At 33.0% G+C, this 144,179-nt stretch overlaps 2 protein-coding genes, 4 long non-coding RNA genes and 2 other non-coding genes across 8 annotated transcripts; 7 read left to right on the top strand and 1 right to left on the bottom strand.

Moving 5' to 3' along the window:
• Nucleotides 1-5,401: 5,401 nt before the first annotated feature.
• On the top strand, nucleotides 5,402-10,060 carry LOC128246859 (uncharacterized). The gene is made up of 7 exons (XR_008263384.1): nucleotides 5,402-5,786; nucleotides 6,120-6,190; nucleotides 6,582-6,670; nucleotides 7,102-7,177; nucleotides 8,332-8,409; nucleotides 8,643-8,757; nucleotides 9,961-10,060. It is a non-coding gene; the product is annotated as an uncharacterized LOC128246859 (long non-coding RNA).
• Nucleotides 10,061-15,287: 5,227 nt separating this feature from the next.
• Trnal-caa (transfer RNA leucine (anticodon CAA)) lies at nucleotides 15,288-15,369 on the top strand. The gene has a single exon. It is a non-coding gene; the product is annotated as a tRNA-Leu (tRNA).
• A 148-nt stretch (nucleotides 15,370-15,517) lies between these two features.
• Trnal-uaa (transfer RNA leucine (anticodon UAA)) lies at nucleotides 15,518-15,599 on the top strand. The gene has a single exon. It is a non-coding gene; the product is annotated as a tRNA-Leu (tRNA).
• Nucleotides 15,600-40,518: 24,919 nt separating this feature from the next.
• LOC128246862 (uncharacterized) lies at nucleotides 40,519-48,106 on the top strand. The gene is made up of 3 exons (XR_008263386.1): nucleotides 40,519-40,663; nucleotides 46,092-46,201; nucleotides 46,879-48,106. It is a non-coding gene; the product is annotated as an uncharacterized LOC128246862 (long non-coding RNA).
• Nucleotides 48,107-59,921: 11,815 nt separating this feature from the next.
• Nucleotides 59,922-71,916, top strand: LOC128246857 (uncharacterized). Its single transcript, XM_052965351.1, has 3 exons — nucleotides 59,922-60,363; nucleotides 70,076-71,127; nucleotides 71,344-71,916. The coding sequence occupies exons 2-3, from the start codon at nucleotides 70,216-70,218 to the stop codon at nucleotides 71,467-71,469; spliced, it is 1,038 nt and encodes a 345-aa protein (XP_052821311.1). The 5' UTR covers nucleotides 59,922-60,363; nucleotides 70,076-70,215; the 3' UTR covers nucleotides 71,470-71,916.
• A 4,175-nt stretch (nucleotides 71,917-76,091) lies between these two features.
• On the bottom strand, nucleotides 76,092-78,638 carry LOC128246861 (uncharacterized). Its single transcript, XR_008263385.1, has 3 exons — nucleotides 78,184-78,638; nucleotides 77,808-77,940; nucleotides 76,092-77,366 (listed from the first exon to the last, which is right to left on the bottom strand). It is a non-coding gene; the product is annotated as an uncharacterized LOC128246861 (long non-coding RNA).
• Nucleotides 78,639-79,353: 715 nt separating this feature from the next.
• On the top strand, nucleotides 79,354-100,681 carry LOC128245817 (E3 ubiquitin-protein ligase DTX3L-like). Its single transcript, XM_052964042.1, has 6 exons — nucleotides 79,354-79,368; nucleotides 79,890-79,952; nucleotides 84,082-84,133; nucleotides 84,454-84,554; nucleotides 94,800-94,993; nucleotides 99,422-100,681. The coding sequence occupies exons 1-6, from the start codon at nucleotides 79,354-79,356 to the stop codon at nucleotides 99,537-99,539; spliced, it is 543 nt and encodes a 180-aa protein (XP_052820002.1). The 3' UTR covers nucleotides 99,540-100,681.
• Nucleotides 100,682-119,466: 18,785 nt separating this feature from the next.
• Nucleotides 119,467-124,311, top strand: LOC128245322 (uncharacterized). The gene is made up of 3 exons (XR_008263123.1): nucleotides 119,467-119,538; nucleotides 122,536-122,654; nucleotides 123,394-124,311. It is a non-coding gene; the product is annotated as an uncharacterized LOC128245322 (long non-coding RNA).
• The last annotated feature ends 19,868 nt before the right edge of the window (nucleotides 124,312-144,179 follow it).

Genomic DNA, 144,179 nt, shown 5'->3' with positions numbered 1-144,179 from the left:
CACTCGTGGGAGCGAGGAGAAGTCCCAGAAAATGAACATGCACGTTTTTTCCCCAATTGTAAGTTAACACATAACATGGAATCTGAAGATCTTATTAACGAAGAAGATGACGATGCATATGATCCTGATCCCTTTTACAGACAATTTTTCAGCGAGTCAGCACGACTCGAAACGTATAGAGATTGGAAATCTGTGATAAGTCAAGAAGAGTTGGCAAAAAATGGATTTATTTACCAACACACTGGGGATCGCGTTCAGTGTGTGTTTTGTCGAAAATGTTTTTCTGACTGGAAGCCAGAAGACCGAATCCCAAATGTTCATTATCGTTTCAGCCCAGAATGTCCCTTTGCTGCTGGATTTGAAACAAGAAATGTACCTCTGGTATGCATTTCAGAACAACAAAATATTGACAAAATCCTACTTGAATTTGGGTTTCGCATCGAGGAAATTAGTAACGCCAAACTGGTCTTTCGCAGAACATACGGCAGTGAAAAGAGTTATGAAATCAATGACATTTGTAACATTTTGCTCGAAACGAATGTAAAGCACGGACCATCTGAAAACCATGAACAAGACACAAACCTTGATGAACGAAGACAGTGCAAAATTTGTTTTGACGGTCTCGTAGACATGGTACTTTTGCCTTGTGGGCATCTGTTTTGCTGCAGAGTGTGTGCCAACATCCTGTCAAATTGTTCCATATGTCGGAAGAAAATCACAGGCAGAGTACAGGCTCTATTGTGATGACATTAAATGGCTACATCGGATGGGACCAAACCACAGTCAACTGCGCGTTTACACAGAGCAAACTGGGAAGTTTTGTTTTGATGTTTGAAAAATGAAAATGGAAATGGAATGGACTTGGGGAAATAGGCTGATAGAAAAGGCCCCCCCCCCCTTGTTGAAAATCCCCCCCCCCCTTATTTTCACCCCCGTTTTCTGTATTCCATTATTTGTGGTGGCTACAAAGAACTCATGCACACATACAAACACACAAACATACACTATGACAGCCGATACAGCCGATACAGATCCAAACATGTCAAACATGTCAAACATGTCAAACACGTCAAACTATTCGTATGATAAGAGATTCGGAAAACGTTTTCGATGTTGTGAGTGGTGTGGTGGATACAGTAACATTGACTATCTCCTACTCGTTATGAAAAACTGTGTGTTCGAACATTCCGCGTGTCCAAGCTGTTTCGATAAATACAACGGCGTTTGTCCTGCTTGTTGGTTGAGCCATCCAGTAGCGTTAAAACACATTAAAGAAAGGAAACGATACTACAAGAAATTGGGTATCTCAGAAGGAAAAGATTATCTGACTAGAATCAAGCAAAGCGCAAGAAAACAGTTTAAGCGCTACTGGATGTTGAGATATGCATTATTTTAGGGCCACGGTTTTGAATATATCTTGCTGAAATCAACAAATGTCAAACAAAACGCATAATGACAAGCAATTGTATTGAGAACTGCCAGTGTGACGACTGTAAGTTTTTCAGATTGAATTATTATGACTGTATCCTTTTCAGATTGAATTATTATGACTGTATCGATAACTGCCAGTGCGACGACTGTAAATTGTACAGACAGAAGATGGATTTGAATGATTCCAATGCCATGAACTGTGAGATGGATGAGCTGGCTAACACCGTAAAAACACAGAAATCAGACAACAGCAATACCTTACCGCAACAAACCGAATCGATGAGTGTTGATATGTTGGATAAGGAAATGTTCATGAATTATTATGAAATGTTCAAACCGCAGATGGATTTAAACGATTCCAGTTCCAATGCGGGAATGAAAAGAAAAGTGGAAAATGGTGAGATGGATAACATTGTAAAAAGACAGAAAATAGAATACAGCAATACCTCCCCCCAGCAAACCGAATCGATGAGAGTTGGTATGTTTGACAAGGACAATGACTGTATGGATCTTGTTTGATATTTATGCAAAAAGCTACAATGTGCTTCTATTTGAAATAAATGAACATAAAACCAATATGAAAGTTTTGACGATGAATAATATCGATGAATTATTTTTTTGCTATTATAAGGTCTCCAAATTGTGCACTGGTTACAAACAATCTACAATCTACAACATGTCAAGCAAATCATCTCCTCAGCACTACTCAACTGAAGACGAAAAACTAACAAGCAATGGCAGAAGACTATTTGCGAGATGCGGCAGAGTCTTGTATGGATGTGAGCATGGATGAGAAAGAATTCAGCGCAGTAAAAGTAAAAGCAGACGTTCTTACTCCACCTGCTAGCCCGATAAGGAAGAGGTTCAAGGCATGGGAAGGAAAAGATGAAGCTACAGCTGTTGTCCTTTCAGATGATGACGATATCGAGGATGGGAATTTTAGCGATGATCTTGAAAATTCTTCGCCGGCTTCCCCTTTGGATCATGATAAAGTTGCGAAAATACTTGAACAAATATACACTATTCAGGAGTCAAAATATGAGGCAGACCAGATCAGGAGGTGCGTTGAAATGTACAGAGAGATCAAGTATTGTGAGACGGAAGAAGCGAGGACAGCACTGAGACACAGTTCAAACGATTATGCTGAACCTGAGATTCTAGACGATTTTCTGTTGAAGCACATAGGCTATATGTGGGAAACGATAAAACCAGTACTTATGAACAATGAACCTGGGGACTCTGAGTATCAGGACTTTGGAGACATTTAGTGTGTTATGATGTTTCAAGTTTTTGTAGATAACGATTCAATTGTAAAATAAACATGAAAAAATGAAATATTCTTTGTCTTGTGTTTTCGTAAATGTGTAAAACGCAGCAAATATAGACAATAGTTTATTGTGTCACCAACGGTTAAGACTTGCCATGTTACTGTTGTCAAAACATTTGAATTACATAAACTGAATGAAATTGACTTGACACTATATTAGTGAAATATTTTTGAACCTCTTTAAATAAAGTATGGCTCACAACAACGGTAAAAAAAACTCAAAATGTATTTCGTATGATAAGAGACTCGGAAAACGTTTCAGAGCTTGTCATTGGTGCGGTGGCTACAGTAACATTGACTATCGCTTGCTCGTTATGAAACAATGTGCATTCGAACATTCCGCGTGTCCAAGCTGTTTTGATAAATACAACGGCTTTTGTCCCGCTTGTTGGATAAACCACCCGGCACGAAAAATGAATAGAAGAAACATTAAACGTTACTACAAAAGATTGGGTAACTCAGAAGGAAAAGATTATCTGGCCAGAATCAAGCAAAGCGCAAGAGAACAGTTTAAGCAAAACGTACTGAGATTTGCGTTTCTAAGACTTAGGATAACAAAATATTAACATAAAAAACGAATGCTTTGAAATTGCTTTTTATTGAACTTCGTAATATTCACTTGTAAGTGGCAGAAGTAAAGTAATTCATGAAAAATCTTGAGTGTTTTCGTTGAATAGTTCCATACAGGCAGCTTCGTCTAAGGATTGCAGGTTGTCTGTTTGAGATTTCAAGCGCAAAACTTCGTCTTCCAATGCCGTGTTATTTTGCTTAAGCTGATTGTTTTCCGCAGTCAGCTGTGACAGATTCAATGTCAAGCGTGTAACTTCGTCCTGCAATAGTTGACTATCGTCCGTATTCGAGTTGTGCACATGAGTTTGCTTATACCGATCGTTCTCTCTGATCAACCTGAACACCTTTTGCTGTAGTGCGCCACATTTCTTGCGATACTCGGTCGTTTCCAGTTTGTTTTGCAGAAATGTTTTTTCGATATTGTCAAGTATCGAGACGATTTCTTTGAACGTAGACTCGTGCTTGTTATCACCCATACATAGTCTCGCTACGAAGCCGGTAATTTGTAAATTAAGGTTGCTTATGTCCGTCATATTTCTATTGTGAGCGAGTTCAATGTCAGTTTTATTTTCGATTTATATCATGGAATGCGATTTACTAGTGAATTATTTTTATTCTATTATAAGGGCTTGAAAATTTGTTACTTGTCATACACATTCTCAAACAATTATGTCCAGTCAAGCATCGACACAGCAAACAACGCCTTGTGAGAATACACAGTGAAAACGAGCAAAAAAGCGAATCTTCTTCTCAGCAACCCATGGAATGATATCAATGAATATGAAAAAATGATGGAGATGGCAGAAGATTATTTGCGAGATGCTGAAGAACAAAAATCGAGCGAAATCGAATCCATGCAAGATTGACAACCCAGACGGGGCAGCTTGTTATATGAGAAATTGCTGCGTTTGTGACGGATACTGTTATGATAGTGATAATTTTGAAGACATTGAGAACGTAGACGAGGAAGTAAAAATTGACGAAATTGAACCAAGCATTCAAGTAAATCAATTTCAGTTCACCGAACGACACAAGGAAAAACTAATAAAAGCTATTGATATTTTCTCTGAAGGAAGATTAACGAGAAAACGGAACACTCGCCACCTGAAACATTTGCAAACAACTCCTATTCAGACAAGTGGAACAAGAGATGTTTACAACTGGGTATCAGGATTGAAATTTTGCGCTATCTCGGAACACAAAAACCCAGTCGGCTACCCGTGTACCTATTACATCAGAATCAAACAGAACGAGTCAAATAAATCCGTTCGATGTTTTTTGTATTGCCATTGCTTTAGCACGCGATGCCAGAATCTTGTTGTTTCAAAATGTATATGGAATTTTAACATCGAAATACAATGATAATAAGCAGATCATGTGTTGTTTCATTTAATTTCAAAAATATTGCATATGTTCACGAAACATTTTTTGATTACAGTAAATAGCTTTCAGTATATGGTCATACTTAGCCATGCTTGAAAAGACATTTGATATAGCCGCCCTTAAGACACGATTAGGTAAATGCATGGTCCATGGCTTAAAATAATGCAATGAGTGGAACGAATATAGTTCATATATAAACTTATCTTTTCTTCTCATGTCATACTTGTCAAAACCTACTGATCTAGTATATATACAAATTATGGGAATCAAGAAAATCAAAACGTGTTTGAAGAAGTTGCTCAGAAGGTCTGATGCAAAACAGAAAAACATGGACAGTGTGCAATTGAATGCAAACATCAATATGGCAATTGAAATCCACACGTGTCCGAAACTATATCCGTGTTTGATTTGTTTCAAAAACGGAGAGGCTGAACAGAAAGCAGAACAGAGAGCCCCAAGCCATCAGTGCCCTGAACTGTACCCCTGTTTGGTGTGTTTGGTGCAAGAAGACTCGTCGAGTGTTGACAAAACTTACAAAGTTGTTGAAAAGCTCAGTAGCAGAGACTTAGAGAGAAATGAGAATCACGAAGCACTTCGCCAGTTCTTCGCCAGGCGTGGGAGGCAATTTGTGCCAAAACAGTGTTAACAATAAATTGAGTGATGAACAGACAATGATTAGTAACAAAATAAAATGTATGAACTGTTCGTGTTTTATTGTGTTTATCTATAGTAATCTAGTTGGAATCACTTAAGCTTCAAGAACAACTATGCTTGCTCATTGTTATCAAACGAGTAATGGTCATATAGTCATATATATATGTGCAAATCGCTATGCATAACTCCTCAAAGATACACAGAATGTATCGTAAAATGCTGCAAAGTACGATACTTAAGCAAAATAAAACATGAAATAAAGTAAAACAATCACAGAATAATGTTACGATTTTCGGTACAAGCTATACTGAGCTGATTATTATAAGGGAAAGTGTTGTCTGTCGTATTCACTTGGATACGGTTGAACCATGTAAACAATACTCTTTGTGTGTAAAATTTGGGATATTTTCTGTGTTTGAAGGTACGACCTTGGTAGTTATAGTTTCTATAATGTGTTCGCGATTGAATCAAGCCGGGTTTATGCATATACAAGAGATATAAATGATTTTACGAGGTTTTAAACATTTCCAATTTCAGAAAATATTTCTACTTTCGATTTCGTTTTTCTGAAAATGAACAAACTTTTTTTTTCCTATTGTTTAATTTCATAAAACGATACATAATACATGATTAAGATAATTTTAAATTATTTTTAATGAGTGTATTTTCTTTATTTTCGTAAAAGTTTAAAAAATAAATAAATAATGCAATTCATGGAATGATATGACGTGATATGTATGACGTCATATTGCAGAGTTCTCGCTGTGCGCTGGTCGGCCATCTTGAAAAATAAATTGTGAAGGTCGTATTTCCAGCTTTCCTGCGGTAAGTATGACATGAATGTTTAAAAGTTTTATGAGAAATTGTGTCTAAATATATGATGTATCATATTACCAACAAGTTTTGTCGATGTGTGCATTGAATTACGTAAAAACTTATGTCAAAAGAAATTGCTCCCAGCTCGTTTTAGAATGTTTCGAACATTCTCGAAGCCGATTTTAGAAACTTTAATTCTCGGCTAGATATGTTGAAAAACATAGTAAGCGGTGTTAATTCATATCTCTTGTCTTGTTTATGTCATATTTTGAATGATTTTAACTTTGTTTAGGGACCAAACTGACAGAAATAAGAAATGACAAATCATGCGAGATTGATAAATATCTTCTTCTATTTCTTTGTTTGAAAAATATGTTGAAAATTATTTTTTTTAAACCAGAGACGGTAGTTCAGATGCAGTCGTCCTGTGTGTCAGAAAGCTGGTGATCAAAATGGTTGAAGGCAGTACCCAAGAAAGTACATTTACAAGTAAGTAAAATCGCTGAAAATTAATTCCATGAATTGAACTGTCATATCATAATCTCAGTGCTTAGTCTGTTTGGAAATATGCTTGGAATAATTTTTATAAACTGATAATTTATCTAATAACAGACACTGTGTTTGATTTATTACATTGAACTGAGATAAATTTTCAGTTTGTGTTTGATATCTACCAATGCCATAAATGCATAATTTTGTTCCTGTTGTGAATGATAAGAAATGTTGGGAACATAATACCTTCTGCATGTGAACAGTTTTTCTGTTTCTGTTTGTATGTAGGAAGTATTTTGTTTTCAGGATTATTTCAACATTGTTGATGTGGATGAAATGTGCACTTAGCCATGCTTTTAATGGAATGAAAAAAGTAAAAAACTAACAAGCAATATGTGCAGTTTTGTTAATAAAATGTTTTGTTTCAGAGTTGTGAGGAGTAACCTAGCCTATATAACCTGAAGCTCACCCAATATGCAGTGTGTTCTGCTCTGTCAATAACAAGTAAGTAATTTCACCAAATTTCATCAGAAACAAATCTCAAAGTTGCAATGAACAGTAAAGTTAACTCATCTTGGTACTTTAATATAATGAAACACTGAACCAACATGATTTGATTTTGCTCTTTGTACTTATTTCACATTATGGTAGCAAAATTACAGCTATGTGTCAGATTCATGACATTTAGCATTTGTCATACATTTCACTCTTTCAGTTGTCAAACCAAATGCTAAGTGTCAAATCCATTCATGATATTTAGCATGTGTCATACATTTCACTATATTATTTGTCAAACCGAAAGATGAATGTCAAATTATTTACACATGCTTAGCAGTTTATCATACATTTCACTTTATTATTTGTCAAACCAAAAGATGAATGTCAAATTATTTGAAGATGCTAAGCATCTTATCATACATTTTACTCTTTTTATGACAAATCGACTCACAAATTTAAGCAAACCAGGTGACGATGTACAAATAATTTAGGGTGACGAGCTTTTTGGTTACCTCGCCCAGCCCAACTGAAAGACTTAAAGTATATCTATAAGTCTTTTAGTTTGGTCGGGCGAGCGAGCCAAAATCTCGTCATCCCAAAATATTTGTACATCGTCACTTTGTGTGCTTAATTTTGAGATTCAAATAAATCGTTCTAAATTCAATGTAAAAAAAAGTTTCATAAGGGGGGTACTCAGCGTGAAAAAACTACATCGCTTAAACGCAAATGCGCTTTGGTAGGTATATAGCTAAAAAACGAATGCGCTATGGTGAAAATCCAAAGTCAAAAATTTTGAAAAAAATGAAAAGTTGTCAAAAAAATCATAATTTTAAGCACGTTGTTAGTGTACTGCTCTGTCATTTGTAAATCAAAACTGAGAGAATGGTTAATATGTTTTGAGACTAAGCATTTACAACTCACTGCAAATATTCTTTGGTGGTCAAAGACTTAATAGAAGTTAATTAGCCAGTGTTCATATTTAGTAAATGAAAATTAGTGAGTTAAAGCTTATATTGTTAAGTTTTATTGTATATCATCTGGCAGGGAAAACAAGATCATTTAAGATTCATGTTTTTGGTGGCAAACAAATTGAACAAGTATTGTTCTTATTTTACTCATTGATGTTTTCATTTTTCAACAGAAATGTTTTGTTTTTTCAGCTCTGTATGGCTGGTCTGACCTCAGTGGAGGTTGTTCGTTTAAATGGTTTCGGGACATTGAAGTAAAAACAACACGAGGTAAAATACAAAGTGCTTATTTATTTTTTAACTTGTTTATCCAGTAGTATATGATAAACAGTTTTTGAACTTGTTCATCCAGTATTATATGGTACATACAACAATAATGTAGAATATTAAATCACTGAGTTGCGGCTTCTCTGAACAAACATCTGTTCACTTTATGTCCACAGTTTTTTGAGAAACAAACAGGGCATCTGTTTTCCCAGTTTGTAGATTTTCTCGTTTTGCAGAATGTCCCACCAAGAGTGAAGGGCTGCCTGTTTGCTTCAGATTCCCAGTCCTCCTCGCTGATGATTTCTGAAGTCCTTACGCAGTCACCCCAGTCTTCAACCTCAGTTTGTACAGGTGATAATGTTTTTGAACCATAGTTCATTGTCATGTCATTGGAGTTGTTCAGCTGCTCCAGTTCTGACTGTAACTCTGTTTTGAGTACAGCAAGTCTAGCCTCAAGAATGGCAATTCTCTTAATTTTGCGATTAAGTCTCTCCATTGTACAGATCATAAATTGCTGTAGTTTTCAAGTTTTGTAATGATATTAAGTATGCGTTACATATTAAATATGCACAAAAATAATGCATTCGATCTGCATTTCACAAGTGTAAAACATCACAAATGAATGGTATTTCAATCTACTTTTTTGTCAAACCATATGACATTATTTGTTCATGACATTTAGAAATAGTCATACAATGCAAATTCTTCTAGTACACAATCGCAAATAAATAATTCTTTCAGTTGTCAAACCAAATGCTAAGTGTCAAATCGATTCATGACACTGAGCATTTATCAAACATTTCACTCTATTATTTGTCAAACCAAAAGATGAACGTCAAATTATTTACAGATGCTAAGCAGTTTATCATACATTTCACTTTATTATTTGTCAAACCAAAAGATGAATGTCAAATTATTTGAAGATGCTAAGCATCTTATCATACATTTTACTCTTTTTATGACAAATCGACTCACAAATTTAAGCAAACCAGGTGACGATGTACAAATAATTTAGGGTGACGAGCTTTTTGGTTACCTCGCCCAGCCCAACTGAAAGACTTAAAGTATATCTATAAGTCTTTTAGTTTGGTCGGGCGAGCGAGCCAAAATCTCGTCATCCCAAAATATTTGTACATCGTCACTTTGTGTGCTTAATTTTGAGATTCAAATAAATCGTTCTAAATTCAATGTAAAAAAAAGTTTCATAAGGGGGGTACTCAGCGTGAAAAAACTACATCGCTTAAACGCAAATGCGCTTTGGTAAGTATATAGCTAAAAAACGAATGCGCTATGGTGAAAATCCAAAGTCAAAAATTTTGAAAAAATTGAAAAGTTGTCAAAAAAATCATAATTTTAAGCACGTTGTTAGTGTACTGCTCTGTCATTTGTAAATCAAAACTGAGAGAATGGTTAATATGTTTTGAAATTAAGCATTTATCATTTCTGTAAAAATCCAATGTTATAAATGAAACCAAAATTTACCAGAGTAAACATTAATGTGCTATTGTATGTAAGAATGTTTCGTCTTTTACACGTTTCATTTCTTTTTTTCAGATGAGATGCCATACACAGGGGATCCGACAGAAGACAGCAGACAGAATTCGTCGATCTATTTGAAATGTCATTGTTTATTTGAAAAAAAGATACCTATCCACACTTGTTCGTTTTAAAATATTGTTTGTATTATATGTGCTTTGTACCGTTGCTTTTTGTTTATCAGTAATTCTCCAACACTTGTATTTCGTGTTTTACATGAACATTGAAAATTTATCATACAGTAAATCATTTCAAAAAATAAAAATCAAATGGAGAAATACTGATTTATCTGTTTGCTTTTAATGTTTGTGCTGTCTTGCTTACCCCAGTAACGCGGGTCTTGTTTGCTATTGTGAGTACTGTTGTTATTTTTTTTGGCCATCCAAAGTATTGTTCACGAAAGATAACACATTTTTTCATAAAATTGGTTACATTTTGGTCTGTCGATTTTTTTCAATGAAACCACAGTCAAACGGTTTTTCACTATATTTTTTTATGAGAAACAGCCAGACTTGGTCACGGCTGAAACCGAGGAACATTTGTGATTGAACAAAATTTTAGCAGTAATGCTGCTTGTAATTCATAAATTTATTAAGCTTTGGTCTTGTCATATTGATTACGATATTGGTTGGAACATAACTTGGTAAAATGGTAAACATTTTGATAGTGTGTACAAGAGCAAAATTTGCACTGCATTTCAAAATGTTTCATTTTTGTGAAATGCTGTTGACAAAATGATTTGTTTGCTCGTGCCAGCATGGGTCGACGAGATTCGTTTCTCACCGTCCTTTATGCGGCGGTTTAAGATGCAAGCCTGTTGTTTTGTCAATGTCTAAAGTTCAGCTTGAATGAAAATTGAAATCAATATTGCAAGATCAAGCAATTTTTAAAAAAAATGTTAGAATGTAGATGCGTTGTGAAATACAAGTGAAATGTACTAGGCTCATTGCATTCTTAGTTTGGTTTCGAAGTGCAAAACTTCATTCATCACAAACATTCCTCTTGAACGACCGAACATTGATATGTGGCAATGTTTTCGTTCAGCAAAATGATTTGGCAAAAGTAATTTAAAGGCTAGCATGAGTATGGAGGTGTCGTTAGACCAGCTTAGTATTGGTGTAAGGTGGTGTACAGTGCCAATACTAGGAACCGCTCATGTTCACCATGTCACGCTACAGGCAATGAAAAATAGGGAGTGGCAACCTCTTTGTATCGCCGTGGTCCGACAGTCCACACAGTCTTTACAATGAGAGGGGAAATATAGGCAATCGGATGCTTCTTCCTAAGTGTGCCTTGTCGAGTAACTGCCTTTGGCGTTGCCTTTATTTTCAAATTTGTGAACAAATAAAACTAGGTTAGGACCACATAATAGGGTTACGATGAAAATTAGGTTTCCCTTTTAATGTTTGAAGATAACAGCCACTGGCGTTATACTTCAAAAAATGGCTCGAAATACACATATCACACAAACATTCAACATTTTGTCAGCAGCATTTTTCATTTTTCAAAAAAATACTCAGATGTACAAAAATAATGCAAAACATGAACAGCAAATTCACAAATTCTGCTGTGTTGAAATTTAAAAAATCAAACATGAGATTGTATGAAAAAGCTTCTTTTTTATTTTCAAACAATTGAGATCTCACGATCATAAGCCATATGTACAAAAATAATGCAACTCTGAATTATAATTTCATGCTCTCAACAAAAAATATGCATCGAAAATTGTGAAAAATTGTGAAAATCTAGAAGTAGACGAGAGTTCTCAAGATTTCAAAAAACGAACTATAGGCTTTATTTCACACAATACTTCATGAAAAAAAATCAAATCTTCATAATGTTCATAATCTAGAAATTAACGAGGTATCTCAAGATTTCATAAAAAAATTATAGGCTCATGCAACTCCTTAAGCTATATGCACAAAAAACACCAAGTCCATGAAACTTGAAAAAATTGATATCTTACTGAAACTGGCGTTCACACAAGATCTCATGAAAAAAAAATCAAATCTTCATAGTGTTGAAAATTATAGGTTTCATTTATTCAAAAAATTATAGGCTCATGCAAATCTCTCAAAAAATTACAAATCTCACAATCATAAGCCATATGCACAAAAAAATGCAGCTAAGTCGATGAAACATGAAAAATTGATATCTTTCTGAGGCTGGCGTTCACACAAGATTTCATGAAAAAAATCAAATCTTCATAGTGTTGAAAATTATAGGCTTCATTTATTCAAAAAATTATAGGCTCATGCAAATCTTTCAAAAAATTATAGGCACATGCATATCTCTCAAAAAATTACAGATCTCACAATCATAAGCCATATGCACAAAAATGCAGCATCAAGTCCATGATACATGAAAAATTGATATCTTTCGGAGGCTGGCGTTCACACAAGATTTTTCATGTAAAAAATCAAATCTTCATAATGTTGAAAAAATTATAGGCTCATGCAAATCTCTCAAAAAATTACAAATCTCACAATCATAAGCCATATGCACAAAAATGCAGCATCAAGTCCATGAAACATGAAAAATTGGTATCTTAGTGAAACTGGCGTTCACACAAGATTTCATGAAAAAAATCAAATCTTCATAATGTTGAAAAAATTATAGGCTCATGCAAATCTCTCAAAAAATTACAAATCTCACAATCATAAGCCATATGCACAAAAAATGCAGCTAAGTCGATGAAACATGAAAAATTGATATCTTTCTGAGACTGGCGTTCACACAAGATTTCATGAAAAAAATCAAATCTTCATAATGTTGAAAAATTAAAGGCTCATGCAAATCTCTCAAAAAATTACAGATCTCACAATCATAAGCCATATGCACAAAAAAATGCAGCTAAGTCGATGAAACATGAAAAATTGATATTTTACTGAACTGGCGTTCACACAAGATTTCATGAAAAAAAATAAAATCTTCATAATGTTCAAATTCAACAAATCAACATTTGCAGCAAATCTCACAGATCTCACAATCATAAGCTATATGCACAAAAAACACCAAGTTCATGAAACATGAAAAATTGGTATCTTACTGAAACTGGCGTTCACACAAGATTTCATGAAAAAAATAAAATCTTCATAATGATCAAATTCAACAAATCTACATTTGCAGCAAATCTCTCAGATCTCACAATCATAAGCTATATGCACAAAAAACACCAAGTCCATGAAACATGAAAAATTGATATCTTACTGAAACTGGCGTTCACACAAGATTTCATGAAAAAATAAAATCTTCATAATGATCAAATTCAACAAATCTACATTTGCAGCAAATCTCACAGATCTCACAATCATAAGCCATATGCACAAATTCCACCAAGTCCATGAAACTTGAAAAAAAATGATATTTTGCTGAAACTAATTTCACATAATCTTCATAGAAAAACTACTTCATTCACAGATTTCAAAATCTCGAGCCATTTGTACAATAATAATGCGGAATCAAGTGATAATTCTGGAACTATTTCATATGAGCGTATAAATAAAAACGGTAAAAAAAATAGTCCTAACCATTTATGCACAATTATAATGCGATGCGCATTAATTTTGGCCATCGGGTATATAAGCTCCACATTTTTCAATATTCGTCATTCCAGTAGCAAGCTCTTAACTCAGAAGTGCTGTTAGTCTGCTGGGAGCCCAAAGTGGGTTTGAACTTCTCAGATTTCTCCTCGCACTATGAACTTGGTGCATCAGAGATACAGAGAAAATATCTGAGAGGTTTTTTGACCTTCTGGTTTGAACATGAGAACCGTATGTCGCGATACCTCATAGTTTTTCGCTCTTGAGTCTGGCCAGCTCATGTTGTCGATCACTTTGACATCGCCTGACGAATACGATCATTCTCTGTGATAGCCATTAGATCATATACAAAAAGCGAATTTGGCAAGTGATTTGTTATTTGCGTCTGGTAGCATGAGCATAGAAGTATAGCTTCGACGAGATTTGTTTCTCATTGCTCAATATGCTACGGTCTTGGATGCAATGCAATGATTTTGTCAACTTCGCAAAAACATTTTGGCAAAAGTAAAATTTGAGAGGCTACCATGAGTATGGAGGTGTCGTTAGACCAGCTTAGTATTGGTGTAAGGTGATGTACAGTACCAATACTAGGAACCGCTCATGGTCATCATGTCGCGCTACAGGCAATGAAAAATAGGGAGTGGCAACCTCGATGTATCGCTGTGGTCCGACACTCCACACAGTCTTTACAAAGAGAGAGGAAAACACAAGCAATCGGATGCTTATTCCTAAGTGTGCCTTGTCGAGTAACTGCCTTTAGCGTTGCCTCAGTTTTTTTCAAAATTCAAAATTCAAACTTCAATCGCTTCTTTGCTCAGAAGTTGCGATACATAAAAGGAAATGCTTTCTGAGATTAAAGTTAGCATTTCCTGCCTGCAAGTAAAGCGAGCAAATATGCCTCTATGTGCTTAAGAGGTGTGTTTGAAAGTGAACTCTGTAGCCTTCTCTTAGATCAAAAGAGAAATAAGTCTACGAGTTTTCGAGCCTAGCTTGTGGTTGAGGTACTTGAAGTTGATCGCAGAAATCCCTTCTTTGATCGGACAATGCGGCTGAGGCACTCGATTCTTGCCCCAGTACAGGCCTTCTTGTATCAGACATCACTTGTTCGGCGTTGTACCTACAACGAGTCAGCAATACCCCGTTTGTTACACCCGAGTAGTCCAGCACTCTACATTATAGGTGTAACAAATTGTAGAAGGTCGCCTGGAAGGCCTCTAATGGGTGCTGATTTTGCGTAGTGTATGACACTAGGAAAATAGGTTTCTGGCTCAGAGTTACCATTTTCCGACCTCGCTGATGCCGTGGGTAACCTGACCAATGCCAGTCACAAGTCTGGATGAAAAACAGGGAGTGACCACATTGCATAACAAAAATACTTTTCACATTGAATGTTTGACATTATAACAATTGTAAACATTTGCTTGTGTTTGATTTCATGAAAACAATTGTGTATAATTATGTATATTGATATGTTTGCAATGTTATGAATACTATGCATGTTTGTACTTTGTTATCTGCTTACATTTTGAATAAAACATAAACTGAAATTAGAAGCATTAGTTGTATATGAGAAATTTTCAATAGTTATGCAACGATTGAGTGAAACAAAATTTAAGCATCATGAAGACTTTCGTCTTTTGAAATGCTTCAAACTGCAAAGCTCACTTCACTTTCACGTGAAAGCAATTTTTTAAATTTCATCTCATATTTTTCAAAATCTTCAAACATAAGAAAAAACTCATGTTTCCTTTACATTATAATTTCAAGCTCTTATAATCTTCACTTCTCAGCTCATTTGCACCAAGTACGGTGGCCGAGTGGTTAAGGCGTTGGACTCAAGTTCCAATGGACATTGTCCGCGTGGGTTCGAACCCCACCCGTACTAATACTTTTGCATTTAAGGCAATTGTCCATTCGACTAAGAGTAACTGCAAAGTTTTGTAAGGAATCCATGAGCAATTTGGCAGATCGTATGGCCTTTGCATTATAATTTCAAGCTCTTATAATCTTCACTTCTCATCTCATTTGTACCAAGTACGGTGGCCGAGTGGTTAAGGCGTTGGACTTAAGTTCCAATGGACTATGTCCGCGTGGGTTCGAACCCCACCCGTACTAATATATTTTGCATTTTGGCTGACATGCGATTAGTATCCAAGATATTTCGTAATTTGGCATCACCTCAGCATGAAACAAGAAACGCGACAAGAGTTGCAACTACAAAACGATGAAAAAAACATTTGTCAAATTTGTGTTACGGACAAAAAGTGTATTGTGTTTACGCCTTGTGGCCATTTGACTTGTCATGAATGTTCAATCAAAACTAGTAAATGCTATTTTTGCAGAACTGTTGTTATTGGAAAATATCAAATTTATGAATAAATCGTAAACAATTATTTGTATTTTTGCTTTCTGATTATTTCATTTTCCGGTAAGGTGAACTGTGCTAATCACTCAAACACTACCAGTTCTGATTCACACAGTTATGCTGTAGACAGCCGCAATACGCTAGTTAGCTCAAATTTCTAACATTGGTTTGCAAAGTTGTTGAATGCAAGTTCGAGAAATAATGTATACGCTTTTTAGAGTACTTCAAACTATTTAAACATACAGTAGTGACTGTACTTTTCACTAACTATGGCAAAACGATATACTGACATCGTTGGGTTTGCTGGACTACAGTACAATGATTATTTCAAAACATTCTGTTGGGAATGCCAATTGTGTTGTGCTGGAGTCTTTACGTTAGAACCTTGTCAACGACATGATCTTTTGAACATTTTCCCTCCAGCTGGCTACTGCCAAAACTGTTTTCGATATGTGTGGTACTGTAATGATTGTAAGGCTGATGAAACGCCACCAAAAGTGCGAATGAGAAACTATTGTTTGTCATGTTTCTTCCACCGATTTGAAAATCTTGCAATCTTGGCCGGCTAACCCTGACGTGGTTGAAGAAAGTTTTCGATTGATTGTGACAATTATCTTGTTTCACAAAATAAAAAATAAAAACTTGAAATAAATTACTTTGTTTTTGTATCTGATACCAAGACGCTCATTTTTTCTCTGATGATTTTCAATTTTCATTTTCAATTTTCATTTTCTCTGATGATTTTCAATTTTCAATTTTCATTCTCATTCTCAATTTTCATTCTCAATTTTCATTCTCAATTTTCATTCTCAATTTTCACATTCGTCATTTTCATTTCACCCTCGTGGGACTAAACGCACTCATCGCCGATATCGGGTTGTAGTGTCTCTATATATGTAAACATTGCTTTCGTTTTATAACTTTGTATCAATAACATAACAATCAAAAGATCTCTACTAAAGCCAGGAAAGATGAAACCAGCAAAGTCACTAAACACTTGCCCTTTTAGCACTTCGTATTCATGAAAATAAATATATTGCAAAAGTAAAACCTTCAGGCGGAAAAATATCCTTTCTCTCTAAAATGCAAGTTAAATCTAACTTTCTAACGGAAAGAACTACTTCCGTATTGATGAATAATATTTGTGGCCATCAATTTCTGTAGTACGTCCGGGAGAAGATCCACTTTGTCCGCCAATCCTTCTGGTAAAGTGTCTTCCTTGTACGTTTGCAAAACTAGGAGTATACACAAAAATATTTCTACAAAAACATCACTCATAAAGTATTCACATAAACCAATGCGGTAAACATTTATGGGTTATGGCGTAGAATTATTACATTCGTATGAATCAATAAAACGACAACTTTACATTTAAACTAGTACTGGTGATGTCACCGTATACTTTTAAAATTCATCTCAGGCGAATCCGCTATGAATCAGCAATGCCGCTTTTAATAACTTCATAACAATATTTACATATAAATATGATTTATCTATGGCGATTCCGCCATGAATCATCAATGCCGAATTGAATAACTTTATTACAATATTTACATATTAACTAAAACTGTAACTGGTAAAGCCACCGTATACTATGATGAGAATACAGCCTACGCAACTTCTGATAAGCAATCATTTCGTGCTAAGCTTAACCATTTAGAATTTCAAAACCTCCGCGCGTGTTTAAAGGTCCGCCTTCTTCCACTCATTCAAAAACACTTTCTGCAACATTGACAATGTGTCAAAAAGTGAGGTTGAAGCTCGATCCCCCTTCTTAATCATTGAGAATTTACTTCATATCATCTAAGTATTTCATATTCATCTTTGGCGTTTCCGCCGTTAATCAGTGGTGCCACTCATATGATCTTCAGATTATTTTCCTTAATAATGCGATCATTCTATTGTGCGGTAACACTAAGCGTATCATAATTATGTACAACAATCTTTCAATAATACATACTTACAATATCATTAGAAATGATCAGATGCCATCACATTTTTTCAGAACTAAACACTCCACAATTCCCAGCTTTTTCTAAAGAAAAACATATTATAATGGCTTGTCATTCAAGACAGGCAACTCATTTGTCTAGCAATTATAAGCCAATATTTAATGATATTAAATTAATATTCTTTAAAATACTGATTTTAATTCCATTTTTTTCTAAGGAAAACACATTATATAGATTGTCAGCCAAGATTGGCAACTCATCTGTCTAGCAATTATAATGGCATCCAAGCCAAATGTACTTTACAATTATAAAAACAACTATAGAAAAAATATATGTATTTGTAAGTGAATACAGAACGAATTACTGAAACTTACACAAAACATTTTAATTTCTCTCCGTTTCTTAACAACTCAACTTAGGAAATAATTAAATTAGTATTCTTTAAAATACGTATGTTAATGCCAACATTCTGAATTTTAAATCTTCTAAATAAAAAAATCCAGAATTATTCAGTATTGCTTCAGATCTTTCTCGTTCAATCAGTGAAGAATAAATTCCATTTATCTTTATATGTTTACTATATGGCCACAGCTAAGGCTGACGCTAACAGGTAATATTATAACAGAAAACAACAATAGGCGAGAAACCATTTGAGCCCGGCACTTGAACAGGAAGTGACGTCAGCGAAGAACAGCTGCCATAAGCAGATACCCGTCATTGTTTTGCATCGATCTCCTACGTGTTTTTCTCAAATCAAAATAAAAAAGACACCTATATATTCTTTAATAGTATGTCAACGAAACGCTCAATTTCAAAATAAAACTAGAAGCACTTCATATAAAATTTGCGAAAATGAATTCCTCTAACACACATTAATTGATGCCTTTAAAACCAAAGAAACATGTTCTCACTTGTTACAAATTATGTATGAACTGAATTAACTCATAATTTCTACATGTTCCATATTTCCGCTGCATAATCTGAATCATCATGATAATACATGTATTCGTAATTTGAAATACATACAGCACACATATTGTCAATACGATTTACGCTCTGTAATAGTATTTAAAGCATGCTTTGTCCTGTCTCCTCAGTAAACTCGGACTTCAGCCTACTGCCCGGTAAAACCTCAAATTTAACAACCTGGCGGTAATTCCATTATTAACAAGGAAAACTATTTTCTTCTTTTTAGTTTTACTCAAACGTAAAACATTATATAACTTGTTGACAATATAGTTGTGTTTTCTTTTATTCATTTAGTGCATTAAAACATGAAAATATAAATTATTCAGAACGCAAACTTACGTATTTTAATGGCTAAACATAAAAAGTGTTTTAAATCATAAGCTGCAATAGTCTTTATCTAATTGTGCTGACACACGTACATAATACATCGTATTGTATTTTTAAAATGGTTCACAAAAGCTTTAAAGGTTGTGTGTCGGATGAAGCTTAATGGCGCCTGAGCCCTCTGAAAAAATATTTTTTGTAAGAAAAGGTGAATTATGGTTAACAACAATCATTATGATCCTTAAAATATTTTCTATGTTAAGTGTATTGTTTTATGCAGAAAATTAGAATTGATAATGAATGGATTATATTGAAAGCATAAATGTAATAGATGTGCTACAATTAACCAATTCTTATTAAATTATCATACATCAAAATATTTAGAAAAAAATGTGGACGACTACACTAAGAAGACACTAGAAGACACAAACACTAAGAATGGTCTATGTCACAAGTATACGATTTTACATGGTACGCCATTTTCGTTGATGTCATCATACATGCCAATATTATATTGATATGCATTTTAAGCTTTTGGATGAAATATACATTGACAATTTGACATGCAATACGACTTTTTTTGCCACGGGAAAATTGGCATGCATAAAAAGGTCACATATCATGTTGATATCCGCATAAGGATAATTGCTAGCATTAATTTCTTTTTACACATACAATAGAATAAACCAATTGTAATGCTACTCGAAATGCCATACTAGGTTTGCATGTTCTACGATGCACAAACAGTGCAACTAAATAAATGACATGATTCCTATTCAACTGAACATTTGGATATAGGCGTAGAACAAAATAAATATTTGTTCCATGCGTTAACTTTATGCATCCATGTTAAATTTAGCCAGTAAATGATATGTTTCAGCCAATGCATATAGTTGTTTGCTTTTCCATATTAATTCTTTAAAACACATTTCACTGATTGTGAAGATTGATATTGTCAGATTGTACTTGCAAATACATAGAAAAGTTCGTCATAATATTTCATAATGCATGAAAGTGTACATCCCTTAAAACTTAAAACTTAACAAGGCAAGCATATCATATTTGATTTGGTAACATGATTGAAATGTAACTTTATAAATGTAACAATAGAAACAATCTACCTCATTATCATTAAGTACATTTAACAAATGCATACATTACATACATAATAATTAAGGATTGAGGAGATAGCTTAGAGCTAATATGTATACCTCTCTCCTAAAGCACACGTTGAACGAACTGTGTCTGCAGCACATTAAATCGTATGATAACTGCTTGCATCACATGTTTTTAACGTTTTCTAGATTTAATTTCTACACACATATAAATTTAATTAAAATAAACACATTCATATACCATTATAAACTTTGACCTGCCCTATAGAGAGGTATGTTTTGAAAAGACGTATACGAAAAGCTTGTATGCCATATGGAAATTTAATGATGTTCAGAGGTCAAATCAATAACACTTATCACAGTATGTACATTAAAACCATTCCTACCATAAAATCCAAACATGAGTAAAAGTAATATGAGTACGAAAACGAAAAGCATTAGTCCAATTCTACTAATTTAGTTTCAGATATGCACAGCTAAGTTTATGAAAACAAATCGCGTATGTATGCATTCCTGGTTGTATTATATGTATAAAATAATTGTATCGAGTGGAAAAATCAACTATAAAAACTGCTTTTTAAATCATTTGTAGCTGCTTCCGTTTAATATATATTTAATTTTAACACTTTAAGCATACGTTTAAATAAGATTTGCTTTAGAAATAAACATGGCAATCCCATTTTCAAACGTTTTCTTGTAGCTGAATCCTTGAATATTTGTTTATGTACAAAACATTGGACGAACAATTTTTTGTTCGAATATAAATTCGATAATTTAGTACGTTTTTTACTATGTTTCCAAACTATTTGACTTATTTAACTTGTTAAACGAACTTCAGGGGAAATTAACAAAACAATTAACTTATACTTTTAAATAGCCTCCACACGTCATGTTAATAATGGAGCGTGGTCTCCATGCCCATCTCGGAAACGACCCATGTACAAACGAAAAAGAATATACTCAGGAAATGACTGTGCTTTGATATTCACGTATGACAAACCCACGTTCTATCATAAAACGAACTATACAACTGGTAGATCGGCTTTTAATCTAATGTTAAACTACTGATGATTGGTTTTCTCGTTTAATCTTTCAAATATTTCTTCAGTTAAAAGTAACCACATCTCATTAGCGATCAAAGGTTTGCGTTGGGGACGTCCCTCGGGTGTAGCAAACGGTTAATCGATAACGAGGTGTTTAGAAATGTAAATATAATATAAATAAAACTACAAAAATACGCATAACAGTATTACAAACAGATTTTGTTCAGTGTAAGTGTATTTTATTATACACGTGAACATATGCTTTTCTATGAAACTTGTGAAATAAAATACGATCTAACACTGAAATGACGAAAAATAGAAATGTTTGTTGTTAAAATGCCACGTCTAAATGTGTCGTTTTATTTTAAAGCATATGTCGATTAGTTTAAAAATAACATTAGACACAACATTAGAATATATTGAATGGTAAATAAATTGACCTCACATGCTCGTACAAGATATCAATAAACAGCTTATACGACTCTACACCCAACAGAGTTATTGAAAAAGTGTCTTCTTCCGGTTTGTAAGCGCACCGTGCACAAGCATTGCGAGTAAGCCCACTAGCCGATACATTGTAATTAGAAAGGCCATGCTAATAATCTAATGTTTATCTTTCGGAATATATATTTTCTATTTATAAATCTGTATTTATTAATGAAATATGAAGAAAAACTCGTACTGTATATATGTATAGGTTAGAGTTTTTTAAGTAATTTCTTCGCGAATAAGTAACCTATGGAAGCGGATTACTTAATTAATTCTAATCGACTTAGTGTTAGCCCATCCCAAATTCCATCAGCTTTAAAATCAAGCAGTGCGCGTGTGACGTCATTTGAATCAGCGTTGGCACTGAAAATCCACCTTTGCATATACAAACAGTAGGAGTGGCTATATGCGCATGCGCAGTTAAAGCAATTTACTTTATCCTGAAAGTCGTCTTCAGGAATTAGTAGCGATTTTTCACATTAAACAAACGAACAACAAATCAAGCCCCCTGATTGGCTGACAATGTAAGGCAAACACTTACATATAATCATATATAGACAATATAAATTTAGATACACTCATCCTTTATTTTAGATCAAAGAATTGTTAGTAAAACTTGACACAACCTGGAAGTTCTAGCTATGATAATAATCGAAATGTCTCTAGGTGTGTAAACATTGTTTTTATTTTATAACTTTGTATCAATTACATAACATTCAAAACTTCTGTACTAAAGCCAGAGCAGAGAAAACCAGCAAAGTCACTAAACACTTGCCCTTTTAGCACTTCTAATCAACGGAAATAAATATATATTGTAAAAGTAAAAACTTTAGCAGGCACGATATCCTTTCTTCCTTAACTGCAATTTAGATCCAACTGAAAGAGCTACTTCAGTCTTGATGGCCACCCACTTCTGTAGTAGCTCCGGGAGAAGATCCACTTCTACCGCCAATCCATTGGTCTGTTGTCTGGTCACTGTGAGTCTGCAATAATAAACGTATACACAAAAATGTATCTACAAAGAACATCTTTTATAACGTATTCACATAAATCCATTCGGTTAACACTCATTGCTAATGACTTAGAATTTGAACTAGTACTGGAGACGTAAGCGTAAACTTTAACAAATCACTGAATCTTACACACAACAGTTTTACTTATCTCACAGTTTATTAGCAACTCGGCTTATATGATATTATTAAATTAATAGTCTTTAAACTACTAATTTTAATTCCAAGATTCTAAATTTTTAAATCTTCTAAACCAAATACTCCAGAATTATTTCCGCAAGGTGTGTTCAAAAGATCACTGTTGTCAAAACAAACCAATCAATTAAATTCACAGCCAATGAATGTAAATATCCCAAGAAATGATCAGATGCATTCATACTGTTTTCAGAACTAAACACAATCAACAATTCCCATTTTTGTATAAGGATATCATTTTATAATAACGTGTCAACCAAGATTGGCAACTCGAGGGCTGAGCGCGAAACTGTTCCATCTCCATTTTTGTAAATTGTTCGGGAGAAGCTAAAAACATTTTATTTTACTTATTTAGGCTTTTCTTGTTACTCAACTTAGAAATAAGTTCAAAATGATGTCAGAAATAAAGTTATGACTCAAACTTTAACAAATGCCTTTTAAAAATGTATTATTACAATATGTTTTTAGACCAGTTTCGCAGTCAAAATTCACTAAAACTAAAATCTTGTTTTACTACGAAACTGTTTTATATGATATTTTATTTTTCAAAGTATGGTTAATATTGCATTTATACTTTTAAATGATGCTTTATAATTTTAAACACAAAATAGTTATTAGCATTTGTTACTTTTAGACAAAAGCTGCAAATATACTTTTTGACATAAAAATTACTGCGAAACTGTCCTATTTGCCGATTTCACATTGCCCTTTATATATCCCGGTATATTAGTTACCAAATGTTTTTACCAGATTAAATGAATATAATATTAGCAACTGTGAACTGAAACCATTTTTAAAATTGAAAACTGAAGTAAATAGTTGAAACATAAGATAAATCTCCTTAATTAAGCATGATTTGCAGGAAAAAACATTCATTTCAAGAAACATTTTTCACAGTTAAATGAATGAATAATACAATATTATCGATATGTTTACAAGCAAGAAACAGGTTTAGACATGGAAAAAAGATTGTATGATATCATTAACTAAAGTCCTTCTTTTTATTGTGAAATTAGCATCTTTTCTGTTTTATTTTAAGATTTAGCCAACCATCTGTACAGTTCTACAAAACAGAACAAACCAAAAGTGTGAAAACATAAGTTGAAAAATTGTGACAACTTCAGTTAAAAAGACTACAAATATTATCGTGCACGTTATATCCGCAGTAATGACCAAATCACTGCAATGTCACATCCGTCAGAGTCGTGAATCGTGTGAAATTGTGTATGGATATCCTGGACTCAATATTTATTCACATAGTCTTCAGCCGATCATGAACAATCATTATAGTCTGTGGTGGCCAGTAATAATTACCCTGTGTATTATCCAAATGCTACAGTGAAATATATCTACTAAATAATTTTAAAAATATTTATTGAAGTAAAAGAACACTTATTTCTCAGTCTATGACAATGCTATATTTTTACTAGTTAGTGCGCATGTAAAAAGGCTAGATAAGAAACTGTATTTCACTTATGTATTAACTATATAAAAGTTGGCGATTATTTCCATCAATATATCTGTCGATTCATTTAATGGAGACATGAGCATAAACACTAAGTTATATTAAGCATGTGGTCACATATCTATGTGCATTTGAGATGAACCTGCCTGGCAGAAACAGGATCTTGACCTTCAACTTCAACATATTTTATCATTTTTATAATTTATTATGAAATATGTGATCATTGTTGTGACTCAGATAGCTTGGCTAAAGTCTGATTGAAAATTAGAAGATATCAAGTTGGTTTGTTTTAGTGATTTAAATGCAAATATGGCATTGCTATTTTCGTAAACTGAGGCTCCTCCGGTTTTATGTGCATCATTCTGAAAGTCTATTGACATTATTATTAAGTATTTGATAGTGAAAACAGTCTGTTTCTGATATATAAGCCGATTTCAAAATTGAAATGTTGAAATTATATATTATATGAAACTAATTAAATTTATTAGTTCTAATTAATTTCAATAACAACGTTAAAGGGTGCTGTAACTGCTTGTACCATATTGTTTTTTTTGCTTTCAATAAGTACCGGTCGTCAATTGGAGCACCTTGACCATTTTCTTTCGAACCAACATCTGATGTACAAGTATTTTAAAATTTAAGCTATACTGCAAGTAGATTGCGTAGTTATTTGTATTTACCCTTGATATAAATCATAATGATTTATAAAATAATACACTTCAGCACTCTATCAACTTATTAACGACAACAAATACGGTTTCAAAAACTAGAATTATTGTTTTGATGGATACGTTTTGTTAACGTGTGTGTTGTGTGATTTTGGTGAAGGGCGGGCATCCAGTCGGCAACCTCAAAGCTGTTTCTTAATTGTCGAAGTTAACTTTTATTTTCAATATCGGAGCAAAATTTAACAAAATGCACTAGTTCAATCTTAAATAAGCCTGAAATAATGCCAAATCCTTCATATCATAATAAACTATGTTGTTTTATCTGCATGCAACTTATTGCACGGTAGGAACTTTGCCTACTGGAAACTGTTCTGATTCGAGGATTAATGATTGGACAAAAACAAAGAAACCCGTTTCAAATGTTGTCCAATATTTACTTATACCAAGTGCTTTTTTTGTCGGTCATTTGTATAATATGTCGCCTGATTGCAATGCCATGCATTTTGAATAGGAAATGAAATCAATATAAGTCCCATAAGCTACCATTTGAGGATATCTTATGTATAAAACATTTTTGAAAATTTTGAATTACATTATATCATTTAAGTTGGAAATATATTATGGTGTATGGACATTAAGTATGAAGAAAAAAGATTAAGCAGTCAGATTCATACTCCGGTTCTTTATTTCGAAATACAGCACAAGCCACTATAACTTTTGACCACATTGTTGCAGAGTTAAAGCCTTTTTTACATTGAATTTCTCTATATATTTTTCCCAGGAATTATAACTTATAAGAGTTAAATGAAAACTGCAGCATAGGTCTTAAATAAATTTATATTAGAAGTCATTTGACAAACATGGCAAATTTTTATTCAGGCTGACAATATTTCAGATGCTGTCGCATGACTGACTTTTCCTAAACATTCTTGATGTTTTGGTCTGTGAAAAAAGAGTTCATTGTTTTTTGATGTACCCTGTCAATCAAAGTCAGAAATACATACACTTCGTTTATGTTTGTAGTCATTTTCTAGTCGCAGTTCATTTTTAATTGGGTATGGTTATACAATGCTGATGATTATGATGATGGTGATATCTCTGTGATGGTGATAACGATTATGATGATGCTTCTGAAGCTACTGGTTCTGCAGCTGCTGCTGCTTCTGCTGCTGCTGCTGTTGCTGACGATGATGATACTGATAATAACAATTAGTATTGTTCTATAATTACCTTGTCATGACTACCATTTTAGTCGCTGTATACTAGTACTAGCACCCAGCATACAGTTACTAGAATTACACAGCATTTTATTCTTTATATAACTTTCATTGGATTTCTGACACTTCCTTATTATTCATCTAGATGTCTTAATAGATATGACGAAAATTAGTAAATGCTCAATGATAGGATGGCCATTATAACCTTGAGATCCATTGGCCCAAAGTAGTCACTCCTTTTGTACTTCATATTTTTCTTAAAACAGACATTCTTAAAGCTGCACTCTCATAAATTAAACATTTTGACAACTTTTTTTTGTCTACGAACAAGTCAATTTATGCAAACGTGCAAGAAAACCAGTGATATACGGTAACTTGGGTAAGACTGCTGACAAAACATCAAATCGCAGATTTCCATATATAAGTTAAATTATTTTTAAAGCATTTTTCTTAAACCGTTAGTAAAGGTTTTAGCCATAAATTGATTTTCGAACGGAAGTATGAAATTCTGCGATCTGATATTTTGTCAGCAGGCTTATATCACTGGTTTTCAGATATTTATGCAGAAATAGACTTATTCCAAGACAACATATTAAAAACGGTATATCTGTGAGAGTGCAGCTTTAAAGGGTCTTACTAATGTTTTTGGATTAACATTTTTCTCAGTGTAATGCATCTGAAAACACTAATTTTATAATTATTTCACTCTTCGATAACGAAATTATACCAAAAATAAAATACATGTATAAACAAATTTGATATTAGGTTCAAGTGTGTTTGGAATTAATGCCGTAGTAAAGAAAGGAATAGACACACGACGCCTGAACATCTAGCCATATTAATAAGATGATACCAAGAAATATTTAATAAAGGATACTTTTAATAATACTTTTGATAATACATTTATAACAACACGTATAAATGTAAATCAAATTATCACGCTACAACAAATTAATGATCGTGTTAGTAGCAATAATCAAAATTAATGGTCTTCAAAGATGATATTTGAGCAAGGTTCCAGCTGTCAGTATCTTAGTTTAATAGAACACCTAATGATTTACCACACTTTAATATTTCATAAAGAAGTGTATTTCATAAAACCCTTTGAATGACTCTACTGAAAATAGTTCAATAAATTTAGCATATCATACTGCAATGTAATCTCCCCTTTTTCACCATTTCCAGTGCTTAAAATCATTTTAAGTTAATAATTATTTAAACATTGATCCTTTTAAGGGAAAAAGCCGTGACATAGCCTTTAAGAAAACAACATTTTTAGCTTTAGCACAATTTGTCAAGATAAAAAAGAAAGTGAATTTATTAAAGTTGCACTCTCGCAGATATACCATTTTTACAACAGTTTACCAATGATTAAGATTGCTGACAAAAAATAGTACCATAGATTTTCATATTTCCATTCTAAAATTAATGATTTATGGCTTAAATTGTTACTAACGGTTTTAAGAAAAATGCATAAACATGATATTTTTAACTTTAATATAAAAACAAATTGTCAGCAGTCTTATAAATCTAGTTTCCATGTATGTTTTGCTAACATTTGCTTGTTCAAGACAAAAAAATAAAAAGTTGTCAAAACGTTCATCTGAGAGAGTGCAGCTTTAAGGTCCATCAAACTAATTGCTTTTCCCGCCAAGCAGGAAGCAAAACTACAGTTATTGATACAAATTGGAACAAATCATGTGCTTTCCAAAGGTATAATGATTTAATTAGAAAGTTTTGGGAGTATGTGATACATACCATGTTTGACTTTTGATATTAGAAACAGGTTCGTGACATCTTAAGTAATTATTGTCTAGAACACATTTATTTTCATATTTTGTTAAAAGGTATTAATTTGAAACTTAGGGTATATTTTTCTTAGCTTTTTTATCTTATATTCCGCTCCCAAATGCGGAAAAAATAAAATTAATTTCATATATTTTTCTTAATTAAAAATCGGTAAATTCCCAGTACATATTTTTGAATTTAGATGAACTGGTCCAATGTGTTAAACAACTTACTCTTTTTCTATGACAAAACATTGAACAATTTGATGCATTCACAGTTCTTACTAATCAAGCTTTGATTTATTAATTAAGTGAAACTCATGTTCCCAATTTCTAATCTCTACAATGTGAACATTCCCAATTTTGCAGGTATGGCCATATTATTAAATGAGACGGCATAAAACCTAATTATCTTGAACAAGAATAAGAATTTTGTTATTTATAGTTTGCACAGGGCCACAACTATTTGAATTCCATTTGCAGTTAGAAAACTTAGGCATTTTTGTTGCATAAATTGAAAATATTAAGTTTGAATCTTCAAATATTTTCATGAATACTTTTGTGGACATTTAAGTAACTTTTGTAATTGTAATTGACTTTTTGTACTTGTATTTCTCAATGGGGGAAAACAGGAGTGAAATGATAAAACTTGTTGTATAACCAGGTCACAAAGTTAATAATTAATTATCTAGAATGAATTAAATTGTTGTTGAATGATTAAACTATATATGTGTGGTCTGATGGACATTTTTAATGTGGCAGTATAAGTATGTAACGTGCGACGTCAAACAAACACCAATTGCTCCCTTCAGAGAAAAACATGCTCTACCCTGAAGGGGTCCGCTGGTATTTATATACAGTAAATTCTCAATCCACACAAACCCAGGATTTTGCTAATCTGCATACTACCAACCAAGTTAACATACGTAATATGAACGTACTTCCGTCTATAACGGAATATTATACTATGAACGCACATCTGCCGCCTACAGCGTTCGTTACAAGTAAAATAATTAGTCATCCAATACTTAAATAATAAATACAGGTTTAATAATATAGTTATTATAAGTATAATTTTTAGTATTTTATTTTATTACAAACTTATAATAACCAAAACTGTTATTTACATTAACATAAAAAAATCAATTCAAATCACGTCATGCAGATATGACAATGATGACATTGTATCTTTTTATTTTTTGAATATTTTCTAATTTCAATTGATTTAATGATCATATAGTTATTACAAATTTATATTCTAATGATATTAATTTATCATTGATAAAAAATGTTCCTAATATTGAGAAATTTGCTGCACTTAGAACAGTTTCGCAATAAAAGTTCTTATATAAGAAAAATAATACTGCGAAACTGTACAATTTGAAAACAGAAGAACTATTTTGATAAAAAAATACATTAAAGCCATATAAGTTTAGATCCATGCTTTTCGTTCATATAAATCAAAGAAATGAATGACAAAAAACACTTTAATTCAAATAGAACATTTTCCATTTGAAGAATTATTTTAAATTTGACTTGGAAACTGTCCTATTTGCTTGCATTCACATGGAACAGTTGCGTGGGGGAAAAATGCTTTGCCAGATGGCACTTAAGGACAAATGTTGAATAAAATAATAATTTGTACATATATGAACCTAATATTTTTCTAGGATATGAATCACAATATTATATATACTGTATATATTTTTGCCCAAAAATGGTTTTCTGAAAATATGTCAAATGGAACAGCTTCGCGATCAGCCCTCGAACTCATCTGTCTAGCAATTATATAATGGCAGCCAAGCCAGATGTACTTAGTCAATTACAAAAACAAGTAAAGAAACAATGTTTGTATTTATTAGCGAACACAGAAGAAATCACTGAAACTTACATAAACATTCTTACTTATATCTCAGTTTGTTAACAACTCAACTTATAATAAACTTAAATAAGTATTTTTTTTGAAATTTGTTTTTATTTTAAAGCTGCACTCTCACAACTTGAACGTTTTGATACCTTTTTTATTTTTTTGTCTTGGAACGAGCTAAGTTTTGCGAAAATTGATGGAAACCAGTTATATAAGACTGCTGACAAAAATTCGATCGCAGATTTGTATATTTAAGTTAAAAAAATGATGTTTTATGCATTATTCTTAAACCGTTAGTAACGGTTAAGGCCATTAAACATTAATTTTAGAACGTAAATATGATAATCAACGATCTCTTTTTTTGTCAGAAATCTTATATTATTGGTTTGCAGATATTTATGCAAAAAGTTGCTCTTTCCAAGACAAAAAATAAAAAAGTTGTAAAAATGGTACATCTGTGAGAGTGCAGCTTTAATGCCAACATTCTGAATTAAACCAAAAAATCCAGAATTATTCGGCATTGCTTCAAATCTTTCTCGTTCAATTCAGAGAAGATTTAATTTCATTTATAATACTTATCTTTATGTGTTTACTATATGGCCAAAACTACGGCTGACGCTGACAGGTAATATTATACCAGAAAACCACAATAGGCGGGAGAACACCATCAGAGCGCGGCACTTGAACAGGAAGTGACGTCAACGAAAAACAGCTGCCATGAGGTGAAACAGCTCATCTGTTCACAGCCACGTGGAACCGCGGGATCCGTGTAGCCCCGACCTCATTATGTTGCATTGTTCTCCTACGTGTTTCTCCCCGCAAAAAAATAAAAAAGTCACCTAAATATTCTTTAATAGTATGTTAACTAAACACTCACTTTCTATGTAAAATTAGAAGCACTTGATATTAAAATGGCGCAAAAAATCCTCTAACACATATTTATTGATGCCTTCAAAAACAGATGCAACAAATTCTCCCTGGTTACAAATTCTGTATAAACTGAATTAACTCATAATTTCTACATGTCCCATATTTCCACTGCATAATCTGAATCTTCATGTTGTACATGTACGCGTCGTTTCAAAAACATACAACAAACATGTTTTAATACGACTTACCCTCTGTAAGATGATTAAAATAATGCCTTGTCCGGTCACTGCAATATACACGGACTACTGCCTTCTGCCCGGTACGACCTCAATTTTAACAATCAATTTTATCGTTTTAAAAGTATCTGTTCCCTAATGCGGATTGTTTTTACATCCATATGCGCACGAAATACACGTGCGTATGAATCACTCGTGCTTATAAAGCGCCATCTGGAGGTTATTCCTTTATAAACATGAGAAACTAATTGTCTTCTAATTCATTTAACTCAAACGTAGACAATTATATAACGTGTTTGCAATATCTTTATTAAATGTTTGTTTGTTTCCATTTAAAACATTAAGTGCATTCAAACAGAAATATATACGTTATACAATACACTGAACGCAAAAGTACGTATTTCAATGGCTAAACACGTGTTTTAAATTATAAGCTAAAACAGGTATAGTTTTTATCTTAATGAGATGACACGCAACTATTATGCATCGTATTTTTAAATGGCTCATGTTAAAGCGCTTTATGTCGAGTATGGAGTCGGAGCCTTCCGAAAATATTATGCCAAGTGTATTATTGTGGTATACAGAAAATTACATTAGCATTAATACTAAATGAATTATAATGATTATATTGAAAACATAAAGGGAATAGATGTGTTACAATTAACTAATTTTGATTGAATAATCATATTGTTGATGTCATCAGGAATGCCAATATTTTATTGCTATGCATTTAAAGCTTTAAGGGGTAATATACATTGATAAAATCGAACTGCAATACGACTGTTTTGCCTCGGGAAAATGATGATGCACAAACTGAATGAATGACATTGTTCCTGTTTCGTTGAACATTTGGATATATTGTAGAAAAAAGGAGTCTTTGTCCCATCCGTGATAATGTGTTTTAGTTGCAAGTAATTGTCGGTAGTAGCTGTTTTTTGAATTTAAAACAAATCTTGATCTGGATAAAATTATAAAATATTGTTCCTTCATAAACAAACGTTTAAGCGAATTGATTTAAATTATATCAAAAACACATCCAAACAAGAAAGACAAAGATATAAAATGTAAAAATGATATGGTAATATACCCTATTCAATTTTGCGCCTATGTTTAATTTAACCAACATTGATATATTTTCGCAATAACTGTAATTAATTAAATGTCAATCAGATAGCTGTTAGCTTTCCTTGTTAAATGAATATCAAATAGTTTTTGGTTAAATGATTCAAATGTAACTTAATAAGTATAACAATAGGAAAATAGGATTTAATTTAACTCATTAATGTATAATCATTTGTTTCAGTAAAAATAAGATTAAATTTACAACAGATTTCGTCGCTATATTTCTTGGTAGAATAAACATCATATTTACACAAATTTACCAAATTACTAAAATTCATTAAAATCATTTATCATATTCCGAACTAATATAAAGGTACCAATTTGGATTTCGAGATTTCAGTATGCTCATTTCAAAATATTAGATCGCAATCGAGTTTATAAATATACATGGTCATGTAACACAATCCAATCTATTGTGTTATAGATGTTACTCGATATAATTTCTATTTCATTTAAAATTGAATTTAACACCAGCATACTAATTGCATCACCGAAATTTTATTTTCTAACTTTAGTAAGAATATATTATAAAGACCGAAATAAATAATTTCATTTCTCCGTAGAACTAAATAATAAGCTACGATCACATAATAGATATTACTGAAATAAATCAGTGTACCCTATATGCAGAAAATTTATATGATTGTTTTGCGTGTACTATTCTAAAAGCTCTTGAACCTGTAGATATCGTAATTTATTACACATATGCAAAATATATTTTAATGTATCTAACCATGCCCGTACTTTTGCTTTAAATGTCATCATTTGTATTGTTCCTTTATCCTACCGCCTTAATTGTACAGTTTAGGGATTAATATATGCCGAAATGCATACTTTATAGAACAGAAATATCATGGACGCTTATATTAAAATCAGAATTGTTCCGTTGTTTCTTGCAATATATTTTCATGTTAAATTAATTTTCAAGTTCAATACATTCTATGGCAAATGTGTTCTTAGAAGTTAAATCCATCACGTCTAACACAATGTTTGTCTTCCCTTCTCACAGGCGCACCATCCGTCCCCGGGAAGCTCGTATAAAGGCGATACGTTCAAAGGATACTTGTGGGACGACCCTGAGGGCGAGTTGCTATGTAGGATGTTAAAGGCGGCGTTCAGGAGAGGGCTAATGTTCAACTTGGGAAAGGAAGGAAGAATTGTCCTGGATGGCGTCTCATTGTATATAGGGTCAGTGTATATTTACCGGTAAATTTTATAATATGTAAAATAAGAGTCAGTTAAAGGCGTTCAGGAAGGCATAGGCGTTAACTGTTGTAAAGTAGGAGAACTATGTTCTGAGTGCCGTCTCGTTAAAGGGGTCCATGTATGAACGTTTTGGGCTAGTATTACTGTTTTTAAAAAGTACAGTAATTATGTGCATCACATGTATAAAGCATGCTGTAAGTGGTAGTTAGGTTAAGCAATTTTTAATAGCATATAACGTTTTAATAGGTCAGTGGTGGAGTTCAATTTAGGTAAAGTTAGTTAGGTTTACATGACGTATTACTAAAGCAGCGTATGAATGCTATTTTCATGTTTTTCGGTAAACTAAGGAGTTTTATTAGTGCAATAACCACAGTTAAAATATAAATTTGATATTGAACTTCAAACTAAGGGGTAAAATTATCAACTTCAGAACTTTTTTTAAAGAAATTGCATTCACTTCCCTTTTACCTGAATAAATACGGCACTTTAGAATCTGTAAATGATGACAAATAATAATTGCTCGTAAAGACATATTGCATACGTTTCACTGAAGATGTTTTTAGAAATAAACACAACTGATCCCTTATTAGGGAAGTGTCAATTCTCAATTTTCGAACGTATTTGTTTCAAAACATTTCCTTCCGTACACAACATAAGACGAAAACAAGTGTTCGAACATTACTTCAATGGTATAGTATGTATACATTCAATATATTTTCAATGGTGCAGAATGTAAAATAAGGATTCCGAAACATGCAATATAGTTCTTTGGTAGAAAACAGCGTTTAGAATTCTTGATAACATATTGCTCATTACGGGAAGAAAATTAATACGATTTGGTTCATACCAAAAAAAATATTAGCTATGGCTCTTATACAAATGACGGACTGAATAATTTCTTATGTAATATTCAGTATTAGGCATAGATATATAATGTCGATAATTATGCGTATAATGACAAACTAACAAATAAATAGACCTGTTATATAATTATGAATACAATATTCATACAATATAATTATTTTTATCGAAAAACATATCGCAAATGATCTAACAATTGAATGCAATGTTTTTTTTTCAACATGTTTTGTTTATAATGGAATCTATAGTATACAAAATCAATGTACGAGAATCACGGAGCACGACTTCACCGTCCATGAAGTTAAAAAATAATGTAGACTTCGTTTAAAATGAAGACCATATTCGTAACGTAACTTTCAGTGTGTAACGTCAGTTAAAGAATCATTTCCTGATTTTCCTGCATTAACAATCTGGACGTGTTTTCCACCCATTTCATAGTAACTACGCGAAACGAATCAGTGAGAGAAGCAAACTCATTTCATCAAATTATTTTTTCTTGTAATTAATTTATTGTTTTAGTCAGTGAACTCCTATAAATAAAAGGCGCACGGAAAGCTCCGAAGTGATGACGTCATACAACTGACGCCATAGATTCTTAAGTGTGTTTGTCAAGTTCTAAATATAAAGACATGAGCTTTAAATGAAATTTGAAATTCTTATATAATCATACAACAATTGTTTCTTTAGTAGCAGATGGTAATATACAATGCGTTATAATAGAATATTGCGTAAATGACGAATTTTTGCATGCGCCGTTGGAGATCTTAAATCCCAGTTTAATTGCAAAATCCGTTGGTCAAATTTTACAACTCTGATTCCAATTAACCCTGTCAGAATTAATTTAAACAAACTCACAGGATTACTTTCTACAATCAAGTGCAGAATCTGATAATATTACATATATGCAAACATTTAAAAATTTGTTTTTTTAAAGAAAGAAGACCTGTTAATAAAAAAAATATCACTTTCAATTCTATTCTCATTATATGAACTTTAAATATGTGTTTTGTTTCATGCGAAATATTAAGATTAAGTTAAATGCATATTTTATCGTAAGTCTTAATATCAAAACCGTAGATATTATGAGCACAAACATCTGTACACTTACTCACATAAAGATTCTTAACTTGGGTTAGAAGTCCATTCATCACATAGCGTTTAAGTTATGCCCTCTGATATAGTGAACACAAACGGGCGAGCGTTGAGCATCCCATCATGGTACTCTTGTTAAATGTTTATATTGCTTGTATACCGTCCGTATGTCTACGACTTATATAATGATCAGCTGGATATGTTTTTAAAATAGCAGAAATTTTGGCATTGCATCTTTTTAAAATATAACATTTGAATTATGGGCTGTCTTCACGCAAGCTATTCAAAGAGTGAAACATTATAATGCAAATACAATACGGTCAAGTCACCATATCATTAAGAAAGCTCTATTAATTAAAACGGAGGCGAATAATTTCATATTTAACATACATTATGTCTGAAGAAAATGCGGATTAACATACTTAATGTTATGCCTCTCGATGAAAGACGGAGTGTTATCATTGAAAAAAAATGCAAAATTAGGATTCAAAATATCAACTTTTAGAACTTCTATAAAATTACATTTTAGGTACTTCCTCTTTAACAAAACTAATTACGTCAGCTTTGAACCACAAAATATTGCCAAAACAATTTAAGATTTGGAAGAGGTTGCATTAGTTTAAATAAAGATATATTTGGATATAAACAACTTACCGTTTATTAGAAAAATGATAACTATGTTTTTCAAACTTGTTCATAAACTATCAAGCTGAATGTGCGAACATTTGCTTGCATTAAAACCGACAAAAACAACAGCTCGAACATAAATAGGATGTTGTATCAATGTGACCCAATATCAAACATGTTAAAAACGACATTTTAAATGTTAGCTCAATAAATGGCCGCGTAGTAATTTGGTTATGTACTAATGCCCTGTCTAATTTAAATCTGTTTTCGTTATTATTTGATGCATAAATAAACGTTCAATAGTTAGTTTTCATAAAAAAATTGCACAAACAAAAGAGACTGAATTATAAACTATAAAAAGTGCGTTAAGTGCGTTTACCCCGTCCGTTGGGTAGCGGCGGGGGGAAATCGTTTTTGAAATGAATATTTAGAAAAAAAATACTAATTGATCTCCGAAAATAAACTTTTTATTTCATTTTATTGTAACATGTTATTCAATTTTACCTTTGATCAAAGAAATACTATAGTTTTACTTGTGGATTCGCCACTCGTAAAGATATGTTTTTCCATGAAGCTCATGAAATAAATTACGATCTTATACTGAATTGAACAAATATCCTGTATGTCACTGTCACAGTTGCCGTGAAATTTAACATTGTTGAACACTGCAGCACTGAATTCAAGAATTTTCAAAAAATAAATAAACTGCAATGCAGCTCTTTTGTTAAAATGCCTCAAATCATTTCCCCAGTACTCAAGCTAAACAAGTTACTGATTTATACTGTTTAATTAAACAGTTTTAACTACACACTATAAAAAAATGTTTTCTTATATATAATGTAGAATGTAGACAGATTTAAAGAGGTCAGGGACAACTATATGTGTACAGAAGAACCAGTTTGCATCTGTTTTTTTATACGTTGCATTTGAAACAAAGTTCAATTATCATATAATACGTTGTAAGTATAAGTTACATGTGTTTGTATATTATTAACGTTACTATCCAACTAATGTGACTCGTGAGTCTTTCCTACATGAGTGTGACCTCAGATGTTACCTATAAAAACAGTGTCTGTATAGTTATAGTCTACCGTGAAACTTTCAAAGTTATTGATCACCTTTGCATTACGTTGAATAAATGTATATATGTAGTTAAATTATATTTTAGATTGAGTACAACAGTGGATTACTATAGATACATACGTACGTTGAAAGCGGAACTGTCAGCCAAAGGAATCACAAAGAAGGACATAAATCAGACAGAGAAGCTGTACAAGTCATTGACTGTCGATGGTCAGTTACTTGGCATTAGTGTTGTGTTGTCGAAATTATCATCCCAAATGATAATGTCATATATTCAAAATATGCATGCGATGATTGTATAAAGAATGCCAATCTTGAAGCTTTCTCACAGCCATCGAGTTTGCTTTTTTGCCTTAAGTGAAATTAGTTTTGAAATGCTCGTATAATAAAGGAATAGTAATGGCTAAACTGAGCTCGTCGTAATGGCGTTGCTTTGTTTCAATACAAACAAACCATGAATTACTTCGTCAAGTTTACATTGGACTTTTTTAATATCTTGACATCATTATGAATAATAATTTGCATGTAAATTTGCATGTAAATTATTTGCTTATAAAGGGTCTGGATACTGTTTTGTTGTCCTGGATAATTCTGCTTAAGATAGTTGTATTGTCAACATTGTTATATCTTAATGTTACAATAGCGCATAATTGATGCAGTTGCTTGGTTTTCATATCGTTTTACAGTTTTAGAAATTACAATGTGATATAAGGTAACATTATATAGTATTAAGCATATACTTTTGTTTTACTTTGGTTAATGTAGTTCATTTAGTACGCTTTATAACTTCAGGTTCATATTTTTGCTCGAAATGCGCTGAGCTCATGAGACGTTGAGGGAATTTTTAGACAAGGGCGAAACAAAGGCGAATATACAACATTCAAATTGCCGTTGTTCGTCTGTTGTGGATATAATTGTTCGTGTTAAAAAGCGTGGTGTAAAGGATATTTTATGAGATGTGTTACTTATACTTGGAACATAAAATAAATGCTGTTGTTAGCGAGATAACAAATAACAAGCATGAGCCGTGCGTACAATGTTAATTATATTAAATCAGCAATTTTGATGACATTTTGTAAATAAGTGTGTGTTTTTTAAAGTTTGAATGTGCTATGTAATTGTAATGAATTTTAATGAAATTGTTATTCCACTATGTGTACTACCCATAATAATTCTGGTATTTTTTTGTTTCGTGTGGCTGTTTCCAGGACGTTCTGTTGTTTGTTATTATTATTATTATATACCATATTTCTATAGCACTCTTTTCATACATAAAGTATGTTCAAAAGTGCTTTACAATGTAATATAAAACAATAGACAAACTAAAATGCTTATAACAATATTAACGCTAGTCAATTAAAACAAAGTGTTTATGCATAGTACATATGTACAAAATTAATATAATATAAAATGTTTGAAATAACTATAAAATAATAGATTAATAATTTCAGAGTTAGTGAAAACCAAAAAAAAATAAAGATAAAGTAACAACAAGCTGTTAAATCCCGGATAGATCCATGCACTCGGAAATAAAATAATAAAACACTTATCGTCCATAATACTGTTTAAAATAGTGGGTTTTCAGAGCCTTCTTAAAACTTTGCAAGGTGTTACAGTCTCTGATGTCAGATGGTAGGGCATTCCATAACTTAGCTGATGCTGACTGGAAACTTCTGTCACCATAACGCGCCGTCCGACATTTAGGCACAACTAACGTCAGTGACTTATTTTTCGACCTCAGATTTCTGGATGCTCTGTATATTTCTAACATGTCCACAATGTACGCAGGCGATTGGTCATGGAGCGCTTTAAATGTGTGTGTTAGAATTTTGTACTCTACTCTGCATTGCACAGGGAGCCAATGTAGTTCCTGTAGCACGGGGGTTATATGGTCGTACCTTGCTGTCCTCGTAACAATTCTCGCTGCCGTATTTTGAACAGTTTGTAGTTTGTTTAATATCTGCTTTGGAACACCGTACAGGAGAGCATTGCAGTAGTCTATGCGAGATGTAACAAAAGAGTTTACCAGAGATTTGGTTGCGTTCAGTGTTAGATAAGGTCTTATATGGCCAATGTGTCGCAATTGTGCGTAAAAATTTCTACAAACACTATTGACGTGTTGATCCAGCTTCATGTTTGAGTCAAGATAAGCGCCCAGATTCCTAACACTTGGTGATTGTTTGATTACAGAGCCATCGACGGTGACGGAGACATTTGAAACTGTTTTTGAGTTGTGCTCAGATGAGAATATGATTAATTCTGTTTTGTCCGCATTTAGCTTTAACATGTTGTTGTTCATCCATTTCACTATGTCATTCAGACAGTGTTCAATGCGATTGACAGATTCTTCAATTGAAATTGTGTTTAATGGTTTGAACGATAAGTATAATTGCGAATCATCCGCATAGAAATGGTTGTCCAAGTCATGGTTTCTACAAATAGCTCCAACAGGCTTTGTGTACATTGTATAGTTTTTGGGGCCAAGAACAGACCCTTGGGGTACGCTGTACTTCATCAGCACTGGGTCCGAGAGTTCACCATTAATGGCTACTGTTTGATAGCGATCACTGAGGTAGGACCTCATCCATGTAAGTGGTGTCCCTGTGATACCGAAGTGATGTTCTAAGCGAGTAAGAAGCGTCTCGTGGTCAATTGTATCGAAAGCAGCCGACAGATCTAACATTACTAGAATAGTTACATTATTTCTGTCCAGTGATTGAAGAATGTCATTTTGAACTTTCAACAGTGCGGTTTCGGTTGAGTGGAATTTCCGATAGGCTGACTGGTTGACTTCATGAAGTTCATTGTTTTTTAGATGATTTTCAATTCGGACATCTACCACTTTCTCCAAGATTTTTGATATAAAAGGCAAATTAGACACTGGCCTGTAATTTTTAAGATCATTTGCGTCTAGACTTGGCTTTTTTAGAAGTGGTCTTATTCGTGAGTGTTTGAATGATCGTGGCACATATCCAGATTGTAGGGATGCATTTATGACTTTGGTCATCACAGGTGTAAGCTCATCAAGACATTCTTTAAGTAACCATGTTGGGATAGGATCCAATTCACATGATTTACTGGCTGACTTACGGATTATCGATTTCACTTCATCCTCCGATGCTGGTGTAAACTTATCATATTCAACTCCTATATAATCAGCTTCTATATCACCAACACCAGATGAAGACTGCTTTTGTGAGGTAATATTGTCTCTGATATTTTCGATCTTCCCAATAAAGAAGTCGCTGAAATTCTGAGCGAGCTGTTTTGGAGACGAATGCAATGGTAAAATTACCTCATTTGTGTTTCCAAGAAGAGTTTTAGTTATTCTATGCAGACTTTTCTGGTCACTCCCATAAGATTCAATTTTGCTTGTGTAAAAGTCAACACGGGCTTGTTTCAGCATCCTATTTACCACAGCGCATTGTGATCTATAAATGTCATGATCAATTGAAAGTTGACGTTTGTCCCTCGTAAAGTGTCAGTTACGAATTAACATTTTGCATCTTAATCAGAACAAATATTTATATTATGTGTTTCCGGGTCAGGATAGAAAAATCCAAACTGTGGGCCCACGCGTAAGCCGGAAACGAGGCTCCACTCAGCGTGGCCGAAGGTAGGATTGTTTTTAACCGGGCAAGTAAAACATGATTTATGTTTATGACTTACCTACAGTTATCAATATGTGTAAAACTGACGCAGAGAAAGTATGTTTGAACATTTCACCAACAGTGCGAGGGTTGTTCCTTACTGACGTTATGACATTAAGTAGTTTTAGATCACTGTCGACGTTTAAAAATCTTAAAAAAATGCGTTTGTGACGATTATTTATTTCCTTTTCAATTTAATTTTTTGCGTAATTTTATATTTAATTGCGCTTTATTTAAGACATAATGTACTTTTAATTAACCAATACAATAAAAAAGTGGCGCATTGTAGTGCGTGAAACATTTGGCATGTGATGCCAGATCGGATTCTGCCGGGATGGCTAACATGACCGGAAAGGCCTCTACGGTCTGCACGTTCTTTTTTTTTTTTTTTTTTGTTTGTTTGTTTTTTTGTCAACTGAACTTTCCCATGTAGTTACCATTGTGTTATGTTTATCACAGTACGTTATGTAAATGATAAATCTTCTCACCATGATTGTTAATATTTGGTTGTAATTGTGATGTTCTTGATTGGTTTCCTCACAAATAGTTAGTCTTTGAAAAAGTGATTATATACTCCGTATGAATTTATTATTAAATAGTTGTTTATGCTCTATGTGTGCGTGTATTGTATTATTTTTTTTAGAATATTTATTGATGTAACAATCATGAATAACAATACTTTGATAGTTACCCGTCTAGAAGTTATAAATACACATAAACATATCCGGCTTGTTCACAATGTCATGTTTTGATTGTTCACATTTTGAAAACATAGCTCTAAATGTTCATGTAAAAGAGACAATGGAAACTTAAGGCGCACGTCAAGCAGTCAATTCCACCACTATGGCATTGGTCTAGGACACACTACTTAATCAATCATTAACAGCATAAATGTGTCACAAGACAATAAATAGAGTGGTTTACATTTATATCTTAGTATCAATGCATGGTGTGTTAACCTTAGTTTGATGGTCAGTGAGAACAGGAGTTTACTTCGTGTTCAGGCAAAATCTTGAATGCTTGACAACAAAGATCTCAAACTAACGAATGTAAGTTCGCTTTTTAATGTGTACAATTCCGGGTTTTATGCACGACTGACTGATGTTTTGTTTAACGAATTGGTATTATATAATAGTTTGCATAGCGCTTGGAAATAATATGATACAATGAAGATAGATGTTGTCTAAATTGTGAGGTTGTGCGCGCATCACATGACTCTAATCCCAGTCACATCGCCTTTCACGGGCCGTTCCGACTTGTATTAATAAATATATTTAAGTGCATGTATGGTCGAACAGCGATGTAAATACGATTTATGTATCTCGTTTGGAGTATTTCGGCTTCTAACCATATGCCTCTTAAGACATTTGTTTAATTGTTTGACTTATTGGCTTCAACCTGTAGTCTCCAGTGTAAAATTACAATTGACCAACATGCATTTCGTGTTTAGTGCATTATGCAGAAGTAATACACTACATGCAAGGTTTTGTTTTGTTACGTTACAAAAGAGCTAAAAACGAAATGTGTATATAGACTTTCGGAGATATTAGTTGAAGAGTTGTTTTATGTATTATGTGTAATACTAAATGCCTTGTAGGTTGTATCGTGTACATTACTTTAAACTCTAATTGCAAACGACAATTCTCCAGATACTAATCACTTATACAATCAGAAAGTTTAAACTTTAGCGTATCTTATCTGCTTTATCATCAACGTCCAATCATAATGCTATATTAAACGGTTAAATTAGCTAGTGATACTAGTTAAAAATGCAAGGTAGATACATGTAGTATAAACGTGACAAACTTTGAAATAAAACACGCAGTGCTATGCAGTTAAATACGCCAGAAAGTAATTGGATAGAGGAATAATCTTATGTTCTTGTATCTTATTTAACATTGTATTTTGTTTTGTTTTGAAAGCACTGCAGCTATCCAATCAAACTGTATACTATCATGATATTGATATCAACATTTGTAGCCGTTTCATTATATAATCCCAATATGTAGTCATCGTCATAATTGTTTGCAAAATGTAATTTACAAAAATGCATTGTACTATTCGACTTTTCGATGTACATATTGTTAAAAAAATAAGGAGGGATAAAGTATACATGCTTGGGTTTAAACTTGACCTTGAATTATCATAACAACTACTTGTATTAAAGAATTTTGGCCTATGCCTTTCTTTATACATATGTTTTGTAACGACTTGACATGTCTGCCACTCCATTGTTTCTAATAAACACGCGTTTTCATCATCGTACTATCGCGTTTTCATCACCGTACTGTCGTGTTTTCATCATCGTACTATCGCGTTTTCATCATCGTACTATCGTACTGTCGTGTTTTCATCATCCTCCTGTCGTGTTTTCATCATCGTACTATCGCCTTCCGGTGCGCATGCGCATGACAAAAATGTCGGTTTCAGGGGTGACTGTATTAAGTCATTGAATCATGTCTTCAACTGAAGCATTCACAACGCATTTTGAATTGAATCAATAAGAAATACATAATTACCTTCGAGAGTTGTCCTACGGTCAATATGCAACTTGAGTCACTTTGATAAAAAAATAGTCAATTTTAAAGCCATCATTATACACTCTATTCATTTTAAATTTCATTATATATATATATATATATATATCGAGTAATCCGATTAGATACATCCTTCTTAGATTGAATACTCACCAAGTTTTATTAGTGTATGTGTATGTTCCATTGAAGGAGCTTAGTCATATTATTTGTAATTTGATTAAATGAAATTAAGTGCTTCATAACGGTAATGCAAATGGTGTTACACAGTTTAATGATGCAATATAATATTTTCTACATGGATAAAAGCACGGCACATCGAAAATAGTAAAAAAAACAAAACAATTTTATCATTTATCTTAATAAGATAAAACACTATTTTCTTTATAAAAATGTTTTTCAATTATTACCTTCTGATAAACTGATAATATTTAACATATGTAAAATAATTCTTAATTCTTAAAACCTTAACTTTCTTCGCTTTCAACTGTCAATAATATTTATTCGCTTTTAACAACAATTACTTCGTATTTTGTATTACTGTATTTTTCGTCATGACTGATTCTTGACATCACTCGAAATGATATTTTACCTGAGTTTCGAAAATTCAATATATGTAATCGGCTATTGTTCATGTAATTAAAAAAGCATCGTTTTTGTGGGCATGGTCGCTCCCTACATCAACTATAACATGTAAATGATCAAGACACAAGGATATAGATAGTATAAGTTAATTGATTGATAGTATTTACACCGTTTTGTCATCAAATAGTGTAAGGTTATAGAACGTTATAGAGAGTTCTAGCTACACTTCCTTGAAAAAGGTCCCTCGCCGGTATTACACAAGTATAAGATATATTTTAATCAACGTTTTGTATCATGTGATATTTTTTGTAAACGGACAAGCGTATCTTAGGCTGAAAGTTCATGCTTGTTTCAAAGCGGACTAGCTTGAGGGGTGAAAACGAAAACGTTCTATCTTCTTCTTTATTTAATGTTACTTAGAACCTTATGAATGGTTAAAATCCAATGAGTATCCACATTTGTTTTGTTAACACATTTGACCTTCCAAATTTTCATTCTTTAAATAGCGGCGTAGTAATTTGGTTATGTATTCATGCCCATCTTAAAATAAAAAGTGTTTTCATTATTTTTTGGAACATATGTGCACTAATAATATTTCATTGTTTACTGTTCATAAAGCATTGCAATAAAAAAAACGAGCGAATATAAAGCTATAAGAATAAATAGCAGAGAACTATTTCTCAGCAAACCGAAAGTAGAAAAGTTGACAGCTATAATTATGCATAAGGGGCACCCCACGGGTAGCGGCGTAAAGCCCACCCTTTTCAAAAAAATGGGGGTATGCAGAAATAAATAAAAAACAAATAAAACTCCGAAAATAAGCATAAAAACAGATTTGTTTTTTATTTCAGTGTAAGATCGTATTTAATTTCACTCGTGATCATAACAAAAACTACATTTTCACTCGTGGCTTCGTGAAATAAAATACGATCTTACACTGAAATAAACAAATATCCTCTATTTATTATTGAAATAATTTTGCAAAATAAGGAGTGAAAATATCAACTTCCAGAACTACTATAAAATTACATTGTAGGTACTTACTCTTGATCAAAACTTATCACGTCAGCTTTGAACCACAACATGTTACGAAAACAATTTAAAATTTGCAAGAGGTTGCATAAGTTGAAATAAAGATATATTTGGAGATAAACAACTTACCGTTTACTAGAAAAATGGTAATGATGTTTTTTCAACCTTTTCATGAACTTTGAAGCTGAATTCGCGAACATTTGCCTTCATTAAAACCGACGAAAACAACAGCTAGAACTTAAATATGATTTTATATCAATGTTATCAAATATCTTTTTAAATACGAACTTTCAAATGTTTGCTCAATAACTGGCCGCGTAGCAATTTGGTTACGTACTAATGCCTTGTCTTATTTAAACTGCTTTCGTTATTATTTGATGCTATAATAAACGTTCAATCATTAATATTCATGAAATATTTGCACAAACAAAAACGACTAAATAATAAACTATTAAAAAGTGCGTTTAGTGCATCCGTTGGGTAGCGGCGGAGAAAAATAGTTTTTAAAAGGGGTATTTAGAAAAAGAAATACTAATCAAACTCCGATAAGAAACTTTATTTTATTTACTTGTGACATGCTATTTAATTTCACGCTTGATCAAAGAAATAGTATAGTTTCATCTTTGAATTCGCCACTCGTAAAAATATGTGTTTCTATGAAGCTCATGAAATAAATTACGAAATTACACTGAATTGACCAAATATCCTGTATTTCACTGCCACAGTTGCCGTGTAAATTAACATTGTTAAACACAGCAGCACTGAATTAAAAACAAACTTTCGAAAAAATAAATATACCGCAAAGTAGCTCTTTCGTTTAAATGCCTAAAAATCATTTCCCTATGTACTCGAATAAGCTTAACATGGTAATGATTTATACTGTTTAATTTAACTTTTGATTACACTAAAATTAAATTGTATATTTATATACAATTAGAATGTAGTCAGATTTAAAGAGGTCATGAACAACTATATGTGTGCAGAAGAAACAGTTTGCTTTTGTTTTTATGCATACGTTGCATTTGAAATAACGTTCAATTTTTCATATATAACGTTTTTAGTATGACCTATTATTAACGTTACTCTCAAACTAATGTGACTTGCAAGTACGTCCTACATGAGTGTGACCTCAGATGTTACATATGATATAAAATGTGTCTGTATAGTTAAAGCTTACCGTGAATCTGTCAAAATTGCGGTTTACCTTCGCATTACGTTGAATTCATGTATATATGTATTTTAGAGGGTGGGAGGCATACATACGGACCTTGAAAGCGCAGCTGTCAGCCAAAGGTATCACAGAGGCGAATATAGATCAGACGGAGAAGCTGAACGAGACCTTGACTGTCAACGGTCGGTAACTTGCATTAGTGTTATGTTGTTGAAATACTCACTCAAAAAGATAATGATAAAAAACAATGAATCCGGGTATTGTATATAGAATGTATATAACATGGCATGCCAATCTGGATTTTTTCCTATCATTGCGGTCGCTTTTGTGCCTTTAGTTAACTTTTTTTTAGATGCTCGCCTAATAAAGGTATAATTTAACTGAAACACTCTTTACAATGGCATTGATTTATTTTAATACAAACAATGAATTACTTTGTCCAGTTTACATATGATGATTTTTACATCTTAGAATCATTATATTTAATAATTACTTTACTGATATGTTATTCTTTATGGAAACATAATCATTTTTACTATATATGATATTTTAGATATTGAATAAGTGGATATACAGTGTTTTTTTGCACTTAGCTTGTTAATGATTCTTTTATAAATTGTAAGACAAATTATAAATTTTGGATATTATGTATTTGTCTTTGATAATACTGTTTTATCGTCAGCAAAGTATTATATCTAAGAGTCAAAATATTGCATAATTGATGTAGTAGCATGGTTTTCACATCGTGTTACATTTTTGGAGAATACAATGTGATATTCAGTAATATAATTAGCATTGTGCATATACTTTTGTTTTAATTTGGTAAATGTAGTTCATTGATTACGATTTATAACTTCAGGTCCACGTTTGTTCGGAGTTGCCCTTTAATGAGATGTATGCGGACTTTGCAACCAAGGGCATAGCAGAGGCAAATGGAGAACTTTAATTTTCGTCTGTCTGTTGTCCATGATCGTATGTTATGATAGTCATTTTCTCAAAGATTCCGAGTTAAAAATAATTTAGCGTGTTTTACAGGATGTTTTCCTGAGATGTTTTACTCATACCTAGAACCTTAAATGTGGTTGAAACCGAGATTACAAGTAACTACTTTTGATGATTGATTTATATGTCGGTACTACACGCTCAGATTTGAACTTTTCCATACGAAGATCAATATAAGTTACATTCCGGAGTGATTTGCTGAAGAAAGTAGACCGTGTTCATGGACCGTGCGTACAGTGTTAACAAAATCATATCAGCAAATCTGATGACATTTTGTTCATACAATAGTTTTATAAGTTTGAATGTACAATGTAAATATAATCAATTTTAATAAAATTTGTAATCCACTTTGTGTATTACCCAGCATTGTAAAGACTATTAGTGTGGCTGTTTCTAGGATGCTCTGTTGCCTGTTTCCAGTTAAGTGTCAGTTAGGCATTAACATTTTGCATCTTATACAGGAATAACAATTTCTATTATGTGTTTCCGTGTTCGAATAGAAAATTCCAACCCGAGAGCCGCGTAAGCCGGTAACGAGTCCTCTCAGCGTGCCCAAAGGTCGAATTGTTTTTATCCGGGCAGGTAAACATGATTTGTATTTCTTACATACCTACATTTATAAATATGTGGAAACCCTGACGTAGATAACGCATGTTTGTAGATTTCATCAAAATGCTCGAACGATGTTTGAAATCATGACACGTGGTAGTTGACGTCAAATAGTTCATAAAAAGTGATTTTACGATCATGTATTTCCTTTTTAGTTATAAGTCTTGCGTAATATGTATGTAATTGCGCTTTATTGAATACATAATGTACGTTTAGTTAACCAGACATTACAATAAATAAGAAGTGGCGAGTTGTAGCGCGTGACTCCTTTGGAATGGGGTGTCAGATTTTTCAAGCATTGTTAAATTCACCGGTCATGCCTATCCGGTGTGCAATAATAAGGTTTTTGTTGTCAACTCAACTTATCCCTGTAATTCCCATAGTATTTATTTCTATTACAATACATGATGTGAATGATCAGTCTTTTATCAATGATTAATACTATTTAGTTGTAATTGTTTTGATCTTGATGCTTTTTTCACTACAGATATGTCTGATCGTATGAATTTAGAATGTTATACTTGTCCATGCACTATGGGTGCGTTTCTTTTATTATTTTCATTTTAACATTTATTGATGTTCACAATCATCAATAACAAATCTTTAATATTTACCCGTGTAGATTTAAATACACACAAACATATCAGGCTTGTTCACAATGTCATGTTTTGAATGGTCATATTTTGAAAAAAAATATAAGTGTTCATATAAACGATGAAATTTCAGGCGCACGCCAAGCAGTTAATTTCTCAACTATGGCACTGTTCAAAGACACTTAGTATTAATACATGGTAGGTTAACATCAGTCTGATGGTCAGTGAGAACAGAAGTTTGCCTTGGGTTAAGGTCAAATCTTGAATGCTTGACCACAATGATCGCAAACGTAATTTGTTAGTTCGCTTTTTTAATGTGTACAATTCCGGGTTCAATGCACGACTGACTCATACAAAATGTTTTATTTAACGTATTTGGTATTATTAACCTCTTGCATAGCGCTACCAAATAATATGACTAAATGAGGATATATGTCGTCCAACTTGTGAGGTTGTGCGTGAATCAAATGACTCTAATCTTAGTCAGCTCGCCCTTCTCGTACCGTTCTTAGAGTTGTAATCCCAACATGTAGTTCTAAAACGTTTCAATGGTCGAACAGTGATGTGTGCACTATTTGTATATTTCGTTTGGCGTATTTCGGGTCCTATAATTGACCAAAATTCACTTCGTATTTAGTGCGACCTGTAGTAGTAATACATTACATGCATATTTTTGTTTTGTTACGTAACAAAAGAGATGAAATCGGAGATACTTGTTGAATAATTGTTTATGTATTATTTGAAATACTTAATGCCTTGCAGATATTCTCGTTATATCATTTTTAACTGTTATTGCCTCCGGCAATTCACCAGATACTTATTACTTATGCAATCAAAATATTGAACTTTTAGGTATTATATCAGTTTTATTATCTACTTCCATTCATAATGCTATGATAAACGGTTAAGTTAGCTAGTGATACTAGTAATTGAATTCAAGGTAAATAAATGTAGTTCACACGTGACAAACTTTAAAAACCAAAATGCATTGCTATGCTGTTTAAGATGACATAAATGAATTGGATAGAGGTTTGATTGTATATTATTTTATCTTTTCTTACAGTGTACATTTTTTGTTATTAAAGCGCTGCTAGTATCAATTCTAGTCGAAGTATAATAACATAATATGGTTTTCAATTTTTGTATCCGTTTATAATTATATCATTCTATAATGTAGTCAATGTAATACATTGTTTGAAAAATAAATGTGAATTATAAAAACGCTTTGTATCATATTGTTATTGAAATATTAATCGGTAAATAAAGACGGAAATGGTAAACGTTCTGGGCTTTAGCATTGACCTTGAATTTTCATATAACATGTTTGTTTTAAAGATGAGGCTGATGCCTGATTTAGTAGATATGTATCAAAACGGCTTGCCATGTCTCCCTTCCTCTTCTGTTCCTAGTATACATATGCATTTAAAAAGCCCGTATACCTCCGTTGTAAGGCGTCCAATAACGAAGGCATAGCTTTTAATTCCCAATAATAAGTGGGTCGTTTTATCGACAATATCAAATACACTCATTTTGCAGACGAGGCAACGAACTAAAACAGGACGAACTCGGTATTGGTAAGTACTAAATAAACTTTCCTTGCTTTTTCGGTTCATTATAAAAGGTATAAAAAATAACTAGGTTATCCCCTCCGATTTCTCCTGTTTGTCGTTTTATACTCTTGTCGAACTGAATTAATTCCAAACACAATTTTTGTATATACTGGTAGATATATATATATTTCGTTCTAATCCTTTTCTAGATTGTACATGGGTTTTCTGTTTGTCTTTATAATATGTGTGTATACGTTGATGAATAAAATATGTTTAAACAAAAGGGTTTTTTAAGAGCAAGGGCGGGTCCAGGCTTTTATGTTAAAGGGAATGTCACTTGGGGCACAGCCTTGAGTGATAATAAACAGCCAAATCAACAGCTCATTACGGGGCTTGAACCTTGCACATACGTAGAAGTAGGCGAAAGCACTTACAACTTAAACACGAAGGCTAAAATTACACGTCATGTGAAATGTTTCTTTAAAAAATGATTTGTTCTATGTAGTTATTGTATAAACATACAAGCAAGTCATCCGATTGATGCTTGAGTGTATAGTGATATCTCACGAGTGGATTGAGGATTATCTTGACAGCTTCTCACACAAAATATGTTGGGCTCGATCCCCACTTCCTCCGATTTGAAAACGACTACTTTACTACAGTGTACGCATGGAATGGAGTTTACACCTTTAAATAAGTCTTTAGCTTTCTTCCTTGTGCTGTACAAATTCCTTAAAAACTGAAAACTCTATTCTATATACCCTGTGCAAATACTCGTGAACAAACAATGCAGTAACACCCGTTTTGCCACTCGTTTTTAAATGTTCATATTGTGATATTGTAGGTTTCGTTAGCATTTTTGAGATACATTCATGTCTTCAGACATATAATTTTGATGACAAAATAACCATTTATACATGTGTACGGTAAGTGTTTAAACGAGTAATATTTAAATACGTAAACAATGTTAATAGGTAAAACATTAACAAATTGCTCACACGGTGAATTAAATTGGGATATTAAACAAAAACCAAAAAATGCATTATACTGAAACAAATTAAATTTTATTTTGTACATCAAAATTATAACATGACGGATTATTGTAGTTTTTGAAAAGTTCCTTTTTGTATTTGAACGTAGCGTCAATTTTGAAATGGCATCGTTCAAATTGTGTTCAAGCATAATTATATTTATGCATATAACATAAATCGATTGAGTATTTTTTCTTAAATGAAACTTTTATTTAAAAGCAATACATACACATGTAAAACATATAATTTGAGTGATAAACCGTTTACTTCTTACTAAGTTATGCATTTATGAAAAAACTGATAAGAATATTGTAATCGTGTATTTAATAGCTGAACACGAACAAAAATTATTGTGGAGTGCTAAAAGATTTATTGTGATCTACTATCGTTTCATAATATGCAATGATTCTACACACAATAACATCTCCACCGTGTACGCAAAACTCTTATGATTAACTATTTATTTTACTTTAATTAATATTATTTTATTATTATTCATTCATGTATTACTTTTGTCTTGATAATGTACGCCACACTTTGTACACATTTCGTGTTAATCAGTATGTCTTTTGCACCAGTAATACACAATCAGGTAGTTGTTATATAGGGTTAATACTAGGATCTTACTGTAGCAAACTTTACAAACAAATTGTTTATTCTTATTGTTCAAATGAACTATACAGAATAACTTTGTGTAAGTGTTCTTTGCAATTTGCGTTATAGGTTAGTTTGAAGGTTTTCTTTATTCCAATAATTGGTGATTTTTTTTTCAATTAATTAAATTTTATATGTTAGACAATCTGTACAAACTATCCATACATGTTTAGTGTAGTTTAGGTTGTTGTTGGCAGAAATGAACAACGATGCAGCCGCAGAAGTCGGTCAATTCTTTACTCTTACCCATCAACCACATCAATGGCAGATTACTACCTAAGCTACCACAGCAATTGCAAGTTATAAAAGACACATGAGGATGATAGTTCGTTATATGTCAGTACTCCTGAAGATGCTTGAATACCTAAGTCTTAATCTGATTTAGATCAGAAGTGTTAACATAAGTATACAAACATTGAAAAACTCAAATTGCAAAAGCGCGCATGATATCGTATAAGTTTTGACTTGAACTCGGCAAAGCATAAACACTAAACGCCCTGATTAGCATCACGATTTAGTTTCATAGTTTCATAGTATATTCAAATGCAAAAATGCCATAGGCCCACGAGCACACATCGATGGAGTTCAAAATATATATTAATTATATGGAAAAAAAGTCAATCGACATAATTGAAGCTTTTATACAAATGCTCATTTATTTCATTATTTTATCCCGTAGTACTCAAATCTCGCCACTTAATGTAGCTATTCCTAGGCGTCGGAGGTAGGGGTGAGGTAGTCATATGAGGATGCAAAATGTAAAAGTGTCTTTGCAATAAATTGTTCTGTAGTTTTCACAAACACTGACATTGGATTTGTTTGTTTTGTAGGCATTGGGTGATGGTCGGATACGACAAAACGTGTGTCATCAAAAATATCCTGGTTACGTTTTATGAGATATAAATGCCACGCGCCTGTGATGAATTATTCCTGTGTTTGCTTTATCGGCCTGAATTTATGTGTCATTTTACCTGTGGTTGAGATAGGCTGTCCATATGGTTAATTCTTGAACGAAAATAGGCTCTGTTAATTCAACCGTTACCTGAAGTGACGTCGGCAAAAAGGTCGTACTCCTTGCATTCGGTCTGGGAAGTCAATAAAGCTTGAATATGATAGAGTCACCATATTCCTGTTCAGCAGGGTTGTTATGTCAGTTTCTATGATGTGTTTAATATTGTATCGGCGTCTGATTGAATGGTTTTTACGTGATAACTTGTATCATGCCTGCGCCATTCGATACTTGTTTTTTTTTATTCTTCCAACCATATAGCGGAGTGTGTTGCTGCTCCGTACTCTACAGAAACGTTTTCCTGTCCGGCTTCATGATATTGTTTAACTGATGATCCATCTTAAAATATGTCTTTGAAACTTCCAAAGACTTGAACTGCCGATTAACGGAGTTAAATTAGGGTTAGCCAAATTGTTTGGTTTAAATGGCATAAAAAAAAACAATACAGTATTTGTATTTATAGCACATTTAAAGGTCGTAATGATCAATAATCGTAAGTATATACGACTGATTTCTAAACATACTACCGAGAAGATCTGAGAGGTGGAACCAACCTGAACTTTGACTTTTTCAAAGTCATTGGAAATCGGCTGCGTACGTTAATTCATACAATATAATTTTGATAAATTAACTATGAGGGACTGAAATAGTTTCAATCAGTAATGGTTTGAAACAGGTAATCCAAGCGACTGTCCAAATTTATTGTAAACACATTTATATATTAAATAGATATCTAAAGAATCACAATTTTAATTTTATATAACCACATAAACATTATATAAAGTACCTTGTATTTACACTCAAAATATTTGATTCCATTCGTACTTCGATTATGTTTCAGATAAAACCGTTGACAAGAACAGACTATTTGCATATTTCTTGTTAACATGGCTGCAACGTGATTAGTAAATATCTTAATTGGTTAATCAGCTATGAATATCAGGCTAGTTCGGCGACATAACAATTAAATCTTCATTTGAAGTCGGCATTATTTTAGATACTTGACTTGCATTCGATCAACAACTTTGGGTTTTTTTCGCTATGCATTTGGCATTTCTTCTCTCAACTTTGGCAAACATTTTATGAACAAATACAGTATGTCTTCAACTTTCCAAACACAAGAAGCTAGAGGAAACTTCGATAATATTTTGGATAAATTTAAAGAAAGTCTCTGCTCGGTCAGTTGTAGATTGCTTAGAAGTCTGGATCTCCTTCATGACTTCTTGTTATTTGCTGGTTGATGGACATCGAGCGTGTTTAACCGCAGGAGAAGCATTCGCTTAATTTGGAGCATACCTTGTGTCAATCAACAACAAAGAAGAAGAAGACTTTGTATTTAAAAAATGGTCCTAGGTATCAAGGAAGTCTTTTTTGACAAATAATCGTTCTTGGTGGGAATTTAGCCTTGGACACCGGCGAACGGTTGAACTACGTACATCTTCGATTTAGTTTCCGTATATCTCCACCGCCAGGCAGGCCTACCTGCTTAGTGGCATCAAGTCTGTTTTGGGATACCGAACGGATTTCGAGCCCTTCTGGAAGTTATCATTATGTGAAATAAATAGTACGTAAACAGTACATTTTTATGACGTTTCTAAACATGGACAACAACACAGTAAAATGAGGCAATACATCAAATGTGTTTGTTTTGATTTATTGTGTAAGAACCTACCTGACATTGTCGATCGAATAATACATGAATAGTTTTTTTTTAAGTTTTTATTGTTTTGCCAAATTTAAAAAATTCGACCATTGTTTTTGATACATACATATACTAAATGAAGTCTTAATAATTATTGTGGTTATATTATACTGACAAGGGGGTAAGGATAAAGAAGTTTTAGGAAATCTGTAATTAACCATTAATTATATATTTGTATATGATTAGTAAAATCATTTACAAACGCTTGAAATAATGGTATGTTTAGTTGAGCGATATTTCGTATAGTGTTATAACCAGTGATTTAACTTTAGTAGTACATTTCATAATGGTTTGTATGTTTAATGTGTATCAAATACTTTGCGTTGTTTAAAGTCCTTTAAATATGTTTTATACGACTCGCATTGTCTTTATCAAACTGTTTAAAAACATATCGACCAGATTAGAGCATGTATAAATTGATACAGAATAAAAGGTGTACTTGTCCTACATCGTTAAACAAAATTTTATTACCGGATACGTTTGTCTACAATAACAACTTATAACAAATGTGAGGTGTAATAATATCAGTTAAATTTAAAAGAACTACATATCATTCTTGGCTAGAACTTTGGTCGACAATATTGAATGTTGTTTTAAATTAGAATTTAATTCACGTTAAAACCGTAGGTGTTGGCTTATTACACTCGCCTCAGAAAATGCCCCATTCTGCAAAAGAAATCACTATTACAAGAAAACAAACTAAGGAAAAGAGTACTAGTACCAAAGTCCCTATTCAAACTATATAAAAACAGAAAACAAGAGCAATTAAATTTTCTAGTTCTTCAAGGTGCACCCTTACTCCCAACTAAAATTAACCACAATTAATAGAATTGCTTTTAATTACCAAACAGAATTGATAAATATCGAAAACAGTGGTTTTTATTGATAATACCGAGCTTAAATTGTAAGGAAAAGGCTGAAAACTCGGTATTTTACCCTATTAGACGAAAGTAGATTACAGTCAATATTTTAGCACTCACCAATCGTTAAAATATTTGTTTGTTTCAGCAATTAAAAAACACGATTTCAATTTTGTTATCAGTCATTTATATTTTTCATAAATGCATTATTTATAAACAAAATAAATGTTTATCACTCAAAAGTTATGTTTTTTATACATGTGAATGTACTGATGTTAAAAAAGGGTGTCAAGTTAAAAATTATGACAAAAATAACTATTGAGCGTTGGGGTACACAAATGGAGTAGCAGTTTGTATAATATAAAATTATGTCAAAACACACCTCTCCAAAAAAGGAACGAAGACTGTTTGACCCCTTCACCTCTTTTAAACAAACTATGCAGCATAAATTCACATAATATTCAAACACATTGAAGAGGTGATACAAAACAGGAAAAGTTATTAGTTGTTAAAATACGGTGGTGCATGGTTTTGTTGACTTTTTTATAGTGCTTCCGCTCAATCTTAACATGCACAGTGAAATTTGGTCATTATCTGTAGATAACTGTGGCGACATTGTGCGTAATGTTCATTTCGCGGGTGTCAGCAGATTTAAAGGTAGAATCATCATTGTACATAATTGTATAATTTTGCATGGACCATTATAATTTTAATAATTGATTCATGCAGTATCTGCTTATGAATCTTACAGTATGAGAAGCTACAACAAGATAGCATCTAATGTGTATCTTATTAAACCTTAATATTACTTAAAAGGCTTGACATATCCCTATTAAAAATAAGTTATACATTCATATAAATAAGTAAGGCATACATATTAGACATTATACAACCAGATGGTGTTCATAACTGTTTGATGACAAGGAGAAGCAGCGTGTGTACCTTCAGTTTCCAATAAAATAAATTAAATATAGAAAAAAACATATTTGGGTCAGGTCTGGACTAATTAGGAAACTGAAAGGTGTAGACCTGGCAAATCACATGCAATAAGTATTGAACGATCCTCACAAAAATGTTATCGAATTCATTTAAGGGTCAGTTTAAGTTGTTGTTTAAGGGTTTGACAACACTTACACAAAGGTACATATACGTGTATCTTCTAAACGGTTTACTCTTGTATATACATGTCTATATTCCTCAACGTGCATCCGAAAAGTCATCAAAGCAAGGTAGAGCCAGTCGGAATCAAAAGATAATTTAGAATTCAGGAACACCCAAACATGCGATGATAAACTCGAACTGTTCGTTACTTTCCGTCAATATTCAGATAGCTCATGTCTAAGACTTTCAACAATCGTTTATCAAATCACTTACTGCTACTTACGATATGAAAAAGGGCCACTTGTTTATTCATATCCAAAGTTAATATGCAAAGAAATATAACTCCATAATTGATGATCATTGTTATTTGTGTCCTTGTGTTAGCGCTGACGACCTCATGATTTTTCTCAGGATATATTTCAGATGGTGGCACATAATTTCATGGGCAGTTACAATGAAACAACGGTGTAACAATTATGGAAATATCTGGAAAGAATCTTGCCAAATTAATTCATCCTACACGATCAAAGCATATATATTGATACAACAAAATCAGATAAAAAGGAATTTATCTTACATGTTTTTCGGTTGCTTCAAAATAGTGTACAGCACCACCCTGTTGACAACTCAAGTACATGTTTTGCGTCGAAGGTTTATCGGATCCTTGATGCAATATGGCGCATGTCATCGGGGGAGAATAGGTATCCGTCTAGATGTTACAGGTATTAAGTCGCAGCACCGAACGGCATGTGATTTATATCGACGATGGGTTCGCAAATATTTTTTGGAGAACTCCCGGCAATTGAGTCGCAGGACGGATCCATGTATATAACCATTATTAAGATATGTAATATGTCGCTGTGTGACATAACGAAGTACAAACACTTCCGTCGAAAGTATCTCTAACGGGATGCATGATTATTCATAATAAAGGGTACATGTTGTACTGCCTTGCGGTCAAGACAACGTTAATATACCAAATGATGTGTGACACATGTTTTGGGGGTAAAATGTAGAAACCATTTGCAATCAAGTCTAGATATAAATGAACGTTTGTTTACCAAATAATTTGTAGCGCATTTTGTTCATGAATAAACACGAATCTGTTAAAGCCGTAATGTTGTGGAGGCCCGATATGGATGAACGTTGTTTTGTGCATAATTAACATGTTCTTTGTTTATATGCATTATATATTATGTCTTTGTTAGCGTTGATTATGCTCAAATTTGTCAAACTAAACTTATTGTAAATATCATATCGAAATACATATTGTTTAAACCAACGTTTATATTAATAAATGATTTGTGCCATTTAGTCATGGATTATTTTTTCTCTGTTAAATCAGTACCGCGTTTAAGTATCACGATGAATGAACGTTTATATAACAAATGATGTCGAGCACATGCTGTTCCTAGCTAACTGCGATGTAGTTGTAAATAAAAGATGTCTATTAGCTATTAAATAAAATCAAAATCAAAATCCAACATTAATTAGCATGCATTTTATAATTGTCTTTACCTTGTACCTTATCTTGTTTTGTTTTTATAAACTGTTGTTTAGGTAGCCCCGCAAGGTGATGGTCCGTTCTGTCCTAACATCATATAGTATCGTACTGTAGTAATCAATTTACTATAGATGTATCACTATTTGAATTAAAAACAATGATTTTTATTAAATTTGTACTGTAATTCTTTGTTTTAATCGGAACATAAAGACAAAAATGAATCGTTCGTTAACATTTAAACATGACTCTGAATTTACATTAAATATCTCTCCAATTTCTTTTTTTTGCTCTGTATCTTAAAAGTTTTGCATTGCTGTCTGGTAACATTGCAACACTAGGCATATTGTTAAGGGAATATCACAAGACAAACTTCATCTCTATTTGATATAAGGGTACAATTTTGTGAATCAATGCGTATTCTTCATTTGCTTAATCTGTGTCTGCACGTGTTTGCTTTAAGGAGGTTAAAAATATTGTTGCATGTGCAGCAAGAAATATATTTGCCAAGATTATCCTTATGTTTGGTTAAGAAAGTGCAATTGTGAGTATTAGCGTACTGGTTATACCAAGGACAACTATATCTTATTTTGACTATTTGTTGGATAGTCAAGTAGAAAACCCCCAAGTCTAACAAGTATATCACTATCGTTCGGCTTTAACACCAGATGAGGAAGTTGCTTGAGTACACTGTTTAATTTTATGTTTCAGTTTGTTTTAATATACTTTCCTTTCTTAAAGATTAAAGTGAAAGTACTTAAGATATACTCTTAACTGTCATCATTATCCATAGAAATCATTGTCGTTCCCATTCCTCTGCTAAAGGGAAACTATCATATATAGACACAAACTGCAGTACCCTATACATCGATAACAAGGTCCATAAGCTAAGGAATCAAATACCAAAATATATATACTTTCTAGATAATAAACAAGCTTGAATGTTATAAATGAAATAAGCTCTAAAAATGTTAATAAATAACAAATTAAAAATGGCTAAAAAGGAGATAAAAAAGTTTCGATGAAGAGCAAGATTTGACAACATTGCAGCTAAAGTTGTCAACAAACATATAGGATCTGTCACGTGTCGGCACATAATTTATTCAACACACATAGGTCAGAAATTTATCAGAAAGCGAGCCTATGCTTTAAGCTGCACTCTCACTGATATACCATTTTTACTACTATTTATTTTTTTGTCTTGGAAAGAGCAAATATTTGCAATTATATCTGATACCAACGATTTAAGTTTGCTGACAAAAATCAGATCGTAGATTTTCATATTTTCGTTCGAAAATTAATGTTTTATGGCTTTAACCGTTACTAACGGTTGAAGAAAAATGCACAAAACATCATTTTTTAACTTTAATTTAAAAATCTTCGATCTATTTTTTTTTGTCAGCAGTCTTATATAACTGGTTTCCATGGATTATCACCTTCATCTCGTTCCAAGACAAAAAAAATATAAAAAAAGTTGTCAAAACGTTCAATCTGTGAGAGTTCAGCTTTTACAGTTAAAGTACACGCTCTTTTCCTCGACACATTTTGCGAATATTAATAAAACAACTGCACAAAGTCGTTATTCAGAGTCACTATATAACTTGCAAAGCCCATGGTAATAAGTTAAATATGAAATATTAGACGATCGTTTTATATAAACATCAATAGCAATACTAACATAACAGAGAATTGTTTTGTATTGCTCTAAGAGCTATATGCATGCTCAATATTTGCATAGTTACCAAACCTCAATGATAACATTCCTTCAATTTGCTTGCCGTGTCAAGTAAACTTTCATTCGGGCATATTTTACCTCATGTGATAGATCTAGTTCTTTTTAAATTAGAGCAAAATCCGTAAATAGCTTTATTCAACACTTAACGCTCATTCTTGGAAACATGGAACTAAGACGCTGCCACTACGAAAGCTTGAAGTAATTTTGCCGGAAACGTTATAGTAAATGTTTAATGAATGACTAAGTGAAACTTACCAAGAGTTTATGGGACACGTTTACCAACTGTTAAAGGGACTCGCGCATGTTTTTGGTACAGCACTTAGTTTTAGTTGAATGGTTCCAGCGTTGGATATCTTACTTTTAACACTACTATTGTAATGATTTGCAACACTTAATTTCGTCATACAAAAATGCATTTTAAAAAAGCATTTTGATGTATTTCGTCTGATAATTTTGATTTAAAGTAAAGTGTTCAACATAAAGCCATACAATATTTAATTACTGTACTTTTAAGAATAAATGTTTAAACAAGGACGTTAATTGTTAAGTCTCAAATTGAAAAGAACGATCTGAAATCCACATAAATTGAACATTTAAAATTCTGATGTAAAATAATTTAATGTGAAAAGTTAAAATGTCATCAAAATAACTTCTACATTCGGATCATTTTTCATGTGTCAAGGAAGATGTGGATTTGTGTAAAGAGGCCACACATATTAATTGTGATCAGGCTAATGATACGACCGCAGCTATAAATATAATAAGGGAGATAAAGGATGACATTAAGCGCATGAAGAAAAAAAAATGATAACAAATCGAAACAATTAATACCAATAAGGTAATAGGCAATAAAGAATTGGATCATTTGGAAATCAAACAAAAACAGAAAGTGGAAGATTCGAACAAAAGTTTCTGGCAGGAAACATGTACGACTAAATACAAAAACAAAGACGAAAGTTCACTGGGGAATGAGAGACCGAGTCAAGAAATGCAAATGGTATGCAATGATTTAAATTACATCATCTTTATGTGAATGCCATGCATCGTACGATAGCGTGATACATATTATATATTATGTATCCCATATTTATTTATTTGATTTTTTATTGTCCGAGGGTTAATTTTGTAAATATATTGCTTGCTTACTCCGTTTACTTTTATAATACAGTCTGCTTTAACATACTTTCCTTTCTTAAAGATGTGCCTATTGTGGTAGGAACTATTGTTGACTAACAGGGTGTAAAGAAAGGTACAATACTCACTCTGCCAGCAACTTATCATTTACACCTAATCATTTTCATTTGTTGTTGTTTTTTACTCGAAATATTCGGTTTCGTCAATTACAAACGTAGAACGTCGAGTGTCTGTGACTTGAAAAGTTCAATTTCCTACACTACTTACCAGAGCACACATGATAGACATAACGTTTATGACAACGAACATAACAAAACTATCAACATATAGTGACTTTGCAAACATTGGGTGATCGCCTATGCTGTGTCTGATTGAGTTTGTGTTCACGGTTATAATTTCATTTGTATTTCATACATGTAGCATATACATGAAGAGAGTAATTCTTTGTTTCGGTATTATTTCAATTTATTCTTATATCAAAGAAGCAACGATGAAGCAGATCTTTAGTAAAAAAGCGACATTTAAAACTCATATTATGTATATCCACTTATACGCATATATAAATATAACATCATTAAACATTAGACGTGTGTTTTCGGCGTCTGCATATTTTCCGCAATCGACAAATATTTCTGATGTTGCTGTATTCATTTTTTAGGTAGTATTTGCCTATTCAATTCAATTTAAAAAACAATAGATTTATCTTTAAGTTCACTTAAATTTGTACATGTATATCGATGTGTGTACGCATTTATCCAGACCTCTTTTTGATTAACAAAGTGATATTACATTATTTCTATAAATAAACAAATACATAGAACAACTTGAGAATAAATTTCATTTGTGGATTTTACTTATTGTCATATTCATTTATTTAATTACTTAATAATATTTCATAGTGGATTATAAGGAGCTCCTACTAGGTTTAAATGGTATGATTAAGTGTTCCAAGCCATACCATTGTTTGTTGGCCCGTATGTCCAAGTGTAGCTAATTGTCTCTTAATGCTATATAAGCGAAAGTTGTGACTAAATCTAACTGAAAGTACACTCTTACTCATCATCAAGACAAACCATTGTCTTTCCCATTCTTTGGTTAAAGGGAAACTCTCATAGACACTTAACTGCAGCATCCTATACATTAATGCGCAATGCCAATAAGCTATGAAATCAAATAACAAAATGTTTATAATTTCGAAGATTTCTAGGTAATGAACAAGCTTCAATTTTATCAATGAAAAAAGCTTTAAAAAATATGAACAAATAACAAAAAAACATGGATAAATTTGAGATAAAAAAAGTTTCGAACCAGAGCAAATATTGTCAACATTAGAGCTAAAGTTGATATCATACATAAAGGATCTATCACGTGTCATCAACTATTTTATGCAAAACACAGAATTCAGAAATATATCAGAAGGCGAGCCACAAACTTTTCCTCACACTTTATAAAAGTATTAGTATGTTTACTGTTCCTTCTGAGGTAGTGATGTTGGTCATGATATGGAATTTCTGTCTCTAGATGTCATGACGTTGACATACGATCAGCTTGCTGTAAATCTGATGCAAATATGTAAGGGAACACCTTATGTTTACATAACAACGTTGTATGTTAATGCGGTGTTTCTGTACCTATCGATCAAACATATAGGTATAATATATACTCTTCCATCATGCACGTAAAAACGTTAGTGTAGTTATACATTAAAACACTAAAAAAATCAAAAAAAAAAATCGATCGTTAAACAGTCCAATATCAAAAACGCAGGAATTCATATAAAGGTATAGCTTTTTGCGATTGAAGCAGAGATTGATACGGAGTAAGACCGGTAATTATCTGTTTAAACGTAATTTAATCACACCTTAACATGCCTTTAGCTTTTTAAACACTTTATTATCTTGTTATCCTCGTGATCTTGCTCATTATATATGTATTTATATTTTCAGTGATAAATGTATTCATATGACAAATATGATGTTTTATGATGATATGGTGTGCTTTTTTTAGAACACCCGCATTTGTTACACACGTTTCTATAAAATTTGGATAATCTGAATTTTGCCAAAATTAAGTAACCATTGTTACTATTGTATCTCTAGTTTTCTTTATGGCTCTCACTAGTCATTCTTAATTCGGTCGGTTAAATTTAAGTTATCGAAAGAAAAAGTCACATTGCACCTTTCACATAAGGTTAAAGCGTAACAGTTGAAGTATAAGTGTAGCGCAAGCAACAGCACTATGAAATTCATTAGCACTTATTATGGTATAATTAAGATATATCAACAAAATTGTTAGCTATATATGTTTATACACAAATCACGGTCCAAAGGGATTGAGGTTAAAACGTTTAGAAAAGCTAATTATATCCAGTTACCCAGCATGACCCCCTTATGTCTACAAATCAACAAAGATCATTTCTGTTGTGTCTATAACAACAACAGTACCAAAACAGCTTATTGTTGCCTTATCTGTCGTTTGACAGAAAATTTAAGCTGTTGCTTAATTCAAATGAACTTTTCTTCTTTAGATAATTACTCATACACGGTTAAAAATGGGCATACCTGGCCAAACATTTGGTAGCCAGCCGATATCCCTTCCTCGAGTATGAAACACTTCAAAAAGGCGGGTTGTGTATTGCATATTGACATGCACAGTAGGCGAGCCATGTATTAGTTAGCGGTGTTTTAGCGTGATAATTTGATATTGGTAATGATGATAAAGTATCAAACATGTTCGAATCGGTACGAAATATATACTGTTATAAAAACCTACCATAACTACACTCAGTTATATATCAGTTCTGGGAAATAATTGAATACCTGTCACACCAGTATGAACAATTAAACTCCGACAAAGTAAACTTCCCTGACAAGCTTAGTGTTTTAAAAACAACGGAAATGCGAAGGGAAATCAGGGGTGTGTGGTGTGTACTATTGATTAATTTCTCCGCTATACATCAAGACTATCGTGCATGTAAAATACATATTTTATTAAATGTGCCAGTTCACTTCAATATTTTCCATTATAATGTTTTGAATGAACCGTAGTGGATAATTTACTTCACAGATTATCATAAGGAGGTTAAATAAAGTGGGGTTTAACGATAAGTGTTGGTCTTATCTCTTAACCAAACTGTTAATGGTACTCAGTCTTTCCTCTAGTGGGACCATGAAAAACCCGGAGTTCAATATTCAACGTGTTCACTGAGTGATCTCTATGGATTGTAGTGATCCTTTACAACAAAACCAAGGTGGAACTCTGCCTTTAGCTCTGAATAAGAACCAGAAGTGACCGGGAAACGCATGTGCAGCGATTCATTGCCAGCTTAACAACTGTTTCAACGAATTAACGAATCGTCAATTATTGGTGGCATATACTTGACGTGTTCTCTGGTATATATTCCAGGCTGTGCTTTGCTTGTTTCATTCAATTTAGTTAACGAGTTTTTCTCAAATTGGTGGTCTATATGGGGTGGTAGGTGTGCCTCACGCCATTCAAACAGCTTTTTATAGATGGTACCCCGCCTCCTCCACGAGAATGTGCCACAGAAAGGATCGTGTGGCAATTTTTTACCGTCTCTGCGTGTTATTTAAGCTGAAGTGTGGTAAGTTGACGTGTCGTTCTGGGTGGTATTCTGAACCAGTTAAACTCGTTCAGCGAAAATTAATTCCCGTGATATAACTAAATAGTATAAGAAAACAATATGTCTAATACAAATATTTTTTTCAAATGGCAGATGGATCCCTCAATTTTCTAAAAGAGGTAATCATGTTTTTACCATTTTGTTAGCAAATTTGAGAGTAAAATTTATTCAGCATCTTACGTGGTAGAATAGAATACAGACTTCAGCGAAATATTACTCTAGTTGAGAAGCTCCTTCAAACGCTTCAACTTCACAATGGATTTGTGGATATCTGAAGTAGATACTTAATCGACAATTTCCTAAAGTTATGAAAACGGAAATACATCCAATTCTTTACTTTGAAACACTTGATTATGTTGTTAATCATACCGGATCCTGCTAGAAGCTGGTATGAGAATCGTACAGTTTCTAAGAACATCATAGAACAATCACAATGAAATTAAGCAATGTAAGGAAGTTTATGCGGAAGGTCTTCCATGTATTTGCGAAATTATAGAAAAAAACTTTTTATGAGATATTCGGTCGTATGTTGTCAAATCAATATATTTATAGCAAATGGGTCTAGATTAGGCATTACCAAAACATATACTGCTAAGTTATCTTTCGACATTATAGTTTCAAACTCATGAAATGTGTAAGCATTAAAGTAAGATGAATTCATCAGTTTATGTCCTCCGCCCGCTTCATTCTAGCATGTAGCAGACCCTGTCGTATCGATTGTATTTAGGATTGGTATTTTTAGCACCCCACCTACCTTCCACTAGTGAGTAAAACTCAAAATCATTAAAAATGCACTGATAACACAGAGCTTGATACATTTTTGATACGTCAGATTTTATTTTCAGTATTCAGTGATTAAAAATATAATGGTTCATACAGGAGAGAAAAAAAGCAATAAATTAACGAATTTATAGACTGTTTAATTGAAAACTTAAAGCGCTTTTTATTGCAATAAAACATCCGTTAATAATTCTGTATAGTTACGTCAAGAAACACAGGTCGTTAATATATTCGTTAGCGTCATACGTATACGCAACTGCTACGTCTGAGTCTCATGAAGGTCGGTTTTATGGTAAGTTTAATCCGATCAAATTGAAGTTTTAATTATTATTATTATTATTATTCATGTGTACAGTCGAAGTGGTCCAATAGATCTGACAGCGGATAAGCCCGCCTCTTTGAGTTTCTTATACACCTTTACTTTTTCCCAAACCTGTGTATCAATATTTTTTTTATTATGATAAAAAGAGTATACGCGGCACGCGGAATTTTTTTGAAATATTTTGTATGCAGATTCGAAATAAGTTTGATAGTATTTGTTGTACAGGATTCGGGTTGAAGAAAATCGAAACATTATGGTACGCCAGAGGGGATGGGGAACACATCACACACACAATTTAGATTATCAACATTAATGATAATGATAGATGGAAGCTTTATATGTCATAAACTAAACGTTATTATTTTTTTATATAATTTTATGTGCATGGAAAGCATTCTTTAATTATATCATAAAAATTGCAAATGGTTATATCATTCGAATATCCTGTTCACTATCTTATCCTTGACAAATATACATTGGTCCCTTTTGTCAATAGTTGTGACAATTGAAATACACATCGAAAACATATTCTACACAAGATATATGCAAATTAACACAAATCCTACGTGAAATCTTAACAAGTTAAGACAAAAGAAAATCTTCACCTGATGGGAACTCGTCACAGGTTAGATATTGTCGTGTTTTTTTATAAGAAGTACAGACATATTAAATTGTAAGAACACTCACTATAAACGATATACATATAATGGCAAAATGAAATGCAAGTTAATTTAAGAACATCCATCGCATATTATTGAAAAAATGGTAAAATTATTTACAGATAATCAAAATAGTCAATCGAAAGAATACGTTCACCCTGTAGAGCAACGGAATATCCAAATTAGAAACCGACTAAATTTTGTCATGGTGTTTTGTTCAAAATTCTCCAACGAAGCATCACGACAATATTTAACCGCTTCGAAGTTATGAATATATCATACAAAATATAACATTGCAAAACACGTACTTTTTAACGATACAGATATATAATAATACAAGGAAATGAAAATTAATTTCAGAGCACATATTGTGTATAAATAGACATACGAAAAACTATTTATCGATATACATCAAAGGTTTTCAATGAGTACTTTCACGAATTAAAATATCCAATTATGTAAGGTTTGATACTTGTATTAACCATATATGACCTAAACATCACTCTCTGCCAAACAGGTACCTCATCCGATTCCCCAACATTTGTTGTAATCAAAACAGAGGCGATTGTTATCCAGCACCTCATTTTTGTAATCATCAGTTGAATGTTCCTGTTCTTGTTTATTAGTTCTTCCACTTTGTCATCTTGAGGCGGTAGCTCATCTGTGGTCTGTTTGTTTATGTCCAGAGTGGACGTTTCTAATTCCAATATGTTGCCAACGCTTTGTGGTATCGTTTTGTCAATCCTTAGCTCTGAACTTGTAGCTTTCTCAAGGGAAACTTCTGGTCTTCCAGTAGGGAGGGAATGCATGGTCATTTTATACCTGAATTTCTGTTTCTTGAAAAGCATCCAGTATATCACTGCAGATACTGTAAACACCATTCCAATCGTCAATGAATCCGTAACTAAAGTAAACCAATACCAAAATGGGTATTTTTCAGTCAAAATTCCACTTTCGGTAACATCAAATGATACGTTGTTGACCGTTTTGTTGACTGGAATTGTACCAAGAAGAAAAAAGTATCTACTCGCTGTCATGAATGGATACACGTACACTCCCGTTACAACGATTACGAATGCCTTTATACTAAAGTGTTTTTCTAAAAAGTACTAGTCTATAGGTATCTATTGCTATGATCATAATAAGAAGCAAATAACCCATGTTAAATGCAAATGTAGTGACAAAATACAACTGAAATATCCAGATATACTGGAAAATTCAGTTCACTCAGACAAAACGCAATGCTGGCAAATTGAATTAGTGAGACCAAAAGATCATTTACATTTATCTGTATCATCAGATATGTTGACGTCGTCTTCATCCTCTTTAAGCGATGAAACGCAATTACCGCTGAGTTTCCAACTATACCAATTATAGCCACAACAGCGGTATAAACAAGTGCAGGAATATTTTCAGTTGCCCGTTCTCTATATGCGATATCCACTAGATCTTGCAAAACTGTCGTATTCATGTTGTTAATGTTCCAAAATCTGTTCAGTAAGGCTTAAACAAATCTGGATAACTCCAAATTAAACACGTGTTGTTCCAAATGGTATTTGTTTTAAGTTTCCACCACGCACTATTAAACCCTATTAACCCTTCTGACAAGAAATAGTTATGGACAAATTCAATGATGTACTCGACATTTCTGAATATATGTACTATACAATGTCATAAGGTCAGAACACAATTTCCGGCTTGTTGAATTACATAAGCATTTCTTCGAATTCAGTCCGTGCCAATTAAAAGATATATACTTATATTTATTTTTTAAATAATGAAGACAAAAAGTTTGATTCCAGAATAGGTAGACGTATTAATTTTCATTTCCGTTTTACATATGTGTGTATTAGCATTTAAAATTCAAGACTTATAATATCAAAGGAATATGTGGATAACGATGAATAATGTAATTCTAGATAGCATATGTACAGCGCTTAAAAATAATAATGCGAAAATGATTGGTTTCGTTTATTGTAACGATAGATTTCATGTTAGCAACCTGAAGTTCAAAATTCGCTATAAAAAAACTTCTTTATATAAATTGTGTCTTTTGAGAAAAACATCATATAAATGTCAAGTTTTGGACAAATTGATAAATTGGATAATATCATTAGTATTTGTATATGAACTGATATGGAACCGAATAAAACTTTTGTTTTTTACAAGATTAAATGAAATGAGATTACACTTTCCTAAATACGAGTAATGTTATGTTGATGTACAAACAACAACGATTGTTCAAACATATGCAATCGTTATTTAATATCAAATATAACTTTTGTGTGACAAAAATTGCTCTTTCATAATTCGTGTGTTTATGATCGACACCCAAGGGTTAATATCTAAACGATACCACAACAAAATATTTTTAATGTAGTTTTTAAAGTAGGTTACTTTACTTGTTAAGTCTACAGTGAAAATATAAAAAAAAACTTATGCAGTAAACATTGGACGAATTTATGATAGTTTTGATCAAACATGTCTGTGAAGTTCTTATAAAAAACTTTTTCAAATACATAATAACTATAAATAAATAATGCAACCTGAATATATCCGAATTAACAAAACGGTTGGCACCATAGTCTGTTTCGTTTATTGCAAATCGACTCTGTCCTTTTGTTGTGCAAATGGTATCGATTCAGGATTTGAATTATGTTATTTTTTAATTGTATTGCAATACATGATTAAAACAAATAAAGTTTTCAAAATGACATTAATTTTGTACGATGAAGTGATAGAGGATATTGTCATTGCTAAATCACACACACAAATTAGGACAATATCATTTTTAAAAATATCAGTTTTGGAATAAGACTTTTGGTTGAACAAGCCTAACACGTCTTGCATTAGTATTTGCATCAAACCATTTCATTAACGTTGTTTTATAAACTCCAGAATATAAACAAGCCCAGATGGCATTTCAACAGTCTACCGCAGAAATGTAGGTACATTACATACTACACAGTTTGTTCAATATATTTGTCATGACATAGAGGATATTTGTTTATTTCAATGTAAGATAGTATTTTATTTCATGAGTGTCATAGAAAAACATATTTTTATTTTTATTTTTTATGTTCACGAGTTTATTACAATACGATCTTACACTGAAATAAACAAATATCCTCTATGTCATGACAAATATATTGTACACACTGTGTTTCTTGTATGCTTATTTTCGGAGTTTCATTAGTTTTTTTTTTTTAATTTATTTCTTAATAACCTCCCTTTTAAAAAAAAAGGTATTGGTGATTTTTTTTTCACTCCAAATACCAATGCATTCAGCGATATCGATAATTTGTCAGCATAGTTAAATTAGATTAAGCTTGAATAATACGTCAGTGTTTACTTCTATAATATGAGTACAGTGGTTCTCACTGGCTCGCCCCTGAGCATACTTAAAGCACGGTCTGAAAACATTCTACTCCCTAAAACCCGTACCATTCAAACTAACATGTTATTTGGCGTAAGAAATTATAACTAAAAATGTATGCATTATTTATTTAGCGTACTGAGTTTGATGTTCATTAATACAAAAAGAACGGGTAAACTTTTTCGTTATAACAAAATATTAGACAGCCATATAATTTTTTATGCCAGATGCGTTTGTATTCGGTCAAGAACGCGATTGGTAATGAAGTTATGGAGCTTAGGTATATAAGTATATGTATGATTTATGTTGCTTCTTTGTGAATTCCGTTAGTTTCCTGTTAGTGATTTTCCGTCCCTTAATCCCATGACGTTGTTGACATACAACAAGCTTGCTATAAATAGTTTGCTTGTTTTATTATGCAATACATGTAAGGGACAAGACAAAGTTGTAATCAAGTTGTACTAGTCAATTAAATATCTAAACAAAGTGTAACCGACACTCTTCCATTCTGCAATGTTCATACGTGACGTTCCAAAATCTAAACAATGAGTGTACTTTTACATGAAAATAAAAAAAGAAACATGATAGATTCGTTTGTTTCACAGTCCAGTATTTAAAACGCAAGAAAACATATCCAGCATTTATGACTTGTGGTTAATACTGTGATTGGCATGGCGTTAAGGTCTTAACAATAATTGTTTACATTGACAGCGTTACTTGCAATAAGCTTTATTACAAACTTATTGTCATCATTTTGTATGATCTTAATTATCATTTCAATATTCTTATTTTCAGTTATACATGTACTTAAATGACGATGTAGTGATGACTTTGAAACAATAGATCGACCAAAAACAATAACTCAAATCGAACTTTCGCATTAAAGAACGTTTTGGTTTAACTCATTATATCTTGAACTTCTATGAACATAAGAAATGGCATCAAAGCAGATTCAGTGTGAAATGTGCCGTAAAGAAAATGCAGTTGGATATTGCAAAACTTGTGGAAACGTGGGTGAAACTTGTGTAGATATTCATAAGAGAGTAAAGGTGTTTCAAAAACATACTGTCATTATGCACGAGGCTGTTAAAATGCATGAGGATGGTACAGAAAATCCAAATGTCATATTGCGGGACATCACAGAAGAAAGATGTAAACAGCATCCGACAGAAAAAGCTATATTTCTTTGTAAAATTCATGATTCCACGATTTGTGGCCGATGTCTTCATTCGGGACATCGTCCTTGCGGAGAAGAAGTCGTTGACTTGTTGCATGAAGTAGTTAACATTGACTGCGAGAAAGTCAACACAATGAAGTCATTATTGATGGAAATAAAAGATGAGATTCTACTTTTGAAAAATGAAGCAGAACACAGTAAGGAGAATTACAAGGAAAACGCTGATAAATGTGTGCAAGAATGTATGGGATTTGAAAATAAAATTAAACAACGTGTAGATGAATTGACAAGTGGCATTAGAGACGGAATAACGAAGAAACATAACGAAAACTTGACCATTCATTCCCATATTACTAAACTGTGTGATGAGAAAACTAAGTGGTGTCGCGATTTAGAAAGTAAAATTGATAGTTTTGTTGACAAAAATATGGCTGGACACCTGTATCTAATGAACAGATATTTTGAGAAAGAGGTTTCGGATGCTAGATCCCACCTTAAAGAATTCAAACACAAACATACTTTCAAAGGGTTTGACTTCAAAGAAAACAAGGTCATACTAAAATGCGTGTTTGAAGATTTGGAGGAGGTTTGTGCACATCAAGAAGAAATTACTGGGAGCGACGATGGCAATGCCAATGATGTTGGCGCATCAACCACAAAAATAAACCAGGTATCGAGTGTGGTGTCGTTTGCTTAAGTGCTATAAACTGTAATATTTCTTACCGGCCACATGTCGCTTTTCATCCAAAATGCACGTTGACCATCAACAGCAGTTGTTCTTACTCTTGAATTATTAAGTTATATGCACATAATGTTTTATATATATATAACGTGCATCATTTTTAAAAGCCCATATACTGTTCTATATTTGAATGTTTGATTTTAGACTCGGCGGGAGCTCACTGTACTGTTGAGTCAAATCAAGCAAGACTTAGATCAGTCAGAAAAGGTTTGTAAAATTGTATCCCGCCTTTGTACTTTAACATGTGTTCTTAAACACACAATACATTAGATAGCTAAATACATGATTAATTTATTCTTAACATGTGATAGGGGGCATTATATCAACGCATGTTTTCTATCGCATTTCGAAGTGTGTCTCATTATATACTTTGTTTTAAATCTACATTGGTATTTGTCAAATTGTGTAAAGTTTTTTTGTTTTGTTTTTTGGCTATTGCATAGCACACGAATACTAATGTTCAAATCATTTAGGCCGCTTAACTGAAATATGATTAAATCATATTAATGCGTTTACCTTTTTAAATACTACCTAATCGGATTTTAAAATTAAAGAAATATTCTGGAAAAGCTTAGAAAAACATTTCGATAAAAGACTGGTTATAATGATTGTATGAGCGTCATTCCGCATTTTTTTTCTCAATTTTTTGCTAATTACTTTATCTCAATTATATTATGCTTGTCGACATGTTTATCTACTTAGGAAGAATTTTTATGATCTTACTCACAAATGATGCTTGTATTGACCATATGTTTAATAGATTAATATTTGTTGAAAATGTTGAACCATTTTTTGGTAAAAGAGATTGCATATAAATTGACACGTGCAATTCGAAATAAATTTTGAATAAATCCCTCTTTAAGAATTGGCATTTCCATGTCTTGTGATCTTATTTAAGCATAACTTCTAGCTGAATTATGTTGCCATGCAAACAAACCTTATTAACTCTAATTCGTACGAGTTAAAGAAAATGTTATCCATTTGATGAAAAAAAGAACAACAAAATGCTTTTTGAGAACACTGAACTTTGAGGTGGTATTTGCAGTAGTTTTGAATATTCATTGAATGATCAAATTGATACAGCTTTTATATTTTAAAAAACTGATAACTTTTGTTTGGTCAGGTTATGTAACAATTATTTTGGTTGCAAGTAACCCCTAATATACTCTAACAAAAATATATAATAGCTGGTCGTTTTGCTCTTTGTCTATTAACCTCAATTTAATGAATATTAATCAGAAAGGCCCAGAAGCCAAAAATGGAGCACAATCCTTGGCTCTACTTGGCACGAAGCGAGAGACACATTGCGTACTAGCAAGGGTCCTATTGAAATACACAACGCCTAGGTCTTAATAAGCGAGAAATACATAACGTACAAACAAGGGTCCGGTTAAAAGGTACAATATCTTGGCCTTCCATACACTAAGCGAGAGACAAATAACGTACAAACAAGGGCCCTGTTAAAAGGCACAATACATAGGCCTACCATAAACTAAGCAAGAGACAAATAGCGTACAAACAAGGGTTCTGTTAAAAGGCATAACACATAGGCCTACCATACACAAAGCGAGAGACACATAACGTACAAACAAAGGCCCTGTAAAAGGCACAATACCTAGGCCTACCATACACTAAGCGAGAGACACATAACGTACAAACAAGGACCCTGTTAAAAGGCACAATACCCAGGCCTACCATACACTAAGCGAGAGACAAATAACGTACAAACAAGGACCCTGTTAAAAGGCACAATACATAGGCCTTCCATACACTAAGCGGGAGACACATAACGTACAAACAAGGGCCATGTTAAAATGCACAATACCTAGGCCTTCCATACACTAAGCGAGAGATAAATAGCGTACAAACAAGGGCCATGTTAAAAGGCTCAATACCTAGGCCTACCATACACTAAGCGAGAGACACATAACGTACAGACAAGGACCCTGTTAAAAGGCACAATACCTAGGCCTACCATACACTAAGCGAGAGACAAATAGCGTACAAACAAGGGCCCTGTTAAAAGGCACAATACCTAGGCCTACCATACACTAAGCGAGAGACACATAACGTACAAACAAGGACCCTGTTAAAAGGCACAATACATAGGCCTTCTATACACTAATCGAGAGACACATAACGTACAAACAAGGGCCATGTTAAAAGGCACAATACCTAGGCCTTCCTTACACTAAGCGAGAGACAAATAGCGTACAAACAAGGGTCCTGTTAAAAGGCACAATACCTAGGCCTACCATACACTAAGCGAGAGACACATAACGTACAAACAAGGGCCCTGTTAAAAGGCACAATACCTAGGCCTACCATACACTAAGCGAGAGACACATAACGTACAAACAAGGGCCCTGTTAAAAGTCACAATACCTAGGCCTACCATACACTAATCGAGAGACACATAACGTACAAACAAGGGCCATGTTAAAAGGCACAATACCTGGGCCTTCCATACACTAAGCGAGAGACAAATAGCGTACAAACAAGGGCCATGTTAAAAGGCACAATACCTAGGCCTTCCATACACTACGCGAGAGACACATAACGTACAAACAAGGGCCCTGTTAAAAGGCACAATACCTAGGTCTACCATACACTAAGCGAGAGACACATAACGTACAAACAAGGGCCCTGTTAAAAGGCACAATACCTAGGTCTACCATACACTAAGCGAGAGACACATAACGTACAAACAAGGGTCCTGTTAAAAGGCACACTACCTAGGCCTACCATTCACTAAGCGAGAGACACATAACGTACAAACAAGGGCCCTGTTAAAAGTCACAATACCTAGGCCTACCATACACTAAGCGAGAGACACATAACGTACAAAAAAGGGTCCTGTTAAAAGGCACAATACCTAGGCCTACCATGCACTAAGCGAGAGACACATAACGTACGCACAAGGGCCCCGTTGAAAGGCACAATACCTAGGCCTACCATGCACTAAGCGAGAGACATATAACGTACAAACAAGGGTCCTGTTAAAAGGCACAATACCTAGGCCTACCATGCACTAAGCGAGAGACACATAACGTACAAACAAGGGTCCTGTTAAAAGGCACAACACCTAGGCCTACCATGCACTAAGCGAGAGACACATAACGTACACACAAGGGCCCTGTTAAAAGTCACAATACCTAGGCCTACCATACACTAAGCGAGAAATACATATCGTACAAACAATGGCCCTGTTAAAAATATCAATACCTAGGCCTTCCATACACTACGTCATAGACAAATTACGTACACACAAGGGCCCTGTTAAAAGTCACAATACCTAGGCCTACCATACACTAAGCGAGAGACATAACTTATACACAAGGCCCTTGTTAAAAGTCAAAACGCCAAGGCCTGCAATATACTAAGTAAAAGACGAATAAAATACAAATGAAGGCCCTGCAAAATCATGAGGCCTAACATACACTTAGCAACAGCTTCACAAAATATTAATAAAATAAATGTATAAAGGCACAGTGCTAAGGCTTACCATTTATTAAGCGAGTGACACATATCGTACAAACCACAGTTTAACATTTACATTAAACACTTTTCATCAATACAATATGGGATAATCGCCTTAGAACGGTCGGAGAGTCACAAGTTCAGGCATAAAAAAAGAAAAGCACACACTTGAGAGTCATTGGTCGTTCGAATGCGGTATTAGATCATTGTTCAATAGAAAGTATGATAAAGTATTATCAATTGTTGCACATATTATAATTTGTGGAATATTTATTTGATGTACACGTGTGTGGAATCGTATGTCGCCATTTAATCGAGCATGTAGATAATTTGTTTGATATATGATAACAATCGTTTGGTAATGTAGCTAATAATTGCTTTAACAAAGGATTTCGTTCTAAGTTTATTTAAATATACAAAACATTGCTTTCCTATATTAACCTTCATATTCAACATACCGATTATAACTGATTGTGTGACGAAAATTATATGCTTAGTAAAACTCATTTACATTCTATGAGCTGCTGCATTGCCCACCAATGTATTTAATACTTTTTGATGAAAGAAAATAATATTTTGTGAGAGCATACATGTATACATACTTTTGCTTACCCGCTGGATTTGTCGTTGTCATTGTGCAGATTGTATTTTATGTTTCTTATCTACAAATATAAGACACGCTAGTAGAACCATAGTAGATAGTTAAAAATTTAACTTCAACCTGGTTGGTATTGTGCTACTTTTTGACTAAAACTAAGGAAATGTCATTTTGGCCACCTGATTGGACTCTTGTTAAAACTGTAAAATTGGATTTTGAATAACGGGCGGTCAATTGTGTTCACATCTTAGTTTTGTCGTGAACCTGGCCCCGTGTATTAAGCTTTAATTGTATACAAAACAATAGTTATCATGATCCATATCTCACGTCATATGTGTCAATGCCTGTAAAAAGGGATACAAAGGTGCAAAAATGACATTTGCTCTTTTTGGTAGTTATTTATAGAGTACATCGTTAGAAACAATTTGGTGAAAATTTGAGGTCAAAATCTTAAGTACTTTTATAGTTATGACAATTTAAAGAAGCACAGGAGTCGATCAATTTATCGATGAAAGTGTCAAAAAGTGGCATATTTTTTAGATAAAGAAATGAAACAACACATGTTTTTGTATGTCTTTATATAATTTGTAGTTATATATCTTACACAAAATAACATATTATTGAACTGGTGACAAAATTCTTGTAAAATAATGATTGAAGTTTTACATGGCAATCAAAATTTTACCATGACAACACAATACGATGCAATTCAATATTAAAAGTAAAAGGGATCACACACGCCGCTCTTAAAAAGTACTCAAATAATCTAAGCATTGGTTATTACAAATTATATATATATATTTTTTTTTTTATTCAAAATGTTTAAGACTTTTGTTGCTAAGGTGATTTAAGTCCAAGGGGGGTCAGTGTACAAAATCTATTCTATTATCGAAATATGAAGAAAATGTAAATCCATAAATAGGTATTTTCATGTATCTATGCATTTTGTAGCTATGCTTATTATACACATTATAATTTCACTAATGGACAATCCTGTAATAAAAAACAATAAATGTAACAAATATACACAGAAACATTGCCATGGCAACAAAAATACAAAGTAGTGTATTTATTGTCTCTGTACATGTGTTTGAATCATTATCTCTTAAAATATTATAAGTTTACATAATGCAATATTGTATTTATATATATAAAACATATTACTACACTAAGAAACAAGTTGTAACCATGGCAACCTCAAGTATCAATTTTTCAATACATTACATGTACAAATCAATTCTAGAAGAAAACTTAATGACAATAAAAATTGATGATATTAGCATAAAAAAATATCACTGCATCATTTGTTAATTGTCAATGTTACTGTAATTTGATGAAAAAAGGATATTAGGGTTCTAGCAAGAGATATGGAAGGTTTCTACACCCTGTTCTTTTTTGGAAGCACCCGTCATGAAGAGTAAGATTGGCAACCTCCTGCCTTCATAGAATTAAAAGCTTAAGACAGTCAAATATTGATTTTGTTTTGATAACAACTTTATATTCACAAGATTATAAATACACACAGGCTTTAAATATTTGGCACTTAAAACCTAATAGTACTTCAATAAAACATTATACACTATTCCTAACATTTTCTGTAACATTCAAAATGTTAAAATTATTCACAGATAAATGAAGGGTGTCCTATTGAAACATGGAAACCTGTCTCTTTTCTGTAGCTCCCTGTCTTTCTTTAACCTGGCTAAACCCCTAAGAGGTTTGTATATATAGTTAAAGTAAATATCAGCTTCTAATTCCTGCAGATTTCTTATACTGAGAAATAATGTTATTACTTATTTCTGAATGACAAACACTTGTCCAAACAAACAGCTCTAAAAAGTTAATTAACAGGTTGTACAGTTTGTTCAATGCTTTGGTTGAGACTGTCTATGGCACACTGTCTTTTTCAATGTCTAATCTGCTGTATTCTCTGATCTTGTCATGTTAATACCACTGCCATTCAAGATCCATCCCCTTGATGAAGAATTCGGAAAGGAGTTCAGGGTACACAACTGCTCTGGTTTTCATCAGGAAAACTAAACCATCACCGATGGAGCAAACCTGCACCGCACAAAGCCAGGCCTGTTTGCTGAAAGTATGGATTGATAGAAATTATGTCTAGATCAGTCATATTTTGACATCACAAAAACACACAAAAAACAAGCTTATATAAAGATCAAGATATCATGCCAGTGTTTTGACAATGTCAGGAGTTACTTGGCTAGTTTAAACAGCTTTTATTTTTGTTTAACATTGTTGAAAATTTGAAATGTAATATAGAAATAACATACTTATGAAAATTTACATATACATTCTTCCTCTGGCAACAGGTATGCAAAGATGTATTTTATCAATTTCAACAGTTATTGAGTTATGGTCAAGGTTATTTTGTTCATGTAACTGACACCAATTAAAAGGCTAACGCTGAGGCGAATACTCTTAAAAATCTAGGGCTCAATTCTGTTAGGTAAGTATTTTCAAAATGAAAGTACTCTACTTTAGGGTTTAATGTGAACATTTTATTAACTACCTGCTAAGACCAAAGTGCCAATTTCGGCTTTTTATCTCCAAGCCATGGTACTTGAAGAAGTGATCATCATGCTCACAACAGTGTCTGCTCCCTTTCAATTCAGTCTCATCGAAGAAATAAACTGCTTGTTGTCCTGCAATATTTGATACACATCTTTATTTTATACATGCTATTTTGTTTATCTAAAATATTGCATGATTTCAAAATAAAATATGAAAACCAGTTAATTATTCGGTATTACACAATATGTCTTCTGATTACGTATAACAAGGTTGTCATATGTGTAACCAAAAATCTTCTCCTTGCTTGGAATAAGCTGTCAATTAACAACCGTTTATTAATTTGTGAACTTAAGTTATAAATAACTAAAATGTACCCGAGTGCTCTGCACATACTCCAAACTACGATGACACCGCATTTCCATCAAGTTTTGAACACTATTGGACCAATCGGTTAGGCATGATTAGGGAAGAAGACTGGCAGGCAATGTCCCAACTGTAATGGAGGGGGCCGGGCAGGTAACATGGATACTGTCCTGAAATAAGATAGCAATATGATGTTATGTAGTGCACTGTGATCTCTTGTCAATTCATTATTGTTGTTATCAAAACTCATAAACAGATTTCAATTATCTACAATGTTATCGTGGACAGATTGAGTTTTTCAAGTAAATGAAGGTCATTCATAAGTTACACAAATCCTTATTAAAATGTCATCAGTGTCGTTGACATGTACATCGGGAACACTTTACTCCCATGACTACAAAAACATATGACTCGGTATGATGAGAAATTTATATTATTATACAAGTTCATTCATTATTATGGACAATGTGGTATTGAAATTAAATAAAACCGCCAGTTCAAGCCATTTGTTTACTTCCTGGTTTATGACAATTGACGAATATTTTCGCCTTTTTCTATATCATTTTAACATTCTTGAATGAGTTCATTGTGTAGGTAAATCCAATAGATTGATAACATATTCTTCAAACACTACACTTACTTTTTAAAGCTGAAATTTTCGTCCAACACTGTGGACATCATCAGAGCAACTGGCCTGACTATCGCTCACTCGCAGCTCTGACACTCGGGACTTCCCGCCGAATTTCCGTAATCCGGCGAAAAGTGGGTTGTAAATCCCAGAAAGGAAGGCCCCCTCGTCCCGGTTCATAACTGCCCCCTCAGTTTTGATGCAGATAGCCTCCTTCGTTTTTCGCACTCTCCAGTCTGATTCTCTCTCTATTACGCGTGCCCCCTCGACGAGGGGGCCTTCCTTTCTGGGATTTACAACCCACTTTTCGCCGGATTACGGAAATTCGGCGGGAAGTCCCGAGTGTCAGAGCTGCGAGTGAGCGATAGTCAGGCCAGTTGCTCTGATGATGTCCACAGTGTTGGACGAAAATTTCAGCTTTAAAAAGTAAGTGTAGTGTTTGAAGAATATGTTATCAATCATTTTAACATAATAAAATTTAATATTAAATTGATACGACTGCAGTGATATTTACCTGTCAAAACTCGACAGAAGCATCCTCAAAAAGCAGCAAATGAAGACAAAAAACGTAAATGTTTGAAAGTTTCTTGTTTGTCAATTACTAACCGGAAATTACGTAATATGCATAAGGGAGATAACCTTGTTGTTATTATACTCGTCGCTATCGGTAACATCGTTGTCGGAGAATATATATATTTTATGGATGCAATTTAAACAATTGTTGTACGTTAAAATTTATAAATCTAACAAAGAAATGGTGACTTATACCAATTAAAGTCAGTGAAATAAATCAACAAAACTTTAAACACGTTTTTCTCGAAATTGAAATTGCCAACTTTGTACCCCTTTCTACAGGCGTCGTCACATATTATCCTTACACGATTACAGAAGGAACTGTGTGATAAGCTGAAACGAGTGAAATACGACCTATATAATTCAGACATGGTGTAGCCTGTTACTATCAATTGTTTTGAAGAATTAAAGGGGAGGCAAGATTACTGACCATTTGAATGAATTATATGTTGCAAGACAAGAAATGGATTAGTCATTTTTATAGAATTCGCTAATGTTTTGCCGCTATGCTTTCAGACAAGGAAGGGGTTTGAACAAGAGTTACTGAAGGCGAAACAGTGTATAGAGAAATATGAAAAGGTAAGATATCAATGCAAGGGTGTATTTTGTCAAATAGATGCATAAATATATGATATTGAAGAAACCTAAGCTGACCGGTCAAAAAACTGAAATCAAAGCTACTCAAGTTTCTAGTGTAAACTATAAAGAACATCCTAGAAAACGTAACTGATTCAGTTCAGATGTGTAAGACCATTTAACACGTGTTCAGACAAGGAACATGCTAAGTGATGAGCTGAAACGAGAAAAAAATGTACTAGATGAATTTTAAAAGGTGAAAGCTTCACAATCATGTTTAATGAATCAAATCTTAGACAGGGAGAGTACTTGTAGTAAATCACTGACAACAGTCATGGCAAAAGTCAACTGTTTTCATTCAATTCAATTCGAAATATTATTATACGAACGCCTTTGTTTTATTTAAATAAGTGCAATAATCCATTAGCTGCAGTACATGAAAGAAGACCATCGTAATGAGGAAACGGGGAGGTATCTTTGTGTAAACATGTTTATTAAGGATTGATCTCACAGTTTCATGTGTTCTTGCAATGCAATGAAACGTCATTCCGCATATCGAATATTCTCTATAATTTGCTAAATATATTACTCATGAAGAAGAATTGCATTAAATATTAATAAATAATTAGGTATTTAAAAAAAAAATACAACAATATCTTAATACTAGTAAATATTAATACAGAACTTCAACTATTCCAAATATGCCGTGTTCAGTGCATTCTTATACAGCGTATTGGCTCAGCCTCTATGCTTTGGGTCAAGCTCCCTGGCTTTTGGCTTCAGCTTAACCCAGAAAAAGAGTAAAAACATGCTTATTCCGGTAAACAGGCGGCCATTTGTATTCCCGACAAAATAAAAGCATCAATAATACTGGTCTTATCTAAAATGTAGGCTTCTTGAGTGAAATTCAGCTGAAAATTGGTGAAAATGTTCTACTTTCGTTTGTAGAGATGCATGTGTTTGATGAGAGAATCGGTCTTATAACTCCATAAAAATATGTTAACAAAATAATCGAAATACGTATGAAGATTAGACACATTTATATGGCACTGCATTCCCGGATAAGCCCTCATAATTTTGATATTAGATAAAATATCGAGTCATACTTACGCTTTATGATAGTGTCCGTTCTTTTATATGTGGCATACATTATGGGTTTAATAGTAGGATCATCTTAAGTTCAGGGTAGGATTCTTATCTTGTCCGAGGTTCCGTTCATCTCTTCAGTTATTCATACCACGAGTAAACAACACAATGGTGTTCATCTATTATCGGTATTAAATTCATACACGTAAATCGTCAAAAATCTCATACAACGAGTTAAACGTTCTGAAAATATATACATACATTTCAACACTAATAAGCATGGAATTAATAGTAAAGTTCCTAAAGGTGAGCTAAACTGTCTTTATATCGTAACAGTCATTAACAATCTGTATTTACATGTTAATCACGTACAGTGGCAGAGAAAATTAAATTGCTAAAACTTATCAAACATGACAATATATTATAAATTCACCGTATAATTATATTTGACGAACATCACAAACAACAATGCACATAACCCAACACATCACATCAAAATTTATCTTACCAATGAAATTGAACACTCAAAACAATAACAAATCAAACTCTCTCACATTGTCTGTATTTTTCCATGTCGTTTATAAGCTGTAAACCATACCGATATTTGTAAGTTATTCAAATATACTTAAGAAAAGCATCGTAGAAATTATCATGAACATTCCATTACAAAATGTGAACATGTCAGGAAAGTTCGTGACAAAAAAAGACATAGGGAACGAATGCAAACAAAAACTTAACCTTGTGTATGAAAAAGTACTGAAATAACTATATGTTACAAAACATGGCTGAATGATGAATTTTTGCACACAGTGAAACCGGTGTTCACATTAATTATTCCCACCAAATCCTTGATGTATAACAACCATAATCACAAGGCGATCTGGCCCGTAAAAACATAGTGACTCCTCCAACTTTAGTTGTCTTATTAAGCCCAAATAAGGGCTTTCAGCAAAGTCTGCGACTTAATAACGACCATTTTGAAATTCATTATCTGTTAAAATCGTTACTAAAACTGTATTCTTATATTGATAAGAAAATGAAGTAACTCCAAAACATTCACAGCAGACGATAAAAATATGCATTTCCGTTAAATTCAATACTATTCACTTAATATCAATTATGGTTTCTAAATAATTTAAACTTGTATGATGATGAAGTCAAAATAAAATTGTATACACAATGGTTGTAGGCTGTTTAACGGACTGACTGATATTAATAATATTAAATTAATTCATTTATTGAAAAATTGTGATAAATATAAAGGGCGGACATTTGGACAAAACTCGAGTCTATAACCGTAACAGAAAAACTTGCTCAATATTACCAGCCGGTTCTCTAGCAATAACACTACACATCCGATGTTAATGAAGCCCTCCAAGATACTTTAAGCGATGTCTGTTTTGTCCTAATCGTACGGGTACTGCTGCTTACGGGACACGTGAACCAACCTGTTTGTCATGATTCAGACGTATTTTGGGCAAGTGCGATTTGGAGAAGACATGTGTGCACTTTGAAACTTAGTATCGTTCTTGTGTTAGGGTATTAAGTTGTTTTATGTGATGGATGATATAATCAATGCTGTAGATCTAATGTAGAGTTCAATGTAATTAAACCTAATTAATAGCTAGGCGAGAAAGTCAATGGAGGTTTGGGCAATAGTTTGAAGGTTTGGGGCTCAAATACGATCGGGAACATATGTATTTGTGCAATTATATGGAGGTTTGGGGATCAAACTCCAAGCAGAAGCATAGGCGTGCTTGTGAGCAGGTCCTTACTTGTTATATATAATAGTTGTTTAAGGTACCTACAAGCGTAATGCTTCCTTGTTGTTTTGGTTTTAGCAAGAAATTACAGAGATTTGTCCTGTTAGTGTATTTTCAGTATCCGACAACAATACGTTTAACAATACTTTGTCATACTTATCAAATGATACACATAGAGAGAGAGAGAGGATAAATAGGCGTGATAGTTAGCGCACCAGTATAAGTAATCCCCCGAGAGGATAAATAGGCGTGATAGTTATCGCACCAGTGTAAATAATCCCCCGAGAGGTAAAATATGCATGATAGTTAGCGCACCAGTGTAAGTAAATGTATGCAGGTTAGGTCTTGGAATCATCAAGAAGTTACATAGACGTGATAGTGAGCGAACCGGTGTAAGTCATTGTAGTAACGGTTTGATGTTCGAATCCCCGACTGGTTAAATAGGCGTAAAAGTGAGCACACGGGTGTAAATAATTTTAAGAATGTTTGTAGTAAAGTTTGGTGGTCGGAGCAACATGAGTTTAAATATGCGTGAACGGTAGCACACCGGTGTAGGTTGTTAAAGGAAGGTTTGTTGTTCGAGCCCACGAGAGCTCAAAAAGGCGTGAAAGGTAGCGCACCGGTGTAAGTTATTTTGAGGATGTTTGTAGTAATGTTAGGTTGTGGAAGCCACGAGAGGTAAAATAGGCGTGAAAGGTAGCACACCGATTTTGTTTGTTAAAGGAAGGTTTGGTGTTTTAACCCACGAGAGGTCAAAGAGGCGTGAAGGGTAGCGGTGTAAGTAATTGTAGGAAGGTTAGGTGTTTGAACCACCGAGTTAGGACATAGGCGTGATAGTAAGCGCACTGATTTTTTTTGTTATTGTAGGAATGTTGGGAGTTTCAACTCCGAGCGAGAGCAAGTTTAATTAGTCGCGTTTGCTAGTGTTTTAGTAGAAAGTTTGTAGATTTGAACGCCCGGAGGTAAACATAGCCATGCTTATTAGTTCCCTGGTTCTTGTGTAATTGTATAGAGGTTTTGGGTTTCGAATCCCCTGGTCGGAACATAGGTAAGTAGTTGGCGCACTGGCGTGTGTGTCATTTAGGGTGGTTTGCATTTCGAACCCAATGGGCAACATATGCGTGATAAAAAGCGCACTGGTGTTAAGATAAATGTTGCTTTATTGATAATGTATATATTCAAATCCATTTACTAACTTTTGCTATTGTCTATGAATTAATTAAAATGCGTTGCATATACCATATATAAATAGTTATAGTCATCCAGATTTCCTCTGTTTTAAGGAAAGGGCAGTATTAAAGGTACAAATTCCACATCTGAAAGACAATATTAAGTGTAAGTTATCTTTAATTAACTACGCATTGTACAGTTATCAAAACATTAATCAATTGGCAATGCATTATAAAATATCCGTAGTAAGTATTTCATAATGATATTAATTACATTGTTATGTACCATTCATTGCATTTCTTGGTGTCAATAGATGCGAATATTAAGTTGAATGCCAACTGGTATGTGTTGTTGTTGATGTGATTAATACAAACAATGCTTAAAGCACAAAGAGATGAGGTGTATCTAACCTCCCGGGACGAATCATTGAATCGTGATCAAATCTATTATGGAGCTAACATTTATGAAAGTAATTTTGCTTTAAGGGACTCAACCAAATGGAAAAGTTGAGGTCAAGAACAGCAAAAATCAAGTCGGTCTTCCTGTCATCAAGTTGAGTTTTACATTCCCGGATGGCATTCAGACGGTAATCAGTTTGTATACAATTCTTATTTATTATCACGTGTTATAAGCTAACAAGTACTTGCAGTTTTATACTGTAAGAATTTATACATAACATAACATTACATAACATATAGTTTATTGTAAGCTATGGCATCTGGCCCATTATACAGTTATTCATTCATATACATTTAACAACATAGAAATAATACAATGATAAACAAGACATATTTTAAAGCAATGAGATATCAATAATATTCTTGCAAACTCCTTTAAACAAATGTTTTAAAATGCAAAGAATCAACTTGCTTGTACATCAATGTTGCAATCATAATCATCCGGTATAAGAATAAAAATAAGATGCATATATAATAATAAAGCACTGGTGGATACCCCTATAACGAGTTATCATTACGTTTAAGACATGTTTCTATAGTTATTAAAGCGTTGTGAATATATTTTAAAATCAGTAAATTACTTTTTTTTGACACTTCTTACATAATATTGTAGAAAACTGCTTGCGTGGGAATAGACAAAATCCAGTTAGGTTTGAAGTATTCATTTCCCATATAACCATACAACGAACAAATCATGAGCATGAGGAATTCGTGTTCAATGACATATATATGTTCGGACAAACAATATGGGCTAATCTAAATTCTCGCCCAATATTCAAGTGTCGACCCTTTTTGATCATCAGCGGTTGACTTGAGCACCTAAAGTTTGACAAGTTTCTTTTCAATATATATAATAGATCACATGATTAATATCGTTCAGAATCAAGAGCTGTTTTGAAATGTTTATACTTGACTGCCTTAGGTGAAGCCTCTATATATGAATACAGTCTGTAAGTCTTTCAATGAATAGCCTTAATAAATGTTCTTGGTTTCAAATCTCTTGTGTAATCCACGCATAACCAAAGCCGTTCTCAAATAATAATGTATTCACACTTGTTGCCCATGTTGTACGATCTGACTCATACAGTGATTTAAGCAGAAGATAACTTTGTCGTGGGTAACGGTTTTCTGGAATGTGAATTAGTTTTAACCAGTACTTTGCAACGTGTTGTATATTATATAGGATTTCTTCCACACTCACTTAATGCAAATAAGTTAGCAATAGGCTGGTTTAAACCACAAATCCGTTTACAGAAGTCAAATTGAACTTTCTCCGTACATTCAGAATAAAGGAATCCCCATATATTGACACAATAACACAAACAAGGGTGTACAATTGAGTCAAACAATTTAAAAGCGTATTTCGGGTGTAAATAACCAAAATGTTTTTGATATTTTAATATATTTGCAATGGCTTTTGTCGTCTGTTTTGCTAGTGTTTCCGTAGTCAGTGTCAAGGAGTGCTTTGTAGTTAAAACGCTCCCAAGTATTTATACTGGAATACAACTTTTTTCAGTATTAAGTTCCATACACAGAATGATTCAATAAGGTTGATTTGTCTTTGTAAGTTTATAGCAAACATTAGAGCGTATAAATACCCTGTTGTGTCGGTTACAAATATCCCATTCGTAGAATTAGCCTTAAGATAATGAACTCAGTCATTCATAAACGATGACAATATTACTGGTGATGGCACACAGCCCTGCTTTGTCGCAATGGAGCACCGTAAGTAGTCCGTAAAACCGCCTGTTGCTGTTGACTGGATATCATCGGTAGATATAAGAGCCTGGACGTTGAAATCTGGTATTTTCACGCAATATTTTAATTATTCGAACATAGATTGTAATATAAAATTTGAATCAATGATTGCAACGTGTATATGTTGTCTATAGTAGATCATTTACTTTAAAACGTCTAAAATATGATCATATAAGTGTAAACATCAAACAAATGCAATGTTTTTTTGTATATTTAAATAGTTATCCTAAACTAAGGAAAGTCATAGTCCAAGAATTGTTATACAAGTCAAAGTTACAAGCTTGTAAAAATCAAGGTCATGTCATAACTAGTCACACTAAGGTGGTGTTGTGCTAAAAATAACATCTTTAACCGATATTGTATTTATCTTAAATTACTTATCTCGGACAGTATTTACGTTTTGTCTTAGTATAACTCAAAACACATACTTAAAATTATCTACTTAAATTCCAATTCACGATTTATAGGTTTTAACATTTTATTATCATATGTTTCGTTTTAACACTTTAATATGTGAAAGCAATGCAACCATACACATGACGATTTGCTTAGTATTTCCATTTTTCCTCAATACTTTCTTGCAGAACATTTTAAGCCTTGAAAGACAATCGCCTTGTACGCGGATGCTGGTTTTGAATAAAAGTTTATGTTACGAATCATAATAAAGTCCACAATTCATTTAACAAGTATAACCAGATGCCCTTTATCAATATAATTCACTTTTTCGACTGTTTTATAAGTGGTAATCAATATCACAATATTTTAAACTGTTGACTGGTTAACAGAATGAGGCTACCCGCGCGTGAGGCTACGCCATAAGTACGTCATGGGTTAAACCGAGATTCTAAAAATACACTGTAAATCAATTAAACTCGTGCATTTCCGGAAGTGATGTAATAATTTAAATGGTTCACAGAGAATATCAAGGACATTTCAAGCCCTCAATAGTCTATATGTTCAAGATTACCAGACATAAAGATAACAATATCAGACGTAAAAAACAAATTTCCCGATTTGAAAATGTTTACGAGATTAATCTCAACAAATTGCTGGAAAAAATGACTCTTTAATCAGATATTAAAACAGGTTTTGATATGGTCATTTCTGTATCGGCCTCGGGACAACAGGTCAGAAGTTATCTCCTCCACGTCGGGACAACAGTTTTGACTGTTACACAAATGCTCATGCAACAACTGTATTTTAAGGATAATTGACGAGTTTACTTACATCTAATATATAGCTCTAGCCTCCGGCAATGCTAGAATATGCCGGAATAATTTCAAAACATAACATTTATCCGATCAATTTATTCAGGATATAAGTATAATGCATATTAGATGATATTCAGTCAGAATCTCAATTTAAACACTCGATTTTTGCTTTCATTTAGAGTGTGACGTAATACTTTTGTATACGTCCATAACGTCATTTCCTGTTTAAAATTCAGTACCGGACGTCTTCAAACCTTTGTTTACCAAATCAAAAAAAGATGCCGTAAAGAAAACAAATGATTTATTATTTTAAATAAATACTTTCCATATAAAAAGATGAGATAAAAACGTGGCTTGCTGAAATACTGAGAATTATGCAAAAGCAGTCCTATTGTACATTTAATAAAATGTGCGGAGGGATATTCATTATCAAAAGTAACAGCAGTGATAAATAACAAAGATTTAAAACACAGCATGGTGGTTATAAGAAATGGGAAACAAGGTATAGCGTGCAAACGTGAAAGAAATGATTGCGACATGTGTATATAACTAACACCAAGCTGTAGATATCAAGTCATTTTTATGCCTTATATCAAATGAGAGATGATTCTTAGCCTGTAATTTCGCTACAATATTTGAAAAGATTTATTGTAAATGATATATTCTATTTTAGATGCGCTCTTACCCAGAAATAAGATTTACCGCAATAAACACAACTGTTTTGATATATTAAAAAGGATTGATAAATGTCGAAAACAATGGTTCTTATGAAGGATAACGAGTTTAATTTGAAAGAAAGGTGCAGAAAATATGGTATTTCTACCTTATGAGTCTATAGTAGATCACACTAAATATTTTACCACTCATCAATCATTTTAGATTGTTTGCGTCTTCTGCTAATGAAACCACGGTTACAATCTTGTTATCAGTAATTAATAGTTTCCATAAATGCATTATTTAGTGAGTAGTTAAAGGTGTGTAAGCACATAGGGCCCTTCGAAACAGTCCTGTCTTTATCAACATACATTTTAAAGCACTCGTTGGTTTGGTTAAAACAGTATTTATTCTATATAAGTACATTTACCAAATACATACAGTACATACATAATAATTAAGGATTGAGGAGATAGCTTAAAAGCTAATATGTATACCTTTCTCCTAAAGCACACGTTGAACGAACTGTGTCTGCACCACATTAAATAGTATGATAAATGCTTGCACCACATGTTTTTAACGTTTTCTAGATTTAATTCCTACACAAATAAAAATTAAATTAAAATAAACACACTCATATACCATTATAACCTTTGACCTGCCCTACAGAGAGGTATGTTTTGAAAAGACATATACGAAAAGCTTGTATGCCATATGGAAATTAAATGATGTTCAGAGGTCAAATCAATAACACTTATCACAGTATGTACATTAAAACCATTCCTACCATAAAATCCAAACATGAGTAAAAGTAATATGAGTAATAAAACGAATAGCATTAGTACAATGCTACTAATTTAGTTACTGATTTGCACAGCTAAGTTTATAAAAACAAATCGGGTATATATTCATTCCTGGTTGTATTATATGTATATATATATAAGATTAGTGTATCGAGTGGAAAAATCAACTATAAAAACTGCTTTTTAAATCAGTTGCTTCCGTTTAATATATATTTCTTTTTAACACTTTAAGTTTGCAAAAATGTAATTTGATTTTAAAAACGATCGCATACGTTTAAATAAGATTTGTTTTAGAAATAAACTTACCGGGGATAAGGAAAATGGCAATCCCATTTTCAAACGTTTTCTTGTAGCTGAATCCTTGAATATTTGTTTCTGTTCAAAACATTGACGAATTTTTGTTTTGTTCAAATATAAATTGGATGCTTTAGTACGTTTTTACTAAGTTTCCAAACTATTTGACTTATTTAACTTGTTAAACAAACTTTAGGGGAAAATAACAAAACAATTAACTAATACTTTTAATTAGCAATCAAACGTCTTGTTAAAAATGAAGCGTGGTCTTCACCCCATCTCGGAAACGACCCGTGTACAGACGAAGAAGAATATTCTCAGAAAATGACTGTGCTTTGATATTCACGTTTCATATACCCACGTTCTATCATAAAACGAACTATGCAACTGGTAGATCGGCTTTTAATATAATGTTAAACCACTGATGATTGGTTTCCTCGTTTAACCGTTCAAATATTTCTTCAGTAAATAGTGACCTCTGTTATGTTGATAACGGGTCCATGATCTTTTTATTCGTGCATATACATTTCTAAATAGTATTGTACATGCACAAAAGTGGTTTAATGAATGTTTATGAAGAATTGACAGTCTACCTCATTAGCGATCAAAGGTTTGCGTTGGGGACGTCCCTAGGGTGTAGCAAACGGTTAATCGTAAACGAGGTGTTTAGAAATGTAAATATAATATAAATAAAACTACAAAAATACGCATAACAGTATTACAAACAGATTTTGTTCAGTGTAAGTGTATTTTATTATACACGTGAAAATATGCTTTTTTTATGAAGCTTGTGAAATAAAATACGATCTTACACTGAAATGACGAAAAATAGAAATGTTTGTTGTTAATATGCCACGTCTAAATGTGTCGTTTTATTTTAAAGCATATGTCGGTTAGTTTAAAAATAACATTAGACAAAACATTAGAATATATTGAATGGTAAATAAATTGACCTCACATGCTCGTACAAGATATCAATAAACAGCTTATACGACTCTACACCCAACAGAGTTATTGAAAAAGTGTCTTCTTCCGGTTTGTAAGCGCACCGTGCACAAGCATTGCGAGTAAGCCCACTAGCCGATACATTGTAATTAGAAAGGCCATGATAATAATTTAATGTTTATCTTTCGGAAAATATATTTCTACTTTTTTAATTATAAATCTGTATTTAGTAATGAAATATGAAGAAAAACTCGTACTGTATATATGTATAGGTTAGAGTTTTTTTAAGTAATATCTTCGCGAATAAGTAACCTATGGAAGCGGATTACTTAATTAATTCTAATCGACTTAGTGTTAGCCCATCCCAAATTGCATCAGCTTTAAAATTAAGCAGTGCGCGTGTGACATCATTTACATCAGCGTTGGCACTGAAAATCCACCTTTGCATAATATGCATTATTGATGGCCACCCACTTCTGTAGTAGGTCCGGGAGAAGATTCACTTCTACCGCCAATCCTTCGGTCTGTTGTCTGGTCACTGTGCGTCTGCAATAATAAACGTATACAAAAAAATGTCTCTACAAAGAACATCATTTATAACGTATTCACATAAACCCAATCGGTTAACATTCATGGCTAATGACTTAGAAAGTTTACATTCGTATGAGTCAATAAAACAACAATTTTACATCTGATCTAGTACTGGAACTTTAACGATTCATCTCTGGCGATTCCGCTATAGATCAGCCTGTTATAACTTCACTTCATAACAATATTTTCATATAAACTAGCACTTGTGATTGCACCGTGTTCATTGTACATTGTGTTTCATCTCTGGCGAGTCCGCCATAAATCATGAAAGCCGAATTTTATAACTTTATAACACTATTTGCATATGTACTAGTACTGTAACTGACTAACTGGTGAAGCCACCGTATACTATGATTAGAATACAGCCTTGATTTTCATCAAAGGAAACTACAGATAAGCAATTATTAAGTGATACACTTAACTATTAAGAATTTCAACTTTCGTGCGTGTTTAAAAGTCCGCATTCTGCCACTCATTCAATACACACTCCGTGTATCATTGACAATAAGTCAACCAATGAGGTTGAAACTCATTCCGCCCCTTCTTAATCATTGAAAATTTACTTCATAACATCTAAGTATTACTTATTCATCTCTGGCGTTTCCGCCGTGAATCAGCGATGCCACTCATATGATCTTCAGATTATCTTCCTTAATAATGCAATAATTCTATAGTGTAGTAACATAAAGCGTATCATAATTATGTACAACAATCTTTCAATAACATATCATAACAATATCCTAAGAAATGATCAGATGCATTCTAATAGTTACAGAACTAAACATAATCCACAAAACCCTTTTTTTATAAGGAACATATATAATAATGGCTTGTCAGCCAAGACAGGCAACTCATCTGTCTAACAATTATAATGGCAGCCGAGCCAAATGTTCAATTATAAAAAAGTACAATATCTGTATTTATAAGCAAATACAGGACATATCACTGAATCATACACAACACAGTTTTACTTATCTCACAGTTTATTAGCAATTCGACTTATATGATATTATTAAATTAATATTCTTAAAATACTAATTTTAATTCCAACATTCTGAATTTTTAAATCTTCTAAACCAAATAATCCAGAATTATTTCCGCAAGGTGTGTAAACAAATTCAGTGTTGTCAAAACATATCAATCAATTACATTCACATCCAATGAATGTAAATATCCTAAGAAGTGATCAGATGCATTCAAACTGTTTCAGAACTAAACACAATCCACAAATCCCTTTTTTGTCTAAGGAAAACATATTATAATAGAGTGTCAGCCAATATTGGCAACTCATCTGTCTTGCAATTATATAATGGCAGCCAAGCCAGATGTACTTGGTCAATTACAAAAACAAGTAAAGAAACAATATTTGTATTTATTAGCGAACACAAAACAAATCACTGAAACTTACATAAAACTTTCTTACTTATATCTCAGTTTGTTAACAACTCAACTTATTAAAATAAAATTAAATAAGTATTCTTTGAAATTTTTCTTTCATTTTAATGCCAACATTCTGAATTTAAAATCGTCTAAGCCAAAATATCCAGAATTATTTGGCATTGCTTCAAATCTATCTCGTTCAATTCAGAGAAGATTAAATTTCATTTATAATACTTATCTTTATGTGTTGACTATATGGCCAAAACTACAGCTGACGCTGATAGGTAATATCATATCAGAAAACCACAATAGGCGGGGGAACACCATCGGGGCGCGGCACTTGAACAGTAAGTGACGTCAACGAAAAACAGCTGCCATGAGGTGAAACAGCTAATCTGTTCACAGCCACGTGGTAGAACTGCTGGATCCGTGAAGCCCCGACCTCATTGTGTTGCATTGTTCTCCAACTTGTTTCTCCCCCAAAAAAATAAAAAAGTCACCGCAATATTCTCTAATAGTATGTTAACTAAACACTCACTTTCTATGTAAAACTAGAAGCACTTGATATCAAACTGGCGAAAAACACATTTATTGATGCCTTCAAAAACAGATGAAAGCAATTCTCACAGGTTACAATTTATGTATAAACTGAAGTAACTCATATTTTCTACATGTCCCATATTTCCACTGCATAATCTGAATCTTTATGTTGTACATGTACGCGTCGTTTCAAATAAATATAACAAACATATTTTTAATACGACTTACCCTCTGTAAGAGGATTAAAGTCATGCCTTGTTCGGTCGCTGCAATAAACACGGACTTCTGCCTACTGCCCGCTACGACATCATATGTAACAATCAATTGTATCGATTTGAACGTATCGGTACCGCAAAGCTGATTGCCTTTACTTCCAAATGCGCACAAAATACTCGTGCGTATGAATCAATCAATCGTGCTTATGAAGCGCCACCTGGAGGTTATTCCTTTATAGACAAGAGAAACTAATTTTCTTCTAATTTATTTAACTCAAACGTAGACAATTATATAACGTGTTTGCAATATCGTTATTAAATGTTTGTTTGTTTTCCATTTCAAACATTAAGTGCATTCAAACAGGAATATATACATTATACAATACACTGAACGCAAAAGTACGTATTTCAATGGCTAAACATACAGAAAAGTGTTTTAAATTATAAGCTAAAATAGGTATAGTTTTTATCTTAATGTGATGACACGCAAACATCATACATCGCTTTATGTCGAGTATGGAGTCGGAGCCTTCCGAAAATATTTGTTTATAAGAAATGGGGAATTATAAATTAAAACAATCATTATGATCCTCAAACGAATTTTTATGTATGTTAAGTGTATTGTTGTGGCATACAGAAAATTACATTAGCAATAATAATAAATGGAATACATGATTATATTGAAAGCAAAAGGGAATAGATGTGTAACAATAAACTTATTTTGATTGAATTATCATAAATCAATATGTTGCAAAATGTGGTCGGTTACACTAAGAAGACACTTGAAGACACCAGCCACTAAAATAGTCTATGTCACAAGTATACTATTTTGCACCGTACGTCATATTCGTTGATGACATCATGTGTGCCAATTTTATATTGCTATGTATTTAAAGCTCTTGGGGAAAACTATACCTTGATAACCTGACATGCAATACGACTATTTTGGCCACGGGAAATGTCACCATGCAAATAAATGCCACGTATTATGTTGAAATCCGCATTAAAATAGTTGATAATATTAATGTATTTTACATAGAATATAATTAACCAATTCTAATGTCACTCGATGCAATGAAAGAATGCTTGGTTTGCATGTACTTCGATGCTCAAACTAAATGAATGACATGATTCCAATTAAATTGAACATTATACTATATGCGTAGAAGAAAGGAATCTTTGTTCCATGCGTGATAATGTGTTTTAGTTGCAAACAATTGTCGTTAGTAGCTGTTTATTGAATTTAAAACAGATCTTGCCTTTGTTAAAATTATAAAATATATTTTCATTAAAAAACAAAACTTAAACGTAGTTATTTAAATTATATCAAAAACACATAAAAAAGTTGGACAAACATACAAAATATAAAAATAATATGGAAATATACCATGTTAACCTTCGCGCCCATGGTAAATGTAACCAATATTGATATATTGTCGCAATAACATTAATTAATTAAATGTCATTTAGATAGCTATTAGCTTTCCTCATAATATGTTTATAAAACACATTATACTGATTATGAAGATTTAAACTGTCATGATTTACTTGCATATACATAGAAAACTATCGTCATAATACTAGATAATGCATGTAAGTATACATTCCTTAAACGTAACACGGTATGAATATCAATTTTTGTTTGGTAAAATTATTGAAACATAACCTTATTAGTTTAAACAAGGGAAAATAGGAAGAATTATTAAACTCATCTATGTATAATCCTTTGTTGCAGTAGATATTTGACTAAATTCACAACAAAAGTATTCGCTATATTTCTGAGCAGCGCAAGCATCATATTTACGATGTTTATATTACAGTTTATATAAAGCATACATTACATTCCGTTCTTATATAAAGGTACCAATTTGGATTCCGCGATTACATCATGCTCATTTCAAAATATTAGGTTGCAATCATGTTTATTTTGTATATGTACATTAAATCACGTCTTATACAACGTTCGTCTTCCCTACTTGCAGACGCACCATCCGTCCCCGGGAAAAGCGTATGGAGGCGGCAGGTTCACAGGACGCTTGAGAACCGCCCCTGAGGGCGAGCTGCTATGTAGGATGTTAAAGGCGGCGTTCAGGGGAGGGTTGATGTTCATCGTGGAGAAGGAAGGAAAAGTTGTCCTGGATGGCGTCTCATTGTATGATTATTCAGTGTACGCCCGGTAAGAATAATCTTAAAGGTATGATTAGAGTCAGCTTTCAATAGGATGCTCAGGAGAGGATTAGAGTTATTTGTTGTGAAGTACAGAAATATGTTCTGAATGCCGTTTCGTTAAGGATCATGTATGAACGTTTTATGCAGGTATTTATTTTGAATGTACAGTAATTATATGCGTCACATGTATAAAGCATGTTTTAGGTGGTCGTCATGGTAAGCCATCATTGATAGCATATAACGTTTTCATAGGCTAGTGGTGAAGTTCAATATAGGTAAAGTTAGTAAGGTTTACATGACGTATAACTAAAGCAGCGTTTGAATGCTTCTTTCATGTTTTTCGGTAAACTTAGGAGTTTTATTAGTGAAATAACAGCAGTTTAAATATACATTTGATATTTAACTTCAAACTGTGGATTGAAAATATCAATTTCAAGAACTACTTTTAAAGCAATTATATTATTTTTCCTTTTACCCGTATGAATACTGATGATAATTGATCGTAAAGAAAGATTGCATATGTTTTTAAAACGATGTTTATAGAAACAAACACAACTGATCGCTCATTAAGGACATGGCAATCCCATTTTTTTTGCTTCAAAACATTTCATTTCTTGCAATACATAAAGCGGAAACAATTGTTAGAACATTACATCAATGTTATAGCATGTATTCAATATATTTTCTTTTTATATATATAAGTCTTACATTGTAAAACGAAATTCCCGGAATATGCACACAGCAATTCACAGATGAATTTTTGCTTCATAAAAATTGCGTCTGTTCAATAAATGAGACAGCAAGCAAATGTTCGAAAATTAATTCAATGCTAATGTGTATATCCAATATATTTTCTTTTTATATATAAGTCTTACATTGTAAAACGAACTTCCCGGGAATATGCACACAGCAATTCACAGATGAATTTTTGCTTCATAAAATATTGCGTCTGTTCAATAAATGAGACAACAAGCAAATGTTCGAAAATTAATTCAATGCTAATGTGTATATTCAATATATTTTCTTTTTTATCTTTGTCTGACTTTGTTTTACGAATTTCCCGTGAAATGCACGAAACAATTAACTAATAAATTGAAATACACAACTCACATGTCACTCGTCATCTCACAAAAAAACGTCATGAAGAAGATAAAATAAGAATTTCTGAAACATGCAGACGAGTATAGTTATTCGGTAGAATACAGCGTTTAGAAGTCTTGATATCATAATGCTCATCACAGGAATAAATACGATTTGGTTCTTACTAAATGATACTTGCTACGGCTCTAAATAATTTCGTACTGAAAGACTCCTCATGTAATATTCTGTATTTGACATGAAATTTATGTTGATTACTATGCGGATGATAACTAACAACAACAACAACAACAACAATTACCTTTATTTGTCATGGTAACATTTGTTACAACAGACTATAGAGTTCAATAAAGCATCGGTAAAGAAGATGTTATCGAAGTGAAATTATGACGCAATATAATAATGTTAACATGTACAACTGAAATAAAGCTTCATAAACGTATTTGCGGAGGAAATGTAGGATATTTGTGGTATTAGTTTTTTTCAGCAAGTTAATTGTTGTCTTAATAAAAAAACAGTAGATAATTATACATGCATCGTTTCATTATATTTGATAGTATAAATACTGCTATAAAAACATGACGCTTTAATGTAATCTAGCACAGATCGATATGAAGTGCGGGTCATTTACGGAAAATTATTTCTATAGTACACCATGAAAACCACGTGCAAAATACAATTGTGAATGAATGTGTTTATTTAAACTTTAGAGTGAATGACATTCCAGCGTGAATATTTATAATATCTGTCATGTGTTTTCGTTCCGGATCGAAAAATCCGACCCGAGGGCACCTGCATTGCCAGGTAACGAGGCTTGCCGAGTTACCGGCTACGCAGCGTGCCCGAGGGTCGGATTTTTCAATCCGGAACGGACACACATGAAATATATTTTTTCTAGCATACCTTGAATTACACTTTTTTTGTGAAAAATGCATAGAAAAGCGCAGTTTTGTAAATTTCACAAAACAGCACGTGCGATGATGTCAGCTGACGTCATGACGTGCATTAATATTTATTCACTTCATACGTCAAGAAGTTCCTTCAGTATCACGTCTTTTAAGGGTTATTTTGTTTTGTTTTGAAGGTGTGTTTTTGTAAAGATAATAGTTATGGAACTCATCTATTGAAATCTCATAATTATGGTTACATTAAATGTAAAATAAAAGAAATTAAAAGTATTACGTCACAGCGCGTGACTCATCTGGCATGGGGGGATGCCACATGGAGTTTTCCAGCACGGCTGAATTCACCGGAAATGCCTATCCGATGTGCTAGAAAGTAGCGTAATGATCGGAATGATCATATAATTATTCATACAATATACAAAATTCTAAAAATAAATCGCAAATGATATAGTACATGAATGCAATGTTTCATCAGCATGTTTGGTTTAAAGGGGAATTTATATTTAAAAAGCAACCATTTATACAGCTCACGGAAGCACAACGTCGCCGTCCATGAGATGGGTATCAATGTTGTCATCGTATTAAATGGTGTCAGTATTATTTACGTAATATTTAGTCTCAAACGTCAGTCGAAACCCATATGATTGACTCGAAACATTCTTGAGTGGGCAGTCAAATCCTAAATATGTAGTATTTGTTTTAAATGATAAGAAATTAATATGCAAGTTATACAAATTTTGTTACATTTATAGCAGTTGCTTTTCCAAGATATTTCTTTTAAAATAATAAGCATGTATCTTCTGCGCTAATGACGTATTTTGACGTGCTTCGCGGGAGGTCCTATATCCCGTTTAAATAGCACATACAGTTGGTCTTATTGTACGTAAACGCTTGTTCGTCATTGTATAGACAATCGGGTGTTCGCCTGAAGGGACTATATTTCAGTCCTCCAATTCGAAGTCGTTGATACAACTCGTAAAGGTTTGAGTGTATTTAAGAAACATGTGACAGAAAATCAGTAAGATACATAGCAGAGGAGTCAAATATATATTAAACGACACAGATGCATAAATTTAAATTCATTTAAATATTCTTCTCTTTTCTTTCGTTTCTTTCATATTTCATTTCATTGATCAGCCCTATCAGAATAAGTTAAACTATCCAAAACTTTATAAACAAAATCGCAGGGCTACTTTTTATGATCAGTTGCACTGTCTGATTATACGAAATATGTGCAAACATTGAAAGTGTGGTCAAAATCTCAGAAATTATGAGCACGAATACTCTTCACATACTTATATAAACATTATAAACATGTGTTAGAAGTCCCATCACCACATAGTGTTTAAGTTATGCCTTCGGATACAGTGATCACAAACGGACGAGCGTTGAGCATCCGATTACAGTACTCCTGTAAAATATTTCTATTGTTTGTGTACCTACCGTGCGTTTTGGTACTATATCTTGTGTGCTGAATAATAAAACACATGTTTTAGAAATTTCTAAAATTCGGAAATTGCATCTATAAACACAAATAACATTTGAATTATGGATTTGCCTTCACGCAAAGAAATGTATACAGGGTAATAGCATCATGGAACCTTTTTCCAAATATATACCGCTAAGTCAACGTATTGTTAAGAAATCTTTATTGTCCGAATTTAAGCTGCTTTAGAAACGTTTAGAATGAGTCCGACAATAATAAATGTATGAATTTAATTGAAACCCAGACGAATTAATGCATGTATCACGTGAACATTTTAGTGAATCTTAGTTAATCTTAGTGTGGATAAATAAATTTCCCTTTCGCAATTGCTGTGACAGTTAACATTGTTGAGCACTGAAGCATCCAACCGCAACGTAGCTCTAATTAAATATACCGTTCAGTGGTCTCCAAATAATATATCTCAGTTCGTGAATGGGCTCAACTAGTTTAACACGTATTATAATTGTAATAGCTTTTTACCTATATATACTGTTTGATCTAAATAATAATTACAACGTGTAGGAATTGTATACTGTAAAGAATGTAGACACATATTAGGGAGTAAGATAATAACTATATTTGTATATACAATCAGTTTGCTTTTTTACGTTTCATTTGAAACAAAGCTTAAATTCTGATAGAATATCCTCGATAGTATCAGTGACCTGTAGCTGTTGATTATTAACGAAACTATGCAGGCAAAATATGGCGAGCCCATCCTCAATAAGGCAAGGAGGTTGATTTCAGAAGCTCCTATTAGTAATGAACTATGTCTGTAGAGTTAAAGTATACCTTCTATTTTTTAACTTGCGTATCAAGTTCGGCCTACGTTTAGTACATGTAAAGTTTTAGTTAATTCTTAATTTTAGACATTTGACAACAACTTCGGGCTTCGATAAATACATACATACTCTGCCTATGGTAATAGTTTATCTTATATGTATAGAGATTACATTGACTACACCCGGACATTGAAAGCGGAACTGGCAGCCAAAGGCATCACAGAGGCGAACACAGATCAGGAAGAAAAGCTGGTAGAGACTTTTACTGTCGATGGTTGGTAGCTTTCGTCAGTCTTATGATACCGATAGTCTTACTCCAAATGACAATGTACTTTTTCATATGTATTAATGTTCTGTTTACATGGTATCTTTCTCTCTACCATCTATTTCACCGTTGTGTCTTTATAGAGTTGAGTTTTGAACTGCTTGTCTACTATGGAGTAGGGATGGTTAATTCACATGACGGCATGAATTTGTTTCAATACACACGATTAATTATTTTCGTTCAGATTACATAGGATAATTTCAACATCGTGAAATATATGTATTGTATGGATATATATCGTCCACAAAGTGTTAAACACGAAACAGTATTTCATGATTAATGTAGTACCTTTGTTTTAATATCGGTTGACAGTTTTAGATAATACAATATGATAATAAGTAAGCAGACAAGGCAATGTCCAAGTTCATGTTTTTCACTTTTATGATAACATTTCATTTATAATGTTTAATAACTTCAAGTTCGAAGTCGCACTGAGTTCTGTAATGATATGATAGCAAGTTAACATACAAAAGAATAAAAGAGGCGCATGTTGAACCAGACGGAAACTTGGAAATAGACGTTCTCGGTCGATTGGCCGTATACCGTCGTGGTTACCTGTTGTGGATATTGTATCTTCAAATGAACTCGTGTTAAAAATGAAATTTTCGTGTTGTATAAGATGTTTACGTAGTTGTTTAAAAAATCAAAGGACATAATTTGAAATGTTTTTAACTTTGGTAAGAACCTCTACATGTTTATGGTCATTTTATTTGTATGTAAATAAACGTTGAGACGAGTTAATATTCCATTGGAAGAGTAATTGGAAGCCATATGTCGGAGTAATTTGCTAAAGACGACATAACAAACATGAACTATGCATACAATGTAAATAATATCTTATATTTTTTAAGTTAGGTTTTATCCTTGTGCCTCTTAAAACATAATTCGTTATAATGATGCCAGCTTATATTCCCTTGTATTTCCATTGTATGTGTCGGATGAATGTTAAACATTATGCTTTTATTCATTCCACTATATAACTAATACTATTTGGCTATGACTGTGTTTTCTTGATGCCTATGTTCAATAATACTTTGTCTTTATCAGGGGATTATATGTAATATATAGTTTTAGAATGTTATAATTGCCCATGCGAAATCTGTGCGTGTTGTTTTATTTTTTCATTTTAAAATGTTTTTATGTTAACAATTTAGATTAAATATTTGATATTCCTTACATCTACCCACGTAGAAGACGTTTATTACAGCAAACATATCGGACATGCCACGATTGGCCTGCTTAAAACGCTTACATTTAAAAAACAACAACACAGTTTTATATAAAGGATACTTTAAGAACTATGGCTTTAATGTTAGAGGGGGACTTGGGGGCAAACTCAGAAGAATATCCAATAAACGAATCAACAACCGGCTATATTAGAACATTTCCATACGAGGCATGAGCCTTGGGCAAGCTTGAAAGTAGCTGCAATCCGTCAGAACTTGAACACGAATGGTACTATAACAACATGTAATGTTATATTTGTTCTTTTTAAACTAATTGTATAATGTGTAATAATAAGTGTAGTCATTAAAAACATACGCATCAGAGTCATCAGGATGGATGCTAGAGTTTATACTTGTGTCGAACCTGTGGTTTGCTGATAAACGTGACCACTTCTTATAATTCAATTTGCAATGTATATATATATATAGGTCGATGAAATTAACTTCAAACTTAAAAATAAAGCGAGCAAATATTACTGCAAATTATACATTTTAGGGAAGTTTGTACGGAACACTATACAGAAATGAAAATTTTCTAAAAAGAAAAGTGCTGAAAAATAGGTTAAACTCTTTTTTTGCTCTGCCCTTATTGAATAAAAGTCTCTATTTATCCAACATGCACACTTCTTAACCCTCAGTACCGTTTAAGGGCATCTTGAACGCCTCTATATTCATATCCACAATTTATGACCCTCTTAACCAGTATCGGTAGTTCATATCGGATGTTATATAATTTAGACCGGCTCCACTTAAATAAAATGTAATCGATTCGTTTAGGTCAGCGATAGCTATTCGTCAAATAAACGGCCTGTAATTCGCTAAGTTTGTTTATAAATAATTCAGGCTGATAACGCTTCTTGTCATAAATACACACAGTTGCTATAATGTAAGGTGATAAAGTAATAAATGTTCTTTTACATGCACATGTAAAATGTTTACTCATACACGTTTTCATTAAAATGAACACTCCAAAACACTACATATCCTTTAAATTGACAAACATCCAAAAACGTTTTATATAACGATCATCATATCTAATTTTGATAAATAGTTTTGTAATAAGTTTGGAGTTGATATTTTTATAAAACACGTATGTTGTTCTGTCATTAAAAAGACGACACACAGAAATACTAGGAGTACAAAACCGAGGTATTAAAATGCATACGTACATTTCCATATCAAAGTGTTTTGATGAAATAATGATGTGCTAGTGATTCAGTTCCGTAAAATGACAATCCATTGTGTTCCTTCTCGAAATGTGTTACCATTGTTTCGAAAATATTACGCTTCGTTTTGATCCCCAACCCGTTGTGACCGTTCAATTGCATATTTCTTTGGAATCGTAAAGTCCCTGAACAAGTTCTACTTTGTCAGATTTCATCAAATTCTAAGAATGCACTCTTACTCCCAAACAGGATTTACCGGAATAAGTAAAAATGTTCCAAAATACCAAAAGAGATAAATTAATGTCAAAAGCAATGGTCCATACGAAGCATACCGAGATCATATTTAAAGAAAGGTGCAGAAAACACGGTATTGCTACCTTATGTGAGATATAGTATCACAGTAAATCTTTTAGCACTCACCAATCAGTTATTATTTTTGCAACCTATTTAACTAATAAATATATGGTCACAATTTTGTTATCAGTTATTCATATTTTTGATAATTTTACTACTCAAAATGTATGTTTGTATACATGTGTTTGTATTGATTTTGAATAAATGTGCCTCTTAAAATATTTGAAATGCGTTAAACAGAGAAATCCCAAATCTGCATTTTGTCAAGGAAGCTGTCCTGTAAAAGCAGTATTTACCATTTGTATGGCTATTTGAAATGTATTATTTACCAAATGATATGATTCACAAGTTTCAGTGTGTATTATACTAAATAGAATATGACTCCTGAACTTTATGATATTACCTAATTGCTATTTTAATTTAAGCTGTTTTGCAAGAATATGTACAATCAATTTGCCGACTTTCCAAAAAAGAAAACAAGTGTTTTCCTGATCTTTTAAATGTCAGGACAAAAAACGATGACTTAATTACGATATTCGATGTCAGCAACTTAAGAGTTATTTGACTTAAGAGATTGTAATTCACATAGAAATGTTTCATATATATTTATATGTAATTTTACTGTCAAATATTACTATTATGTTGTAGCCGGTAGCAATATCGAGGTAAAATTGGTATTAATCATTGTACGTATCCGTTTATCATTACTTGAGCAACTTTTGAGTCAATTTTAAGGTCATCATCATTGACTCCATTCACCTTAGAGTCCATTATATATATCTAGTAATCCGATTAGTTACATCCTTCTTAGATACAATTAAGAACGGTATTTAATTATATTCCAGGGGTGGTATTCAATGTACAATGAACGTTAACATACATTATTGACTTTATTCATACAATTGGTCATATATAACACATAATCCGATTGGCTTCTTCAATATTGCACTAAATTAAGATCAGTTTCGAATACCAGTCGAGGTTTCATTAGTTTGGGGCGCAGTTTTGTTATAAGAGCTTAGACGTGACTTAACAAAGTGGTGATGGAAATGTTATAACGCCGCTTAAATGCTGCAATTTAATCTTCCTTAAAGTATCATTGAGAAAGAATCCGACGTTTAACATTTAATTTAAATAGATAAAACAATGTTTCCTTACATTTATTTTTATTCAGTTACGACGTACAGATAGGTTCAAAACAGATAAAAAGATAAAATTTGATACTAATTACATTATCTGTCTTCGCTTTTTACTGTCCATTTGTATAATACAATAAACACTAAGCCTATCAGAGACAATAGTTAATGCACTGTTTTCCTTTAATTGTCTTTATGTTATGGTTTGGTGTTGTTACGGATGGTTGTGTTCATACCAACTGGGGAAGCGAAACTGAAATTCATTTTTCAATTTTAATTGAGAGGTACCAGGTTTTGTCTCTCAATACAAAACATTACCAGAAGACAAAACTGTAAGATAACCAGAAAACTTCTTTATTAGAAAGGTCACAATACGTCAAAATGGTGATAAATAAATATTAAAAGCAACACATGAAAAACATCATACAATTTTTAACATTTCAAATTGAAACAAAATTAATTATCGTGACAAGTATAAATATAAATGATTTTTTTCTAAAACATATCAATACAATTGAGGAATTCATACAATTATACTAGTTCAAGAAACATGAGTATCATGTACTTTGTGACAGCATCATTTGACAGAATATAACTCATATCAAACGACATCGGTCGCTATATGCATGAATCGGCTAGGTCACACAGATTTAAAATAAAAGCTAAAATATGTTAAATTTACAAATATATTTTCTAGTTATTCATGCATTTGTGTTCTTGTCAAGCGAATATTTGTTTTTACTTTATACCTCATTTATACGTCCAATCGTAAGCTCTTATGTTCGACACGTATCTGTATACGATTCACAAGTCCCATGTCAAACTAATGACATATACTGAAACGCGTGGAAAGGTTCCGATACACGGGATGAACAGACGCTCCTTGATTCACATGTCCCATGTCAAACCAATGACATATACCGAAACGCGTGGAAAGGTTCCGATACACGGGATGAACAGACGCTCTTTGATGAGGTTGACATAAATTCTCTTTGAAACTTGGCGAATTTGTGTTTGTTTACAAACAACACTTCAAAATGTTGTCCAAATCGGATACCAACGCCTTTATATTATTTTTTTCGGAATACTGAATGTAAAGAAAAAATAAGTTATCTAATAATGTTTTGAACAGTACGGGATGTATTTGGAGCCATACACAACTGTGAAAAACATATATGACTCGCCAATCTGTATACGAGTCCAATTTGAAACATATTTCCGTATTGTTAAGAAAAAATGTATAATAACCTATATTTTTTTTCAGTGCAGCTATTTCAAAAGTGTCGGTTAAATGAAATTAAATTGCCATTATTTTAAGTCTACGGAATAAATTACAAAACTGCATAAATTGAAATGATTATGGTATTTTGAAGGGGACACACTATTAAAAAATCCGAAAAAAATGATCAGAAAAATATTGCATTAAGTCTCCTATTAACTGTGTGTATCTAGTACAAACTTCAAATATGGTTTACAAAATATGAACAAAATACGATATCCTTTGACCATCTAAGAAGCTTGAAGGACGATTCGATTATGCGATTCGAATTGTTCTTTTACCACTGCCTTACATAGTTCTTTAAAAAATCTCACTTTAGTTTAAGGTCGTTCAAATCTTAAATATAAAAAGAAATAATCATTCAAGAAGTATCGAGTTTTACAGTTCACGTTAGAATCTTTTTTCAAAGCTTCTAAAAGATTCTTTTAAACAGTTAAACAAAGTTATAATTATACATATATGATGTAGTTAAAATGCATGACGATGAATCATCCATTCATTCCAACAATTTATGAATTAATGTAATGAGACAACCCTTCAACCCTTCTCTTCAAACTAATAATAAACGCCTAGTGTAGCTAAGAGTGTTGTAAGTGAAATGTACTCAGATGCAGTTGAAGAAGTGATTGATTTATTATTAACAATAAAACCAAATTATAACCTGAGTTACACAAGCGATTGAAAGTATTACCTGATGCATGAGTAAGATCGTATTTAAGAAATTATTTCGTAATCACTACTCCTGAAGGTGCTTGAGTACCTCAGTTTTAATCAAATTACGTTAAGCTTTTCGGACATAAAATGTTTATTCTAAAATCAGGTTTGACAACGTAAAAAAGATTTACATGTGTTTGTCTATGTAAAGTCTGAATATTTATTTCAATAGCAAGTGTAAACAAAAGTAGACATGTTATACAGAATATTGAGAAACAAATACCACAAAAGGGTGCCTGATATCGTATACACCAAATATATGTGTTACCAAGGTTATGCTATTGTGTATAGTGGGTATATTTCAAGTAACTATTATTAAAAGTGAAACATAATGCAGGCTGACATATTTTGCTCATTTATGCTGCAAAACTTAGTTAATGATATAGAGGCTTTAGTAAAATACAAATGGTAAAATAATAGTAAACACCTACTAATGACGAAGGAGTCGGATCTGCGGTCTTATAACACTCCATAGGATGCATTTATTCGTTACCCTCTAGTACTACATCCGACCTTGGCTCGAATTCGCTTGGCTCAAATTTCACGATGGATCGAACTAGAAAAAAAAACGATTAATTTATACTCAAGGTAATATAATCCCGCTTGGCTCGAATTTTTCGAGACTCAATGTATTTTCGCCGGTCCCCAGGAGTTCCAGCCATCAGGGTTCGATTGTACAAGATTTCTGATAGCAACGGTAAGAAGGGGATAAAGTGTATGCTTCGAAACTTCGAAGACACGCTTCTACAAACTCATTTCAAAATTCCTGAACATGCATATCTACAGCGAAGAGGACTAACTTGTTTGCGTATAAATTGCCTTAAAACGATGATCGTCAGTGACGTTATTGAACTGGATGTAAACATTACTGAACTTGCACTGTCAGAACCTTTTCAACTGGATGTAAACATTACTGAACATGCACTTTCAGAACATTTTCAACTGGATGTAAACATTACTGAACATGCACTTTCAGAACCTTTTCCACTGGATGTAAACATTACAGAAAATGCACTTTCAGAAACCTTTTCAACTGGATGTAAACATTACTGAACTTGCACTTTCAGAAACTTTTCAACTGGATGTAAACATTACTGAACTTGCACTGTCAGAACCTTTTCAACTGGATGTAAACATTACTGAACTTGCACTTTCAGAACCTTTTCAACTGGATGTAAACATTACTGAACATGCACTTTCAGAACCTTTTCAACTGGATGTAAACATTACTGAACTTGCACTTTCAGAACATTTTCAACTGGATGTAAACATTACTGAAAATGCACTGTCAGAACTTACATTCACTTTAAACGGTTATCCATTATTGACATTGAATATATAAAGCGGATAAAGAACTGAGGTAGATAGTGTGTAGTCGGTTAAAAGAACACCAAAGTGTTATCCAATTACATTATGCAAATAACGGCCTTTTGCGAATATCGTGTTATCGAGTTTTGCAACAATTTATTATTCACATTTATTGTAATGATAAATCTGTCGCAGTGGAATTTTAACCAAAATAATGTTAAACGTAACCATTTAAATAAACATTGAATCTATTACTGTGTTTTATATTATCATTTGTCCCATCTGCAATTAAACTTGCAATGTATTCATTAACACTTTAAACTATAATAGCCAGAGCATAGATTACTAGCTGAGGTAGTTTATACCTTTAACAGAAGCATCTCATGGAAACCCATATTTGCATGCAAGTTTACCCAATAACAGTACTTATACACCGTAACTGTTTACGGATGGTCAAGCGTAGCGAGAGATAAACTCTGCCACTATTCGCTTGACCAAGACTGACGTTTTGAAGAAGTTATCGCGTGTTGTGTGGGTTAGGCATAGAATGATCGACGTATTTAATAATGATGGGGAGGAGTTATTATACCTTGCCCGCGGTCTTGCTCAGCTCTCGCATTGTTTTGATGGCCCGGTGGCGAAGCGCTGAATGTCGGCAGCTGACGCAAACCGAAACGTGTTATCACTTGGCGTAGAGCATGGGTTGCTGCTTGCCACTGAGTGTCATGGTTCTGACGGCTGGATCATCCATTAAGTGGACTGGAACAACATGCGGCGGGTTTCGTTGCGTGAGCCCCTGCCTTGGAACGTACCGTGAATATAAGGCCGGCAGATTAAGCCTTGCGACCGGTTTTCTTCCTCTCGTCAACATTTTGGTCTGTTTTCTCTTACAAAAGTTGGAAAAAAGAGGCATTAAGAGCAATGTGCTTTGGAGAGGCCAAACGAATTAGTATGATTATTTTCGTCATTCGATTGCTGTGAATATGGCTAAATCACACCCTTAATTATGTGCATTACAAAGATACCAATAACGAATGATATCCTTAAATAGCTTGTATTATATATAATAGTGTATAAAACATTGATAAGAAACCGTCATAGTCTATAATATCTCGTTTACACCGGTTGAAATTAATTAAACGTTCTTACTTAAAATCAAATATTGTTTACCATCACAAAACTTTTAAGTCTGTCAGTTATACCGATTGACATATATAAAGTCACACTGGGTTTCAAACATGCATCTGTGATTTTGCGAAATCACATCGTTTTATACTTTACATGTATAAAGTAAAATGTCAGGTCTAAATAATCTTAATCGTCTTCTGTGTTGCCGGGTGTGTTTCTCAAACTTTGGGCGTTATTTTTAGCAAGAACTTATCATAAAAAACTTACATATTTCCCCGAAATTATACTGAAAATTAATAAATAAAATCAATCTGAAAATTCAAAATCTAAGTGTTACGGTATGAAAGCTTTCGAAAACAATACCACACACTGAGTTATAAAATGATAATATTGCCGATTTCTGATTGACCTCCAACACCGTTCATGTGTACTAACGCTTATCTATCATTGCGCAAAGTAATGCGGTTATATTTAAACGTTGACAGTCGACATGATAATTATGCGATAACGTTGATAGCTAACAATTGATACGTTTGTTCAGCAGTTGAATCAGCGTGTCATTATCAATTTACCGCAGATAAACGGTCCACAATCAAACAATTGCTGCGCCAAATCAAAGAGAGATATGCGAACAATGTTAGTCATCTAATAGATACGTGTGACCAAATTACCCTATGCAGGATACCTATAGTTTTTCTACAAGTCTATTTAATTCTAACTGTTTACTTTCTCATTTTATTTTCATATTCAGCTGTTTATAATTGATTCAGATATTCACAATCAGTTGAGTTCGCCTGTGATATCCTCAAGTTGAAATTTATGCATTTGAAACGGTGTAATCTTGTAATCCCGTAAAAGTGCCACATGCGAATTTATGGTATTATCGTTCAAGAGTTTCACATGCGAATTTATGGTAATCTAGTAAAATAGTGTCACATGCGAATTTAAGGTATTTTTCAAAATAAGTTAAGCCTAACTACTGTATCGCCATGTGTAATACTGCATGTGAAATATAGTCACATGCGAATTTGAAACTGCAACATATAATAAAGTAATATGTTTGTTCTTAGAACCATTTAAGGCAACCACGTATTTAGCGTACATCAGCTATGCATTGAATATCGACCTTTCAATGCATAAGCTGCTTAGATGATCGCGAATTTTGTTTTTACTTGGCCATATTGCCATTTAACATTCAAGTTCATCAGCAGTATCCTTGAAAACTATTGGCCTAATTGTTGTATTTTATATAGCTACAACGATGCGTTCAGTTACAGTACATATACATTATAAAGCTAAAATTATTATCCATATCAGGTTCTTTCATGTTGTTTCCAATTCATGTACTAGCCTCATGATTCGACATATAAAGACACATATTCACACTTTGTCTGTTTGACCATATTAAAGCTCCTTTATTTTGCAGTGTCGACACAGTACGTCGTGTATTGTGGTGAGGATTATTACCGATCGACAAATGAATTTTGCGTGTTGGTGTTAATACTTCATTGACCTTTTTAACGTTATGACGTCAAGATCTAAAAATCGTTGATATGTTTATAAAATATTCACTATTATGTGCTATACATATCATATGTCGCTGTGTCCAAGTTTTTCCAAGTACTATACATATCTCTATACCAGGCATTGAAACACTTTTTAACAAAAAAATCCAGGTAAGGTCTTCCGTCTGTCTTCCATCACAATTTGTCGCACCATTTCTACGAAAGCCCCATCTACCGCTTGTCTTCCAGGCCGTTTGTCATCTGCTCATGATTCGGAAAAAAAACCCTATGTCATTTGAAAATGATTGATCTGGACACCTTGGATGATTTTTCTGTCATTTTTAGTAATGCAAGCGTCTGTGCAGGAGTGTAATTAACATTTACGCAGTAATTCATAGTCGTGCGTTGCTCCATACGAATTGACGTCGCCATCTGTGACGCTGTGCATTTAAACTACAGTGCTACGTGTTTGCTACACAACACTATCAATATACCTAATATGACGTTGTAATTTGTCAGTAAACGTCATGAATGTTTAAATTGACATCATGTGAATTTTAAAGACGATGCCGTTATTTCTTTTTTGAAATATATCGCGGGTTTACGGTGATGAATGTACCAAAACGTTGCGAATTATTCAAAGTGCTCCGTACTGCCTGATGTTCGTTGCCTTGAAAGCTTGTATTTAAGAACATGGATTTCATAATTTTACTATTGAAATATATTAATACAATTATGTTCTGCTTATTTGAAGACTTTTACTTCAATATCATCTTTTTATCCATATTAGTCATGTCAGTTCACAAACTTTATGGATGACACGTATTCAAATACTGATACTATCTGTATTACTTGTACTCATATGACGATCCTGATAACATATTGTCGCTCGTTTAAGAACGTTTAAACCCACGTTTTCATATAAAATATGGCATCACAACCGATTCAGTGTGATATGTGCTTAGAGGAAAATGCTGTTGGAAGTTGCGATACATGTGGGCATGTCGGTGAAGCTTGCTTACGTAGTCATCAGAACGGAAGGTCATTTCGAACTCACATTATCAACGCGTTGAACAAGGACAGCCAAACAACAAAAAGGATTGATATTACAGAAGAGCGATGTAAGAAACATCCGACAAAGAACGCGTTTTTTCTTTGCACCATTCATGATTCCATGGTTTGCGGACGATGCCTTCATTCGGAGCATATTCCTTGTGCAAAAGAAGTCGTTGACTTGGAGCAAGAAGGGGCTAAAATTGATTGCGATAAAGTCAACACAATGAAGTCACTTTTCAATGAGTTAAGAGATGAAATTTCGCTTATGAAAGTTGAAGCAGATCACAGTATGGAGAGCTGCAAGAATAGTGCTGATAAATGTTTGCAAGAATGTATGGAATTAGGAAAGAAGATAAAACAATGTGAAGATCAAGTGACTAGTAATATCAGAGATGGAATAGCAATGAAACATGCTAAAAATGTGAGTACCCATTCCCGTATCACTAAAACGTATGACGAAAAAGCCATTTGGTGTACCAATGAAGACAATAAAATTGACGACTTTGTTGACAATAATATGGCTGGTTACTTGTACCTCATGGGAAGACATTTTTAGAAAGATATTTCAAACGGTAGATCTGACCTGAAAGAAATTAAAATCAAACATATTTTCAAAGGGATTGTCTTTAAAGAAAACAAGGTTGTACTTAAATGTTTGTTTGAGGACTTGGATGAAGTTTGTGAACAACATGAAGAAGTCACTGGAAGCGACGATGGTAATTCCGACGATGTTGCCACACCCACCACAGAAATAGATAAGGTATCGATTTTGGTGTTAGATACCCTAATTATATTCACCTACAACGTGTCGCATTCTGTCTGAATTGCAAGATCACTATAAACACATATGAAGAATGTTTAATTAATTAAGTTATTTACATGTTGAATCATCAATGACTATCCACTTATTGTATTATAATATCAAGCATGACATTTAAATTGTGTTTAATTTCGGCTTGTCAAAACATATAAATATTTGCATTGCTAATATTGATAAGAATTCCTAATACAACAAAAATCTGAATGAGCGATTAGAAAATCCTTTTAAAACGTGTATTTTTTTTTAAAGAGCATCTAATGTTATAAGTTATATGCTTGATTTTAGACATGGCGGGAGCTCACTGCACTGTTGAATCAAGCCAAACACAATGTGGATACATCAGAAAAGGTTCGTACAAGTCTGTTCTGGTAAAGCGTTGCGCAGCATTTTCTTAAACAAACTAAACAAATTATACATATCAAATATGATGACGTGTTATCACCTTTTCGATCACAAAATAACACGTGGTTGTTATATTTCAAATGAAGACTTTCACCTGTGTCGATTAACCAAAATTAAAAATCATCGCATTACTACATTAACCGTTTGTAACAGACTTCATTTTAAACTGAGTCTAAAAGAACACATTTTTAAAAGATTGTTATATGTTGTGTAAATAAAATAGTTGGTCTCAGTGATCGCGTCGCCCTTTGCAAAAACATGAAAAACAACCATGAAAAGTCCAAAAGGTAAAAGCTAAAACAAAGGCCCTGTTTAAAGGCACAATTCCAAGGCCTACCATTCACTTATTGACATCTACACAACGTACAAACCATACTGCATCAAACTTTTTTACAATAATTACAATCAGGTTTTACTTTTAGGTATTGAAATAAAATATCTTAATATGTTCGTTGAACTTGTATTTTTGTATTTAATTTATTGTATGAGTGATTTGCGGTGTCTTCAAAGTGGCGCTGGCTTCGATAGGGTTTTTATTAACTTAGTATTGCAATGATCGAAGCATTTTTTGTACAAGTGAAATGTTAAGATATCATGAACTAGTAAAAGCGCCGTATAAAAGTCAGTAAACAGCATGTTATCTGAAATAAATGGTTGCTCGCTTGATAAATTGTCAAACAATTAACTTACGTATATGTGTGTAGTATCTCTGATTGTGGTCATTTAATCGAACATGTAAACAATTTGTTGATAAAGTCAAAAGGAAAGTGACGCTTAATCATTATAATCTAGATAAACCCACAGCGAAATCATCTTTAACAGTTTATGTATGCATATACGGTATGTCTTTCATGTTATACACGGTATATGTCTCTCGTTTAAAGTTTGTTGGTCCGATGCTTTTCAACAGATTCCTTGTAGATTGTGTTTTGTTTGGATTGCTTTTCTTGTATTATACAAGATACCATCATGCACTTGTATTGAAAAACAGAAAAAAACACATAGTAAAACATATCCAACGGGTTTGAATAGATAAAGGACCATCGTTTTGTCTATTATGATATTACGAAAACCAGTTGTAAAATACTATTGACGGGGAAACCAGTTGTCGAATACGATTGACGGGGAAACCAGTTGTCGAATTAACAGCTGTAATCGGTAGGACATAAGAGGATTGTGTATGCATATATCGTTATTGTATAATCGTGTATATCAAGTAGGTTAACACTAACTTTTATCACATGCTTACCCTTGTTTTCCGTGTAATATACCCATTACGAATATTTTTATCTTACACATGTGTAAGATAGCATATCAGACATTTCTATTGGCTAGACTAGTCACACGCGACCTAGATATCCCTCCGCATTGTTTGTAAACAAAATGGTTTAAACGCCAACAAATACTAACCTCAATAATGAAGCGGAAGGACTTCCGGGAGACAAATGGCTTACGAATCATAGTGCCAGAAAGCATCTTGTTCGAAAACTTTCTGATAACAATGTTCCGCCAACCAGATAATGCAGATTACTAGTCACAGAAATATCCAGTCAGTCAACAAATACAGCCACATTGGTGACAAACAACACGAGAACATTTCAAACATCTCCATCTTAACAGGCAATATGCGAACAATGCCATAAAATTTGCTTGCCAGTTTAATCAGCTGTCGGTTACCAAAACTCAAATACGAATTCCGCAACACAGGTTTCTCATCACACGTACGTCCCAAGACGGTAAGAACAGCTTGTTCTCTGCAAACATTCTTGATGGAACTTTTTCAACATCAACATCCATTCAGTGCAGAGTAAGGCTTCGTCGTAATCATATGCATGTTGTGAAAATCCATGTCCACTAAGAAAACGCTTTAAAGTCATCGTAGAAAGCGACAGCGAATAACTTTTAAATCCGTGCACACAGTAAAACTTGACTGACGATGTAGGTCACATAAACCGCGTAAAAGCATGTACTCTCAGTGTGACGTCATCAAGTTGTGTACTTATTGTGTTTTAATGGTTAAAATTGTTCGTTATTCATGTTGTTAGATATTTTACTACACATGTTTATACTTGTGACTTGTTCAGCGCTTTATCAGAATAAAAACTTGATAACTGCTAGCTTTTTTTGTCATTTTCATTTGGAACTATTTATATGGCGCATCGTTGACATTCCACTCAGTGTACTTTGGCTGTCATAGTATGCGAGCGGGCTTCGGATATTATATAAGTAAGCAATATGTATGCAAAAAGCTACAGAAACATGTTCAGTAGCAACAAGTTCAAACATAAATGCGAAATTGTGTGGTAAATATATGTACATAGATCAAACGGGTATCCTTTGTGAAATATTTTCCTTCTATCATTACAATATAAGTTGATTTTCAAGCTTACTAAAAACCAAGAGCATTTTATAAACTGCTGTCCTGCCCGCCATTGTATTTAACACCTTTATATAAATTATTCACATAATCTATGTATATAAACTGTTTATGTTTATCCGTTACATTTGTCGCTACCATTGGAAATATTTCATTTGATAGTTCGTTATTTCAGAAACATTAACACGCTAGTTGGACCTTTATAAAACGCTTAGAATTAAACATCGTTGTAGCTGTTCTCAGGATACTTCCACAAAAAAAGCTGAAGCCCTTTTAGCCTTCTGATTGGACTCTTCATGTTACTGTAAAATTTGATGTTATGTTTTCAGGCGGTAACATATGTTCTAGATGTTGGCCCCAGTATTAAGCTTTAAATGTATTCAATATAATTAGTAATCGTTATACATACTGATAGGTTATGCTTCAAATTCATACATTTTTCCAGACACAGAAGGAACTGTGTGATGAGCTGAAACGAGTGAAACAAGCTCTACATCATTCCGAAAAGGTAACACCTGTAACAACCATTTGTTCTGAATATTTTCGCAAGGATTTACTGGGAAACCAGAATAGTGAACCTTTTACATTAGTAAACCATTACTTTAAAACTATTTTTAAGAGGTATTTAGTCATTTTATATACAACTTGATAAACACATTGCGTTCTCTTTTCGTCTAATAGTCCTACTAACCAACGTAATATCCTAACGTTTTGCCGCTATAAGACAAGACAAGATCTAACAAGAGCTGCTGACAGCAAAACAGGGCATAGAGAAATATGAAAAGGATAGTGGTCTATACAAGCTATATGACAAGAAGACGCATACGATATGGCATAAGAGAAACCTCAGGAAAACGGGCAAAACAAATTAAATCCATGCTATTCAAATATCAAATCGAAAGGTACAGAATAGTCTAGTAAACGTTACTTATACACTCTTTTCAGAAAAGTAACCAGCTATGTGATGCGCTGAAACAAGGTCAACATGACCTTGATGAATTGAAAAAGGTGAGACATTTACAAAGATGTTTTATGAATCAAAGCGTGCATGTAGACAGGGATAGTTCTTGTAGTATAACCCTTACAAATGTCCTGGTAAGAGCATATAATTCGGAAAAGGTGAGACCTTTGGAGAACATTGTTACTAAGATTTTATCCCAAAGTTTCGTGTGTTTATACAGTAGAAACGTCATTCTGATTATGGAATAATTGGAACTGTTGCTATATATTATGTTTAACGACTTTGTCATTTATCTAGAATACGTATGTGAAAAACAACCCTGTCAAGTTGTTTTGTATTCATTTTTTGAATAAACTGTAAATGATATATTTCCAATTTCGCGCGATAAAGTGCAACGCATTGTGGAACTTGTAGATCCGTAGAGCACATATACAATATGTATGTTTACCAATACATATTAAGATTGCATTGTGAAAAGATATATAGGGCACAAGCCGTGTCTGCACGTTTCTGTACGATAACATACTCAGTCTGATCATAAGTATATATATTTAAAACTTTTCCAATTAGCTTGACAGAATGGCATGATATCTAGCTCTCTTGTTATTTAAACTCAGACAAAGAGTGTTGCGGATCCAGAGAGATAGTTGTTTTAAGACTAAAACAATTCACAAACGCAACTACATCTTACATATGTGAAAAACAAGATGAAGCCCGAGTTTAACTGTAGGATCGTATCTTGTTTGGGGTACCATTCAACGCTGCAGTTATGAAAAAAAACATGCATACAACACAAACATGTTCAGCGATTATGTGTATATAGTTCATACTGTAAAATCGTCAACAATCTCAAATAATGGGTTAAACAAAATACAATATGCATTACACAAAACGTCACATACATATTGATCTTCCTAATTTTAAGGGACTAGACACCAGCAGCCAATTGAATAAACACATTTACACAGGGTAATATTTTACCGGCGGTAATTTTTCGGGTAATTTGGCGGTAAGCAATTGTATAAAACAGAATCAAGATTTTACTGAGCAATTTACTGCGGTAATATTTATCCTCCTCCAAGAGGTAGGTAAATTGATTTAAAGTCTCGGTTACTGGAATCGAGATGGGCTATCAGACATAAACAAACGCTCGATTCACAACCTATTTCGTCGATTTTACAGACAAATTGAAACCTCGTGAATAGAAAACTGTTCCATTACATCCATATCAATAAAAGACAGGAATACAGAGGTAAGAAATCGCAAATCACCACTGTGTGAACAACTCTATGCTTTAAAAATATTCAACGGAACCAAAAACAGTGACACATTAGAAATCTGCAGTTTAAGAATGTATTTACCTTGTTTCGCGTTAAAATAATTCCAACATCTTTCAAAACTCAATGCACTGGTTCGAGACCAACACTTGATTGCAGGTCTCGACCTAACTGTGTACAAATATAGCCCACTTCGGACATAATTTGAGTATCTTGCACAAATTTAACCGCCTGTAAACATTGAACAATAAATGAGAGCAATGACGTCATTTTCAATGAAAAATTCCTCAGTCTATAGGCTATTTCTACAGTTTTCTTTTTATATAGCGGCACCCAGTAGGGTAATATCTAACCAGATACTGTTCAGTGCAATTGATAATATAAAAGTACATATTTGATAAAATCAACAGCTGTGGTTTGACCTAAGAACTCAAACAAAAAATGCTATCCACCTACCACTTGAAGTGTTGCATGTGTTTCATTGATCAGCCACGGAAGTAGCTTATAAATTCTTTGTACTATTTTGTTGAATATTTACCATGTATCTTGTTGAACCTATTTAAATTAAATTTGTCATTAATCTGCCTTTTGCAAAGAATTATAAAATGAAATGTGGAAAATCATTTTTTTTTATACAAATGATACCTCCGATCTGACAGCTGTGCGGGAAAATGACGTAATTCTATTGCATTAAGGGACAGTTTGGTAAAATTTACCTGGGTGAACTTTCATCCTAACCTGGTAAATTTACCGCCTTGGTAATTTCTTTTATACAAAGCATTTTACCGGCTTGGTAATATTACCACGGAATTTACCGGTGTTTTTTTACCGAGGTAATCATTTACCATTGTTTATACAATTGATTGCAGATGGCAAAATCGGCAATTACAATATTTCCTCAAAAGAACCATAGAAATGTCAATACGAAATAATATGCGATCGATTATGCATATTTACATGCTTGAAATAAAAAAGAGACAATAATGTCACGCCAAAGCTTTCTCAACTGAGTTTCCCCGTTTAACAAATTGCGCGGAATGGTTTCAAATTTTAAAGGTTGCGCAGTATGTTTGTTTTTTTCCGAACACTTTGCAGGTCACGTGATTGTTGCACACACTTACTTGTCAATAAGCATTTTAACCAAGTTGCCGTCTTTTTCGGAAGCCAAAGAATTGCATATTTAGCATGTGAAAGACACTAGATGAGTGTCGATAAATATACGGAAGCTATTAGTATACGTACTTGGACTTAGTGGGAAGGCGACTGGTGTAACATCTGATGTCAATTACTTTAAGTATTTGAACGTTCTTTATACCCGAATCGCTCTCTCACGATGGCTGTAATATATCCATGCTGACTATTAACAGTATCATATTCTCACATGTCCTACTAATGGAAGTAGACTAAGACATATTATCACAGAACTACAACTTTCATTCCGATACAAAACGGGGCAGATGTCACGAAAAAGATGTGACAACACTACATAAATGCAGCTGAATGAACTGAAGCATTGCAACAAATCGCAAACCCATTACAAATACGAAATACAACGAATGTTAACAATACTTACCTTTGTGTATGGATAAAGTCTTTATTAATATTAAGACTTAAAACATGTCTGGCTAATGCATGGTCTTTTCTCCATAACGTACGGATCCTATCGCTGTCCGTAACACGTGAACCGAAGTGATCTTTGATAATTCAGGCTTAGCTATTGAGCTAATGCGACAAGCAGAAGGCATTAGTGCACTTTTAAACTTAGTATCGTCCTTGAGTTAGGGTATTTAGTTGTTTTGTCTGATGCTATAATCATTGCCTTAGATCAAATGAAGATTTCAAACAATTGAACCAGGCCTCCATATCACAAAAATACTCAAGTCAAATCTCAATCTCAATCACAACTCAATTTACCGCACTAACGCATTGTGTGATTTAAAATCTTGCTTGCTTTTATACTTTTTTTAAAACGTATTTCTCATAGAATTAGTTGATAAAACGATTTTGTCAATATTTAAAAGAAACTTTATTCCAGAGAAAAAAATATACTTTAGTAATTGTTAAAAAACACGAAATTGTTATCAAATACGTTTTTGGCTCTGGAATATTTTTTCCATTAGAATCTTGACCAAATGCATAAATCAACATATTATATGATATAATACCTCTTCAAATGTTAAATAACTTTTGATGCTATTTGGTAAAATGAGTTGAGAATGTGATTGAGATATGGCTTAAACTGTTTCAAGATATTGGGGCCTGATGAATAGATAGGCGAGACAATGCGCGCACTGATTTTTGTGTGACTTAGGGAGATTGTGGGGGATACTCCGCGAGCGGTTGCACATACGCGGGAGAGTCGACCCACTGATTTTGGTGTTTGAAGGTTAGGTGCTCGGGAACCTAGGTGCATCATCTTGGTTGTTTGGTTTAAGCGGGAAGTAACAGAGATTTGTCCGTTGTGTGTATTTTATTCCGTAGATGCTGGAATTACTCCACAGCGATACATTTAACAATGAGTTGTCCAACAATATGATCCACATATATATATATATATATATATATATATATATATATATATATATATATATATATATATATATATATATATAAATATATAGAACATCATTGTAATGTAAGGTAATTCAATGTACATGGGAAGTAGCCATAAAATGCGTTGCATATACCATAAATGAATAGTTTTATTCATCCATATATTGTCTGCTTTAAGAAAAGAGCAGTTTTCAAGGCACAGCTTTCAACCCTGAAAGACTACATCAAATGCAAGTTATCTTGTATTAATTACGTATTGTTAAGGTAACAGAACATTAATGATTTGACAACTCATTTTGAAATACCCGTAGTAATGAGTTACAAAATACTATTAAAAAAACATTTGTATGTATTATTCATTGCATGGATTGGTGAAAATTGTTGCGAGTATTTATATTATATTAACTGGTATATGTAATTCTTTAAGTCAATTTTGTCATCAATGTTTAAAGCAATAAGCTTTGCGGTGCATCTAACCGCCCGACACGAATTGTTGAAAGAGTTGTATTGTTACTAACAAAACATTTCCGTACTAGCAACATTTGATCAAATCCGTTATTGAGCTAATATTGTTTTTGTCATTTTTTTTCTAGGGACTCGTCCAACTGGAACAGTTGTAGTCAAAGAAAACACTGATGATAACGGTTGTCATACCATCGACTTGGTTTTTACATTACCGGATGGCATTCAGACGGTAACCGTTTTTTATTATTTATAATCCCGTATTTGAAGCTAACAAGTATTTGCAAAAACAATTTAATACTTTTAAAATATATGATCGTATACGTGTAAACGTTTACCTACGTTATATTTAAATACTGCCATAATCAGACTAATTCTCTACGCACAAATGATTTTTTTTATATATTTTAATAGTCATCCTAAACTAAGGAAAGCGTTATTTTGATATAAAAACACAACAAGATTTGTCAAATGGTAGCACCATGGCAAAATGACGGGCAGTGGGAACAATTCAATCAACACGACTGGCGTTAAATCATACGAGGCAAAGTCCATGCTTATGTATACAAGTCAAAGCTACAAGCTTGTACATATCAGGGTCATGTCATATATTGTATCATTCCATACTTGCTTTTGTTCTAAAACACATTTAAACCGACCCTTTTATTTATCTTAAATTACTCATCTCGGACAGTATAAACGTTATGTATAATTATAGCTCGAAACATCTTCTTCTTCAAATTATCTACTAAAATTCCCATTCACGGATTGTGAATGTTAAAATTTAAATGTAAATACTATGTACATCGGCATGTGTATGGATGTATTGGTTTTACTTACTGAAATGTTAAAAAAACATCTTACATTTAAATTTTAACATTTTAGCCCTGTCTCTATTAAAGTACATTTTAAAGAACACGTTGATTGAACTGTGTTTGCACAACAAATCGTATAACAAAATACTTGCAAACATACAAATAATATTTTAATAAACATACATGTTAAATATATAAATACAGTGTGTTCCTTACTGTCTTTATAACATAGGTATAAGGACATTTCCTTGGCGACCGTTAATGCCTGCAGTTTAATCTACAATTATAACCGTTGGTCTTCGGTATAAAAAGGAAAGTTTCGGAAACGAAGTAAACGAAAAGATTATATGAAATATGGAAATTAAATAATTAAGAGTTCATATTAATAACAGTAAGAACAGTATGTACATTAAAACCATTCACACACTGACATCTGAAACCTGAGAAATAGTAATATGAATAACAAAACGAATAGTTCCAGTAAAATGCTACTACTTAGTTTCTGATATCTACCGTGAAAGTTATAAAAACACCTCTCGTATATATGCATTCATGGTTGTATTATATGTCCGACTGATTAACAAGCATATGTACAAGAAATACATGTCTTGATGTATTACATACTAGTTTTGTAATATACCATATGCAGTAAGAATTACCATACCATATGCAGTAAGAATTACAAATATATATAAATGAAAATTTTATTGAGGGGAAAAAACAACTATAAAACTGCTTTTAAAATCAGTAGTAGGTACTTCCGTTTGAACAAAACTTTTAACAAAACTATATATTTTTTTTATCCATTCAAATATGAGTAGTAGGTTTATTCGGTAAAAAGACATGAACATTACATGGCACGTCATAATGCAGACAAATTATAACATATCATTATCAATGCATAGACAATAGAAACCATGAAATGCACACACAATACCAAGGATGACACAATAAAGAGAAAAATGATTTTCATTATTTCCATTGTATTTATTTCACTTAATTCGCTTATTATGAGTAATAATGAATTGATTTTAAAAAAATATCATGCGTTTGAATAAAGATTTTTTTTGGAAATAAACTACAGTTCATGAGGAAAGCGGCATTCTCATTTGACAAACGTTCCTTGAATATTTGTTTATTTACAAAACATTGGACGAAAACTTTTGTTCGAACATAAATTCGATGTTAAAGCTAGTATTAACTATGTGTTCAAACTGTCTGTTGTCAAACTTAGCTAATACACTTAAATAGCCTCCACACGTCATGGTAACAATGAAGCGTGGTCTTCACCCCATCTTGGGAACAACCCGTCTACAAACGAAGAAGAATATTTTCTGAAAATGACTGTGATTTGATATTCACGTATCATGAACCTATGTTTTATCATGAAACAAACTATACAACTGGTAGAACGGCTTTCAATCTAATGTTAATCCACTTATGATTGGTTTCCTCTTTAAACCTTTCAAATATTTTTTCAGTAAATAGTGACCACTGTTATGTTTTTAACGTGTCCCTGCCTTTTTGTATTCGTGCATTGACAGTTATAAACGTCATAGGCGATCAAAGGTTTGCGTGAGGGACGACCCTCGAGTGTAGCAAAAATTTAATCGGAAACGGGGTATTTAGAAATTAAATCTTGTTTAATAATGATATTAATTCTATACTGAATGTATGTTAAGGTCTAAAATCATCTCTGTTTAGTGATAATTTTATGTTTTAAAAATAGTAGAGAGTGAATTATTGCATATATTAACACAAATAGCATTTGAAAAAAAATATTTGTCTTCACGCAAGAAATTCATCGAGTGAAATCTTTTCCAAAAAAGACAATACGGATCGGTCAACGTATTGTTAAGAAAAAAGAATTATCTGAATTAAAGCCGCTTTAAAAACGTATAGAATGAGTCCAAAAATAAATAATCTATACATTTTATTTAAACGTTGACTGATAAATGCAGATATAACGTGAACTTACTTTGTGACTCTTGTACTGGCATACTTGCTATAGAATTAAATGTTGTGGAACACTTAAATAAACTCAACTAGTTAACCACTTTTTATAACTGTAATATCTTTATACTTATTATTCTGTTTAATTTAAATATTAATGACACTATAATTATGGGAACTGTATACTATATGACACTTAGCAAATTCAGTAATTATATATTGTAGACTGTTATTGAAAGAAGTATTGAACAACTAGACTTTAACGTTCCTTCTGAAACCAGCTCTCCTATAATACGTTGTATCAGTAACATCTACATGTCTATTAATTATGGCATCATCCAATAAATAAGGCCCGCGAGTCCTTCCTCGATAAAGCGGTTACAATGAGGTGATTTCAGAAGTTTCCTATTAATGAATATACTCTGTCTGTATAGTTATGATTAAACTTCTATGTGTTTAAGGTGGTTCGAGCAATACACTAGATACACACAGACATTGCAAGCGGAACTGGCAGCCAAAGGTATCGCAGAGGCGAATATAGATCAGACAGAGAAGCTTGAAAAGACGTTAACTGTCGATGGTCAGTGACTGTTATTAGTTTTATCATTTCTCTTTATGATAATGTCCTATATACAAATATAAGCATTCTGGTGTTGTATATCACAAGATATGCCCATCTGTCGTTTTCTTAATACCATTTAATTCGCTGATGTGAATTGCAGTTTTGATTGCACTGCAAGATTACTAGGGATATTAAATGTTACAATGAACTATGTATAACGGCATTTAACCGTTTAATTTAAAATGTCTTACTTCAATTGCCCAGTTCACGTAGTGGAATTTTATTGTCTTGAATGAATAATAAATAAGTATGACTTTACTGCCAATCAATTGTGATTCTCATTAAAAGCAATGAATACACTAATTATTGGATATAATCTCTTACGCATTACATTCCAACGTTCCATATCAAAACAGTTCATAGTTCGTTTGAAAATGCAATGGGTATGTAAACAATTCTTATTCGAAGTTGATATTAACCCAATCAGAATTTATATCGAAACAGTGTATTGAAATGTTCAATCAATTCTTCATGATTAATTATACCTAGTTGAGATTATGTTGTGCTTGCTTTTTTGTTTCATTATATTATATCGTCTGTTAAATATTAAATTCCATGTCACAATAATGTCCCAATGCTCTTTCGTTTATATTACTATAGCCAATACAATGTATTTTCAGTATGTAGGTATAGAATTGTGCATGTATAATTAGTATATGTTGGGTTTCAGTACACCCGATACGGTTTACTATTTCAGGTTCATCTTTGCTCGAAGCTGCACTGAGTTCTTAAACGTGCGGACAGTGGAGTCGATAGTGGAATCACAGAGGCGAATGTATATCCTAAACGTATTTCAAAACATAAGCAGCAAAGTTTAATAAAGCTTCAAAATAATTTAAGTTTAACATGCAGTTGTAAAACACTAAGTGCAAAGGAGTAGATGTGTAAGGTTACAAGAGATCTGTAATGGTTTGCTTTAATGTATATAGGTATATTCAAAATGAGTGTTCTACTATGTGTTAATCGAACGTGTATAAGCTTATGCAATACTACTAATTAATAACTTTCTTTTAATTAGCAAGTCAATATTCTGTCAATGACTTATCTGACGTATATGTATTCCTTAAATATTTTTATAGTTTAAGTTAATTTATCATATCTTTGTGTAAGGACGTTACCTAAATATCCAATGACAGTGTCAAGTCGGTTACACAAATGTTTACCAATGACTGTATTGTGATATGTGTGTACTATTGGTTGACGTTTAGCGTTATACATAGTTTGCTTAAAAAGTTGAACCTTTAGACACGGTATTGGTTACATGGTGAACTACTGGGCTTGTCCTCAAGTGTCCATTTTATTTGTGAAATTTAGAGGTATCGGTAATCACTTTAATACGTAGTTTACTGCGGTCGAGGACAGCAGTCAGTTTGCTAAAAGACAAGATAAAAATAAAAATATAAACAACTTTAAATAGCATGTACGTAATAATTGTGTATACTTTGTATCTTTTCTTGTCTTGTGAACCGTGATTTAGGTAACGCTTTGAGGTGATGGTCCGTACTGTCCTTACATCACATATTATCGTACAGTTGTACATGTATTATAAATGTGCCAGTATATGAATTATTAACAATGATTTGTATTAAATTTGTATAATTGTATTTCTACATTGTATTCGGAAAATAAAGACGAAAATGCAAACAATGTAAACTCTCAAACTGACATTGCATTTCCTTTAAAAAAACATATTAAATGTATTTAAATCCAATTTCTTATGTTTTACTCTTTATCCAAACGGTTTCGCATTGTTGCAGGGTAACATTGAAAAACGTGGCGTATTGTTTAAAGAATAATTCAAGGTCGAAATTGCTCTCCATAATGTATAAGGCTACCACATTGAGCAACATGGCGTACTCGTTTTTGGCTGGAACTGCGTTGGCATGTGTTTGTTTTAGGGGGATAAAACAATGCAGTAAGTCCAGTCACAAATATGTTCCCATATCTTCCCTCATGTTTGGTTTAGAATGTGCAATGTCGAATATTGGCGTACTCGTTAGTCGCTAAACCGAAGATAACTATACCTAATTACGCCTTTATAGGTTTCCATTATGACAATTCGCAAATTTGAAACTGGCTAAACCTATGACAGGTTTACCTTTGTTTTGGTTTGAAAGGTTAATACTGTAGAGCATGTTGTTATCATTTCGGATAAAACAGGAAAATGTGCATATATATTTGTTTTATTTGTTTAACAGTGAACAATTTGGCGTTATCGCTCCTTGCTAAGCCCACACTTGTTGTGCACTTATTTTGTTTTAAGATGGTATCATTGTGAGTCTTGTTTTACTCATGTTGTGCCATTCGTAGTTTGTCTAGGCCGGGAGTCGAATCTGCACTCGCTTCTCACTAAGGCGACCCGTGTTCGGTTATCAGTTGTATACATGTTGCCCTTTTTAGGCATCATTTGCCTCCATGTTTCAGAGGGTAACGTTTTGAAAATTGGTGTACTCCTACTTTACATGCTTTACCTTGGAAAAGTTTGCACTCATTTTTTTGTTTTACCGGAAAATATTGTAATAGTCGGAGTTATTGTTAAGGGCTGAATGTAATACAATATGGCTCTTGTTTTGTGTGTATAGGGTTACTTTGTCAAACTAAGCGAGGCCGTAAATGGGATAATCTATGACAATTCTGCCCTTGTACTTTTATCGTTTAAGAGGGTAAGGTTGTGAAATTTAGTGTATTTGTTACAAGCTTAACATCAAGTTCGACTCATGTAGTTTGCCATAACTGTGTTTTCAAAGAAACAACCATGTGTACATTAGTGAATTCGCTATTGTTTTACCTACAATATAGCAATTGTTTTGGTATCAGGGATTCAAATCCGTGTTTTTCCATGTCACTTATGACATCTAAACATACTTTAAGTCGGATGGTAACGACGTGGCGTCAAGACATAATGCAGAAACCTTGATCCGATATTTCTTCGTAAACTTTTTTTAAATAAACGGAATCAGATCAAAATATGTTTGATTTTTAAGACTTAGCCATTTATATAAGATATTTAATCATCAAAGGAAAATATACTAAATCATATTAAAAAAAAACTTCCTGTTTATCCCCTACTATATGTTCTGCCAACAACTGAAAGGCTGTGTATTCGCTTGCACACACAATGTGCATATTATTATTCCTAGAGTTATCATGAAATACATTAATTACAATCTGGGACAGACATTATCCCAAAACAGAAATCTGTTTAATAATGGATGTATGATTCCCTTGAAAATATATTCCTGATAAAATTAAATTTATTTAAATTTCGCCTGGCATTTTTACCACAACTGAAACCAATACGAATACATATAAAGTTAGATAAACCAAGAAATTGGAAAATAAATAAAAGAGAGCAGATATGATAAATTTTCAGAAAGACATTCATCTACGTATGTGAGAACTTTTGCAGAGAAAAACAATTAGACGTTTACAAGCAAAATTAAATAATAGTTAGTCATATATTTCTTAGAGCCAATCATTTAACGGAACTTTTTTGTTTTTAATCTGTTCTTATCTTTTAAGGGTTATATACAGCCATATTTATGTAGACAACCTAAGACATTTCCTTGAGTGTAGCCTTGATGTTCTGCTACTGGGCTTACATCGTATTATTTCGTTTCGAAAATATGGCCATATTGATGGGACTTGACATTCTTTAAAGACTGTTATAAAATATGCATCTGTTTCCAACTCGCACATAACAATATCTTCATTAATTGATATACGTACAAATGCATACAAAGGTATACCACGTGTCTGCATCAGTTTTGACACAGGAGTAAAATGTTACTATGCTGCTTCTACCCAAACCGGCACACACATATCCCAGAAGTACAAAAGTAAACAAATGTGTAAACATGCAGTGGCTTTAAAGTTGTTAAATGGACACGTAGATAGATAAGCGCACTGTTATGTGATAACATTTATTCCTTCGGCTTTAAACCTCCACATAAATTGTAGGAATTTGAAACACATTATAAACCGAAGTCATCAATTAAGAATGAATTCCAAGAATTAAAGATTACAATACAACTAAACATATGTTTCGTCGTCAATCCCGAGGTAAAGGTCGCCCCAGCACAGCGAAAGTTCTTTCTGACAGGTACATCTGCCAACTGTTTAGTGTTTGTTGCCCAAATCTTCCATTTTTATAGATTTCTGCTTGTTTTTCAGAACAGCCCTATATTGGTTGTTGACAAATGTTCAAGTGTGAGATGGGTAACAATATATCAGTTAATATTAGTTGTGTGAATTTCCCAGGAAGTTCGTATTACAAAGTCATAAAGTGGACGGACATTATATATGATGTAATATTGAATTTATGTTTATTCAAGTTAAACTATCAAACTTATAATTTCATTTTTTATGTCACTGATTAAACTCTATCGTTCGTCGAAAATCATATAAGAAAAGACAGTAACTACATCATACATGCTAGTATTACAGTGTGTTGAGTTGCGCTTTATTTCATTACATATCGGGCATACATATCGACTTTTTGATCATTGGAAGGCATAGCACGTTTTTTGTAATAATACAGTCGGCATTCATTTATTTCACACTTGATTCTTTCGACACAAATCCATTTGGAATTCAGCTATACTACTATAATACTGTTGGGTCGCTTGTTATCTCACATGTTCATATTTAAGGGTGGAATACCTTCAATACGATCTTAAGCGAAATATTAGTGTGTGGTTTACTGGTTAACTCGAAATTCAAGGTATTTGTATGTGGTTATCTGAATAGGACATGTTACTGATGTGCAATTCACATCAACACGTCTGGGTTATACTTATACCTATTTTCAAAACTATTCTTAAATTCTTTAGTTCAGACATAGTTTATTGGACTTTGGAATTGAAATGTGCAATAACATTTGTAACCCGGAAATACTGTTTAACTAAACATATTGATTTGATGATGCGTTGTCGTACCCTCGTTTGTAAAACATTTAAGAAATACATCACTTCTACAAAATTCGTTTATATGTAAGGTGGAATCTCGTTGGCTCGAGCGCGAGAATAAAAAACTCGTATCATTGAAATTGAGAGCCAAGCACAATGTAGACTATTTCATGCAGCGTTTGTGGTGATTGTTGATATCTAAGCGATTAAGAATCATTGTCGCAATTATGTTACCGTTCAAACAATTACATGTACTGATTTGCTTCAAATTAACGTAAGTATAATAATATGATTGTAAATAAAAGACTGTAAAATGGGATATTATCATACCCATTCACAAAGCAAATAAACCAGCCAATGAATGCAAAAGTTACAGACCGATAACGTTGTTACCGTGTTGTATACAAGGTATTAGTACAAAAAATAGTAAAAGATCGACTTATGTCCGAGATAAAGATTTTTCGAACCCTCAATTGAATGCGTATCAACGTGAACTAGGCCCATTAACAGTCTCCTTTATTTTGCAAGAAACAATAGCCTCAAACGCAAAATATGGATCACCGTCTCATGTTGCCCTGCGGGACACTTTAAGTGCCGTCGACAATGTTCTTAACGCAGCACAGTTTGTTTAGTTGCACAAATTTGGTATCCGTGGTAAGACATTACCTTAATAAACTGTTATAAGGATAAAGAAAGTATCTGTGTGGCGAACGGCGGGTCATCACCTCCGTTTCCGGTCTTCCAAGGCGTCCGCGAAGGGGTAGGGAGTATTGTCAACCTGGCGCTCCATTCATCAACAAGCATCTGTATGACCTAGAGGACTCCCTATATGGGTTCTTCATTGGGGACATTACCTGTGAGTATTGCTGTGCACATTATCGTCGAAGTCAACATTATATGTGCGTGTTGTTGTACATAACTGCCGTCGACGTCAATATTATATTTGCGTGTTCTTGTACACCACTGCCGTCGAGGTCAACATTTTATCTGCGTGTTATTGTACACCACTGTTGTTGACATCACCATTATATGCGCATGTTGTTGTATACAACTGCCGTCGACGTCAACATTTTCTGTGCATGTTGTTGTACACAATTGCCGTCGATGTCATAATAATCTGTGCGTTTTGTTGTACAAAACTGCCGTCGACGCTAATACTATCTTTGCATGTTGTTATACACCACTGCCATCGATGTAATCATTATCTGTGCGTGTTGTTGTACACAACTACCGACGACGTCAACATTATCTGTGCGTGTTGTTGTACACCACTGCCGTCGACGTCAATATTATCTGTTCATGTTGTTGTACATAGCCGCCATCGACGTAAACATTATATGTGCGTGTTCTTGTACACAGCTGCCGTCGTTGTCAATATTATATGTGCGTGTTGTTTTACACCACTGCTCTCGACGTCATCATTATCTGTGCGTGTTGTTGTACACAGCTGCCGTCGACGTCAATATTATTTGTGCATGTTGTTGTACGCAGCTGCGGTCGACGTAAACATAACTGTGCGTGTTCTTGTACAAAGCTGCGGTCGACATATATCTTATATTTGCGTGTTGTTGTACACATCGCCGTTCATGTAAATACTCCTGTAGTAAATGTTTTTCCTCTCATCCGCGATGTTACTTCTCCTGCCGGGTTTCTAACTACCTGTCCCGTTGCCGTAAGTTACTATCCCTTCTTTGTTTCTCAAAGCTTTGGCCGTAAAAACAACTCCCGTTTCTGTCGCTACAGTTGTCGTTACTAACCCTTCCTTCGTTGTCACTGCTTCTTCATTGTCTTTGTCATACACCAACTCATATTTCTCAATTTGTTTTGATTTCTTTATGGCGCTGACAGTACGTCTCTGTGACTCGAGTAATCGCACGCCAACAGTCCATAAAAGAAGACCATGATATTTGTGATAACTTTCGGGACTTGCTTATAGTTGGTACTTGCGCTGACATTGAACCAAACTCAATTGGTATTATATGACACAGACATCAACGAATAGCAAAGTTTAAACATTAGTTTTAACGAGTGGTAGTTCTACCAACTTCCTGTCGCATTTTCGACAGTAAGGTGATTTCTTAAAACATTGTCCAGTGCTTTACACTGAGAACGTTAACAATTCAAATGATCTATTAGTTAACTGATGAGGTATCGCATCCGGATCTCTCATATCTTACTCTGTTTCTTCCTGTCTTTTAATATCTTGATTTGATTGGGAATTGCAGTGTCGCTTATGGCATTTTAACACAATTGAGTACAACCAACGAGTTGATCGTGCACTAAGGTCAAGGTAAGAAGTTAACATTTTTCTTCTTTTTTTCGGCACTCCCAAAAGTTTAAAAATAACACATGAAAACACAAACAAAATGCAGGCTACTAAGATAGTTATTGATGTTGATAAATATAAATACATATATCCAAATAAACATTTACACACATAATGAGTATAGGAGTTTGACGAACAATCAAATGTGTTTTAAGTTAATTCAGGTGAAGGGTAGATTTAAAGTAAGGCATGGCCAATAGACAACTCGAACATTAAGTTGGTTAGAGTGTCTAGATCGCAAAACACATTATTTATTCTGGTACATACAATCAAATTACCATAAACCAATAAATTTGCATTTACTACATTTATAAAATAATATTTACAAAATAGTAATTAAGTGCAGGTGAACGTTAAAGCTCGATGGCTCGTTTAAATGCAAGGTACTCAAGCATGTTAAACAATTTTGCCCAGGCTTTGAGATTGTATGTTTTCGGTATATCCAATGTCAGCCTTGTTTGGCCACAAACCCCGTTAACGTACGTACTGTCGGTAATGCTTACTGAGAAATCACCGCTCGTAAATCCGTGCATGCAAGTATAATACTTAACTCTATATGAAAAAGTACTTAACAACTATTTCCCAAAATTATTTCTATGATTGGCTTATAAAAGGATTATTCACAACTACATTATTAATGTTTTTTAAGGGTGATATTAGATCGGCTGTTTTTCAATCCTATTGTTTCATGTTTATTGTTGCCATAAAGACGTTGCCAGCACGAGTGGCAAGACGTTTTAATAGATAATATATTTCAGTAGTGAGAACTTTTTAATGAGACTTCTAAAATGTAAAACGAACATCGTTTGGACCTGAACAATCATGTGTTTGTATATAAACGCTAGGCATATTATCAATTTCAATATTCATTCAAAATTTATTCGAAAATAAGCTATCGAAAGTTTTGATTAGTCTATATTTCTAGACAGGAATCTTGAAATAAGTGATAATATAATATATACCTCAAGTTGTGTTGATTTATTCGTTTAAGAAACCAGATCTTCATCGTCTTAACTAAAGTGTGGCCATGCAGTAGTTTTACAACAAATTTAACATTTGTAGGTAGCATAGGTGTTATCGATGAGAAAAAACGAAACTTGATATCACACATTCATGCTTCTAAATGTTTTGATATATATTAAACGTGATGCGTTTTACCTTAACTAATACATTTATTGGGTGAACTGCATTCTCGACGAGTGTCAGATTAGTTTTATCACATGTTTTTCGGAGAGGAAAACAGCTAAATATGTATATATGTCTTACATGTGTTGCTGATTAGCCAACTACCACAAAACAATATCAATACTCTCACTACATGCATTATAGAAATGCCAGTCATTGAAAAATCTCAATATTAGCAATTTACATGTAACGATGTTTGCTATTTATATTTTGAAATAACTTGTTATATGTTAATCACATTTAGTACTGAAAATCTTGACAACCGAGTACTGCAATCGAAAATAAAACTCACGTTTAAGATAACAAATTAATGACTTTATTTAAATAAAATGAAATAAGCAATAAACGTACGAATTGCTGGATATTGTCAATTATGCAATAAATAAAATTCCGATTATTAACCTACTGAAGGATATATTTTCTGACCAAAACAACAAGAGCAATATGAATTACAAATACTGTTTTTATCCTCTAAAACAGCAAGACATGCACATTCTCAAATTAACCCACTCATTGATAACGTTATCGAACATACGCCGAACAATGGCTACTTTCAAAGCTTATTGCTTTACCTAAAACCGCTTTTGCATTGTTGCCCACTCTAAACAATGCATGTTTAAAAGTTAACCCTAATACTTTTTTAATACATTTAGTTGCTTTATATCATTGCAGTGTGTTTTTTATGGAAAGAGCTATAATTCAGACGAAGTTTCCACACATCAAATAAAACTTCAACTGTAAGTTACCCTTAAATGACTACGTTCTATACAAGTACATTTACATCAGTATTATGACAACGGATTGTAACATTTCAATCTTTATTATTGCAAAATTAATTGAATTACATTGCTTTATAATACTTCAAAGTTATAAAAGGTTTTTAATATTTAAATAAATGTTAGCTAGCACGTGTTGTTCTTTTAGTCAATAATAAGATGAATGTTTATGCAATAAGACATGCGGTGTCTTTTAGTCTGTTGCTGAATGGATTGAAGATTATTATAAGAACATTTTTGAAATGATAAAGCGTGTTCAAATCTGTAATTGAGAGGACAGTTATCTATACAATATTGTTTCTAAAGGACTCAACCCACTAAGACAGTTGAGCCCAAGGTCAGCACAGAAACAAGGATGTTTGACGAACGCACTATTATTTTGTTGTTTTTTACCTTCCCGGATGGCATTCAGACGGCAATCATTGTTGTGTAATTTCTTTATTTTATCATTTTGTTTCAAGCTAACAGATACTTGCAAATACAAATTGGCATTCTTACAATGTAATATAGTATAAGTGTGCACGTTCACCTGTGGTTTGTGCATTTCTTGGTAATACTGAAATTTAGAATGATTAGAATCAAAATCAAGTTAACATACATGAAATATTTTGAGCCACATATGGCCTTATCACAAATGACCTGAAAAGTTGTTCTGTTATTTAAAATGTTATGGACAATGCCTAAAAGGAACTAGCCCTATGAGAACCTGATCAGAATATATAAAATATTTATTTTTTAGGTCTTTTGAAACTTTTTGAAGTCATAACGTCACAAAAGTCCCTTTGAAACAACAAAAGTATGCGTAAGCTTCAAGATGTGACCAATGGATAATCACGACAAAATAAGCTTATATAAAGTATGAAAATTAAAATATGTTATTTGAGAAAATGGCCAAAGTAAAAGTTTCCTGTATAAGCAGAAATGTTATGAACAATTTTACTATTCCCACCATGAACACTAAAACCTAAGATATAATTGTATGAATAACAAAACGAAAAATTATAGTACCTAATAATGTTATTACACTAGTTGCTTATATTTACAGTTGTAGTCACACAGCACATATTGTGTATATGCATTCATGGTTTTATTATATGTACGACTGTTGAACAAAATATAGCAAACACCTTATGAGAATAGTTAGCAGTTACTGCGATTATTAATAATTACGAAATTTCATGCCCACGAACATTAATGATTTCACAGTATAGCGTGAATTTAGTAAAATAACTCAATGTACAATATTACACAACTTGTATTGAATGATTAAAACAACTTTGAAAACTACTGTAATTTTCAGTTCATGTTACTTCATTTCGAATTAAACAAAATATATCTTTGTAACAAGAACATTATGCCCAAATATGTTTTTTATCTTAAAAAAAACGTTGTGTTGAAGCTTATTGCTTCAGTACTAAATATTGCGAAAACAATTGTTAAAACAAAGTGCGATGTTATAGCATGTATTTGCTATGTTTTAAAACTGCCTGACTTTGTAACACGAACTTCCGGGTAAATTAACACAATAATTAACACTTAAATAGCCTCCTATTGTCATGTCAACTATGAACCGTGGTCGTCACCCAATCTTGAGAACGACCCGTCTACAATCTAAGAAGAATATTCTCTGAAAATGACTGTGATTTAATATTCATGTATCATAAATTCATTTTTCTATCATAAAACAAACTATACAAGTGGTAGAACGGCTTTTATATAATGTTAAACCACTCATGATTGGTTTCCTTTTTTGATCTTTCAAATATGTTTTAAGCCAATGGTGACCACTATTATGTTGTTAACGTGTCCCTGCCCTTTTTTATTCGTGCATAAAGTGTTATATATAGGATTGTACATGCATTAAAAAGTGGTTAAATGAATGTTTATAAAGGAATGACCGTCTACGTCAGAGCGATCAAAGGTTTGCGCGAGGGACGTCCCTCGGGTGTGGCAAAAGGTTAATTGAAAACGGGGTATTTAGAAATGTAAATAAAATACCAATAAAACTACAAAAATAAGCATACTTACAAATATAAATATTACAAACATATTTTTTATAGTTCAATATTAGACTGTATTTTTATCACACGTAAAAGATGCTTTTCTATGAAACTTAAAAAATAAAATACCATCTAACTCTGAAATCGAGAAATATCATCTGTATACATTACCAAACATCTCTGTGTACCGTAATGTCATTAAGTTGTAAAGCTGAAACAATAAAAATGTTTGTTGTTAAAATGCCACGTTTTAATTGTCGTTTTATTTGAAAGCGTATGTCGATTATTTAAAAATATCATTAGACACAACATTATAATCTATTGAATAGCATATGTTCATAGCCACCAGTGCATGTATGGGATGTGGTATAATGTGCTAGTAGCCTCATAACATGAGGCGATTAATGTATAAACTGTAAAAAGTACATAAATCTCCAGTAAAATAAAATCAAAATCGGTTGAAGGATTATCTTGTGTTACAAGAATTCCGTTGAAACGGAATGGACAAGCCCAGTAATCAATAACATTTTTTCATGAATACCTGAACTTCCTATAGAACAACAAAATCGATACTATTTCAATGATATTATTTACAAAGACTTAGAGGAGCACTTGGGCAAACGATTAACAGATACAGCATGAACTTGCGTGACAGAGGAAGAACTTAGGTAAAATCCTCCTTCTTGGGGAAACTCTGCCCGTTTGGCATCCAGATTAATAGGATTTGTTTTGCAGATGTCGGGCCTCATTACCCATATGCTCCTGAACAACGATGTATACAAACAATATTGTTTGCATGATGCATGTAATAAAAACAAATATATCGTTTATATAATGAATTTGCATAATAACAAAAAACTTTCACCATAAATATTTGCTTATAAAATAAAACAATCAATTAAATCGATGTGAAAATATCGGTTTCTCAAAGCTTATTGCCTTTACATTGTTATGCGCACAAAATACTCATGCGTATGAATCATTCGTGCTTATAAAACGCCATCTGGCTGTTATTCCTTTATAAACAAGGGAATCTAATTTTATTCTAATTCGGTTTACCAAAACGTAGGAAATTATATAACTTGTTGGCAATATAATTATTTTATTTTCCATTTAAATCATTTAGTGCATTAAAACATGAATATATTCATTATACAATAGACTGACGGCAAAATTACGCATTTTATTTGTTAAACATACAGAAAAGTGTTTTAAGCTAAGATAAGTATAGTCTTTATCTTAATGTGATGACACGCAAACATTATACATTGTAAACTATTTTTAAAATGGTTAATGTCAATCACAAGCTTAAAAGGCTTTATGTCGGGTGTCGGAGAATGGACCCGGAGTCTTCCGAAAATAGATTTTTGTACGAAACGGGGAATTATAAGTTAAAACAATCATTATGATCCTTAAACGAATTCCTACGTAAGTGTATTGTTGTGGTATACAGAATTTTACATTAGCATTAATAATAAATGGATTATACGATTATATTGAAAGCATTTGGGGAATATATTTGTAATATTTAATTAATTTTGATTCAATTGTCATAAATCAAGATATTTAGAAAAATATGGACGATTACACTTAGAAGACACTAGAAAACACAAGGCACAACGAATAGTATATGTTACAAGTAAACGATTTTGCACCGTACGCCAGATTCGTTGATGTTATCATGCGTGACAATATTATATAGCTTTGCATTTAAAACTCTTGGGGAAAATATACATTGATATTTTTGCCAAGGTAAATACAACATGCATAAAAATGTCACATACCATGTTGAAATCCGCATTAAGATAGCCAAAACTATTAATGCCATTTTACATAGAATAGAGTAAACCAATTGTAATGTCACTCGAAATTCCATACTATGTTTGCATGTACTACGATGCACAAGCTAAATGGATGACATGATTCCGACTAAGCTATATCGCTCGGATATAACAATAACAGTGAACATTTGGATATAGGCGTAGAATAAAGGAATCTTTGTTCCATGAGTGATAATGTGTGTTTACTTGGAATTTATTTTCGATAGTATTTGTTTATTGAATTTAAAACAAATGTTGATTTTGATAAAATGATAAGATATATTTCCTTAGTAAAGAAATGTTTAAACGTATTTTTTTTTTAAATCATATCAAAAACACATCCAAACAAGTAAGACAACAATATAAAATATAAAAGTAATTTTGAAATATATCCACTTTTGTTCACTTTGATCACAGTGATATTTTTCCGCAATCCACCAATTCATTAAATGTCATTCAGCTGTTTGCTTTTCCTAGTAATATATAATATTTCATAATGAATGTAAGTGTACATCCTTAAAACTTTACAAGGAAAGCATATACTATTTTATATGGTAAAATGATTGAAATATGACTTATAATGTAACAACAGTAAAATGGGAATTAGTCAATCTCATCAATGTATTATTCTTTGTTGCAGTAGAAAGTAGATTAAATTTACAACAAATGTCTTCGCTTTATTTCTTAACAGCGTAAACATAATTTACATTGTTTATACCAACGTTTATTTAAATCATACATTACATTCCGTTCTTATATAAAGGTACCAAATTGGATTCCGCGATAACATTATGCCCATTTCAAAATACTAGGTTGAAATCATGTCTATATGAGTTGTTTTAATTTTAGGTTTATGTACGTAGGGTTGTTTATATACACATAGAATATATTTTTAATGCATGATCATGACACACAGTGCAACCTGCAACCTGCAATGCTCTATTGTTGTATAGATGTTAATCGATAGTCTATATTTATTGTATTTGAGTCAAAGAAATTACACACCAGCATACTTTGCTTTGTTTCTAGTAATTGAATTTAACCAATATAACCAATATGCAGTAACGTTATATAATTATTCTTGCCTGAATTTTTCCTTAAAAAAACTTAAACTTGTAGATATCGCCATTAATTCCATATGCACAAAACCCATATCAATGCCCGTGCATTTGCTATTAATATAAAAAAGCATACTTTCAGAACAGAAATCTCATGGACATTTAAATTAAAATCGTTCGATTGTATCTGGCAAACAATCCTCATATCAAGTTAATGTTCATGTTCAATATATTGTATGGTTTAGTTGTACTTAGTAGTTATATCAATTCCATCACGTCTAATACAACGTTTGTCTTCCCTACTTGCAGACGCACCATTCGACACAAAATATAAATCTATGCCGTATAAAGGCGGCACGTTCACAGGACACTTGAGTAGCGACCCTGAGGACGAGCTGATATGTAGAATGTTACATGCGGCGTTCAGGAGAGGGGTGATGTTCAACTTGGGGAAGAAAAGAAAATGTTCTAGATGACGTCTCATTGTATAATGGTTTAGTGTATACTTTGAAAAATGTAATATGTATAATAAGAGTCAGCTAAGGGTATTCAGGAGGGGATAAGTGTTAACTGTTGTGAAGTAAGGGAAATATGCTCTGTATGCCGTTTCGTTAAAGGGGCCCATGTATGCACGTTTTGGGTAGTGGTAGTCTGGGTAAGCCATTTTTGATCGCATATAACGTTTTCAGAAGTCAATGGTGAAGTTCAAAGGTAAAAATAGTTAGGTTTACATGACGTATAACTAAAGCAGCGTATGAATATTTCTCTCATGTTTTTGTCAGGAAAATAAGGAGTTTTATCAGTGAAATAACAACAGTTAAAACATAAAATTTGATATTACACTTCAATCTAAGGAGTGAAAATCTCGACTTCAAGAACTTCAAGAGCTACCTTTAAAGCAATTGTATTAATTTCCCTTATACCCGAATGGACACGGCGCACTTGAATCTGTAAATTATGACACATAATAATTGATCGTAAAGCGTTCAGGAGAGGGGTGAAAGAGGCATACTGAGTGACAACTCGTGTAATAGTCTGTATTAAGTATACAAAGTTTGTCGGAACTTATGCGGATGATAACAAACTAAAGTCGTGATTTGATTTTTATTATAGTAATTTACACAATATAATTCTTATGTTTCTAGAACGAATCGCAAAATAACCTGTCCATGTATGCAAATTTTCATCATCATGTTTTTTTTTATTTTTTTATAACGGACTTTTACAATGTGCAGTGTACACGGAGCGCGACGTTAACGTCCATGAGGTTGGGCATTAATGTTGTCATCGTGTAAAATGAAGTCCATATTATGTTCGTAATATCTAGTCTGAAACGTAAGTCAAATCGTTTACTGATATTCCTGCACTTTACCAGTCATGAGGTGTTATCCGACCGTTTCAAAGCAAAATTACGAGATACGAATCAGTAAGAAGAGCATACGCATTCCATCAAATTACCTTATTTGTATTAACTTTATTTTGTCAGTCGGTGTACTCACAATTTTAACATATATCATACAAAGGCGCACGTAAAGCCCGGCAGTGTTGACGTCATACAATTGACGCCATAAACGTTAGCCACTGAAGTTCTTGTAACAATCCGTTTGAAGATGATCGTTTAGAAATTTTAAGAATGATTTTTGCAGCCCTATTTTGCAAGGATTTAACTTTATTTAAGTAACTTGTGTTTCCTTTACCCCAAATATGACAACAATAATCTAAAATTGGAAGGATATATGCATTGTAAAACAAACGTCTCATCATTGAGGTAGAACAATAGATGTTTCAAAATTGAGATTTATTTTGCAAACAATTTCTATTTGCGGACGCCATTTTAGGTTATTATCTATATAGATTCCAAGTAGTTTCTGCACAGTCACATTTTCTAATGCTGCTCCATCGATTGTAAGATTTAATTTACTAACTTGTTTCGTTTTATGTATAGTTCCGATGACCATATAATATTTCAGTCATCCACTTCATTGTCGTTGTTACAACCGTACATGTTTCAGTGTATTTAAGAAACATGTAACAGAAATACAGTAATATACATTGCAGAGGAGTAAAATGAATCTCTAACGACACAGATACTGTAATTTCTTATTTCAGTTCAATTAAATATTATTCTGTTCTCTTTCGTTTCCTTTATCTGCCAGTTGCATTGCATTGATAAGCCCTATCAGAAGTAGTTAAAAAAACAAAATCACATGGCTACTTTCTAGGATCAGGTGCACGATCGGATTATACAAGATATCTGCAAACATTGAAAGCGATTTTTTCTAAAAAGGAGAACTGTTGACAAAAAAACACAATATCATTTGTTGTATTTAGTTGGTTCATTTCTATAATCAAATATGAAACATAAATTATTGCGTGTGGTTTCATGCTTAATATTAAGATTGAGTGCACTGCAGTGTTCAAACTTGTTTTCATATTCAGTGTTCGTTCGCAATGTCCTTATACCTGTACCATAATTCATTAAGGACTATTTGATAGGCACATTTCCTTGTCGGTGAAAACCTCAGAAATTATAAGCACGAATACTCTACACATACCCACATATACATTCTCAATTTGTGCTAGCTGAAAATAGCTGAATTGGATCATTGCATCTATAAACACACATTCCGTTTGAATTATCGATTGCCTTTAAGCAAGAAATTCTTGAAGTGAAAATAATATCATTGAAACATTCCCAAATATGTCACCGCTACGTCACCGTACAGAAAACTTTATTGTTCGAATATAGGCACCATAAAACACCATTTAGGTAATAGGCGGTTATGACTCAACACTCGTATTACAAATACTAGGGGCGGAACCAAGCATGGAACTAAGAGGGTGCGTAACTTAGGGACACAGCCTTTTGACAATATTCCCGCCTGTAGAACCAACAATTAAATAGTTTAGTTATATGTTAGATGAGATTATCCCCTTGCATTTGTAACAATTTCCAGACTGAAATGGTGCGTTTTCAGCTTATTGTATTACCCTTTGACATTGAAAGTAAATATGGATGAATTTAGGGGTCGGACTGGAGCGTATTGGGTGCGCCCCAACCGACACCACTATATATTGTATGTATTGGTATATATTAATACCGTATAATTTATGTGACCAAGTGGTTAAGCCGTCCGCCTAGCGAAAGGTCGTGGGCCCGATCCATGGCCGGGTCATACCGAAAGACACTAAAAGTTAACGCTTGGCATTTAAAAGGTAGTGCATGGAAAAGTGGTTATCTCAGTACTGATTCAATCCAGGAAAGTAGTTCCCCGTGTATCGGTGATTTACAGCGAGAACGCAAAAGAACCCATCGGTCTCTTCAAAAAGATCTAAGGTATCGCACCCGGATATCCTTGCATCCCAACGCTGTCTCTTCCGCTTTCTATCCCTATAGCAAAAACATAGTCGTTGCAATTGGTAGCCAACGGGGAAAAACAAATTAATTGATATTTTCATACTTATCAAAACAGTTTTTGGACTTTCACTGATTTTTTTATATAATTACCCTGCACTATTTACCGTTAACTAACTATGCACAACTTTATATCTTAAAAATTAAACAAAAACTTATACCTGATGCTGTTAACTTTAAACTGCAAATTTGGAATGGAAACACACGTCACTTGTCTAGCGTGAGTCATTGATCAATGACAAAGGTTATCACGTAGAAGCCATATATTTGACAAGGGAATACAGGTCACCACTAAAACAGTTTACATAAATAAAAGATATATAACGGCCTCAGACCATTTAGAAATAGTTTGTCAAGGGACCAAGGAAGCCACATTGGGCGAGAGCGAAGCTCGAACCTGAATATGGTTTCCTGCACCCAGTGTATCCCACCTCTGGCCACCCACCAACCCCGTTACATATACATAATGTCAACAACCTGTTTACATGTATAAATGTTTCATTTATTCATCGGAATCGGAAATTAAACGCCATTTTGTTACGATATAAACTTGGGGACCCAATATGTAAAAATATGGGATAACCGCGTGACCAGTCATGTACCAACGGCGTTGCATCATTTATGTTGGAGGCGTGATATAAGTATATATAACATTATATTGAGGTCAATGATTTAGCGATAAACAGGTATATCAAAATCATGGGTACACATACTTATTTGTTCGACATGAGTTGTATTTATTTCGAAAACACTTCAATAAGTAAAACACTTCACGAAAAGAAACAGATAACCCAAAAACACTAATTTAAACGGACTCGAGTGTTTGATTGTCAATTGGTAAACATTGTAAATTTGATGGAGGAATACTTATTCAATAATTACTATTAACCTATCAAATAATGTAAATGTGCAAAATTCCCGAAACATGTCCCTTGGACAACTTATCCAAGTCGTCGTATACAAACAGCTGCGGGTATTTATTATAACTGTCCAATAGCAAAACAGAATATAGCAGAACATAACATTTATTATTAACTTAAACATTTACCGTCCATAGTTGTAACGATAGCATGAACACTTGGTATTACGATTCTAAACTACAACGCATCTATTTAATATTACCAGGTCATTTTATGCACGAAAACGGATCCAGTAGTCAATGAATATCTGCCTATGTGCACTTAAAGATCGGCCTAAGGTATGTTGACAGTTATGTAGAATCTGATCTAACGGACATGATTATTTAAAAACAAATAATTTGTTATTGAAATTATTTAAAAGCTTCTACTAAAGATTAGTACTTTTACCATTATATTCATTCACTTTAAAGTGTAATATTGATACGTAGCTCGGCCCTACTGTAGCAAGATTGTATCACTACATTGTATTTAAAACATGAATCTTCAATAATGCGAATTAGATATTAGCAATTAAATGGAATGATCAAGAAACATCAATTGCCAGCTGTATTTTTAATTAAATCGGTGGGAACGAAAGAACAGATATGGCCTAATTTCATTTCATGTCATTTGATATAAAATCTCAACAACATTAACAATAATAAAAATAGCGATTAGGTTAAATACTTTTCCACTATTTTAGCAACGAAACAATTACTTCTGTTCTTGGATTTTCCCAGTCATTCAGTCATTTAAATATTCTTGAAAAAATATGATATAGTTATGTATAATGCACCAAAGTGTATGTTTTTACTTATGTAAACCCAATAAATAACGCGATAGTTTTTTTTTCCAAAAGGGGAAAAATGGATTTCAAATAATCTAACAAACGTCATTGACAATGAATGGCATAACTTTTGAAAAAATCAAAAAACTTATTGATAAAGTGAGTATGTGCAACAACAGTAACATGCAGTTAGTTGTATGATCATAATACTCAATTCTGATTTACTCTTAATTATAACATCGTTCATGTGTACTGATTTATCCCTGTGATTGCTCAAAATACTGCTTCCCTTCAATAGTTGACAGTCCACATTATAAGTATGTGATTACTTTGATAATAAAGTTTGATACCTTTGTCAAGCACTTGAATCAGCGCGTCTCTATCAACTTACCTAAGATAAACGGTCCCATATCAAACACTTGTGGAGACATATCAAGATGAGGTATGCGAACAATGATAGCCACCTACTCAGCTACGAGTGATCCAAGTGCATACATCAAGATATCTATTGTTATCTATGCTATTTATTTAATTTTATCGGTTAACTTTCTTATTTTATTTGCATAATCAGCCTTTAATAAGTAATTGAGATATTCACAATCAGTTACGTTCCCCTTTGATATCCACATGTTTTAATAATTTTACTTGAAACAGTGTAATGTCTTTAAACTGTGTCACATGCGAATTAAAGGTAATCTCATAAAACAGTGTTACATGCGAATAATGGGTTATCTCGTAAAACAGTGCAACATGCAAATAAAAGCTAATCCCGTAAAACAATAATACTAGTGAGTTAAAATGTAATATCGTGAAACTGTGCCACATACATATTAAATGTAATCTCGTTAAACATAATCCAGGCGAATTAAAGGTTATCTCGTTCAACACCGTCACCTGCAAAGGAAATATCGGAAAAAGGTGTGGCCTCATACAAATTAAACGAAATCTCGTAAAACAGAGTAACATGCGAAATAAAGATATTCTCGTTAAATAGCGTCATGTGCGAATAAAATGGTAATCTCGTACAACCCACATGCGAATTAAAGGTAATCACGTAAAATAGTGTCACTTGCAAATTAAAGGTTATCTTGTGAAATAGTGCCACAAGCCAATTTAACTAACCTCGTTAATAAAAGTCGCATGCTTATTGAAGGTAATCTCACAAGATAGTTTCACATGTGAATTAACTTTATGCTCGTAAAACAGAGCCAAATGCTTAGGTAATCTCGTAAAATAATGCCACTTAAATAAAAGGTTTTCTCGTTAGACCTGTGAATTAAAGGTACTCCCGTTTAACAGTGACACATGCGAATTAAAGTTAATTTCTGATAATAGTGTCACGTGCAAATAAAAGGTAATCTCTTAAAACAGCGACAAAATGATATATTGTAAACCAGTGCCACTTTCGAATTAAAGCTTATCTTATAAAGCAGTGCCTCTTTCGAATTTAATTAAATCTCGTTAAACAGTTCCAAATGTGAACTTACTGTTTCTCTTGCAAAACAGTGCAAAGTGTGAATTAAAGCTAGTCACGTAAAACAGTCCTTCATGCAAGTATTACAGTGGCACATGCGAATTAAAGTTAATATCGTAAAACAGAGTCACAAAGGCTACCTCGTAAAACTGCCATTTGTGAATTAAAGGTAATCGCATAAAGTAGTGCCTTTTCGAATTCAAAGTTTTCTCGTTAAACAGTGCCATATGTTCATTTAAGCACTCAATAACAGAGAGTTTGTTCTTAAGATTCTAACCAGTTTGTGTGCGTTACCTCTATACTGAGGTCCATAAATATACAAAAGAGAGATAAAGACTCAAGTTCTTTTCTGAACTAAAACTTGTTCCTGTTCGACATTTAATTTCTATAGCAGTATAACATATGACACAATGTGATTGTTACTTAGTAAATAAGTATAATTAAGCAATAGTGTCAAAATGTTATTGGGTAATTGCTTTTATTTTCGAGAATATTGAGATGAGAACACCGAAACAGGGATTTGCAAATTAGCGTATACTTGATGGATTACAGAAGTCCATTTAACTAAACAACATGTACAAGGTTAAACATACTTATGCTTGAATAACAGTGGCAGAGCCGCTTGACTTATTTACGAGATACCATCAATGATTTAATACATTCATAATAATGACTGACTTTAAGAATTGCAAAGTATGTTTTGTTATTCGTGAGTTAAGGTAAGTTGCAGATGTTTATATTAAATACATTGAGGCCTTAATATGGCCAAATACGTTTATTACTGCTCTCGAAAAGGAATATCGCAAAATCGGTGTAACTGTGTCATGACTAATGAA

Source organism: Mya arenaria, chromosome 9 (genome assembly GCF_026914265.1).
Source record: "Mya arenaria isolate MELC-2E11 chromosome 9, ASM2691426v1".
In the NCBI taxonomy this organism is placed as follows: Eukaryota; Metazoa; Mollusca; class Bivalvia; order Myida; family Myidae; genus Mya; species Mya arenaria.
This window is presented reverse-complemented; position numbering and strand designations above follow the sequence as displayed.

Bases quoted from the DNA above. Each gene is read 5' to 3' on its own strand.
- LOC128246857 (XM_052965351.1), top strand. From the start codon at position 70,216: ATGGCATCAAAGCAGATTCAGTGTGAAATGTGCCGTAAAGAAAATGCA. The intron at 71,128-71,343 runs GTATCGAGTGTG...GTTTGATTTTAG, and splicing joins CAACCACAAAAATAAACCAG to ACTCGGCGGGAGCTCACTGT.
- LOC128245817 (XM_052964042.1), top strand. The intron at 79,953-84,081 runs GTAAGATATCAA...CTCTGTTTTAAG, and splicing joins GTATAGAGAAATATGAAAAG to GAAAGGGCAGTATTAAAGGT. The intron at 84,555-94,799 runs GTAATCAGTTTG...CCCTACTTGCAG, and splicing joins TCCCGGATGGCATTCAGACG to ACGCACCATCCGTCCCCGGG.